Source organism: Lissotriton helveticus, chromosome 1_1 (assembly GCF_964261635.1).
Source record: "Lissotriton helveticus chromosome 1_1, aLisHel1.1, whole genome shotgun sequence".
Classification (NCBI taxonomy): Eukaryota; Metazoa; Chordata; class Amphibia; order Caudata; family Salamandridae; genus Lissotriton; species Lissotriton helveticus.
This window is the reverse complement of record NC_136057.1, coordinates 282,588,584-282,732,762: the sequence shown is the minus strand read 5'-3', so window position 1 is coordinate 282,732,762 and position 144,179 is coordinate 282,588,584. Positions and strand designations below refer to the sequence as shown.

At 46.4% G+C, this 144,179-nt stretch overlaps 1 long non-coding RNA gene across 1 annotated transcript; it reads left to right on the top strand.

The window, feature by feature from the left end:
• The first annotated feature begins 16,935 nt into the window (after positions 1 to 16,935).
• LOC144769400 (uncharacterized) lies at positions 16,936 to 17,363 on the top strand. The gene is made up of 3 exons (XR_013598694.1): positions 16,936 to 16,995; positions 17,104 to 17,177; positions 17,281 to 17,363. It is a non-coding gene; the product is annotated as an uncharacterized LOC144769400 (long non-coding RNA).
• Positions 17,364 to 144,179: the final 126,816 nt, after the last annotated feature.

Below are 144,179 nucleotides of genomic sequence, written 5' to 3'. Positions count from 1 at the left end.
ATTTGGGCCATTATTGTGGGGATGTCGCAAAGTCCCTGTAGAGAGTGACCACTGCAATGGAGCATCTGCAGTCTGGGACTTTCAGTGCCAGCAGTTTGGGAGGGAAGAAGGGGAGTGAGGCTGCCTCAAGCGTGAGCAGCGCCTCTGTTCCGGAGGCCAGCGAAAGGAGGCGCAGTGCACGCAGCACCACAGCCACAGAATCACATCGCGGAGATGTGGCCGAGTCACGGGACAGGAGGCTGGGGGTACAGGGCAGGCGCAAATAGCCATGATCCATTGGTTCCCTGGCCATGGTGACGTAACCATGGGCCAACAGTACAGCAACATGTTACACCCGTGATGACAACGGACATGTTTTGATTCGTTTATTTGATTCTGCGTCATGTTGGCATCTCATCCATATGCACCTGACAGGTACTCATGTGCATTAAACAATAGCAAACATAAACATGTTGTGTTGGCTCTTTCATACCTGTCTCAGAAGTGATGTCTTGTGATGTATGTCCGCCTCCTTTGTCCCTCAGCTGTATGTGACATGTGTGCCTGTTGGTGTTGGGGGGGGGGTTGCTGTGCCCGTAAGTCGTCCTCTCCGTCCACCTCTATTAGTATTCCCCTTCGTGTGGCAATTTGTGCAGCATGGTGCAGACTGCTATTATCCGGCAGCAGGTAACTGGGTCATACTGCAAGGCACCTCCTGTCTTGTGTAGTATCCAGAAGCGGCTCTTGAGGATGCCAAAGGTTCGCTCTACCACATTCCTGGTGCTGATATGTGCTGTGTTGTAGCGCTGCTCCTGAGGTGTTGCAGGGTTGAGGTAGGGAGTGAGTAGATAATCACGCAGGGCGTAGGCGCTATCACCTGCAGGGAGGGGAGCAAATGGTTAGTTGCATGGATACATTTACATATGTGAGGATGGTGTTCATTTGGAGGCATTTGTATGTACCGAGTAGGTGACCCTGTCCAAATTCCCCGTTGATCAGGCGCCTGTGGATGCCACTGTTTCTGAATATGTATGCGTCGTGGGTGCTTCCTGGGAATTGTGATACGATGTCCGGAATGATGTGCTTGGCATTGCACACAACCTGGACGTTGATGGAATGGTATGACTTCCGGTTGCGGTAGATGTATTCGTTGGCTGACGGGGGACAGATGGGGACATGGGTGCAGTCCACGCACCCTATCACATGGGGGAATTGTGCCACCTGGTAGAACTCCTGTTTGGCGCGGTTCAACTGCTGTGGGGTTGTGGGGAAGGCGATGTGATGATGTATCAATGTCAGAATGGCATCTAGGAAATTGTGGAAGAAGCGTGATAGTGCCCTTTGCGACACGCCTCCAGCTTCTGCTATGACCCCCTGGAAGCTTCCTGACGCCAGCATGTGCAGGCTGCATAGGACCTGAACATGGGCTGGGATGGCATTGGTCCTACGGATCTGGTGCTGCAGCAGTGGTTCAAGGTCGGCAATGAGGCGCATGATCATGGCCCTGTTGAGCCTGTACTTGTCATAGATCTTTTCCTCTGTCTGGCCCAGCAATGTGATGCACACCCTGAAGACTCTGTCATGGATCATCCTCCTGCGCTGTGCAAGGGCGTTGATTCTCCTCTTCCTAACAAGCACGTAGGGGGCAGCCATTTTGGAAGACCTACAGGGTCTTCAGAGGCAAATTTGAAGAGTTTCTGAGTGGCTGCACCTGTGTTGGAAATATATATATATTTTTTCCTACCTTCCAATAACTTGACCTCCAGTTTGTGATTCCCCTTATTTTGCTCATGCAAAATAGCGATTTTGACCATCTACGGTATTTGCAAGTTTTGATGCATTTCGTAGCGATTCTTTATTAGCGATTCGGTATTTCCAGAGGCTGGTTTCTTTCTCGGTATTACCGATTCACTATTAAGCGATTCGGTATTTTACTGCGGGAGGTATTTACCGATTCTTTATTTTTTAAGGGTTTTGGGTTGATGCATTGCATTTCCAGGTTCTGCGTTCGGTATCGGCCTGTTTTACCGAATCGCAATTTTACCGGGAGGTATTTTGCTTGATGCATCTGCCAGCTCGTGCCTTGTGCTATCGAAAACATTATTATAAAAATGTAATAAAAGAATATTGCGTCCCTTGTTCTGGTGTAGCCACAGGATCTGAGAATGGGCCCCAACCGGTAAATATCTTTTCACAGTGATGGGGAGGTTTACAGAGACCAGTAACAAAAGCCCTCCCTTAGCTCTTCCAGATGGCGATGCCAACGCTGGCAGGTTAAATGAGACATGGCCAGTATAACTAATCATTTCCTTACACCAGGTTTCCTGGAGACAGATGATGTCATATAAATTAATAAACTCTGTCCACCCCAGGGTATCTCCTTTGGCCGCTAAACCTGCGATATTCCAACTAGCAATTGAGCAAGGTGGGAACTGATTAGCTCTGTCAAACATAGTAGTTATTTGACCAAATACTGTCTGCCTGGTTACCTCCCCCTCAGTTCTATGAGTGACAGCAGGCCCGGCCTCATCCTCCTCATCATGGCTACAATCTCCTAAAATGTCCCCAGTATTAGCAACATTGTTATTATTTCCAGATCCACACTCAGTCGCTAGCCTTCCCGGATCATCTTTCTCCGCCCCAACTCTCAGAGGGATAGCCTCCTCACCCATATAAAGGTGCTCTATCTATCATATCCTTCCAGTTCCAACTTATATGTCTAGACATGGAAGAATCCCATGGACAGGATATGAGATATATGCACAGCAGCACAGGCGCAATACGTTGGATTTTGGAGAAATAAGCACATTTCTCTTTGTTATCACTTTCTTCAAGTAGGCGCTAGTTTTCAACATAACCCTACGGGTGGGCAGAACTTGCGGAGTTTCATAAAAACTCTGCAAGTTTCTGTGGAATTCTGCCAAAGGGTAGAAAATGTGCATATTGTTCTGCTCTAACTGTAATTTAGCTCGCATAGTATGAGCAGCGCTGAAAAATCAGCATGCATAGCACCATGAGGTGTGCAAGAGCGCACAGCCATTCAAGTTGATTTTGCCTAGCCCGAATAGCAAATCTCCTCGAGCTGCAGCAAATCTACTGTAGAAGCAGCTCTCTGACCCCGACTGCCAGCATTAGAAAATGGCGGTAAGAATACCAAATCTTGCTTGCTTTCACATTTCTGGAGCTTTGTGGGAAAAATTTCAGCACAGGGCGGTTGGCAGAATTTGGCCATAACTCAGCAAATTCTGTCAGTTCATTCCACCCACCCCTATACAAAACATGATCTGGCTGTCTTAGTGGATCGAACTTTGTGGTAAAATCTAATGGTGTATGTGCTGATATGTGCAAGTAACTCCCCCTTTCCCGTGGAGCAACACAGTGCAGCAGGTAACAGTTTTTGAACTGAGAAAAAGGGCACTCTTCCAACACAAAACACCTTCTGTGTCGTATGAGTATTTGCCTGAATTCCTTACCAGGCAAATACCCTGCATCCCTTTGCAACTTTACATTGGTACAAGCTTTAGTAAATCTGTGCCAAAATATATTACCCCTATGATGTCAGTTGTCACCTTCTTATCTCTTTCCTCCCTTTTTACAAAAAGATCAATCAGTGAGCTTCCCATCACCAGCTCAATTGCTTTATTGGCTCAAGGTCACCCCTTTTTAGGTCTTGAGCGCGAGAGATTTTGTAGGAGAGGATTTTCAGAAAAGGGCTTTAAGCCCTGTCCCTCATTTCCTTTAGCTCGTGTCACCGTTTATACTAAACAGTGGCCAGCCATTGCAAATGAGCTATCTATGTTGCCTCCCTTTGGCTTTTCGTGCTGGCCCACTTGGACTGGTTCACCTACTTTCCTTCTGTTGTAAGCGATTTCTTATTCTTATGGGGCCATGTGTTTCCTTATGGGGCCATGTGTTTAAACACATGGCCCCATAAAGACAGGAGATCACACGCAGTAAGGATTAACTCTCATTCTGTCTGCACCTTCTCTTTCTTTGTTGGAAACCATGGGGAGCACTTGTAATATTCTTCCGCCGGAGGCATGGAGGATGCTGTTTTTATATTTACCATATTGCTCGGTTATTTCTTCGACATTCTGTTCTCTCCCTCTCTCTCGCTTTACCCTATAGCCACCCCAAACCTCAAAACACCCTATTTGTTTGACCTTTAAGATACAGTGAAGATACCCCCCACCCTCTGGATTGGTCTACGCCACCCTGTACTGGCCGGCTCCACCAATGGACCTCGTTCCTGAGAAGCAGCTATTCTAGCACTGCAGTCTGAGGCTGCTCCACCGCTGGCCCACCCTCCTGTCGTTAACTTCGGCCATTCTTGCAGAGGCCCCCGCACCCCCGTACAAGTTGTCCCAAAACACTCTCATCCCTATGCCAGAGAGATGGACCCCGTCTGGCCCATATAATTCCAGACGTCCTGGGTGAATCAGTCCATGTCTGACGGATTCCAATCCGTTGGTCTTGCAGAATTTGTGCATCGCTATGTTCATTTTTCTCCTGGCGTTATCCACCGCTTTGTTGGATTCTGCGCCCCTCCAGTGTTTCCTGCTCACCATTTCAGACCATATGACTGTCGTGCCGCCGAACCACGTAGCCGCCCTGGTGAGGTCCGTCTGAATGGCCTGCCCCAATGCTTTGCGTCCCATCTGTGTTAGGTCGTTGCCGCCGAGGTGAATGACCAGGACGTCGGGATGCCACGCTGAATCCGCCAGTAGGTTGTCCAATGTCGCCGGCAGCTGCTTCCATTTCATCCCTGGTTGCCCCAGTCAGCGAATGCATGTCGCTTTCATTCTGTTCTCCAACCTGTGCCCCGACCGCTGCCACCAGGTCTCCATCCTGGACACGAAGGATGACCGACTACCCATTGTCTGCCGGAGGGGGAAAGAGGACATCGGGCACCCTGCCATGCGGCATCCCAAGGTTGCCCTGCCTGCTGCTCACCCTGCCGTGCGGCATCCAAAGTGACTGACCCCCCCCTCCTCCCTTGCAATGCCAGATCTGTACTACAACAGTTGTGGGCGGATGTACGTCTTGTAGGCCCGGGATCGCCATCTGCCGTTCGCCTGAATTCCTTCCTCTGGCATGCCATGCTGCGATGCCGAGGTGGCTGCGCCGATTCTGAAAGAGTGGGGGGCAAAGGATTCCGGGCGGAGCCCAGCTTTCTGTAGGCCCTGACGCATGACCGCAGTGAATTGGAACTTGCTCAAGTTACTCCCATTCTGGTGTTTGAATAATGGGCCTTCGCCCACTGGGCGGGACACCATGTATTTAATCAGACAGCACACTGCGCATACGCTGGACTCCGGGATGCATTGCAGCCTTATGGTCACACCTTTTCCTGCCTTGTCAGTTTTTGATCTTCTCAATATCATTTCTACCACCTTTCCCAGGGGTCTGATGTCTGTGGCCTGGAGGCACCGTTGGGCCTGGCCCCACCTGCTAGGTGCTACCAACTCGCTGATGCGAAAAGAGCCAAAAAATGCTGTGGTAAATGCTGCCCTGAAGAGTTGAAGCTCAAAGTTGTCTTCTGTCACCCTTGCCAATGAGTCTAGTAGCTTGCCCAATTTATTAAAATCAATGGGATGCCTGGTGTCCGCCCTTACCCCCTCAGCTCTTTTCCACCTTGTTAATGCTGTCCTGAAGTATAGGGATGCGGAGGGGTCCTCCCCCGTGAGGATCTTGGCAAAGTGGGAAATAGCTGCCAGATGGGCCTGTGCCCACGACCTTGTTTCCTTGTTAAGAAACGCCCACTGTATGAATTTTTCAACCGCTGTTTGTGTGCCAGCCTTATCGCTCAGTGATTGTATGCCCCCAGTCCGCATTACCGTGGCAGCAATCTCTTGTATCTTCTAGTTCCCTCAGGGGTAAGTGAATGATTTATCAGTATGGATAAGTCTATCCCCCCAGGTCCCACAGGTATGCCGGGAAAGGGGTCATTTCCTTGTCCGCCCCTGGTAGCAGCTCTCTGAATCGTTCCATCTGAGACCGCGACAAGGCGTCCGCCGCCATGTTCTCTGCCCCTGGCACATGGCGAGCCTTCAGCTCCAGATTCCCCTCCAGCTGTAATTTAACCAACTGTCTCATTAGCCTCAGCGTGTCAGGGCACCTTGCTGCGCCTTTGTTAATGGCCTGTACCACCTCCTTGTTGTCAGACCAGAGGGTCAGCTTCATGTCCCTCAGCTCTTGTTTCCAAATTGTCAACCCTAATATTATTGGAAAGAGTTCTAAGAATGTGATATTATTGGTGATGCCCCGCCTGTGCGACCTTTCCGGCCACTGGCTCCCGCACCACCGCGCCCCAAGGATAGCACCGAAGCCAAGGCTCCCCGCCGCATCCGTAAAAAGGGCTATCTGGCTGTCACCCAGCCCTCTCTCCATATCAGGATGCCATTAAAATTCTGGAGGAACTCATCCCACATGAGCAGGTCCTGTTTAACGCCAGCACCCAGCCGGATGTGATGGTGTTTGTGGGTAATGCCTGTTGTCAGCTGTGTCAAGCGCCTGGCAAAAACTCTCCCCGCAGGAATGACTCTGGCTGCGAAGTTGAGTTTCCCGATCACGCCCTGTAATTCGCGGAGTGTGGCCTTACTCCGGCCACACAACTTCCTGACTTCTTCCCTGAAGTTCTTCACCATGTCCGCGGGCAGGCTGGCTGTCCCAGCTATGGAGTACAGCTCTATGCCCAGGAACGTGAGTCTCGTGGTCGGGCCCGTCGTTTTTTCTGATGCTAAGGGAACCCCTAGTGTCCTGGCCAGTTCCTCAAACGCCGCTAGTGTGGACCCGCATGTGGAGGACCCTGCTGGGCCCGTAAACATGAAGTAATGCAGTTTCCCACCTCCCGGATGTCTGTCATGTAGGGCCCATTCCAGAAAGGTGGCAAACTGCTCGAAATATGCGCACGATATGGCGCAACCCATGGGCATTGCTTTGTCGATAAACAGGTTTCCCTCCCATTGAAAGCCCAACAGGTGGAAACTGGAAGGGTGGACAGGCAATAGGCGACACGCGGATTCAATGTCTGCCTCGGCCATCAATGCTCCCTTTCCTGCTGCCTTTACCAGGTCCATTGCGTCATAGCCCACCGAGCAAGCCTCAGGGGGGATCCCATCATTCACGGAGGAGCCCTCAGGGAATGAGAGGTGGTGGATTAGTCTAAATTGGCCTGGATCCTTCTTGGGAACCACGCCCAAAGGGGAGACAACTATGCTCTTGTGCCACTTTGGTGGGAGGGGGCCCTTAATTCTGCCCAAAGATTTCTCTTTTTCCAACTTGGCGTGCACCACGTGTGGGTGTTGCATTGCAGATTTTAGATTATTCGCCCCCTCTAGTGGCAGAGGGCCCCTGAAAGGAATCACAAAACCCTCCTCAAAGCCTTTTACAATCACCAAGGCGTCTGTTCTATTTGGGTACTTGTTAGCTAGTCTGCGCAGCTGGTGTGTGTCAATTGGTGATCTGGCCAGCTGGCAGTCTTGGATGTCCACATTGTCCCCCCCACCATTTGTCCCAGGACTAGTGTTTTTTACTCCTGTCTTTTTTGTCACTTTTGGACTCGCGCTTATTCCGGCATGCGACTGCTGGGTGCTTCCCCCCGCAGCCTGAACATACGTGTTGAAATTTACATGCTGAGCCCCAAGAGCAATCCCCGGCCTCGTATTTCCAACAGATGGATGTGGCTCCACTGGGGGAAGGGGGTTTCCTTGTGTTATACTTCGCCCTGTAGAATGTCCTGCCCCTCCCCTTGTGAAAGGAGCTCCGAAAGGACTGGTCGCTTTTTCCCGCCCAAGCCTTTACTTCTTTTGCCACCAGCATCTTATGTATAAAACCAGAAACATCCTCCTCATTCCATTCCATCTCAGGGTGTCTCCTCATCTTAAGCCTGAAGCCCTTGTCATACTCCAACCATGCATCCCCGGGGAACTGCCTCTGTGCCCAATGGATATTGGCCTCATAGAGCCACAAATCTGAAACGCAGAGCGGGAATTTTTCTGCTATGATGCATGCCATAATTCTAAATGCATCCAGCCAATTATCAAAGTTCCTTTCCTTTCTAGCGCTGCGCCTTTCCCTCCTGTCCTCCTCTTTTCTATCGCAAGTTGTGAGGTCCAGTTCCTCCAGCTGAATTTCAAGTAGGGAGAAAATATCTATGAATTCTTTTCGCCAAATTCTTTCTTTGACTGCCAGAGGGATGAGGCAGGCTAGACCGGTAGCCCTTGTGGTTAAGGACGCCGGGCCGGGGGATGGCCTAGTGTAAGGATCAGTAACTGGGCCCTCCAGTGCTGTAATGCCTGCCGTACTATTGTACCCGCGCGGTGCCCTCAGTGCAAAAACCGGTTCTGGGCGCTTTAAAGCGCCCAGAAGCAAAAAGGGGGAGATACCTTCCCGCCAGAAAGGGAAGCGCCCGAAGGCGCCAAAAAAGGGACCAATGGCAAAGAGGCACGAGGTACGAACCCCCCAATCAGGGGGGCGCTACCTTCCCGCCAAAGGTGAGAATGGTGAATATAAGTCGCCGCTCTCCCAGGTGACTCCTAACTTAATGGAGCGGGGAGAGCGGCGCACCGACGGTTTCATTCTGCAGACCCACCCACCCACACCTAAGGAACAGCAGTGTCGCAGGGCTGGACGGTGGCAAGGGGTTTAGCGGAATATGGTACAAGGATTGGCTAAGGAGACACACCTACGGGCGGTCTGTAGGATGAGGGCCACTCACTTTTGGATGCCGCACGGCAGGGTGAGATGGCCGCGCCAAGGAGAGGAGTAGCAAAAGGAGACGGCGCTCGCGGCCCAGACCCGGCCGGACGGCAGGGCGCAAAAAGGTAGCGAGCTGGGGGCCTAACTCCAGAGAGAAGCTACCCTCCACTACACGCAGAGGGCGTGGGTGACCAGCCAAAAGGTGATACCAGAAATAACCAACAAACAGAACTACCAAGGACTAGCAAAAGGAACTGGTTTTTGGCGTGCCATTTACGAACTGATAGGTACCCCAAGAGTATCGGCCCAGAAGCGGCCCAGGATGGTTGATGTATTATGACAAGTATGATATATGACTTACCTACGGCAGTTCCCAAATGACAAATGTGTAACCAGTACAATTGTAATCTTAATAAAACTGCGGCCAACAACGACCACAACAGATCCACGTATTTTTGGCTAAGTTATTGTAATGATAATGTGGCGGGCGGGGGGTGGGCATACGTATGTATTCCACGGAATGGGCACAGTGCGAGGGTTATAGCACTGCAGCTCACACACAGCTCCGTCAAAGGCCCTCATGTGCTCATCACAGCAGTTGAGTAGCCTGCAGCGCACGTGCCGCTCTGCTAGTGAACGTCATTGAGCACTGCAGGTCTTGTATGTAGTACCCCAGCCAACCGGCAGCTCCCTCAGTAGACCTCCATTCCAGTACTGTTAGCAGCCCTCTGTCGGCCCTGCCCAGTGCAGCTGACGTCACTGCTATGCTGGTACGGTCTGCAGCTCAAAGGCAGCTCTGACAACACACCTCACCCCTCCCCGGCTCCATCCACGCCCCCGCACTGCACTTCCTTCCAGTACTCGCTTACCTCTCAGAGCTGAAACGCAGCTGGTAAGCTCATCCAGTGGGTGAATAAGGATAACTGACTGTTGTGACTGCCACGAGAATCGAATGTTTCATCCTTCTGGGGCAGGAGAAACCAGTAACGCTGGGAAACAGATCATATCTGTGCATGTGCGTACGTTATTGGCATGACAGTTGACAGTGCAGGGTGAAACTGGCCATGCGACCATATATAAGGTAAGGGTGCCATGCCTTGTACCTCCCCTGTTGCCCTGAAACTTCTTTTTCTGAAACTGGCCCGTTGCCTCCCCCAATAGAAGTGGTTCATCCCTGCCACCCGCTCCTCTGTTTCAGGGCTAATGCATAACAATTGTGCCCCTAGGCCGGCTCTTTCCATGAGAAAAACAACAAGCATTGGCTTAAGTGGTGTCTGTTCCAGTCTTTTATATACAACAGTCTAGCCCTCCCCCCTCCGTCCCAGTGCCCACACCCCAGCTGTGCTCTGCAGCACGTGGGGCCCTCCGCCTATTGTGCCTCAGTTCCTGGCATAACCTTGTGAGAGGGAACTTGGAACTCCTATTCTCCAGCTCTGTGGTGGCCCCCACTGCCCCATTTAACTCCCCCATCCTCACCACAATCCCATGATGGATGAGACCTAGGTGTAATTGGGGTGAATGTGTGTGTTCTTTTCCAACTATGGTAAACTAGCTCGTTGGATTGGGTGCCTTCCGCAGAGGTCGGTTTCAGTTCCAAATTCCTGCCACTCTTTCATCTTCTAAAGTTGAGAACATTAATTTGGGATTATAACACCTGCCATGGACAGCTTTGATAAAGGCTGTGACCAGAGTCGCCATATTAGAACAAGTTAGCATTGGGCGGTATGGCATGGAGGCATGTTTAGGTCTGGCCTACAGACCGTTTTAGCGGTCTTGCTAGTCAGTGTTTTAAAAAAGAAATCATAATAAAAATACATGCATAGACAGGTTTTTGTTCAGCCACATACATCCATTGATCTGCTCAGTTGACTCATTTTTGTCTCTGCCCATCACAGAATACAGCTTGTTGCAGTGGATCATCCCATTTCATCCATTGGTTGTCTTTCACTGCGAATGTCAGAAGTTTGTTTGATCACGTGTGGACAGGCGCCTGAAAAGGAGCGCACTTCTGTGTCAGGTCTGCTGAACGTGAAGTGCTGGGACACTCCTTAATTTTTGCAGATCAGCACATTTTTGGAATACTGCATGTTGTAAACAAGCATTGAAAATGCAATTGGTCTGGCCTTTTGTTAAGTTAAAGCCATTTGCTTTGCTATACAATACTATTAGCAAAGCAAAGCGAATGGCTTTAACTTAATCAAAGGCGAGACCAATTGCAATTTCAATGCTTGTTCTTGTGGGCCATTGGGTTTGAACCCTTAACTATAGGCACCTGGAGGGTCTTAACTCAAAATGGTGTTCTAATATGGCTTTGCTCTTTCAACCACTGTGTTCATTATGTAGGAACCTGGTAGTTTCACATCCTTTGTTTGCCTCTGGACAGCGGACACCTCTGTGTCCCACACTTATGAAGGATGAGATTCCACAGACGTCAGAAACATCAGTTATAAGGTTTCGACAGTTATTTTCATAGAGCCTCCCTTTCTCTATTCAGGGACTTTAAAAATGCAGGCCATTTTTCCACCTACTGCTGCTTTATTACAGAAAATAATTGCCCATCCTATTTAAGCGTGTTTGTGGAATACTCTCTCTTGCCCAGTAACTTCAGTTAAGATTGGTAAGTTTAAGGTAAGCATTGCTGCCAAGCACGATAACTGGTCCCCAACTTCTCATGTCCTCATGTCACCAGCTGTGCCCAGCGTAAATCTAATACCGCGCTTGTTGGTCCCATTTTTTACTACGAGGGCTACCAAGGTCAATGAGGCTTTATGAGCCAAAGGAAGACGAGCACTGACCCCCACAACACTGAGTACCAACAAACATTGGTGCTGACCTGGACGTAGAATCTGGTGAGATACATTTGACGCTCTTGCCATTACAATGATGTGTATTGCCTCAGAACTCCTTACCTAGAGGGATGTTGTGGTTTCAATTCATCAGGTTAAAGGTTATGGTGAACATCCGTGATTTACTCCAAAGGCATTCCTCATGACTTCATATATGATGTTACAGAAGGCATGGCAACTGCTATCACTGTTAGCATAACGGGTAATGTATTGTATTGTAATTGTATTGTATTGTAATTGCATTTATATAGCCCTTACTACCCCTGACGAGGCATCGAAGCGCTTTTTCGGTGAGTAGCACTCTACTCCGGGACCCATAGATGATTAGTGTTGAATTAGTATAGTGAAACATGCAAATACATTTTAAGTGGTGGATAGGTTAGTCAGTTAATTGGATTTGGAATGATAGCAGAAGGGTAGAGGGGGACAAAGGTTTGTATTTATATAGCGCTAGTTGACGCACGCTATTCAGGAAACCTACAAAGGATTAGTGGTGAATTAATATGGTGAAATATGAAGTAATTTCAGTGGTGGATAGTAGTCAGTTACTTGGAGTGAGAAGGATAGCGGAGGGATAAAAGGGGAAGAAAGATTTGCATTCATATAGCACTTGTTACCCTAGATGGGTGTTGAATCGCTTTTCTGGCGAATAGCATGCCACTCCGGAACCCATAAAGGATTACTGTTGAACCTTAGTATAGTAAAAAAAAAAGTGAAGTAATTTCAGTAGTGGATAGGTTATTCAGTTATTTGGGTAGTATACTAGTATAGTTTAATATGGAGTTTGAGAAGTGAACATGTTAGTCTGTTAATTTCGATTGAAAAGGATAGTGGAGGGATAAAAGTGTGAAGGATTTTTTTTAGGTCTTAGCAGTAGGATGAGGTTTTTGGATGAGTAAAAAAGAGTTTTGGAGGGGAGGACTCAGAGGGAAGAGTTTAGAAAAGTTTGTTTTAGGGGATCGGTATAGTAAAAGAGGTGTCAGATGATGCAAGGAGGGGTAGAGTAGGAGAGAGACCAGAAAGGGTTATTTTGGCAATCATAGTAGTGGTATGGGGTTTGGTATAAATGAGAGAGTGGATGTAGAGGATATATTGATAGATGTATAGGATGAGAGATAGGGTAGTGCATTGGAAGGAGTAGTAGAAGAAGTTTGAGATGAGTCAGAAGGTTGGGCTAGAAGATATTTTGAGCGAAGTATAGGCTGAGAAATAGGGTAGTGCATTGGAAAGGCTAAATTAGAAGAAAGTGATAAATATATAGATCCATAATTACATTGAAAGTATATAGATACATAAAGGAGGTGAGTATATGTAGATTAAAGATATTTATAGAGGCACATGTTGAGAAATAGGGTAGTGCATTGGATATGCTTTTTCAGGAGAAAAGTAACAGACAAACAGATCCAAGTACATGGAAGGTACATAGATGCACAATGGAAGTGTGTACATGTAGACCAAAGATGATTTTTATTTATTTATTTATTATTATTATTATTTTCTCTCACCAACATAATTATTTTACATGTTTATACGAAGTAATACACAAAGATAGGTACATATCTATAGTGAAAAAAATGGTTGTATACAGAGGGATAAGCTGTACATTTCTGTTTGCGTACGGTGCTTATGTGGGGAAGCGGCAAATCTTGAGTAGTTTTCTGAAGAGGTAGAAGAGTGATCAGTATTGTGTGTGTTTGTAGCTGGTGTATTTTTAGTGCTGGTATTAGCTGTATTAGGATAGCAATCGGTAGCTCTTCTGTATCGTGTTCCTCATCCACCATGCTAAGAAGGCATTTTGATGGGTCTACATGTGCATGAGTTGGAGATGGTGTTTGAGAGTGAGTTGGAGTGCTGTATTGCTTTTGTGGTGTAACATTGTTGTGAAGTAGACATGGGGAAGCAAAGTTGTGAGGTGTGGCATGTTGCTTATATTTTTTTGCGTCTAAATTGTCCAATGGATGAGAGGCGATTAGAAGAGAGGTGCAGTATTGCTGTATCAGTGTTAGGTGTGGTGGAAGAGTGAAAGCTTGGCATTGGAGTTTGTTCTTTTGTGCAGTTTGAACGGTGGGTATATGTTTGTATTTTGTGATGGTAAGTATTATGAGGTTTTGCGCTTTGAAGATCTTGTTGTGCTGGTATGTGTGACATGTTTTGCTTTTGAGAAGTTGTGAAAAAGGGTGCTGGTGTATATGTTTCATGCAATGGATTTGGTTGTGTTGTATTGTTTGTGAGAGGATGTTGTGACATAGAGGGGGTGGTGATGTGTTTATGGGTAGAGTGTAGGTTGTGTGTAGGAAGAAATGAAGTAGAGGTGAATGTTTATCTTAGACTGGTTTGTTGCAAGAGTTAAAAAGTGTGGTGGCGTGCAGTGTGTGTTGTGTGTTAGTGTTATTATGGTAGAAGGGAGAGGAGGATATTTGTTAGACAACTGATGGAAGGATGATTATATGTTTGTTAGTGATAAAAGGTGGTCTGTTAGGTATGATTGCAGCAGGGAGAGTGTTTCTGAATGGAATGTAGATATGTCTGGTGTTGATTGGCGTTGTGTTAGTGATGAGTGTATTGGTTAGTGGTATAGGATAGAGTTGTGTACTGTTTGTAGGTCATGGTGGATATGTGTGGTAGTTGGGATAGTAGGGTGTGTAGATGTGGTTTGGTTGGGTTTGTAGTGCATTCTGGTACATTAATCTGTGCATAGTGTTGTTCGCGGTGTACATTTGGTGTGAGTGTGTTGCTCTGTTTGTGGATGTAGATGGTGTGGGCTGGTTATTGCTAAATGAGAAAAAGGGCAGCATTTCGGGCCCTAGTCCCGGCCAGTCTCGAACAGGCTCTAACAGGGCAACTGCTCTTGTCCTCTCCGCCCTTAACAGGCTCTAACAGGCAACTGCCCTTATCCTCTCTGCCATTAGACTCGACGCCCGGGCTGAGACGCCCTAACCCTGGCCTTTTTTATAGCCCTAGTAATCAGGTGACCCCATCAGCCAATGGGAACCCTAACACTATCCAATCACAACACTAGCCGTAAAATCTAGAACCAATAGGAGATTAGCGGTGTCATCACTTATGCAATCGTTGTGCAAAGAAAAACAGTGAAGTAGAGAACATCAGTTGGCATTATATGTGTCTCTTTTGAAACAAAGTGGTATGAAAACATTTGGGAGTGGGATTCCTTCCTACCTCCTCCCCACCCACAAAGTCCCTCTTCCATGACTGTACCAAACAAAGATCTTATCTTGATGGAGTTTACTTCCTCTTCTCAGGAAACCTTTACAAAGACTCATAATGGGCCGCATTGGGCTGCTTAATCGTTTATCTTTACACAACTGTTTCAATTCAATTGTGTGCTTCATTCGTGCAATTTTTATCAGGCTGATAGAGAGCATGGAGCACTTTCACATAAACTAGATGAAATAATAAGTATGCAAAAAAATATTCAGTATTTTGTGTTTACGAAACTGCTCAGATAAAGCATATTAAAAGTTAATTGGATAACTTCCACCAAAGGCACGACTATTCATTAAAGTGATCAATCGATGGTGTGAAGGGATCCTTCTTTTCCAGTCAGTCAGTGGAAGAGCACATAATTTGTGATCTTCCTTCCTGTAATCTACCGTCAAGCAGCTTGGGTCTTCTCCACAACCCAAGAACTAAACTTCAGTGGGCGAGAGATCCCAGATTTTTGATAGTTGATTCATGGAACCCCAATATATTAACGATAAGAACACTTTGCTAACTTTAGGGGAAAATCTATTCATATTCCTTTTCCTTAATTCGTCCATGATTCGGCTGTCAGTTTTTACTGCACTAATGTATCTTTACAATATACAGCCCCAGGCAAACGTGTTTCAACCAGCAAATCCACCAACAAGCTTTCTTGAGGCAAACAATTTGCTGTTATGCTGTTATATTATTAAATTAAAAAAGAACAGTTGATGGATGGTATGCTGAATCAATCGAACATTCACCCCCAGTCACAGATCTGGATGAAATCCATTGTTTGTTTGCACGCAACACCATTCCATTTTACACCAACCCATATGCAAATTAGTCTTGACCTTGTTCCCCATGGCAACAGTCCAGCCCAAACTGCCAGGCCAGGTTCTCCTTGGACCAGAAACAAGCATCCTAAGACCGGTTTTGGGGTTTCACCCTCATCAGCCAGGATAGCTTGAATCTGGTGGCGTAGCGAGCATGGGACCCACATCTGGACATACCCTTCCCACTTAGGGTGACATATGCAAAAAGAACAGTTAATGGACAGAATGCTGAATCAATCAAACATTCATCCCCAGTCACAGATATGGGTTAAATCCATTGTATTTTTGCACACCACACCATTCCAGTTTTGACCAAGGATATGCAAATCAGTCTTGACCCGGATCCCCATGGAAACAGTCCAGCCCGAACTGCCAGGCCAGGTCCTTCCTGGACAGGAAACAAGCATCCTTGGACTTGTTTCAGGGTTCCACCCTTCATCAGCCAGGATAGCTTGAATCTGGTGGTGTAGCGAGCACAGGACCCACGTCTGGGCATGCCCTTCCAACTTTTTTGTGAAATCCTTCACGTACTGCTAATAGGGTTGAATTCACAGTCTTTCATAGTATCTTGTAAATGAGTTTATTTTTAGGTCAACCGACACGTGGGGTATACATTTAATAACCCAGTGTTTCTGCTTCTACACTGTGTTTCTTTTTCTTTTTGTTTTATTTTGAGCACTGATTTCGCTAGTGTTTCAGCAACAGTTGCACAATTATTTTTGCTACCAGCTTTCCTATACAGTTCACAAACAGTGATGCTTAAAACTAGTTTTTTCCTTTTTATTCAGCTTTACTGGCATGTGAGTAAATTATTTAACGGCACAGTATATAGTTCACTAAGCTACTGACGTCTATTTCGTTAGTTTCCACAGGGGTAGGTAGCGCATATTGTCAACAATTTTTTGTCTTGAGCTATTGTTCGAGATGCATGTGCCGACTCCGGCCATCTTCTAATAGAGAGAGATTTTTCACGCTCGTGTATCTAATTAGGCATTACGATTGTCTTCAGGAGGAATTCGATGTTTCACATGAGCATAACAAGCATTGCAGCGCATGTGTTCAACAAACACACGCCGCACCCCATCTACTAAGAGCAGTTACCCCATTACATATAGACGGAGAGCATTAATTCTCCACCACTCTAATATGGCGGACAAGCACAGTCCTCTTTCTATGATTGCGTAGGACGCGGGCTTCCATGTAATCGAGCGCTCGCGGCCTCTCGCGTTCGCATTCCTAGTCGTGGTTCTGACAGTTGAGGACATCGTCGTTGTTATACTGGTGAGTACAGGATTGAGGCTCAGCAATGGTTAGTGGAAGAAGGAGTATGTGTTTCAGTATCCAGAACACTGATTGCATCATTGTTTTTTCTAGAGCGTGTAGTGAACCGAAGATACATTGTGCCCAATGGCAATTCAGTTGTCTACTCGAAGGTGAGCTCTCGTCACTGAGATAGAGTGTGTCATTTATAACTAGCGAGGTTGTGTAAACAAATGGCGCACTCGCTTATATGGTCATAGTTCTTTAATTATTTATTACAGACTACGACTGAATAATTAGGACCTCGGTCAAGTATAACATTTGGATTTAGAGAGACGAGAATTGTTTTAACTTGGTGAGTGAGCACTGTGTATTAACTATTGCGAACATAATTGCCTATAGGTTGATTTACTTATTCATATAGGAACAGTTTAGAATCCTTTGATTTGATATTACAGATCAACAATTGAGTGTACCTGAACTTACAGTGGGGGACACATGTTCCAGGATTGCCAGCTGTCCCATTGAGATCTAGTTTACCACAGTAAGTTATTCGAGTGAGATAACTATGTCGTGTTAGCTTTCAACAAATGGGTCGTTTTTTCCTAAATGGCCATTTTGTTAATTTTTTTAGTCTAACAACAGAGGTGCAGCGCTTTAAGACTTCGACTTAGGTACACAGTCAGCGTTTTGCATACAACTTAATACGTCAGTGAGTACGATTTTGTTTAGAAGTGGAATTATTGTGGTATCTTGTTGGCTTTATTTCCTTCTTGGTGGTGGCAGGACCCTGTTTAGAATTACACAGGCTTATAGAATCACGACTTCATTATAAGTTTGCACCTAGGGTGGTGGTCTTTCTAGTGGTAATACCCATTTCTTATCTTAGAGTCACTGTTAATTCTCTTGACCTTGAAATAAGCTCATAAGCAGTCCAATTGCTGTATCCTATATTGTTCCCAGTATGTTTAAAGTATGGTCACTGAGTTACTTCATTCGTGTATGCCTAGTTGCATTGAAAATCATAATGTGGAAATGTCTTCAGTTATGTACATACAGAGTTCAACAAATATTTTATGTTTTCTTTCACAGCGCCCCTGAGGAAGGGAGTTTCCTGAAATGCATTGGGCCTACTTTAAGTTGTGATATTGTGATTATGTGCCTACAATTAATTGTTTTTTCCGTTCAGTACAACAGCTTTATGATGAAGTTTTTGTTTAGTGATTTATGCAATTCACATGCGTAATTATGTCACTGTATGACTATAGAAAACAGTACAGAATTTGTAAACAGAACAAAATACAATTTTTATAAAGTGCAATTTCCGATTGATTATTGAGGACCTTTATCAATGACAGTGAAATGTTGATTCATTGAAATACTTTATTAACATGTTGTGCGTTTGGAATACTAGTGGTGTCTCCACCAGATGTTGAACCTAGTTCAGTGTTCCTCACACAGCTTGGTGGGCAGCGCCTAAACCCTGTAACCCCCGGTGGTATAGGTTCCTGACTAGGCCCTACTGCCTAAGTCTCTTGCGTAGGGTCCCCCAGGTCAGTGATGCCCCAACTCCCTCAACTGACTAGAAAGTTTCCCTCCCTTTTCTTTTATAGTGGCAGTTGGTGTCCACTCCCCTGTTCTGGAAGGTTCCAGGAGCTTCCCTAGTCTAGCTATGGGCAGGCAGGCAGGCTGGAGTTGCAACAATGTTTAGGGGTTCCAGCCAGCTCCTGGCTACTAGGGTGCGTCTAACAAGACCAAGCTGCGGTAGCAGGGGTCAGTGGCAGCCATGTTGGGGGAAGAGAGCACCTGCACCTTAGCATTGATTAGCAATGGGAAGGTGCCCGGAGACCTAAGGCCAACAAAAAGAAGGTGGGAAAAATGAGGCAAGGGTGAAAAAAATAGGGAAAGACCACTCTAGGGCTGACAGGTCTAACATATGTCCCCCCCAGCTGAAAGTGGGGAGAGCTGCCCAACCTCTAGGGAGTTCTCGTCACTAAGGCGGAAAAACCGGGAGAGACCGTCAGCATTGGCGTGGTCAACTCCGGGCCGATATTCCACCCTAAAGTCCATCCCCTGTAGGGAAATGGACCACCTTAGCAACTTGGGGTTTTCGCCTCTCATCTGCATGAGCCAGCGAAGGGGTCGGTCGGTTTGAATTAGGAAGTGAGAGCCAAAAAGGTATGGCCTCAACTTCTTTAAGGCCCAGACCACAGCAAAGGCTTCTCACTCGATGGTACTACATCGCCGTTCCCGAGGGAGGAGTCTTCTGGAGATGAAGGCCACAGGTTGGTCTTGGCCATCGTTGTTGAGTTGTGAAAGCCCAGCGCCTATGCCGTGCTCAGAGGCGTCCGTCTGCACGATGAATTCCTTCGAGAAGTCAGGTGTCGCTAGCACCGGAGCATTCATTGCACATCGCGCGCTTCAGTGTCTCGAATGCCTCTTGGCAAGCAGCCGTCCAGATCACTTTTCGTGGCTGCTTCTTGGACGTCAACTCAGTCAAGGGGGCTACGATGGTCCCATATCCCTTGACAAACCGGGGGTAATAGCCAGTGAGACCGAGGAAAGCTCGGACCACAGTCTGGGTTTTGGGGGGCTCCCAAGCCAAGATGGTCTCAATTTTGGCCTGGAGGGGTTGCACCTTACCCCTGCCCACCAGGTGTCCCAGGTAGACGACAGATCCCTGTCCAATCTGGCACTTGCTAGCCTTGATGGTCAGGCCAGCACGTTGCAAAGCCTGTAGCACCTCCTGGAAATGCTGCAGATGGTCCTCCCAGGTGCTACTCAAGACAGCTATGTCATCCAGGTACGCCACTGAGAAGGGCTCCAGGCCAGACAGCACCTGGTTCACCAATCGCTGGAAGGTGGCCGGAGCATTCTTGAGCCCGAAGGGCATTACTTTAAATTGAAAGTGGTCCACGGGGGTGGAGAACGCTGTTTTCTCCTTTGCTCCGTCGACCATGGTAATCTGCCAGTACCCTGATGTTAGATCAATGGTGCTGAGGTACCGGGCTGCTCCCAGCGGGTCAATCAGCTCATCCGCCCGTGGGATCCGGTGAGCGTCTGTCTTGGTGACAGAGTTCAATCCCCGATAGTCCACACAGAACCGAAGTTCTGGTGTGGTGCCCGGTGGGGCCGCTTTCGGACCAACACAACCGGACTAGCCCAAGAGCTGCTGGAAGGTTCGATCACCCCCAGCTCCAGCATTTTGGCCACCTCACACTGGATGCTGTTCTTGACTTTATCGGACAGCTGGTAAGACTTGGTTTTTACAGGCGGACTGTCCCCTGTGTCCACAACATGAGTACACAGATGTGTAATTCCAGGTGTGGGGGAGAACAACGAGGCGTACTGCTCCAACACCTGGCAGAAGTCCCTCTGTTGTTCTGGGGTCAAGGATGGGGAGAGGACAACTCCCTCCACTGAACCATCCTTCTCCTGGACCGCCAGAAGGTCAGGAAGAGGCTCACTCTCTTCCTCCTCGCTCCCATCCGTCACCATGAGGAGAGCAAGCTCAGATCGTTCATGGTGGGGCTGCAGGCGGTTGACGCGGAGCACCCGATCGGGCTGACGGGGGTCTTTAAGTCAACGACATAGGTAGACTGGCCTCGACGCTCCACAATTTCGTACAGACCAGTCCACCGGTCCTGGAGGGCGCTAAGCTCTCCAGGCTCCATGTCCCACACCTTCTGTCCAGCGTCCAACTCCACCGTCCGAGCGTTGCGGTCATACCACTCCTTCATGACAGCTTGGCTAGCCTCCAAGTTGTCTGAGGCTTCCTTCCACAGCTTGGCCATCTGGCTGCAGAACGCCAGCATGTAGCTGACGACATCACGGGGAAGCTTCTTTGAAGTCTTCTCCCACCCCTCCTTGACAAGGCTGAGGGGCCCCCTAACGGGATGGCCATAGAGCAGTTCAAAGGGGCTGAACCCGACTCCCTTCTGTGGTACCTCGCGGTATGAAAACAGCAGGCAAGGGAGGAGGATGTCCCATTTCCACCTCAAGTCCTCTGGCAGGCTCCGGATCATCCCCTTCAAGGTCTTGTAGAAGCACTCTACGAGCCCGTTAGTCTGGGGGTGGTAAGGAGTGGAAACCGGTAGGTCACTCCGCACTCCTTCCACATGGCCTGCATGTAGGCCGACATAAAGTTTGTGCCCCTGTCTGACACCACGACCTTGGGGAATCCCACTCTGGTAAATATCCCCATCAGGGCCCGCGCCACCACAGGTGCAGTGACGGTCCTCAGAGGAATAGCCTCCGGGTACCGAGTGGCGTGGTCCACTAACACCAAGATGAACCGGTGTCCGGAAGAGGTCGGAGGGTCCAACGGCCCAACGATGTCGATTCCGACCCGCTCAAAAGGGGTCCCGACCACCGGGAGCAGTTCCAAAGGGACCTTCACTTTAGTCCCAGTCTTGCCACTTGCCTGGCAAGTCTTGCAGGTCTTGCAGTAGGTGTCAGAGGCAACTCTCATCCTGGGCCAATAAAAATGCGTGACCAACCGCGCAAAGGTTTTGTCCTGGCCCAGGTGTCCAGCCAAAGGAATTTCATGCGCCAATTCCAACAAAAAGGCCCGGTAGCATTGGGGGACCCTAGGGCCCTCGAGGATCCATGCACCGGAACCTTAGGCTCACTGTAAAGGAGGACTATCCTGGGTGTCCAATTTGTTGGATATTATGGCCTCACACACCCTTGCGAGTGTCATGCTTCATCATCGGCAGTGCTCCTCATTGGACAGGCGGTGCAATGTCCAACGGGCTCACCTCAAAGAGGGGCTCTATGGCGGAGATCTTTTATCCAACTGCCTATGGGTGAAGTGTGGGTGAGGGGCCAGGAGAAGGAGGATAGTGTGAGTGAAGTTAAAATGTGGCACAAGGTACCGGAGATCAGTTTATTCTGGTGGTCCCTTGCCACAAGTAAAATTAAGAGATAGCCTGTAGTCACAGGAAATTTAGGATTCCACGTCGCGATACAGAACTAAAGTGCAATATGTCCATGGGCAGTACTTTTGCCTGTTCGGTGGCCTGCCTCTACATGGCTGATTTTGAGGACAACCACATCAATGGACCAGTGAACCCCTACCACTCCAACATTAAACTCTGGAGGAGGTTCATTGATGACATCCTCATACTCTGGTCAGGGACTGAAGATCTCTACAAGGAGTTCTTCAACTGGCTTAACACTCTAAACAACTACCTTACTTTTACCATTAGCGCTTCTACATCCAGTATAGCATTCTTGGATCTTACCATCAGGCTGGAGGGAGGCAAGATTGATACCACAATGTATCGTAAACCAACGGACCGCAACAGCTTGCTACTGTTTACAAGTCATCACCCCAGGGCTTTGAGACTGAATCTCCCTTTTGGTCAGTTCCTGCGTGTGAGGCGCCATTGCACGAACTTAATCGATTACAGGACTGAATCTTCCATTCTATCCCGCAATCTGAGAGACAGGGGCTACCCCACCAGGGAAATTTACAAAGCACGGAAACGGGCACAAAATAACCATAGAGGGGCCTTGCTGGAATACAATACCTCTTCCCCTCAAAACAATGATCTCTTGACCTGCGTGACCCCCTTTTCACCAGCCTCAAATGAAATTAAAAAGATTATTAAGAAACACTGGCAAATCCCGAACACCGGGGAACTTAACTTGGCAACCCCCAGATTCGCCTTCAAAAGATCAAGGAATATAAAGGACATTCTGGTCCACACCAGGCCTAAGCAGGCTGGAACCCAGAGACAGACCACACTCTGGCAATTACCTCCAGTACGGGGACATTACCCTTGTGGATCCTGTAGCGCATGCCCTTTTACTAACATATCCAAAACCATCCAACTGACAGATTCCTTCCTGTGGGAACTTCGGGGCCACACTAATTGCAATACATCTAATTGCATTTACCTACTCAGATGCCCATGTGATCTACAATATGTGGGCATGACCACCCGCCCTATCAAGATCCGCATTTCGGAACACAGAAGCAACTTTCGTTGCAAAAAAACGAATACTAAGATGTGTAGACATTATTCAGAGCAAAACCACACCGCTGATTCACTAAGATGGCTAGTCCTTGAGACCCCTTGTAACAAATCCAAACAGAACCTGTTTCGAAAAGAACTGAGGTGGATACACCGTTTGTCCTCTGATAGCCGGGGGCTTAATGAGGACATACCGTGGAGTGCACTGTAATGATAGCCCTTAACACAATACCCCTTATTGAAGGATCCGGTACTGTTGAAATCACCTTGAGGCAATACTAACATCAGTTTGTCCACCTTGAATCACACCCCTCTCAAAGATGGCCGCAACAGTCACGACATTATCCATGTGACATGCGGGGCTGTATTACTATCAAAACTGATCGCACCTTCTTCACAAAGATGAAATGACTACTGCTAGCACTCTGTGACCAATTGCCCTGCCTCCTCTTCTCTCCTTTTTTATTCCCATTTACGATCCAACATCTCCAAATGCTATTGAATTAATTTGTATATCCATTGATCCACCAATATATGGTCTCCTCACTCCTGTCTAAGATGGCCGCCACAGTCACGGTTGATGTCACGTGACACGGGGGACTGGACTACACCCTACACTGGCCACGCCCCCACCCCTAGTTAACCTGGCAACACACCAGGAAACACCACTATCCGGACCCGGTGGATATGGTTAGGCACAACGGGCACTGACAGAGGCAGACTGAAGTAAGTGCAATCCCCTTAGGTTCCTTAGCGCAAAGCCAGCAACACGAGGGCACGTTCTCCCTCTCGCTCCCCTCTTCCCCCTGCCCTCCCCCTGCATGCCATTAACTGTAAACGCCACTCTCATCTTAACCACCGATGAGAAGCGATCACTTATGCCTCCTGCCTACCGGACCATGAAGCGGTAACGAATTGGGGGAAAGATATACATTTTGGTCTATTTAAGGTTTCCTTTGAATCCTTTTTACCTGTAATTGACCCGCTCACTATCTGGGCTCCGAACTCAAGGGGACTTCTGTGGTTACGACCCTACGAGTAGGCTGGGGACAACGATGGACGGTGAAGCCTTTGTCCCTTGGTGACCACAATTCTTAAGAGGCCACATCAATTTCTGCGCTAATAAGCGTAGTGCTATACTGCCTGAGCGTGAGTTTTACATATTAAGTCTTGACTCTATAGATCGATCACCATCGATAGAATGAACTTATACTGCTCAACCACCTGATATCAGGTCCTTGCATAGTAGAAACGAACAGGGAAGTGGTAAAACCACACAAGGAACTGTTCTTCTGTAACTAAGTCATTCTGATTTTCCTTAGCCTTAAACCCCTATGGTTCCCCCTTGATGTCAGATCTACCGGGTACTGTTGACACCTACACACCTTGACCATTAGGTGAGTAATACTTTACCCACGCCACAGGATGAACCCAGGGGATTCTGAATAAGCTGCTGATGTTTACCTGTATATAGATGCCATGTATATATGTTTTTAATGTGTGATTCTAACTATGTCCAAAACGCTTATACTAGTCACAAATCACCACTAGTATGTCACCTTATTCACATCAGCACTGTGTGCTCACGGTCACGTAAGGGTCACCTTTTGTCACTATTCCTTGGTAACGATCTCTTTTGTCTCCCCCTAGGCAAGAGGAGTACCATACAGGTAGTACAACTGATGATATAACAAAACTGATACTTTATTAGGTCATGTTTTTTGTGATAGTAGTTAAAGAATAGGTCCTGAAGAATCGCAGCCATTGTGCTTAGGCGAGAAACATGTTGACCACACATATTGCACTTTAGTTCTGTATCGCGACGTGGAATCCTAAATTTCCTGCGACTACAGGCTATCTCTTGATTTTACTTGTGTCAAGGGACCACCAGAATAAACTGATCTCCAGTACCTTGTGCCACATTTTAACTTCACTCACACTATCCTCCTTCTCCTGGCCCCTCACCCACACTTCACCCATAGGCAGTTGGATAAAAGATCTCTGCCAAAGAGCCCCTCTTTGAGGTGAGCCCGTTGGACATTGTACCGCCTGTCCAACGAGGAGCACTGCCGATGATGAAGCATGACACTCGCAAGGGTGTGTGAGGCCATTATATCCAACAAATTGGACACCCAGGATAGTCCTCCACTGAGCACTATTCCTACCCCTCTCGTGACCGCTCTCTTCCCTTTCTTCCTGTTTCTTTAGGAACGGCCCAGTCGCTTTTGTTAGTTATTGCCTTTGGGGCTTTGACTGTGGCTGGACCTCCCATTCTCACTTTTCCGTGAATGGTAATCTGAGCCCCTGGATCCGATCTTGATCCATTACCTCCCCTCCTTTTGGATATATATTCATTGTAAAGGAGGCCATCCTCCCAGTACACATGAAAACTGTCGGTCTCCTGATCGGTCACTTGGGCTTCGGCCTGTCGCCGCATGCTTTCAAGCGTGGGGCACTCTTTCTGCGCCCGACAGAATTCCTCCCGGGTAGACCCTCCTTCCACATGCCACTCAGCAAGGTACGGGAACAGCGTCCACCTCCAAGGACTCCGGGGGTACCTCCTCGGGTTTCCCATCCATCACACGGGGTGGGTTCTCCTCTGGACCGGCATTGGGTTGGGCCGTTGTCTCAGGCTCCAACCCGGGTTGAGTTCCTTACCGGGCAGCCATGGACAGCGTGACCATGCAAGTCCATCCTGGTAACCCCAGCATCTCAGTGTGGGCCTTAAATTCCACTTCCTTCCAGGCGGTATGTTCCAGGTTGTTTTCTAGCAGACAGTCCACAGGCAAGGCAGGGCTTATCGCAACTCTCAATGGGCCTTTCACTCCTCCCCCTCATAGGGAACCTGAGCCACGGGATAGTAGCTCAGACTGCCATCAGCCAACACGGACGGATGGAACACATCAGGTACTACTTGCTCAGGAGACACCAGCCGCCTCACTACAGTGGTCATGCTGGCACCTGTGTCCCTCAGAGCCTCCACCTCCTCCCCATTAACCTTCACCCTCTGCTGGTACTTAGCAGTGTTCGATGGTAAGGACGTCACTGGGACCAACTCTCTGTCCCCGAGTGAAACCAGGGCAGGCCTGTCCCCTCCCCTTCCCTCTCTAGGGGCAGCTCCATCCCAAGCGCTACACTAGCCACCCCGGGACTCTTGCCACCTGTGGGGGCAGGGGGTCATTTGCGACACTGGGCATCTCCCTTGTAGTGTCCAACCTCCCCACATTCATAGCACCGGACAACTTTTGGCTACTGACTCTTGTCAGGGTAAGTGGGCTTTGGGTAACTGGAATGAGGTGGGGTACCTACTCCTCTCCCAAACTGTCTAGTTTGTGGGCCTCGTGAAAACTCCTTTTTATCTCCCCCCTCTTTCTTCTGGGGGGCGCCCTGTCCACCTTTCAGGCCATCTCCCCCGGGGCCCTTGTCTGACACCCGGGTGCTAACGCAAGTATCCACCTCCTCCGCAAGCTCACGGGGATCAGTCCGCTTGCGGTCCACCAGATGTTGGCGGAGCTACGGAAAACACTTATCCAAGAGGTGCTCTCTCAAAAATAAATTGTACAGGCCCTCATAGTCATGCACCTCGCTACCACGCACCCAACCATCCAGAGCCTTACGGGCATAATCAAAGAAATCCGCCCAATTCTGCGTGGACAGCTTATGGCTGCCACGGAACTTTTGGCGATACCTTTCGGAGTTGAGGCCAAACTTTTTAAGGAGCGTCTACTTCATGGGGGAAGATCTTAACTGATCCACCTTATCAAGATACAAGAGGGTGTCCCTGACATTGAGAGGGATGTAACGATACAGGCCACCTCCCCAGTGTTTCTCGGGCACCCCATGGGCGGTCAAGGCCGCTTCATATGCCTCCAACCACATGGCGATGTCATTCCCCTGAGTGTAGCTCGCTATCACCTCCTTGGGTAACCAAAACCTAGGCTCGTGTTGAGCCCCGGGTACGCTGCCACCATTGGGACTTGCTGGCGCACTCAGTTGAAATGCTCGCAGATCCAGCTCCTTAAGCTGAAGCTCGTGCGCCAACTTCCTCTCTTCCAAAGCTAATCTTTCTCTCTCCCTCTCATGCTCTAACTTGGCAAGCTCCCACTTCAATTGCCTCTCCTCCCTCCTGTCCTCATATTCCTGTGACGACGTACTCCTTCTAGACCCACTACTACTTGCCCTGGAACGTCTTCCTGGCAACACATTTTCAGACACATCAATGTTTAGTAGGTCTAGTTCTCCTGAAGCACCCGCCTCCTCTTGTGTGACCTGCCCCTCCTGTTCCTCATCCCCTCTCCCCACTCTGGGTGGGCCCTTACCCATGCCCTCAAAGCGGTATGGAGTTCCTCCTTTGCAGCTCTCCGCCCAACTGGCACCCCATCCCCTGACAAAATTCCCTTAACTGCACCACCGTATACTCTTCAAGGTTGGCCAGTTGGAACTCCATTTTGACAGGTGGGGTCCCAGATAAATTAAAGGAAAAGCACTAGGACGTAGGTAACAGGTTTAGGTCACAACAGGTCTCTACACACTCAGGTTAGACAGTGGGGGTCAATTGTGTAGGCTTGCACGCACAATAGGTATCTAGTCTAATTGCAGCGCACTCTGTACCACTGGAGGGTGCTGTATAGTCACAGGTCCTGATCCCACCGCTTGCCACCAAATGTAGGAACTGGGTTCGCCAGGTCCCCAGGGGGTAGCATGGACCGAGCAGGTAGGCACCCGAAGCATATGTGTTTAGTGACTACACAACTCACACATCCACTGAGACAATAAGTGCATGCAAAGACTGAGACCACACCAGTATGTTTGATTCAAATAAATAAGTTTTATCTAAGATCAAGATCAGGGCAGTCAAAAATCACAGTAATAGTAACTCATTACTCAGCCATAAATACATAAATAAATATTAAATAGTAAGTAACTGTAGGCCCTTCCGAAAATACGGCATTAGACAGGATTAAAACATTTCATGTAGCATTGGTAAAATCTTCCAGTGTACATCTGCAAAGCATTCCATTAGGTATGAACCAATATCTCATCAGGCCCGAATACCCCAGCATTCGGCAAAAGTAACAAGGCATCAGTGGAACATGTGCATCTCATTAAGCATACTAAACTTGGCTGTTGCAAATAAAACAATTCCTTAACCAGGAATAACCAGTTCATTGAGTAGAGATACCCACTTTGGTAGATAAGAAACTCCACTTCATTCTTCAGCACTATTAAACAAGGCATCAAGCCGAGGGGAGCCTCTCATTAGGCATTAAGCAACAAGGCACCCAGGCAGGGGTTAATTTTTACCAATTGAGGCCCCCACGATGTCTTGAGGGGCCCTGGCCCAGTGCTGAAAGGGGCCGAATAGGGCCAACAGGGCCCAGCCACAGTCTACCCGAGGGAAGGGGCAGTTTAGGGGCCTCCCTCTCGCTCTTAGGAGGTCCCGCGTCACTACAGGTTCTCCACCCTCCCCACGGGGCTTTACCTGCTGTTTTTCGGGCCTTTCCGGGGCCCCTTGTGGTGATTGCTGCCGGAGGAAGAGCTCCCGCTCTCCGGAGGACCTCACTCGGCTTGGTGCCGGCGGAGAGGCTCGCGGGTCCTGAGGAGCCACCACGCCGCACTAGAATCAGTCCTGGGCCTCACGCTGACTCCGGGGGCCCAGGGTACAATCTGGCACAGCCTCGGGGTAAGCGCGCCCGCAGCCGTCGATGTCAGAGCGGCCTGCGTGGGCGGACAACCAAGGCTCACTGCAGGTACCGCGCCGGCGGGGGCGGAGCCCAAGTCGCGCCTCCGTCACTTGGCACGGGAACAGGCTTCGGAGCCCAGCGCGGCCTACTGTGAACTCCGGCGGCCCTCTTCTGGCACCGGGGGCCGATGCAACGATGGCACTAAGTGGAAAGGGGGGGGTCCACAGACCGGTGCCCCGCCGCGACGGCGTCTGCAGAACTAGAGGCAGCAGCGGCGCAATGCTCCAGCGCCTCGATGCAGCAGGCAACGCTCTGGGGGCACACAGAAGGTCCGCGGTGGTGGCGGTGAGCACCACAGCGCTTGGGCGTTCCAGCGCTCGAGGGGGGGGGGTTCAGCTCGACAGTTCGGGTGAAATTACTGGTAGCACAGCGCTCTTCAAGGATTCAGCAGGAGAGTGCTAGGGGGCAGGTCAGGCCACACAGAGGGAGTAAAGCACCTCAGGGGCACAGCACTTCAGGCAGTTCAGCCAGGGGGAGTTAGGCAGAACAGCGCAGGGACCCAGGTGAGGCAAAGGGCGCTGAGTGGACACAGCCCTATACCTGGTTGATCCCCAGTAGGCCTTGGTAGTACAGGAAAGTAGGTTCTTTCGGCGCACAATGGTTCCTGCGCCCTTGTAAAGCAGTTACTTGAAGGGGGGGGTTCTGAGTTGAAGGCTGGTCAAGTCTCCTCAGCAGGTCACTTCAGGTGGTCCATGGGTTCCCCTCCCGCTGGGCCAGATCAGTGGGCTAGTTCAGTGTTCCTCACACAGCTTGGTGAGCAGCGCCTAAACCCTGTCACCCCCTGTGGTGTAGGTTCCTGACTAGGCCCTACCGCCTAAGTCTCGTGCGTAGGGTCCCCCAGGTCAGAGATGCCCCAACTCCCTCAACTGACTAGAAAGTTTCCCTCCCTTTTCTTTTATAGTGGCAGTTGGTGTACACTCCCCTGTTCTGGAAGGTTCCAGGAGCTTCCCTAGTCTAGCTATGGGCAGGCAGGCAGGCTGGAGTTGCAACAATGTTTAGGGGTTCCAGCCAGCTCCTGGCTACTAGAGTGCATCTAACAAGACCACGCTACGGTAGCAGGGGTCAGTGGCAGCCATGTTGGGGGAAGAGAGCACCTGCACCTTAGCATTGATTAGCAATGGGAAGGTGCCCGGAGACCTAAGGCCAACAAAAAGAAGGTGGGAAAAATGAGGCAAGTGCAAAAAAAAAATAGGGAAAGACCACCCTAGGGCTGACAGGTCTAACACATTTAAAGAACAAATTCGAAAATCTCTAACCGCCATATTGCCCTAGTAGAATTCCCACATGATGTTTTTTCCAAGCAATCAGTACCTTAATCACAAATGAGCCATCCTTACTACTACATTTAAAGCTCTTTATTAACTTTCTTTTTATTAAGTTATTTTTGTTATCTGAAAGTGTGGATTTTTTTTCACTTTTTTCCCCTCCATGTAAATCACCCCTACTTTCCTTACCCCAAAAACCCCCAACCCCCCTGTACCCCCCCTCCCTACTCAATAATGAGGCTTTAGGCCTTATGGTCCTGCAGATGCCAGCGGGCTGCTTCATTCTCCTACCCACAAGCCGTCTGAAACCCAAAAAAGCATCAAGAATCTCATTACTTAAAATAGGAGAGACATCATATGCGAGAGATAATGGAAAAAAAATATCAATTATGAGCAACTCTTGCTTATCATGATTTCACAATAGAGACGAAAAGAAACGATAAGCTAAACAAGTCTTAAGAGTCAGCAAACATGCCTACAAAAATTGAAGACACAATATTACAAAAAAGAGTCCACAGCAAATCCCAGTCTATTAACTTGTTACAAAATTGGCCAGTATGTTTATAATTCTACATGCTATTTAAAAATTCCTCAGCCAGTCCTACGATAGTAAAGAATTGTGTGCGCTCCTCATATATAATCTTCAATTTTGCCGGATTCAGAAGATAAGCTTGTGCTCCTTTGGCTTGTAATAGTTGGCGAAGTTGGCAACGATTTTCCATGGTATACTTGCAGAAATCCGGGGTGACAATAAATTCAAAGCCTGGGCCAACTCTCCTCTTATCAGGTCTGGCAAGTCTGAAGACATCCTTCCGGGCTAAGAAACTATTAAAGGAGATTAGCAGTGCCCCGGGCCTCGCTGAATTTTCCCCACCTATATTGACCTATATTGACAGTCGACTGGGCAGCTTGCCTGCGAATGTTGAAAGGAAAGCGGTGTGCTCTTTCAATTTCCCTGTCCCAATCCCATTTATTTAGTTCAGGCAAAGCGTTCTTAAATAAGTCCACTATAAATGTCCACTATAAATGTACGTGGATCCATGCCCTCTTTTTCTTCTGGCACTTGGAGAACTCTCAAGTTGTTGCGACGTGCTCTGTTTTCAAAGTCCGCTAATTTCCACTGGGTGTCCTCTTTTATCCCCTGCAATGCATCTGTTGCTCCTTTCTGCTGCTCGACCATATCCTCTAAGGGGTCAATTAGGATGACGGGCGGATTGCCCCCGCCAGGCTGGCGGTAGCCACCGCCAGCCTGGCGGGGGCAATCCGCCCGCCATCCTTGCCTGTATTCCCCCTCGCCATATTAGAATGGCGGGGGGACCACGGCGGAGCAAAACACCGCCCGCCACTTTTCCGCCCCAGTCGCATTGCGGCCGGGGCGGGAAATGATTAATATGGTGGCAGTGTCAAGTAGACACCGCCAGCCATATTATGATGTGCATTTGGCAATGCCTTTCCGTGGCGGCAATGCCGCCCGGGAAAGGCAGGCGGACTTCACTCTGGGGGCCTCGTGCGGGCCCCCAGAGTGAAGGAGAGTAGGGGGGTGCACACGTTTTACAAAGCAGCAGGCACCGCGCGGTGCCTGCCGCTTTGTAAATGAAATTTAAAAGTGCTCTTTCTGCATTGTGGCGGGCGGTGCTGAGAGCACCGCCCGCCACAATGCTTAACATGCAGGATGTGCCCGCCACTGTGGCGGGCACATCCTAATACCATCCCCGGGACCCCCGCCCTTATGGCGGGCAGTCCCGATTCCCGCTAGGATGACGGGCGGACTAAGTCCGCCCGTCATCATAATGACCCCCAAAGTTTGAAATACGAGTCTCAGCCTCGTTAACCTGGATGCAGAGTCCACCTGTGATTTTGCGATCTGCCGAACTGAGCTCTGAAGCTTGCGACAAAGAGTTTGAACCCTCTGGCTTTCTGCCCTTGTCTCGTCGCGGAGGGACATTATGGATTCATAAATCAAAGCTAACGATAGCTCCGCGTCTACTAAGTCGGGAGAGCCCTCCTAGGATTGTTGTAAGGTCCCATCTTCACCTCTACTGACTACTTGTTTCCTTGCCATTTTACGAACGGTAGATGGGCTGCCCTCGACTATATCTACAGAATCATCCTAACAAATACTACTGGCAGGGCTGCCCCTTCCATACTCATGTGTTGAGCATATTGCTTAACTAAATCCTCACAGGAAGAGGGTAAAGATGGTTCTGACATGGAATAGAAATCACCAGAGTCCGCATCCTGTTGTAAAAGTTGGGTCTCCTCCCCTCCGCCGTTTCCTGATAGCAAGGGTACAGCATTCTCGGTCAGTGTATCTGTCCCCCTTTGCTGATTCCCTTGCACATTTGCATTGTTGTTTAAAGGGGCAATCTCCTCTACCTCCGGCCCTGCCACTACTATTGTGGGCCCCCCTTTGGTTTTATCTTTTCCTAGTGCACTTGTGAAAATTGCCGGTATGGTTTTATTCATCTCCGGCCCCCCTCTTGTTTTAACAGTGTCCACGGGGCCTTTAGAATTCTTACCGCTTGCCTGTGAGGGGGTAATCGCGCTTCTGCTCACCTCAGGGGGAGCACCATTCTCTGCTTGTTCCTCCGGCATCCGAGGCTTTCCCCTCGTTCCTTTAGGCGGCATAGCTGTGCTGTACTTCACACTCCCGCTCTTCTATTCTCGACCTGTTTGCCTTCTGGCGTGAACGCCGCACTCTCCCCGCTGCTCCAGTCAATCAGCGTGACTCTCCACAGGTGATGATGAAACCGCTGAAGTGAAGGCTTAATGAGAGCGTATGCATCCGCGGGTCCTTGACTGCCGCTGCGGAGCCAACACAACTACGGCGGTTAACAAAGGCAGTGAAGACGGCAGCCCTTAGCTTATCGTAGTAGCCGTAGTATCGTAGTAGTCGCCAATTCCACTGCCCCTAGTCCGCCACAGACATTGCCAGCATTCCTCGGCACCAACTCCCCCTCTCGCTACGTCTCTCCAGGCGGATTTCAGTGAGCCCGCAGGTAAGTCGAGGAGCGGTCAGCTTACATGTCCACTCGCGTGGGCGCTATCTTGCCTCTTGAAGTCACTCTGTATGTAAAACAATTTTCAATTGTGACAGTAGGCCTACAACAATGGCCAACGCATTTCGAACCCCCTACATTATCCTTGATGGGGTTCTCCTCAGGATGTAGAACTGATATCCACTTATGGGTAAGCAGACATAATATCGAAATTTTTATATCGATGTGACAGAATATCGAAGTTTATATATCGATGGTAAAGTATATCGAATAATAAAATATCGATAGCAAAAATATTGTTTAAAGTATGTGTAATTTTATATCGGAAGCAAAAATATAGTAAGGCAAAATATCGTTGTATGAAAATATCGATAAACCGTAATAATTAGTACAAATTGTTTATTTTTTTAGAAATGTTTATTGTTTATTAATAATTAGTAATTTCAATGTGTTATTTTATTTTTTTATATATATTAAAAAAAATAATATATAATTTTAGTAGCGGGATGTTGGGTTTATAGGGGATGAGGGTGGGCAGTGTTTTAAATATTTAAATATTTAATTTAATATTTGTTTAAAAAAAAAAAGTAATTTTTTTTTTAAATAATATAATTTTAGTAGTGGGATGTTGGGTTTATAGGGGATAAGGGCAGGGAGTGTTTTAAAATTTTGAATATTTGAAGAAATATTTGTAAATACATTTATAAAAAATGTAAAATAAAAATAAAAACATTTGTATTAGGATGTTGGGTTTATAGGGGATAAGGGTGGGGAGTGTTTTAAAATTTAAAACATTTGAAATACTATTTGTAAATAAATGTATTTAAAAAAAAATTAGTAGTGGGATGTTGGGTTTATAGGGGATAAGGGTGGGGAGTGTTTTAAAATGTTAAATATTTTAATTAATATTTGTAAATAAATTTATAAAAAATTAAAAACAAAAAAAAATGTGTAGTGGGATGTTGGGTTTATAGGGGAACAGGGTGGGGAGTGTTTTAAAATTTAACATATTTGAAGTAATATTTGTTTATAATAAATTTATAAAAAATGTAAAAATTTTAAAAATAAATAAATAAATACATTTTGTAGCAGGATGTTGGGTTTATAGGGGATAAGGGTGGGGAGTGTTTTAAAATTTTGAAAATTTGAAGTAATATTTGTTAATAAAATTATAAAAAATGTACAATTTAAAAAATAAAAAAAAATAATACATTTTAGTAGCGGGATGTTGGATTTATAGGGGATCAAGGTGTGGAGTGTTTTACAATTTTAAATATTTGAAGTAATATTTGTAAACATTAAAAAAATATATAACATTTTTAAAAATTAAAAACAAATAAAAAAAATATGAAAATATAAAAAAAAAATTAGAAGTGTGATGTTGGGTTTGGAGTGGGAAAAGTAAATTATGATTAATTAGTGTCCAGCACCTACCCCAATGTAATTTAAACTGGAGTGGGAATAGCAAATTAAAAATCATTTGTGTCTAGCACCTACCCCAATTTGATGTACACTGGAGTGGGAATAGTAAATTATATTAAATTAGTGTCCAGCACCTACCCAAATTTAAAGTAGAATGGAGTGGAAATAGTAAATTAAAATTAATTAGTGTCCAGCACCAACCCCAATTTAATGTAGACTGGAGTGGGAATAGTAAATTATATTTAATTAATGTCCAGCACCTACCCCAATTTAAAGTAGACTGGAGTGGGAATAGTAAATTATAATTAGTTAGTGTCCAGCACCTACCCCAGTTTAATGTAGACTGGAGTGGGAATAGTAAATTATAATTGAGTGTCCAGCACCTACTACAATTTTTAGCTTGTTCTAGGCTTGTTTGTATAGTTAGTATTTCGATGTTAAAAGTACATTTTGGTGAAATATAATGTTACTAGTGGTGTTAGTATGTGTTTATGTGTTGTTTTATGTGGGTGGGAATGTATGTTTTATTTATTTTTGTTGCAGGTGTTGGTGATATCGGAAGCAGTCGTTTTTTTTTAAAGAAGTGTTTGTTAGTTTTATTAAGTAATGGATTTTGAACACTTCTTGAAAATTTCTCGGGTGTTTGTTTTATATTTTTTTTAAAAATGGTGATTATTATGGTTATTCGAAGGATATTCGTTGAATGGATTATTCACTTTTGGGACAGTTGTATTTTTTCATTTTTTTGGGGCACATTTTTTCCTAAGTGGATTGTTTTGGTCAAGATGGATTCTACAGTACTTGGAATATGGTTGGTAAGTTTTTTAACTTTTATTTATTGTGAGTGGGTAATGTTATTATTATAATTGTTATGTTTTATTTATTTCATATTTAATTAATGTGTGTATATATTTTTAAAAAATTAACATATATTGCACACATTAATTTTGAATGAAATAAAATATATTATTTTTATTTATATTGTATTGGTTTTATTTTTTAGGACTGGTTTGTTCTTCACAGTAATTTAGAGTAGTGTTTTGGCTATTATGTTGAGGTATTCAATGCCTTTTGTGCTAGTGTACAACTTTACTTGTTGTTCTAGGTATTTGTGCATTTGTTTTGTTTGTTTAGATGTTTTTGGAGTTAGTTCAGTAATGGATTGTTCCATTCAAAACTTTTGATAGCTTTGTTCTTTTTGTAGGCATTTTATAAATTTTTCTAAACTTGGTTTAGTTCGGCCAGTTGATTGTAGGAAAGCGTTGTGCCAGTCTTCTACAGCGTTGTTTGTTTTTGATTCACCATTTATGGTGCTTCTGTAAACGTTCCACCAGGGTGTTAGGAATTTTGCTTTTCTTCTGTGGCCAGATCTGTGGAGTCTGCCTACCCAGGTATCTTCAAAGTAGTCTAAAAGTTGACTTAATTTAGCTTCATTCTGTTTATAATAGGTGCTATCAATTAAAAGGTTGTAGTGTTCTACTACGTCAGTTTCTGGAACGTAAACCAGTGCTGTGAGTTTTTTTATTTGATATGCAAAATATGAGTTTGTTGCATATTCTATACTTAAAGTTGTCTTTTGTAAATGTCTCCATAGACACTGGTTAAAATGATAATAGCAGCCTTGAATACAGGTATGGGGGTGTATTTTTAAAATACTTGAAAGCATTGCTTGTTCAAAATCAAGTATTATTTTTTCAGGGGAATAGTCATTAGTTTTTTGTTTGATTGTGTTTAATAATTCCATATATTTGGAATTAGTTTTATTTGGTAGTAGTGCATAAAGTAGAGGTATTTTGCAGTTTTGGTATAGGCCATGTATTGTATATAATTGGAAATAAGGGGGTCGATTATGATGGCGGACGGAAACGGGATCCGTCCGCCACGGACGCGGCCAAGATACTCCCGACCGCGCCGCGGAGAACCCGCCGTTGCGATTAGGATAAAAATGCCATTAAACTCCGTCCGCGGCGGACGGAGTACAGCAAACCCCGTCCGCGGCAGACGGAGTACACCTGAGACAGCCGCAAGCGGACGGAACCGACGAAACCCCGTCCGCCGCGGACGCACATGAATGCGGAAACAGCCACCTCCACCGCCATACCTGCGAAGGCTCTGTGTCCGCGATTAGGATAACGCCGCCTGTACCTCGGTACGCACCGCCATCTACGTCCGCGGCGGAAACATTGCAACGAGAAACAGTACATCACAGCGGAAGGCCAGCACGAACAACATCCCTACCGTCAAACCTATGTCAAAAAGTGAGACGGAAGTAAATTGCAAACACACGAAAAAGGAGTACCCCCCACAATTACAACCCCCCCAAGTACCCAATAATGCACACTAGTCAACACACCCACCTACCACCTGACTGCCAACAACCATTGAGACACGACTATAAAAAGACTCACACCCACTACCACAATCCTTTGCATCACAGCATAGCTGCTAGCAAGAGGCCCAATACGAGCAACAGCATACACCAATTGAAGACACACATCCACCACCCCACCACACAAACACCCACCACACCATTCCTACACACCACACAACACACACCTGCACCCCCCAACTCACTCAACCCACACCCTGAGCACCACACACCATGGCACCCAAAAAAAAACTAAATTCACGGAGACTGAGTTGAGGGTAATGGTAGATGAAATTATCCGTGTTGAGCCCCACATATTCGGGGCCCAAGTCCAGCAGACCACCATGGCGCAAAAAAATCACATGTGGGACAGGATTGTCAGTCGGGTGAATGCGTCTGGGACCGTGCCAAGGACAAAGCACGAGATACAGAGGCGGTGGCATGACCTGAAAACCAGGGTGAAAGGCATCCGTGCCAAAAACCTTGTGAGAGCCAATCTCACTGGAGGCGGCACACCCCCGGAGCCCATACCCTACACAGATTGGGAGGAGAAGGTGCTGACCATACTGCACCCAGAGAGCCTTGAAGGACTTGATGAAGGAGAAGAGGCTGCTAAGTACTAACCAAGCACCACAATCAGAATGACATGGTCAGCCTCAGACAACAGAGAGCAGACACATCTCCCAGGCCCCAACCCATGCACGTGGGCCACATACTCACCAAAATGTAAAAGGCTACCAACAGGCCCCCATGTCCACAGGGAGGGTGGTGGGGTGTGGGGGGTTGTGTGAGAGGTGGTGTGTGTGTGTGTGAGAGGTGGGTGGGGTGTGTGAGAGACCAGCACTACAACTCCCAACAGGCCCCCATGTCCACAGGGAGGGTGGTGGGATGTGGGGTGTGTGTGTGTGAGAGGTGGGTGGGGTGCGTGAGAGACCAGCACTACAACTCCCAACAGGCCCCCATGTCCACAGGGAGGGTGGTGGGGTGTGGGGTGTGTGTGTGTGAGAGGTGGGTGGGGTGTGTGAGAGACCAGCACTATAACTCCCAACAGGCCCCCATGTCCACAGGGAGGGTGGTGGGGTGTGGGGGGTGTGTGTGTGAGAGGTGGGTGGGGTGTGTGAGAGACCAGCACTACAACTCCCAACAGGCCCCCATGTCCACAGGGAGGGTGGTGGGGTGTGGGGGGGGTGTGTGTGAGAGGTGGGTGGGGTGTGTGAGAGACCAGCACTACAACTCCCAACAGGCCCCCATGTCCACAGGGAGGGTGGTGGGGTGTGGGGTGTGTGTGGGTGAGAGGTGGGTGGGGTGTGTGAGAGACCAGCACTACAACTCCCAACAGGCCCCCATGTTGTGGTAAATAAATAAATAATACCCTATTTTTGACTAAGCATATATCATAGCAGGTAGCTCAATAAATAAGAGTCAAGATTCGAGGTAGTAGGAGTTTTTGCAGGTTTATTACAACATAAGGACAGGATCAGGACAACCTGCATAGGAACAGAGGTGACAGGGCCCAGCAGGACAACTGGGGCCCAGCAGCTGCCGGGGCTTGATCTGGGATGAGCGCGCGCTAACTTTTTAATAACAATGCATGGACTTATATACATAGCGCAAACACATAGCATTACATTGCAGTAGGCGTAGCAGTGGGTGGAGCAGAAGGCGTGACGCGTAACAGTCGCGAAAGATAACAGTAAAAAGAGGTGTAACTGGGAGTATACTTAGGCATGTGATGAAAACGTAACAGAATATGTCATGAATGGGCGGAAACATAGGAGGGGGCTACCTAAGGAGCCGGGACCTCTAACCTAATGGTGCGCGAAAACTGGCAATGACGTGTTACTAGGAGAAGCTGGGGGCTATGAACTCTGTGCTAGGAGCAGAGACTAGAGTCTGGAGGGTCGGAGCGACATGTACCTAAACCCTATCTGGTATCTGATGTTTAGGGAACATGTTGATATAAACTAGGAGTCATGAGGGGAAAAGCTAACTTGATTCTAAGACTGGACCATACATTATTCTACATGAAATGCGTGATGAAGAATACTAAATGACCATTAAATACAGTATTTCTCTAACATGGAGACGAGAAGGCTAGACAATGACGGAAACTATTGATGCAGTTCAGTAGCTTAGGAATGCAGAGAAGGAGGACTGAACTGATAGCTGGAATCATAACATACTTTTGGCAGACTCAGAGGCAGAGCCAAGCTGCACCGGGCACTGCGAGGCAGGAAGTAAGTGAAGGGTCGAGGATACAGGTGGGGGCTGTATCGCTCCTCAGCGAGGCTTTCAGGAGACAGGAGCTGAATCCAGGGTCCGGGCCCTTTTGAGGCCTGGAAACGGGGACTTTATAATGGAATAACGTGCACACTAAGAAACGTGGCAACATAACTTTACCTAGGCCTGATATTCGTAGTATTCACGAGGACTGGAAACTGGCATACTAGAGGTGGACACAACTGTAATTGCGTCATTAATCGGACATGGGGAACAACATATGCATATTGGTCATGCACACATAACATATGATGGATGAGGCGTAGGGACACAGAACATGGCAAAATTTACTTTTCCACATTCCCTCCTTGTCACTACGTTTCCATCAGGAAACATCAATTTTCATGATACCATCTATCATTTCATACAGTACCATTTGCTCGTCTCGAATTGTCTTGGAACGGGATTTAGAACGGGGCTTGGGACTAGGAATACAAGAGGTAGCACACATGCTGCAAATCGCAGGGCCACATTGTATACAGAGGCAGCAGCTAAATATGATCGCTACTGCAATACCTAGAAAGGACAGGACTTTCCATCCCCATGCGGAAATTATATTCCAGAACCAACCTGACCATGTCCAGGTGCCTGGATCTTGATGTAACAGATGGGCAATTTTATGGAGTCTGGTTATAGCTGAATAAACAGACGGCGCGTTATTTGGAATGAAAATACAGCAACTAGATCCGATGACTCTACAGGCCCCGCCCCTATCGGCCAGTATGACGTCAAGGACGAGACGATTTTGCAAAACGACAAATCTCATAGCAGATTGTTCTTCGGTTAGGTTACCTAGAGCAGAGGCAGTCTCATTTACTACTGCTTCAAGGGTTCTTGTTAACCTACGGATCAGTTTACTATTCTGGACCGGTCCTACAAAGAAAAAGAAACCTTTATTGAAATCTGTATACTGTTCTAGAGTAGTTTCAGTATAATCGACAATTGGGGACTCCCTTCTATGTCTAATGTGTACTAGATGTGTGTTTCTGTGATAATCAGATGGGGCTAGGAAAACAGGTGGTAGTAGGAAAGCAATGTAACAGGTTCCCTCCCAATCGAGGGGCAGACGGACATATGCAGTTTGACCACAAATAAAATAAGAATGACGTGAAGCTTTGAAAACAGATTTCCCACTGTCACTATACTGGATAACAGTAGTACAATCACTATGTCCTACGTGTACGGAACCATAACTACGGACACATAATTCGCCTTTGACAGGTAATACTGAAATAGCAGGTAAGTCTGGAGTAGTATCAGACTGAACATTCAGGACCAAGAAATTCGACGAATAATTACCTAAATTATAAACTTCATTTTCTAGATCTAAACCTGTTCTGTGGGGGAAACCTTGCTTGTCTGGAAAACATGTACTGTTAAGAAAAGACATATCTGTTGAGGATGACGTTAACGTGGACCATGCTCCACACGAACCATTATGTGAGAATGGATAAGGAAACAGTGGCAGAACTCCCTTCGGTGTCTGAAAAGGGGGGAGTCGACCACACACCCAACAATTAGTGGCATTGCTGGTCTGGTGTGAATAATGTAACATACGGATAAATGTGTTGTTGCGCATAGCGAGGCGGTAAGAATATTCGTGAGGAGGCAGATCACTAAACGTGTGCTCTACTGTAGCATTAGCAGACATATTTACATGAAGAACTGGAAAATACAGATAGAACGCATAGCTGGTGCAGGAAATCATTATGCTGATGAATAATACGAAACTCAGAAAAACGATACATTGAATTGAACTTCGACTGACTCTCTCACTATGGGGGTCTATTTTATACATGTCAGAAACAGTCTAACCGTTTCACCTAGGGGAGGACTTATACAATCAAACTGACTGACTTATTTTACTAGACCTGAGCTTTAACTTATACTCCTGCTGCGGAGTTTTCTCTAACAAGGGAGGGGTTGTAGTAATGTCTTGTGCGGGACAGTCCTTTAAAACAATGTTTTGGCAGTCTTTAAGATCTTGGGAATCCTTGGAAATGTTTTTAGAAACGGGTTTCAATCCATTGAAAAGTTTTACATGAGAAAGGTGGATCCATCCTTTTCTGCCTTCCAACTTGACGGCAGTACGGGTGGTCAAGAGGACCTGACGTGGCTCCTTCCAACGTGGTTCCAGTGGACTTGATCTGTCGAAATTCCGGACCATCACTAGGGAGCCTGGAACGATTTCATGTGGTGCCACCTCGGTATTGTCTGGAAAGGCGGCAGCAACCTGTGAACGACATGAGTTGAGGGCAGACATCAAGGAAGCTAGGTAATCTGTCAGCATATTACATGAAACATCAGTAATACTTCGGGGTCTAGGAGTACCCCACATGTTAGGGGGGCGGCCGAATACGACCTCATACGGGGACAGACCTGATCTGGAATGTGCGACCATGCGCATATAAAACAAAGCGACTGGCAGAGCTACTAGCCAGTCCACACCTTTTTCTTTACAGACTTTGGCAATACGGATTTTCAGGGTCTGATTATGTCTTTCGACTAGACCGGCTGCTTCAGGATGGCGTACACAATGGAACTTCCACTGGTACCCTAACAAAAGGGAAACGTGCTTCATGAGTTCAGATGAAAATGGCTGACCGTTATCAGAATATACGACTCTAGGGAGTCCATATCTAGGGAAAAATTCACGAACCAACTGCTTGGCAGTGGTCGCGGCTGTGTAATCTGGGACTGGATATGCTTCTGTCCACCTGGACAAAGCGCATACAACTACAAGGACATACTTGAAACCTCGACATCGCTCCATCTGAATATAATCCATCTGGAGGACCTCAAAAGGGTGGTCAGGGGGCTGGAAACCACCTTGTTCCACCGGGACACTTTTACCTGGATTAAACTGACAACATATCATACAGGTACGGACTTTCTGCTTGGCTGCAGCTCGTAAATGCTTGTTGAACCAAATGTTCTGGATACTGTCTAACATAGCTTTTTCTCCTAAATGTGCTGGACTATGTGCGGTATTGATAATGACTTGAACCATAGAGTCGGGGAGAAACCATGTGGCTCTACCCTTCGTTAACCATCCTTGATCTGTCTGGACCCCTCCTTGTTCAGACCATTTCTTGATTTCATCGGGGGTAGCATGTAACTGTATATCTATGACGTCTTGTGTAGGGTCCTTAACTGTCATGCATGTAATCGGATCTGGAGTATGTGTCTGATTAACTGGAATGTCTGGAGTCTGTGCTGTAAGCTTGGCTGTGCGGTCTGCTAGATCATTACCTTGGGAAATAATGTCTGTAACTTTCGTATGTGCTTTGCATTTCATGATAGCAATGGATGTCGGTAAATGTATGGCATCTAACAGGGCTTGAATAAGGAGACCATGCTGAATCTTGGTTCCATGAGAAGTCATGAAACCTCTCTCCTGCCAGAGCACTCCGAAGTCGTGTACAACTCCGAATGCGTAACGTGAATCTGTGTAAACATTAACTTTCAGGTTCTTGGCATGTATACAGGCTTGTGTCAGAGCGACTAGCTCTGCTGCTTGAGCGGACAGGGTGTCAATACGGTGTGTTTCAATAACTTCAGTGTCAGTAGTCACTGCATACGCGGCGACTAGTTCTCCTGTACTAGTTCTCATACATGAACCATCCACATAAAGTGTCAGGTCAGGATCTGATAACGGAATGTCTGTCAGATCTTGTCTTGGCTTAGTCGTAATGTTAACTACTTCCACACAGTCATGTGTGTCTGGATTTGAATTAACTGATGGTAACAGTGTAGCAGGATTCAGGACGTTGCAGCGTCTGATTTCTATGTGTGGCTGGAACAGTGTCAATTCATAACCTGTTAAACGTGCAATTGTCAAGTGCTGAGTTTGTGTTCGGTTTAAAAGAACTTCTACGGAGTGTGGAACTTGTACTGTCAGGGAATGCCCTAAAACTATGGAATCACTTTGTCTGATAGCTAGTGCTGTGGCTGCAACTGACTTGAGGCACGCAGGCAACGCCTGGGCGACTGGATCTAATGTGCTCGAAAAATAAGCACAGGGCTTGTATTGTCCTGCTTGATCTTGTGTGAGAACAGATAATGCTGTACCTTCACGTTCAGTAACGAAAAGTGTAAAAGGCTTACTGTAGTTCGGTGTAGCTAGAACTGGAGCTTGACATAGGGCTTTCTTTAACTCGTTGAAACTAAGTGTATGGTCAGATGTCCAAGGGAGGACAGTCGATACGGCTGCCTCCTGTGTCGTTAACTGTATCAGTGGCTTGGCTAGAAATGCATACTGGGGAATCCATTGTCTACAATAAGAAGTAAGGCCGATAAAAGCACGTACCTCCTTCTGGGTTCTGGGCTGGGGAAGACTCGCTATTAACTGGATACGGTCTGGTGTCAACTGCCTACCCCTCTTGGACAGCAAGTGTCCTAAGTATACCACTTGCTGAACACAGAATTGAAGCTTCGAAGGTGACACCTTGTGCCCCATCTCGGCTAGAAAATACAGGACTGTAAGGGATGCTCGCTCGCAGGCACGTTCAGAACGGGCTGTGATCAGTAGATCATCGACATACTGGAGCAGGGCAGTGTCAGTTTGCATGTGAATATTGTCTAGTTGTCTCTTGAGTGCCTGACTGTAAATACTAGGACTTTCTGTGAAACCTTGAGGAGCGCGTGTGAACATATAGCTCCTTCCGTTTAAACAAAATCCGAAAAGAAACTGGCTGTCTGGATGAATTGGAACACTAAAAAATGCATTCTTGAGGTCTATGACAGTGAAGAACATGGCTTCGGAATCAATGGCTGTTAACAGGGAAGAGATGTCTGGGACAACTGGGTACTGAGGAATAATACATTTATTAAGCTCTCGTAAATCAATCACTAATCGATATACTGGGGGTGCATTCGGATCAGTACGTTTCATGACTGGAATGATCGGAGAATTGCATACATTGGAGTCAGTTTCTACAACTACTCCTTGAGCCATGAGCTCGTCAATAATTTTGGATAAGGCTGCTACAGCCTCAGGTGGCAATCTGTACTGTCTGATTCGTGGTAACACTACACCTGGTTTGAGAGTCACACGATGGGGTGTGATTTGCATATAACCTACATCAGTTGGACCTTGCGCCCATAGGTGCTGTGGAACATTAGACAATCTTGAATCAAAATCTCGTAATACATAGTGACCCTTAAAGTCACGTAGGAACAGACGTATTCCCTCTGGGGAACAGCAAATAACTGCACCTAATTCTTTCAGTGTCTTAATGCCTAATAGATTTTCTGGACATGACTTAGTGAGTAACAGATCAGTAGTGCGGGACAATGGACCTACTTCTAGAGTAACTGGCTTAGATATCTCATTAACTATTGGCTTTCCTGAAAATCCAAGGGAAACATTTCTTGAGCCTGAGAGCGGAGCCCCTGGAACTTCGGCATGACTAATTGTGGTCCTACTTGCCCCTGTATCGATCAAAAACTTTCTGTCTTTCCCTAATACTTGACTGTGAACATAGGGACCTTCTTGATCTACAGGTATCTCGATGAGAGGCAAGCCTACCTCCCTCTCTAGGCTGTTTCATGAATATGGCTGGTACTCTGGATACTCAGACTGTGCATACTGGTACATCTGCGATGTAACGTGCTGTGTTGCAGCAATAGGCTGCGGTGCGGAAACTGTCTGTTGTGCATTCTGTGACTGCGGAGTCTGTGAAACTTGTTCTTGTCTAGGCGGACGTGGTCTTTCTTTAGTCTTACCAGTAGCTATATTATGTTTCAGAACTGCACACTCGTTTATAAAATGACCTGGCTGTTTACAATAATTGCAGTTCCCTTTAACGGGAGCTGCAGGATGACTGGCTTGATTCGGACCCCTCTTCTGACTGTCTTGAGGAACAGTTTGTGCAACTAGCACTTTCATTTTCGTGTCTTTCATACGTTTTCTCTCGTGTTCTTGCTCTTCCCTGATTCTATTCTGGTGATACTGGAGCATCTGGAGCATCTGGGACGGGGTATTTGCTTGCCAGGTGCTTTCGACTTTCAAAACTCGGTTTTTAATTTGTGGACTTGAATTCTCGACTAATTTGGTAACGAAAAGGTGAGGGTATGACTCACTACTTGTCTTGAGACCACTGTTAATACTAAAACATTTTTCAAATCTAGAATAAAAATCACTAATATCTTCATCTTGTTTCTGTTTACAGGCTGAGATTGCATCCCAGTCTTCCTTCCTAGTTGTCAATAATCTGGGTAAAACTTGAATCAATAATTCTGGTAATTCTTTACATTTATCTCCAAGACCGGTACCTGGTACTCGTGCCTTGTCTTCAGCTTCTAGAGCTGCCCAATCGATCTTTTTCTCTCCCACCTCCCATTCTTTTTCCTTTAGCTTTTCATACACCCCTGCGGGTAACAGGACCTTTAACATTTTAATGATGTCTGGGTAAGTGTATTCTCCCATACGGAGCATGTCTTTTAATTCTCTATGGAACCCTGCTGGATCTTTGTCATGACAGGGAATTAATTTCTTCATTTCAAGAAGTTCCATCTTTGAAATCGGAGTGTATACAAACACTCGTTGCATTACGCCACCCGCCCCTTGGACTGGGTGGACTTCTCGTAACGGATTCTGTCTGTCTATGTAGAATGATTTACTTTCTGGGGGTGAGACATGAACAAAATGCGGGTTCAGAAACGTTCTGTATTTGTGACGCTGTTCTAGAATGACACTAATTAAATCGGTACCTAGACCTCTCCATCTATACTGGAGTAACTCGTTCAGAATATCATGCAACGGACCTGGATCAGAATGTTGACCCTCATACAGAGTGATGAGGTGCTGGATCATATACATACCCACCAGTCGTTGCTCGGCTGGGGGCAGTTTCAGAAACATTTGTGCCACTATTTCGTCTGGAAAAGTGGTAGAATCAGTAATCCATCGGACTGCTGATCGGGCTAGTTCTTGTTCATGCATGGTACTTAATTCACTGTAACCGACTCGTGATTTCAGAATGTGATCGGTAGCTTGAAATACTTGTTCTAGAGACTCTAGTTCTGGTGCTGGATGATGAAAAACAGACTTGTGTTCTAGACGTAAATGACGATCTGGAAATCTAGATTTTCCTACATACGCTATTCTGGCGGAATTCTCGTCTTCCTCTTCAGGATCAGAGATACTTTCTTTCTCGCTTACTTGTGCTGCTTTACGCTGTTCGTGTATCTTTACTATCTCTTTACGGATTTTCTTGTACATATTCTCCATAGCACCGACGGTCTTGTGCTTACCCTCGGCTATATTATCACTCCACCTTGTCAGGATTCTCATTTCGGCGGGATCTTTAGACGGGTAATCTTGTTCTCTTATTAGACAATTGATCAGGAACTTTAATATCATGAGCTGAATCTCGGCTTTCCTTTGAGACATAATCTCGCCAATACTTTCTGGATCATCCCCTGTACGGATGAAACGATATATTCTGTCTAGATCTTCTTTCATATTCGGCAAGGTGACTAGATACTCGGTCACTCTCCTTACACGTAAGGAATATAAAACCATATTATATTCGCCTGGAACTGGATCATAGACACATTCGTTAAGGGTTTGCCTGATTTCTGTAACAGACTGATGTTTGGGCGTGCGCTGTAACGCTTGAGCATGTAATTCGAGTAATGTTAAACGCTTGTGTGGCGGCGGGGTTTGAGGAAGACCTCCTCCTGCGGCCCCTAGACTAGAATCGTCGACTGACATTCTTCGTCCTGGCAGGGTCGGTAATTGTAACGTGGGCTGGACTTGTATGGCGGACCTGTTAAGGGCACCCCGGTGTCTGGAGGAGCATGAATTACCTGGTTTACAGGGACTGGCGGAGCGCGAACAGGATTTGCATATTCGGGGACTGTGTCGTCCAGATAGGACGAAATAAAAATATCAGCTGCGGTCGGTTTGTGACGTAGCTTGGTCGGAATTAATGGTGGCGGGAAATTACTGGATGCCTCTGGGGTCGCTTTTGGCAAACCTTCTGCAAGGAGAGGATACATACCCTTAATAAGGGCATGCCTCTGTCTGTCTGACTGTTCGGCTTTGACTTGTTCACCTATCTCGATTAATTCTCTTTCTTGGGCTCGTTCTTGGGATTCTCTACTTAACTCTGACTTTCTGACTTCCTTTTCCGTTCTTCTATGCGCTTCTTTACGCCATAACTCGATGGCATCTTTCTGTGACTGTCTGGCTTTCTTTTTCCATAATGCTTCTTCTACTCGCATGATACATTCGGCATCCCATGTACCCGATACGGGCCATCTATACTTTTCTTCTAACTGTTTGGTATACTCTACCCATAAATCTAGATACATTATGGCGCTTATGCCATGTTTCTGATACATAAAGTGACCTGGACTGTCCCTAGGCGGGACAGGAACCGCTTCCTCTAACAGACCCTTTCTAGTTTTTAACTGACGTAACTTGGAAAATATAGGCATGACTGAACTGTAATCTGGACACAATACAATACACAATAAAAACACGAAATCACATCGCACTCATACCACAACAGTAAAATACATGAAGAACATTATAAATAACAGTTCGAACAGAATATTACCTGGAATACTGAGAACAGAAATAGAACAGATTTTCTCGAGAACGGAACAGACTAGAGTTACTGGATGCACTGCTGTAACAGTACGGAACATACCGGTCCCATAAAGGGACGCATCAAGACCCGTATCCACCTAGGTGAACACTTCGTTTGTGAGTCTGGGCACCACCAACCCACGGACCAGGAGTCAATTTAGATTGGTCCTGTCTAGATACTACCCCAGCAATGGTACTCACCGGGCAGCACGGAACGGAAGGCCTCGGACTGGACTGGACGACGGACGACGAACTTCGGACTTCAGTTACAGGTGGGCCTCCGGATACCTCGGACCTTGGACTCTCGGCTTGGGCTCTGGTCGGGACTCGCCGCGTTCCTCCACCGTCTCGTTTGGATGCTGGACCGCCTCCTCCGTCTCCTCCGTGGGCCTGAGGGATACTTGGAGCAGAAATATCTGCCAGTGCACGGTATGGTTCCGTCACGACTGCAGAGGGTCAGGGGGTCGGCGTGGCTTCACCGACGCGTGGGGAAAGGGCAAGTCCCTATTCGGGCGCCATTATGTGGTAAATAAATAAATAATACCCTATTTTTGACTAAGCATATATCATAGCAGGTAGCTCAATAAATAAGAGTCAAGATTCGAGGTAGTAGGAGTTTTTGCAGGTTTATTACAACATAAGGACAGGATCAGGACAACCTGCATAGGAACAGAGGTGACAGGGCCCAGCAGGACAACTGGGGCCCAGCAGCTGCCGGGGCTTGATCTGGGATGAGCGCGCGCTAACTTTTTAATAACAATGCATGGACTTATATACATAGCGCAAACACATAGCATTACATTGCAGTAGGCGTAGCAGTGGGTGGAGCAGAAGGCGTGACGCGTAACAGTCGCGAAAGATAACAGTAAAAAGAGGTGTAACTGGGAGTATACTTAGGCATGTGATGAAAACGTAACAGAATATGTCATGAATGGGCGGAAACATAGGAGGGGGCTACCTAAGGAGCCGGGACCTCTAACCTAATGGTGCGCGAAAACTGGCAATGACGTGTTACTAGGAGAAGCTGGGGGCTATGAACTCTGTGCTAGGAGCAGAGACTAGAGTCTGGAGGGTCGGAGCGACATGTACCTAAACCCTATCTGGTATCTGATGTTTAGGGAACATGTTGATATAAACTAGGAGTCATGAGGGGAAAAGCTAACTTGATTCTAAGACTGGACCATACATTATTCTACATGAAATGCGTGATGAAGAATACTAAATGACCATTAAATACAGTATTTCTCTAACATGGAGACGAGAAGGCTAGACAATGACGGAAACTATTGATGCAGTTCAGTAGCTTAGGAATGCAGAGAAGGAGGACTGAACTGATAGCTGGAATCATAACATACTTTTGGCAGACTCAGAGGCAGAGCCAAGCTGCACCGGGCACTGCGAGGCAGGAAGTAAGTGAAGGGTCGAGGATACAGGTGGGGGCTGTATCGCTCCTCAGCGAGGCTTTCAGGAGACAGGAGCTGAATCCAGGGTCCGGGCCCTTTTGAGGCCTGGAAACGGGGACTTTATAATGGAATAACGTGCACACTAAGAAACGTGGCAACATAACTTTACCTAGGCCTGATATTCGTAGTATTCACGAGGACTGGAAACTGGCATACTAGAGGTGGACACAACTGTAATTGCGTCATTAATCGGACATGGGGAACAACATATGCATATTGGTCATGCACACATAACATATGATGGATGAGGCGTAGGGACACAGAACATGGCAAAATTTACTTTTCCACAATGTCCACAGGGAGGGTGGTGGGGTGTGGGGGGGTGTGAGAGGTGGGTGGGGTGTGTGCGACAGGACACTGAAATGTCATCAAATTGATATGAACATGTAATGTCCACAGTACTGATCAGCACAATCTTGTCCTTCAGGTGATCGTAATCTGACTGGTCAAACCAGCAACCGGCCGCAAGACTCGCCTCACACCCATACCGGACTCTCTGAGGACGATGCCACAGGCAGCTCCGGTGCGGAGGATGGTGCAGGCCCAAGCAGACCGCCAGGGCCATCTGGCTCACAAGAAATCCCGGCCACCACAACCGTCGCCTGTGTAACTCCAGCAACACCGGCCACAGTGAGCTGCAGACTCACCACCACCACCACCACCACCACTATCACCACTCCTGCCTGTGCCACCCTGCCTAACCCACGGCACGACGCAGGGCCATCGGCCTCCCACCCAAGCAGGGAGAGTGGGCCAGAAAGGAGAGAGGCGAGGCCACATCAGCCAACCAGGAGATCCACACTCCATCGCGCTGAGGAAGGCCACCCACCCCATCCTGTGGCAGAGTCACTTGAAGCCCTAGCCAGGTGCCAGGCTTCCTACGACCATAGCCAGGAACATGCAGATCGTGCCCACCAGGACTCGGTGGACAACACAAACATGTTGCGGGTCATTGCGGGCTGCCTTGGCCAGATAGTGGACATCATGGGCCAGCAGACAACAATGTGGAGGGAATGGATAGCCCGCAACAACCCCACCCCCCCTCAACCAAGTGTCCAGACGACACGGCCAGCAACACCACCGCCACCGCCACCGCCACCTGTGCCCCTGGCGACGGATGTGGCCCCTCAGCAACCTGCCCCCCCAGCTGACTCCGTTCCACCTCAAAGACGGAGGGGCCGTCCGAGGCTGGAAGTGGGTGAGAGCAGTGGGGGTGCTCCATCCACACGCAGCAAGAGGGGCCGACAATGACTCTGATACTGCCTGAGCCAGCCATTCACCCTGCCAACTATCCTGTCCCACATAGCCAATCATTGGCACAGGTCTGCTGGACTAGCCTGACATCAGCCAACGTGGTGTCAGCACGGACAATTCATCTGCCATTACCTTCAACTCACACTCACCCACCCCACACTTACTTGTAAATATTCACCAGCACCAATGCACAACCTGTAAATAAAGGCCACTTACACACTCAATGATGTGTTGCCTCCATGTTTATTCACATGATTGCCTCTGAAACAGACGTAACCAGGTGTAGGGATCCAAGTCGTACATATTCATGCCGCTGCGGGAGTGACCTAGGGAAATTCAGAGAGAGCAAAAACACGTCAGGAAACAGAATCACACCCATTACAACACACTGCACAGCAACATTCCACAAACCACAATCATCACAAAACTATTGGATGAGAGGACACACATCATGGAGACTTGCATGTCCAAATACATGAACACACACACATATGCAACCATCACATAGCAGAACACCCAGCTGATGCACACCACATCCACACAAAACCAGCAAACATACATAAGGCATTGTCAACCGGCACAACAGGTAGTTACTCACATTCAAGGGAAGTAGCGATCAATGAGCTGGTGCCTCTGGTCCACACCTTCCTCCTCACCACTATCCTCATCAGTCGACATGGGTGGGATGGGAGGCCGAGGAACTTGTTCATCTTCAGGGTCCAAGAGCAGTTCAATGTCATTGCGCACGGCCAGGTTGTGGAGCATGCAGCAGGCAATCACGATCCTGCATACTTTGCCTGGTGAGTAAGGCAGGGCCCCTCCGGTCTTATCCAGGCACCGAAACCTAGACTTTAGCAGTCCAAAAGTATGTTCCACCACTCTACGTGTCCTTCCATGTGCATCATTGTAGCGCATTTCACCCGCTGTAGTAGGATTACGTATGGGACTCAGGAGCCAGGGCCTGTTTGGGTATGCCGAGTCACCTATGTAGGGGGATGACAGACACAAATATCACTACCAGATTTGGTGGGTACCCCATGCCACACAGATACCACAAAAGTCCCCACAGCATACTCACCAACAAGCCAGGCATGACTGGGACGCAGATTTGCCATCAGTTGGGGGACAATGCTGCTCCGCATGATGTGGGCGTCATGTGCGGAGCCAGGAAATCTTGCACACACATGGGAGATGATGTTGTTGGCCAGGCACACCACCTGCACGTTCAGCGAATGGAAGTGCTTCCGATTCCTATAAACCTGCTCACGTGCCCGTGGTGGAATTAGAGCGATATGTGTGCCATCAATGGAACCCACTACGTGTGGTATCTGGCCCAGTGCATAGAAGTCTGCTTTGACTGCTGCCAACTCTTCCGGCCATGGGAAATGGATGTAGTCATCCTTGTACAGCATCATAGCTTTTAGAACATCCCGAAGTACCATGCTGAACATGGACTGTGACATCCCCCCGGCATGTCCAACTGTGTACTGAAAGGTGCCAGTAGCGAAAAAGTGTAGTGCCGCCATCACCTTTGCTGTGGGTGTAATGGAACCAGGATACGTCCTTCGTGGCTGCAGATGAGGTGACAATTGGGCAACAAGCTCCATCAATCTACGTCGATCTAGCCGGAATTTCATTATCACCTCCTCGTCAACCATATCCTCCAGCACAGTGTGTGGCCGATGCACATTTGGAGCCCTCCTGTGTGGGAGAGAGATGTAACTTGAGTCAACTTACAAACGACGCATAGGTGTGCAACTCCATCACATGTAAGCCAACATTAGCAAGAAGATAAATGTTTAGGACAATGTTCATATGTGTGACATCTCTGATAGTAACTACAATACGGACTGCCCCATTAACAATGTGCAGCCACTTGCAACAGGAAGTGTGTCAACACGTACAACGCTACTTAGTCACATGTCAACATTACTGACAAGACATGTATCATGACCCTAATGTGTAGAAGCCACATCACAGACACACATGCAAGTGCATGCACACAAACGATAATGATACACACACACCATGTCATCATGCACCAATGCCAACACCAATAATGGTGAGCATACGGACATTACATGCATGGTGACACAACAGGCAACACACATACACTGAATGCATGTGTACCCCCACCATTGTAGTGACCTCACATGAACCACACACTGACAACATATCCAGAATGTGGCGATACAGGCGTGATGTACTGTGCAGATGTGAATAAGTTAAAACATCTGTTGGGTCACACCCAACGTCAACACGTCTACATGCACATGTGTTGCACATTGTGTGCACACCGATGGGCATAGTATGGACACACATGGAATAGTGCATGACATATGAAGTTTCCCTATCACGCTCACAACCCTCATGACGCAACTGCAGCCAATACACCACGGTGCAGCGTCTGGAAATATACAATCATTGGCGCCGCCATGGCGGTGCACAGCTTCCGCAATGTACGAATGGGCATACGCGGGCCGCGTTCCCTCACCCCATTGTCTGCATGTGCACGGACCGTCACGCTCACACATCGGCAACCGCACGTGCAAGGTTCCGGGACGGATGCTTCTTTTGCAACAATGTCCTATCAGTGGTGCCACCATGGCGGTGCACGTATTCGGCGGGGAAGGTGCAGGCCAACACACCCTTTAGATGTAGTCAATGGACATGGCAGTTCATGACCCCCCTTACAGTCACATTGCATCATCCACCGTACACCTGCCAGACCAGCGCGGCCCAGGACCGCCGTTCCGACCATGTCCACAACCGCCGTGCCAGGGCTGGCCCAGGACCGCCGTGCCGGCCATGTCCACAACCGCCGTGCCAGGGCCGGCCCAGGACCGCCGTGCCGGCCATGTCACCCACCGACGGGTGTTCACTCGCCTGGCACGGCGGTGGGTGACATTGGCGGCACGGCGGTCCTGGGCCGGCCCTGGCACGGCGGTTGTGGACATGGCCGGCACGGCGGTCCTGGGCCGGCCCTGGCACGGCGGTTGTGGACATGGCTGGCATGGCGGTCCTGGGCCGGCCCTGGCACGACGGTTGTGGACATGGCCGGAACGGCGGTCCTGGGCCGGGCTGGTCCAGCCGGTGTACGGTGGATGATGCAATGTGACTGTAAGGGGGGTCATGAACTGCCATGTCCATTGACTACATCTAAAGGGTGTGTTGGCCTGCACCTCCCCCGCCGAATACGTGCACCGCCATGGTGGCGCCACTGATAGGACATTGTTGCAAAAGAAGCATCCGTCCCGGAACCTTGCACGTTCGGTTGCCGATGTGTGAGCGTGACGGTCCGTGCACATGCAGCCAATGGGGAGAGGGAACGCTGGCCGCGTATGGCCAATCGAAAGTAGCGGAAGCAGTGCACCGCAACACCAGGGCCAGTCATTGGCCCTTTTACAAACACGCATCCAGGGCTGACCAATTGCTGGCGACGTATGCCACTGACATGTGCTCAGGGCCCTATATATGTGTGATGTCAAAAAGCACACATCCTACCCTGGGAACCAGTGCTGCCTGTTCACCTCGACCTGCTACTGCTGAGCTGACCACCGACTGCTGCCTGTGACCATCACCTCGACCTGCTGCTGCTGAGCTGACCACCGACTGCTGCCTGTGACCATCACCTCGACCTGCTGCTGCTGAGCTGACCACCGACTGCTGCCTGTGACCATCACCTCGACCTGCTGCTGCTGAGCTGACCACCGACTGCTGCCTGTGACCATCACCTCGACCTGCTGCTGCTGAGCTGACCACCGACTGCTGCCTGTGACCATCACCTCGACCTGCTGCTGCTGAGCTGACCACCGACTGCTGCTCTAGTGCCATACTCCGTGATCTTGCCATGTCCGGAGTCAAAGAGATCCGGTCTCGTCCCTTCACCGCCGCGGAGCTTGATGTCCTCGTGGACGGTGTCCTCCGCAACTTTGGACGACTCTACGGCGCACCCGGACAGGTGGTAAGTGCAGTGTGGGACATGTTGGTGTGCATGAGGTGGTCAATGACTCCTGGCTTCTGCAATCTTAGCTGTGTACTGTGGGCCCGACATATTTTTCTGATTGTGCATGGCTGCTGACAGATACGTGTGGCCCCTATCTGTGTGACAGGCCAACTGTCCACTGAATTGCACCCTTTTGTCTCCCATCATGGTAGGTCAAGCTGCACCTTCGCAAGGACGTGTGGAGGAGCATAGCACGTGATGTACGGGCATTGGGGGTGTGCAATAGACGACATACACACTGCCACAAACGCTGGGACGACATTTCCAGGCTGAGCAAGAATGTAGCGGAAGTGACACTGGGGATGATTCCAAGGACGCCACGTCTGGCCCGACGCTCCATGACCCCTCTCATGCACCGTATCATTGCTGTGGCGCATCCTGACCTGTCCGAACGGCTGAGTGTGGATCAACAGCAAACTAGCGGTGAGCAGACTGTCTGTGTATGTTACTTGGGAGTGCAATGCATGTATTGGTGGCCAGACACAGTAGTGACTTCCGTGGTGCGTATGTATTGTGGCAATGCCATGTTGGTGCCATTGGGTGTGTGTAATTTGACATCCAGGTCCGGCATGTTTACACGCCACTTGCTTAGTAGTTGAGTGTTAAAGCACATTCCGTAGTGGTCCGTGGCCCCATGGCAAGACATGTGTGCAGATGTACATGCTCCTGTCCTGTCCGCATGCTGTACTTGTGTCACGTCCACCAACGCTTATGTCATGTGAGGATGACTGGTAGAGGTGGCCCGTGTGCAGAATGGGGGCTAGAAGAACTTTGTCAGCAATGTAAATAGGGATTCCTTGTCCTTCTGTACGTGAGTGTGCCCATGACTTACACCTCTTTTCTGTGCATTTCAGCTTTGGCAGGGGGCACTCAGCCACAGACGGCGGAGATGAGTGTAGGCAATGCATCCGGATCAGACATGGTGCACACGCAGACTGACACAGAGGAGGGCAGCGCCGGAGAGGGGGACAGGACCGTCCCTGAGGACTCGCATGTGGAGACACCATCGTCCTCATCTACCGAGAGTGTTGGTGAGCCAGCACTGTTGTCACAGACTGGGAGTGGGCAATCAACACCTTCGGTCGGGACACAGCACACAGGGCCCACACTGCCGCCAACTGCACCATGTACTGTTCGTGCACGCAGGAGTAGGGGGAGCAGAGTGGCGTTCGGTGCAGGCACCGCTGCCCCTGCCACGGTGACCCAAAATGCACTTTGTGCTGAGGCTGTTGATCTGCTGCGACAGCTGTGTGTGGGGCAGACCAATATGACAAATGCATTCCATGACCATGATAGGAAGTTGGGGCAGGTGGTGGCATTCATGGAAGGGATGCATGGCGATCTTGCTGGTCTACACAGGACAGTTCAGTCATTGGCAAGCAGTGTGTCGTCTGCCATTGTACAGTCGCAAGGACAGGGTGCTACTTCTGTTTCCCCATCTACACCACTGGGTGTCTCAGGGGGGAGTGAATATTCTGACCAGGACTCTAATACAGGTTATTGCACTAGAAGCAGCGTCAGACAGCACGTCAGGGCACGGAGGGCACAGACACCATCCCCTAGGTCAGCAAAATCTGTTCAGAAAGACAACGTCAGATACACTGGAGTACACTCACAGGATCCACAAGTGGTGTTGGGGGACATGCCTTCACATGCTACACAGGCATTCCACACAAAAGTTACTCCCAAGGCAAGGGATAATCCCAAGTCCATGGACACTCCCTTGGACAAGGACAGTCAAAAGACAAAGGCACCTCAAGGGAGCAGGGACACTCCCAAGGACAAGGACAATACTAAGGAAGGGGCCACTCCCAAGGACAGGGACACTGCTAAGGAAGGAGCCACTCCCAAGGGCAGGGACAAGGACAGTCAAAAGACAAAGGCACCTCAAAGGAGCAGGGACACTCCCAAGGCCAAGGACAATACTAAGGAAGGGGCCACTCCCAAGGACAGGGACACTGCTAAGGAAGGAGCCACTCCCAAGGGCAGGGACAAGGACAGTCAAAAGACAAAGGCACCTCAAAGGAGCAGGGACACTCCCAAGGACAAGGACAATACTAAGGAAGGGGCCACTCCCAAGGACAGGGACACTGCTAAGGAAGGAGCCACTCCCAAGGGCAGGGACAAGGACAGTCACAAGACAAAGGCACCTCCAAAGAGCAGGGAGACTCCCAAGGGCAGGCACACAACAGAGCATGGGCCATCTCCCAAGGGCAGGGACACACACAGGGAGAAGGTGTCTTCTGGAGACAGGTACACCACAGACGACAAGTCTGCTGCCAGGAACAGGGCACCGTCCAGGGCACAGGGACAGTCCAGAGACAACACTCCGCCTACGGATAATGCACATCCTAGGGACAAGGCTTCTCCCATGGACACTGGCGCTATCAAGGACAGGCATACATCACCCCTGGCTGCACTGAGGCTGATGTTGTTGAAGGAACGGAAAACAGATGTCTCCGCGGCGGAGTACCCCCATACCTCCACTCCCATCCAGGCCCGTCAGAAGCAGAGGAGGGAGTCCCCTGTTGTTGCATCTCCCATAACACATGATTCTGAGTCCAGGCGGCAGGCACATAGCAAACGACAAGCAGGCTCCAGCACGTCCCCAGAAAGCCAACCCCCGGCGGCAGGTGCTCCACCTATGGTGGGTGATAATTCATTTGAGTCCCCACCACTTGCCAGTCCGGGCCTGTCCAGGGTGCACTCACATATCCCTAAGAAACGCAGACACACACCATTGACACCTGCCCACCCCGATGTCGCTCAAGTACAGCTATCCCCAGATCCCAGGCCCACCCTGCCTCCTGGCCCATACAGCCCTGTGGCTCATCATTTCAGTGGTCCCAGTGGTGCAGGTGCAGTTCACTCTCATGTATCAGATAGTGGCACTGTGTCTGTTGTTTGCTGTCATGTATCATGTAGTAGCACAGTCTCAGTTGTGCCCTCTCCTGTTTCAGGTGCTCGCAGTGTGTCTGGGTCTGTGGCCCATGTGTCTGTCACTCGGGCTGTGGCTGTGTCTCACATTCCTGTTTCTGGTGCTGGCAGTGTGTCTGGGTCTGTGGCCCATGTGTCTGTCACTCGGGCTGTGGCTGTGTCTCACATTCCTGTTTCCGGTGCTGGCAGTGTGTCTGGGTCTGTGGCCCATGTGTCTGTCACTCGGGCTGTGACTGTGTCTCACATTCCTGTTTCCGGTGCTGGCAGTATGTCTGGGTCTGTGGCCCATGTGTCTGTCACTCGGGCTGTGGCTGTGTCTCACATTCCTGTTTCCGGTGCTGGCAGTGTATCTGGGTCTGTGGCCCATGTGTCTGTCACTCGGGCTGTGGCTGTGTCTCACATTCCTGTTTCCGGTGCTGGCAGTGTATCTGGGTCTGTGGCCCATGTGTCTGTCACTCGGGCTGTGGCTGTGTCTCACATTCCTGTTTCTGGTGCTGGCAGTGTGTCCGAGGCAGGTAGTTCACGCACTCAACCTGATTCTGTGATGTGAGGTGCTGTTGACTTCACTCACATGTTATTGCACATGGTGTGTCCCTTGACCATTGAGAACAGCCTTGCACTGTTGTGGTCCTTGGGACGGGTTGCTTGGAACACGTACTTGTGCTGCCTCTGATGTACCTGCTCTGTTGGGCACAATGCCCTGTTGATGCTATGATACTGCATTCTGCCCTCTGATGTGCTGCCTCTGATGTACCTGCTCTGTTGGGCACAATGCCCTGTTGCTGTTCTGATACTGCATTCTGACCTCTCACGTGCTGCCTCTGATGTACCTGCTCTGTTGTCCACAATGCCCTGTTGATGCTATGATACTGCATTCTGCCCTCTGATGTGCTGCCTCTGATGTACCTGCTCTGTTGGGCACAATGCCCTGTTGCTGTTCTGATACTGCATTCTGCCCTCTGATGTGCTGCCTCTGATGTACCTGCTCTGTTGGGCACAATGCCCTGTTGCTGTTCTGATACTGCATTCTGCCCTCTGATGTGCTGCCTCTGATGTACCTGCTCTGTTGGGCACAATGTCCTGTTGATGCTATGATACTGCATTCTGCCCTCTCACGTGCTGCCTCTGATGTACCTGCTCTGTTGGCCACAATGCCCTGTTGCTGTTCTGATACTGCATTCTGACCTCTCACGTGCTGCCTCTGATGTACATGCTCTGTTGTCCACAATGCCCTGTTGATGCTCTGATACTGCATTCTGCCCTCTCACGTGCTGCCTCTGATGTACCTGCTCTGTTGGGCACAATGCCCTGTTGCTGTTCTGATACTGCATTCTGCCCTCTGATGTGCTGCCTCTGATGTACCTGCTCTGTTGGCCACAATGCCCTGTTGCTGTTCTGATACTGCATTCTGACCTATCATGTGCTGCCTCTGATGTACCTGCTCTGTTGTCCACAATGCCCTGTTGATGCTATGATACTGCATTCTGCCCTCTCACGTGCTGCCTCTGATGGACATGGTCAGTGCAATGGACTGTTGATGCACTTAGCCCCTCTCACGTGCTGCCTCTGATGTACCTGCTCTGTTGGGCACAATGCCCTGTTCCTGTTCTGATACTGCATTCTGCCCTCTGATGTGCTGCCTCTGATGTACCTGCTCTGTTGGGCACAATGCCCTGTTGCTGTTCTGATACTGCATTCTGCCCTCTGATGTGCTGCCTCTGATGTACCTGCTCTGTTGGGCACAATGCCCTGTTGATGCTATGATACTGCATTCTGCCCTCTCACGTGCTGCCTCTGATGTACCTGCTCTGTTGGGCACAATGCCCTGTTGCTGTTCTGATACTGCATTCTGCCCTCTGATGTGCTGCCTCTGATGTACCTGCTCTGTTGGGCACAATGCCCTGTTGCTGTTCTGATACTGCATTCTGCCCTCTGATGTGCTGCCTCTGATGTACCTGCTCTGTTGGGCACGATGCCCTGTTGATGCTATGATACTGCATTCTGCCCTCTCACGTGCTGCCTCTGATGTACCTGCTCTGTTGGCCACAATTCCCTGTTGCTGTTCTGATACTGCATTCTGACCTCTCACGTGCTGCCTCTGATGTGCCTGCTCTGTTGTCCACAATGCCCTGTTGATGCTATGATACTGCATTCTTCCCTCTCACGTGCTGCCTCTGATGGACATGGTCATTGCAATGGACTGTTGATGCACTTAGCCCCTCTCACGTGCTGCCTCTGATGTACCTGCATTGTTGGGCACAATGCCCTGTTGCTGTTCTGATACTGCATTCTGCCCTCTGATGTGCTGCCTCTGATGTACCTGTTCTGTTGGGCACAATGCCCTGTTGCTGTTCTGATACTGCATTCTGCCCTCTGATGTGCTGCCTCTGATGTACCTGCTCTGTTGGGCACAATGCCCTGTTGCTGTTCTGATACTGCATTCTGACCTCTCACGTGCTGCCTCTGATGTACCTGCTCTGTTGTCCACAATGCCCTGTTGATGCTCTGATACTGCATTCTGCCCTCTCACGTGCTGCCTCTGATGTACCTGCTCTGTTGGGCACAATGCCCTGTTGCTGTTCTGATACTGCATTCTGCCCTCTGATGTGCTGCCTCTGATGTACCTGCTCTGTTGGCCACAATGCCCTGTTGCTGTTCTGATACTGCATTCTGACCTATCATGTGCTGCCTCTGATGTACCTGCTCTGTTGTCCACAATGCCCTGTTGATGCTATGATACTGCATTCTGCCCTCTCACGTGCTGCCTCTGATGGACATGGTCAGTGCAATGGACTGTTGATGCACTTAGCCCCTCTCACGTGCTGCCTCTGATGTACCTGCTCTGTTGGGCACAATGCCCTGTTCCTGTTCTGATACTGCATTCTGCCCTCTGATGTGCTGCCTCTGATGTACCTGCTCTGTTGGGCACAATGCCCTGTTGCTGTTCTGATACTGCATTCTGCCCTCTGATGTGCTGCCTCTGATGTACCTGCTCTGTTGGGCACAATGCCCTGTTGATGCTATGATACTGCATTCTGCCCTCTCACGTGCTGCCTCTGATGTACCTGCTCTGTTGGGCACAATGCCCTGTTGCTGTTCTGATACTGCATTCTGCCCTCTGATGTGCTGCCTCTGATGTACCTGCTCTGTTGGGCACAATGCCCTGTTGCTGTTCTGATACTGCATTCTGCCCTCTGATGTGCTGCCTCTGATGTACCTGCTCTGTTGGGCACGATGCCCTGTTGATGCTATGATACTGCATTCTGCCCTCTCACGTGCTGCCTCTGATGTACCTGCTCTGTTGGCCACAATTCCCTGTTGCTGTTCTGATACTGCATTCTGACCTCTCACGTGCTGCCTCTGATGTGCCTGCTCTGTTGTCCACAATGCCCTGTTGATGCTATGATACTGCATTCTTCCCTCTCACGTGCTGCCTCTGATGGACATGGTCATTGCAATGGACTGTTGATGCACTTAGCCCCTCTCACGTGCTGCCTCTGATGTACTTGCATTGTTGGGCACAATGCCCTGTTGCTGTTCTGATACTGCATTCTGCCCTCTGATGTGCTGCCTCTGATGTACCTGTTCTGTTGGGCACAATGCCCTGTTGCTGTTCTGATACTGCATTCTGCCCTCTGATGTGCTGCCTCTGATGTACCTGCTCTGTTGGGCACAATGCCCTGTTGCTGTTCTGATACTGCATTCTGACCTCTCACGTGCTGCCTCTGATGTACCTGCTCTGTTGTCCACAATGCCCTGTTGATGCTCTGATACTGCATTCTGCCCTCTCACGTGCTGCCTCTGATGGACATGGTCAGTGCAATGGACTGTTGATGCACTTAGCCCCTCTCACGTGCTGCCTCTGATGTACCTGCTCTGTTGGGCACAATGCCCTGTTGCTGTTCTGATACTGCATTCTGCCCTCTGATGTGCTGCCTCTGATGTACCTGCTCTGTTGGGCACAATGCCCGGTTGATGCTATGATACTGCATTCTGCCCTCTGATGTGCTGCCTCTGATGTACCTGCTCTGGTGCCTACTTTGCCCATGCTCACGCATACACTGTGATTATACCCCTATTATGTGTAATAAAGGTAGTCAATCATGTGTCGTGGTTTGTCGTAGTCATTCCTGCTTGCGTACTACAATTGTGTATTTGTATTTGCTTCTAATCAGTGGTTTCGGTAACATGACAGTCCCCCCTCCCAACGTCACGACCCTTGCAGGTAATCCCCTCCAATCAGCGAATGGTTTGTGCCTTACCTGCGTCGTCGTCGATAGTGGGCCAGGACTTGGGCGTGGTGGATCGCGAAGAGCATCGGGAAAGCGTGTAGCGCTGGGTCCATGGTGGCGAGCAGCTTGCGGTGGGTATCTCTGCTATGTATGTTATCTTCACTGTGGGGAATCCGCCGTGTTCAGACAGGTTGTTTTTCCGCAGCGGTTTTATGTGTATTTTCCGCCATCTTGATTTGGGGGACGGTCGTAGACGTCAGTCCGTACGGCGGAGTCTCTGGATTGGTTACGTCCGCCGCGTGGTCGGGTGTAGATGGGCGGCAGCGCATGCTCGTCCGTCGCGGACGGAATTTTGACACTCTTTCCTATCCTGATATGGTGGACTGAGTGTCCGCGGCAGGCGGACACGGAAAAGGCATTTTCCGCTTACTCCAGGGCTGCGGTCGCTCTTCCGTCCGCCATCCTAATGAGCCCCAAGGTTTGGGACAGATGTTAAAAGTCCCATCCATCATCCAATATTGGCTTTGCTGAAGTTTTATGAGGTTTATATTTGTGCAAAAATTATGAGTCTTTTATCATTGCTTTCATTGTCGTAAATAACAAATGGTCGACTGTTTAAAGTTATAGTTTGGTTAGGATTTAAATTTATATCGCTATATGTTCTAGGAGGTGGAGTGGTAGTAGTAGTTGTTCTTTTTGTTCGGGCTATTGTTCTTTTTAGGGAAATAATATTTGGCATTTGAGTGGTTGCAGTTTTAGGTATTTTGGGAATTTGTTCTTTTAAGATGGTGCATGTTGCTTTTTGGGAAACTGTGCTTGCCTCTTTTATGTTTTCTAATGCTGTTCTAACTTCTATTTCTGTTAGTTTTGGTGGGTGATTGTGTTCCCTAGTGTAAAGAACTGTTGCTTCTCTAGTTGTTGCCCTTTCGTAACATTTGTTGGAGTAATATTTGCAACATTTCCAATTAACTTTCATCCCAAATTGTTTTTCTTGGGTATAAGTGTAACCCATGTAGCAGAGTAATAGTTTTCCTTTCTGGCTGGTAACAAATTCTGCTCCTTCACTCATTTTGTTGTTTGTTGTTCTACAAGAAATATATTTTGTAGTTATTAAAAAAATAATGTCTGTATTTTAAGTTAATTTAAAAAATAAATTCTATAGTATATACTTACATTTTTAGAAAATCTGTCTTTGAATTTGATGTACTTGACTGTTTAGTTGTGGCCTTTATTTTCTGTGTTTTCTTGATCTGTTAGGAAAAAATGCATTTATTTGTGTTAATTGTTCAGAGATATTTTTTAGGTTGCAATTACAGTTTTTTGTGAGACATTTAGCTTAAACTCAATTTATGTGTTTCAGAAAATGTTAGAATATACTTACTTAGTTAGTTTTATATTGGTTTTCAGAATTTTGTTCTCTGTTATTTGTCAGTAGAGTATTCTGTAGTGGTAGGAGAAAATAAAAAGTAGATATGTTTTAGTAATTTGAGCATGTTTGTAATTTTGAACATTTTAGCAGTCAGTTTAATGTTTGAATATACTTACTTTGTTAGTTGTATCTTGGTTTTTTAGAATTATGTTCCCTGTTCTTTGTTCGTAGAGTATTCTGCAGCGGTAGGAGAAAATAAAAAGTAGATATGTTTTAGTAATTTGAGCATGTTAGTAATTTTTTACATTTTAGCAGTTACTTTAATGTTTAAATATACTTACTTTGTTAGTTGTATCTTGGTTTTCAGAATTTTGTTGTCTGTTCTTTGTCAGTAGAGTATTCTGTAGTGGTAGGAGAAAATTAAAAGTAGATATGTTTTAGTAATTTGAGCATGTTTGTAATTTTTAACATTTTAGCAGTTACTTTAATTTTTGAATATACTGACTGTTATTTGTATCTTGGTTTTCAGAAGTCTGTTCTCTGTTCTTTGTTAGTAAAGTATTCTGTACTGGTAGTGGAAAATAAAAAGTAGATATGCATTAGTAATTTTATCATGTTTGTAATTAATCGCATTTTAGTAGTTACTTTTATTTAGTTTATTTTAGTTACTTACTTTTAATCCATATTTTTTTCGATTAAATCTTGATGTTCTTGTAAGTTTAGTCGAATTTATCCAATGTGTTTTCTCCTGTTTTTTTTTTCTTCAGGTGGTTTCTGTTTAGTATGTAATTGTTTATATAGTGGTTTGGAGTTAGTAATTAGTTTGCTATTGGTTAATTTATATTTTCAGTGTTTTCATTGGTCACTTTGTATTTTTGAATATACGTTAGTTTTTTTATATATAATGCAAATGTCAAATAATAATTTTGCGTTTTCAATTTATATAATTTAATTTAAAACTTTTAAAAATATTTCTACATTTATTAGATGTTTAATACATTTGAAATGTCTATATATTTATATATTGTTATGAGAGATGTGTATATCTGGGTTAATTTAATAATAATATGTTGGAAATTAATATTATATATATATATATATATATAAATAATTTCGATATATATAAAATAACGATAATATTGTTGTCGATAAATGGGTTTACGATATTTTTGACTTAGGGTATACATTTTAATGTAGTCGATATTTAAAACTTTCGATATGTATGTTGTCGATTTTAGTGAGATCGATGTTTATGTAGGTAGATATTGTGTATCTGATATTTTTGTATGTTTTTAGTTATGTATAGGATGTCGATATTATTATGTTAGATATTTTTGTGCCAATATTTATGTAGGTCGATATTGTGTCTATCGATAATATGTCAGTGATTCCACTTATGATAACCTCAGATGGCTTGAAGCATAGGCATTAATGTGATATTGGGAGCAAGTAAACACGGTACGAATGCTGAAACAAATATGCAGATTCTGCTAAAATTACTCAGTTTGTTGAATCACCAAGTTTAAAGTCATTCGTAGACTGCGTGTGTCGGAATAGAAGGGCTCCGTCCATTTTTGTCAGTTTAAGAAATAAAATATTGCATTAGTGCCTACGCTTCAAGCCATCTGAGGTTAAATAGATTGCCCATTTTTCCTATTTTGTGTGCTTTCAGTTTGTAGTGGAAACTGGTGTGAACCTCATGGGTGATCCCGGAAAGCAATAAGTTTGAAAAAGTTGACATAATTCTGAATTCAGCAAGGGGTCATATATGTAGACCCCTTGAGGTTTTCCCAAAGAAACTAACTTTTGAAAAAAAGAAATATTGAAAATGAGTTGGAAACAAAGTCTATTTGTGACAATGTTTTCATCTGCAACTTTTTTTGTTTACAAAAGCAATATACCATTATGTCTGCTAAAGCCTTCTGGTTGCGGGGATACATAGGATTTGCAGCTTGTCCAAGACCTCGATGTACCCAGAACCAACAACTGAGCTGCACCTTCTAATAATTTTTCATTGTGTACCAAGTATAGAACAATTCCTATGGTGAGATATGTAGACTGAAAATGAGTATCAAAGAAACCTATGTATTGCTGAAATTGGCCTAGATAGGGTGTTTAGAGCAGTGTTTATTTCCAAATCTCTGAATTTGTGGCTACCCACAATAGAATGTGATTCAGGGTCCGCTTTTCAAAATGTCTTCTTTCTTACTCACTGGTATACATTGGGAAGGCACAAATGCAGAAAAATCCAATTGATAATAACAAATGTCCCACTATTTCAGGTTTCCACATGGCTTTTGATACAAATGATAACTCATTTGTGTGGGTAGTTCTAGTGCACGTGATAGGGAAAGTGCCAAAACACAACAAGTGCACATCACATTATTCCTTTGAAAACCGTCCCTTTTATTGCAAATTCTGTAGCTGTGGATTTTGGGTCTAGTTCAGCTGGCAGCCGATGTAAACCTAACAAACCTGTACATTTGTTTTAAATTAGAAACCTAGGGCATTCCAAGTTGGGGTGACTTGTGTGGCTCTCATCAGCTTTTGTTACTCAGAATCCTCTGCAACCATTAAACTTTGACTAAAAAGCACACTGTTCTCACATTTCTATGATGTAAAGTTCTGGAATCTGGGGGAGGGCCACAAACTTCCTGTCACCTAGCTTTCCCTAAGTCTCCAAATACCAATGGTACTTTGCTTGTGTGTTTTTTTATGGTATTGATTAGAGGTGATTGTATTAAAACCGGATAGGGGATCAGCAACCTACAGTTCAGGTTATGGAAAAGTGTGATAACCAAGCAGTCCAACATCTTCTCCTTGCTAGAATTAAATATGTACCGCTTTTGGAAAGAGTATGGTGACTTGGTTATAATAAATACAACTTGAAACAACACACAGATGGCAGGAAACTGCTGTGTTGGTCATTCTCCTTGTAAGGCCCAAGACCTCCAGTTTTTGCCATACATAGGGACGAGTCCTTAATCTAGAACTCCAACTCAGATAAATAGCATATTTGCAAGCCATTACAACTTACCTCTCCATCACGTGCATAGGAAGGATGTAAAACAGCTGGAGACTACTGCCCAAATACAACCCCCCAGCACAGATTTGTTCCACATGGTGTGGGAATGCCCCTTGAATAGTGACTGCTGTAATAAACAAGCATTGGCAGAGCCAATGGGTCTAGTCAATCCGAGAGCTATTACCTTTGGCAATGTCAATGTAATTTATCAGTAGTTAAGTTAATTTGTTAAAACAGCTGTTATGTGCTCAACATTGCTACGAAGAATGCTCGAAACGATCATGTTAGCAGAGTACTGCAATTGTACTAATAAAAGATTTGGGGTTAGATGTAGGTAAATAGGTTTTAACGATTTTAAAATACCGAATTTTACTGATTCAATATTTTAGAATCAGTAAATCCTATCTAGGTAATTATTCGGTAAAAATTACCGAATCGTTAAGATTCGGTAATTACCGAATTGGTATTTACCGATTCGGTAATTGCCATTCATTCCTATGGGCCTGAAGGCCCATAGGAATGAATGTCAATTACCGAATCGGTAAATACCGATTCGATAAATAGGGAAATAGTCAAGGGTGGCAGGGTGGCACTTTGACACCCTGTTGCACCCCTGAATAGTGCTGGTGTGCACATGTGGCATACATACATGCCTATGTCTGTCACATGGCACAGGTGTAAATCCACACATTTGCATTTACACAGGAATTCCTTATTTACCACCAACCAATAGTTGGTGGTAAATAACGAATCCTTAAAGCACAAAAGCACTCTTTAAAGCACAAAAGCACTCTTTAAAGTGCTTCCTACATCTCATTTACCGATTCGGTAAATACCAAATCGGTAAATGATGTTTCGGTAAATACCGATTCGTTATTTACCGAATCGGTAAATATACCACCTACATAGGAAAAGGCTATTATCGGTCGGTAACGGCCGATTTCAGCCGTTACCGACCGGTAAAAGCCTACCTACATCTGGCCCTAAACTATGTATTTTTACACTTTTATAAATACTTATTAAGAATTATAATTCTACAAAAAACTGCTGAGATAACACTGCACTTGTATAGACAGTAATTGTAGCCTCTAGACTGGAATACAGGAAGTGTATTGTCTTGGTATTGGGCATTAAGCAAAATACAAACACTACGTTCTTTACGCTGGCTCTGTTGAAACTAAATTCACACCTTTAAAGTATGTTATCCTCAGGTCCACTGGAATTATGCAGCAGGGGAGGGCCAAATTATGCGGCAGGGTGTCAGGATCCGCTATCCCTGCCCTAGAAGAATCCTAAAAGAAAATGCAAAGTCCATGTTGGAGATCCTCTGTTCGGCGGGTGCTGTTGGAATTGCAGCGTCCCGCAATGTTGGAAGACTATCGGATCTTTCCCGCTTCTGGTAGTGGATTGCGGTCTAGTTGTTCTCTCCCGACCCAAAGCGCGTCTGTAATGAGGATGCGCGCTGTGCACTTCAACTGACTGAAACCATCTGACAGGAGCTTTCGCCTAACGCTCGCTGTCAAATCATTGCGGTTACCTCAGAAAATTCGTAGAGTTGATGCCTTCTTACTTCATTTAATGGGAAGTAAATGAGAATGCCATTTCTTAAAGTTTTGGAGAGCGAGTTCAAATTACAGTCTTTTCTCCTCAGGGCCGGCGCATAGAAGCTTCAGTAGCAGTTCAAAACCCTCACGAGTAGAGAACTCAAGGAGTAGGTATTTTGGGAGTATCTTCTGTTAAGAGAAGTACTCACAAATTGCAAGTAAGCATATCTAGTTGTTCTTATGCGTCTCTGGCAATGACGTGGAGGCTTCAAGGTTCTTGAGCATTGTCAAGCTCTTGTGACCCATTGCTGCCTCGGGCCCTTTGGAGACTTTCTTTCTTTTGGATACTGAGAACCCTGAAGATAAAGACTTATTCTGAGACTGTGCACCATTAGTTTTTGAGAAGACTTCAAGTGTCTAGTCACATTGCATTGAAAGGCTTGAGGAGTATGCAAGCCCTAACCTTTTGAGGAATTACGAAGTAATACGAAAGACAGTATTTCTAACCTACTTAAGAATGTAAAATCCTCGAGGAGAATATTCGCTGGCACAGAAAAGATTCTAAAAAGAAACTACTAAAAAGTACCAGCTTATTCTTCCAATTAACCAGACTTTACAAAATACACTACAGGCAAAACAATTTGGAGAGTAGCTAGCTTCATAGCAGACACTGGTAAGAGTGTGTTTAAAACAGGAGATTAGAAGTAAATGTTAAAGTAGTCTTGCAGTGCTAGGGAGGATAATTGTTGCGTTTGCTTTACAGGAAGCTTCCAGTTCAAGTCCCGAGGCGGAGCCAGTGTCCTGAAGCCTGTCTCTCTTGTTTTGTCTTTTACTTCCCCTTTCCCCCAGGGCTAACTCCAGAGACAGCAGATTCTGGATTGTCACTGGTTTTGGTCTGTTGAATCTGGGGTAAGATCTTCTGTTCCTGAGGGGGCCGCTCCAGTGTATCCTTTTCTGACAGATTGTAGTGCCTGCCTCTTAATCGAGGATTCAGGTCCCTTCCTTAGCAGAATGGCAGAAGGGTTAGATATAAAGGCTTTGACTAATGTTCTAAATAATATCCAGGAAAAATTCAATAATACCTTAGAAGAAAATAAAGCTTTGAGAGATGAGGTCAGAAGATCGAGTCAAGAGTCTATTCAAACCAGGCAGAGATTAGATGATTTGGATGCGGCAGGGTCAGTATTCCGAGGGATCTCTTCATCATCCCAACACCCCTCCTCGTCAGACATCTCTACACAGGTGATTCATGCTATCTCTCCTATCATTCCATTAGCTCCTCCCGAGAGATATGGTGGAGATCCTCTGAAGGCATAGATTTTTTTGACGCAGTGTTCCTTACACTTTTTATGTCGCCCAGTGATCTTTACTGAAGATCAAGCTAAAGTGGCCTTCATCTTGTCGTATATGACTGGGGATGCGGCTGCTTGGTCCATGTCTTTGGTCACCAGAAATAATCCCATTCTGTTTAACTACGCAAACTTCAAGGTGGAGTTTGCACGGATATTTGATCGACATTCGGCCTCTCAGGCAACGGATAATGAATTGCTAGATCTCAAGGAAGGGAATCGAGATTTTGTGGGCTATTTAGCAAACTTCAACAAGTTAGTTGTAGAAACAAATTGGCCTGAGGAAAAGAGAGCGGCTATATTCTACAGAGGTCTTCGAGATGAACTTAAGGATGCCCTGGCTCAAATTCCTCAAAGACCCACAGAAGTTTCTGAGCTTATAGATTTGGTGTTGCAATCGGACCATCGATTAAGTGAGCGTCGGCATGAGAGAAAAAAAGATTTCCGTCCTCCACGGTTTGATCGAGCTATAAGTGAACCCCATAAGATTTCTGAAGGAATGTCTACAGAAGAACCTATGCAAATTGGATCAGTCAGAGGGCCCCTAACCAAAGAAGAAAAAGAGAGACGAAGGAATTCTCAGCTATGTTTATATTGTGGATTATCGGGACATTTCGTTAAGGAATGTCCAAAGAGACCCAAAACTTTTCTGCCAGTAAAAGATCGGCTATGCCCGTAGACGGAGTTGCACGGGTGGAAGCGATAGCGAAGTCAACTCCAGGTCAGCAACACATAATGAATACTTTACAGTCTGCAGCTCCTCAATTAATTGCCATTTTTGCAGTAAGGTTTCGAGGCAAAGAAATAAAAGAAGTTTCCGTTATGATTGATTGCGGGGCCACTGGAAATTTCTGCGATATAAAATATGCTCATCAGAATAGAATTCGATTCGTGAAAAAACAATTTTTTGAGGCGGTCCGAGCTGTTGACGGCACCAATTTATCGTCAGGTCCAATTACTCATGAAACAGAAATTGTTCAGTTAACCGGATTAAAGGGGCATTCAGAATTAATAACCTTCAATCTAATAGATGCGCCACAATTCCAGTTGATTCTTGGTCTCCCGTGGTTGACAGAGCACAATCCGCGATTAGATTGGAGTAAAAGAACTATTGAAATGGATTCCTCGTTTTGCAAGGAAAATTGTTTCTGGGAACAAGGTCGAGAGGAGGAGGATATGCCAGTCCGAAATTTAGTCTCTCATGACCCTGCTCAGATTTGCACATTGGAAACAAAAGAAATCCCAGTGGAATACCAAGATCTTTCAGCAGTTTTTGATAAAAAAAGAAGCAGAAAAATTACCACCACATCGCCCCTATGACTGCAAGATAGAGATAGAGCCTGGAGCCATTTTACCATGCAGCAGAATCTATCCACTCACAGAGACCGAAAACCGTTTTTTGAAAGAGTATCTGGATAAACATCTAGCCATTGGATTTATATGTCCCTCTCAATCCCCAGTGTCATCACCTCTTTTTTTTACTCCAAAATGAGATGGAGATCTCCGCGCTTGCATAGACTGTCGGGCCTTGAACCAGGTGACAATCAAGAATCGATACCCCCTCCAGTTGATTCCAGTGTTACTGGATCAAGTAAAGAATGCCAAGATCTACACCAAGCTTGATCTGCGAGGAGATTATCATCTATTAGGGTAGCTCCTGGAGATGAGTGGAAGACGGCGTTCAGAACCCGATATGGATTGTTCGAGTATCAGGTGATGCCTTATGGCCTGTGCAACGCCCCCGCTGCCTTCCAGCATTTTGTAAATGACGTGTTGGGTGAATTTTTGGATCGAGTCACGGTCGTTTACATCGACGACATTTTGATTTTTTCAAACAGTGTAGAGGAGCACATCCCACATGTAAGAGCAATTTTAACCAAGTTGCTGGAGAAACATCTTTACGTTAAATTCGAGAAGTGTGCTTTTCGTGTTACTCGTTTGGAATTTTTGGGGTTTGTGTTATCCCCAGACGTAGTGAGTATGGACTCAACCAAGGTCAAGGCAGTGCAAGAATGGCCCTCTCCAAGACCTGTAAAGGAGGTTCAAAGCTTTTTGGGGTTTTCAAACTTGTACCGGAGATTTATTTCGGATTTCTCCCAGAAAGTTGCTCCAATAACTCGACTGTTAAAGAAAGGAGTTAAATTTGTTTGGGTAGTTGAAGCAGAAGAAGCCTTCCAATTTTTAGAAGAATCTTTCATCCAAGCTACCATTTTGTTACATCTAAGAACTGATGATCCTTTTTATGTGGAAGCTGATGCCTCAGACGTGTCCATTGGAGGGATTTTATCTCAGCGTCATCCCACAACCGGCCAGTTACATCCAGTGGCGTATTACTCAAGAAAATGGAATCCTCCAGAGTGCAATTATTCAATTGCAGATAAAGAATTGCTGGCCATGAAAAGTGCATTTGTGGAATGGCGGCATTATCTGATGGGTGCAAGACACAAGGTGACAGTGTTTACTAACCATTGAAATTTGCAGTTTCTCAAATCAGCTCGCACCTTAACGGCCAGGCAGTTAAGATGGTCCTTATTTTTTGCTGATTTCGACTTCGTGTTAACCTTTCGTCCTGGGAGAAGTAACACCAAAGCAGATGCTCTGTCTCAAATAGATTCAGCTTCTTTGGAATCTGATAGAGAATTGCAAAACATCATTCCAGAAGAAAAAATTCACACAGTATAATTCAGGATCTCGACATCTTTGCTGATATATTGTATTATAGTACATATAGCTTAGTTGTTTACAATAGAGTCCGAATATACAATAAGTATTGCCCAAATTTTATGTCTTACTGTTTTTTCTGTCCTTGTGATTCAATCTTGCTGGCCAAAATTGAATGTCAAAAATACATTTTATCGTTTTATTTGTGTTGAGTGGGTTCCCCTGTGGACCACTCTCCTTTTAATATTTGTATATTCCAATACATTGTAAGAATTCTTCATATACACTTGTATTTTGTCACTGTTTATCCCTGACTCTTTGGCTTCTCCGAACTATTTATATTCAAGGGAATACTTTCAGTTCATTAGTTTTAGGTCGAGGCTAGAGTGAGTCCGCATATGCTGCCTTGCAAGAATTACTGTACTGGAGTATGGATAGAAGCCCCGACCACAATCCACCCATATTTGTCATTGGCTTGTGTCATTATCCTTCGTAAATGCTGGCTTCTGATTCGTAAATATTCTTGTTAGTCCCTCCTTAGTACCGCTTTGTCTTCATTTGTAACCTCCCTTGGTGACTGGCCCTGTTACTTCGATTGTTACACAGTACATCTTTTTTTGTCTGTTAGCACTATTTTCTTTATTCACTTTCTCTTACTGAAAGCATGACTTGCTTTGCTTACTTTCAGCGCACCATGCCCGCTATCTCTTTTCAAGCAGCCATATGTTTCCGATGTCATAGGTTTCGTTTTAAGTGAGAGATTGCTGTAAAATATGTATTTTCATCTTGCAGTACATTCCTTCCTTTGTGCTTGTACATTATCCCCCTAGTAAAAGGAAATGTTTGCCCTCGGCACACCAAGCTGACTGCTCCATTTATATGTAGTTAATGCGCATAAGTAAAGAAAAAAAACGCACTCCGGGAAGACCTTTGCATGAACATTTAAACTAGCAGAAACACCTGCGTGGCTATCAGAACACCCCTATATTCAGTTACAGAAACATAAAAAGATTAAATAACATCTGAATTTGAATTTAAAAGCCAATTCTGCCCATATCAAAGTTTTAAAGGACATTGCCGAGGACACCAATCAGAAACAAAGAATGCTCTGTATGTTGGATTGGTAGATATACAAATATGTCCATGGCTGTTTGTTAAAATTTCTGAATGTTTCATGCAGAGCCCAGAATAGCCCATCAAAGACAACCTTAGAGACCTTCCAGGACAAGAGGGGTTTACAGGAAAACAACAGCTGCCCCTTCCTAATGGACACCAAAAAAAGAACAAAAAAGCAAAATTAAAATCTACTTGTTCCCAAAGACTTATTTGTTGGCTTCCTAGATTCTGCTACAGCCAGCAGCATTCAAGACTTTGCACAACTATTCATTCTCTACGCTGTGTGTTTTTTTAAAGGTGAATTCTTAAATTTATTAAAAGAGATATTGGGGAGGTGGCGACGGGGGGTGGATTGGTGTGGGACGATGGAGGAGCCCCTCTTTGAAGCCCGGGGCTGCCCCAAACTCTTCAGAAAGATATGGAGCAAATGGTTCAACTTGTTGTTAATGGACCTGTCCTCGTGGCGTGGTTCCCCCGTTCCTCAGCACCCCGCTAGCGTATCCCTGCACCCTGAGTTCCCTGTGCAGCACCCCGTTAGCGTAGCTGCACCCCGAGTTCCCTGGTCGTCTTGCTCCCTGAACGGACAGACCCTGTACCCGCCGACCAGGCCTGCATGGCCTGTCCCCCTCCCAGCTCCGAGCGCCTAAACCTTGCATGCCCCACAAGGCCCGGCAGCCATTTTCCCTTCCCGAGATCCCTGACTCCCTGGGCCTAGCGTGACCCCGGCCCCAGCGAAACCCAGCCTCCCAAGGTGCGCCAGTCCCGGCTGGGGGGGTAAAGGGCTCCCGAGTGAGATAAGCCAGGGAGTTTCGATGGCACCTCCGGCCTCCCCTGAGAGACTGGTATGTGTCACACCTTTGGCCTTCCCCTGGGGGCCAGTATTGATTGCCCCTCTGGCCTCCCTGAGTGCTGGCTCCAGACCTGCTGGGCGTCTGGGAAATCCCGGGCGCATCTTCTAAAGGATCAAAGAGCCCACCGCCGGACCTCGCCAACGACTAGCCCCCAAGGCATGAGACCTCCACCTGCGAGGGTCCGGACATCAAAGGGCTGATGTACTATATCAGGGCCCGCCCAACAACTAGCGGGCAGTTGTATCTTGGACCTGAAGCCCTGTTGATCTGATCGCGGCTGACCCTGAGAAGAACTCAACCTTGCATCGCTGAGCCCTGCTGACGCTGTCGCGGCTCCTTCTTCGCAACACGGAACTGAACCACCTGAGCCCTGCTGACGCTGTCGAGGCTCGAGCTTGAACTCGCAACCATCGGAGCCCTGCTGACGCTGTCGCGGCTCGTCTTCTCTTAGACCATCCGAGCCCTGCTGACGCTGTCGCGGCTCGAGCTTGAACTCGTATCATCTGAGCCCTGCTGACGCTGTCGTGGCTCCTCAAGAACTTCTCCGGATCGAGCGCTGCTGACCTTGTCGCGGCTCGATGAGTACTCTGGTCCGGCTGGACCATCGACGCTACCATCACGACCCAAGCCGACTCAACGTGAGTGAAGCAGCCAGTACAACCATCATCTCCCGTATCCCCCGGCTCGAGGATTGAGAGCTGTGCGCAGAGTACGCTCCATACTGGCCCAAAGGCTAAAGACTGTCCCGCTTCCCTCTTCCCGAACCCTCAAAGACTTTGTGATCCCTCGATCATTTGTACATAAGAGTGCTACTTTCTTTTTACTGCTTATAAAGAACTTGTTACTAGAATCCAACGGTGTGGTGTCTGTTCGTAAGTGTGGTGTGAGCTCAGTACGTACGATCCTAGTCTCGAAGTCCTCCCCGGTTGGGACCTCACGATAAGACTCGGCAAGATCGGTGGGAGAGGTGGGTCCTGGGGTGGTCGGGTGAGCACAACCTGGCCTTCTGAGATCGCCCCTTCTAACATTGGTGGCAGCGTCACGATTAGAACCTACGTCTAGGGATCGTACAGTACTGACACACTACCCGAACGAAGAACAACCATGAGCCTCATGAACGACGAGACCACCTTCCAGATGGAGCGTCTGGAAGACTATACGCATGAGAGCTGAAGCAATTTTGCAAAGATCTCCATATCCCGACAACTGGGTTAAGCACCACAGAAGACTTTCAAAAAGTCCTGACAGCCTGGGTAGAGGCCGGAGCCCATCCTCCCCCGCCGACAGAAGACGGGGGAGAGGGAGGGCCACTGACCGAAATCCGCGCCCAAGAGGATGAGAGAGCAGAGTCCCCGACGTGGAGTCCCAGCACGGAGAGAGGTCTGGCACCAGAGGAGATGACCGACCGAGAGAGCAATCGAAACCACGAGCTTGAACTAGCACGTCTGAAAATAGACGGAGAGCTCAAGTTGGCTGAGAAAAAGCTAGCCATCGAGCAGTTACGACTACAAGGAGAACTGGAGGAGAAGAAACTCCAAAGAGAACACGAAGGGAAAAGACTCCAGCTGGAGCACGAACGCGGCCTGAAGATCGAACTGAAGGTCCCGAGCGACGACAACCGAACATCGGGGGCCCGAGAGGCCCTTCCCCCGGTGGAACCCAAGGTCCACATCCCCAAGGATGTGGTCAAAGAGTACTATAAGAACGATGATATCCAGCAATGGTTCAAGGCCTACGAGGTCGCCATGGCCTCCCACCGCGTTCCGCGGACGGATTGGGGGGCCAGACTGTGGGGTCGATTCCTGAGTGAAGGGAGAGACACCCTACTCGACCTACCGTCCTCCGAACAAACCTCCTACAGCCACATGAAGGAGGCCCTCCTCACAAGGTACGGGCTCACCCCGGAAATGTACCGACAAAGGTTTCGAGACTGCAAAAAGATCCCCGGCACTACATGGGTAGAGTACGTGAATTTCTACAGCCGGGCCTTGGAAGGGTGGATCAAGGGCAGCAAGGTGTCCACCTTTGAGGGGCTCATCGACCTCATCGCTTATGAACATTTGTCCACGCATTGCTTTGTGGAACTGAGACAGCACCTCCTGGACAGCAAGTTGGCTGACCCACCGGAAACTGGCCGTCGAGGCCGATCGCTGGGTGAGCACCAGAGTCCCCCGGGGGCCCGTGGGAGACTCTGGCTGAAATGAACAGGGATCTTCCCGCCAGAGGGGAGGGGGGGTCAGGGTAGACAGAGAGGTCCCAGGTAGGGTCCCCACGCAGTCCCCCCAGAAACCAGCCTGGAACCTCTCCTCCCACAGCGCGCGCAGGGTTCCCCCCAGCCAAGCCAAGGCCCCGAGTCAGCAAGGCCTGCTACCATTGCCAGCAACCAGGGCACTATGCCAATGACCCCCGATGCCCCCTGTTCAAGAAGCCCGCCGCAGCAGGTCCCCCAGCGCGCCAGATAGCCTCTGTAGCCCTAGAAGAAGAAGAGGGGGAGGATTTCAAGGGGGGTGACCCCGCCGCAATGATGTTAGTCTCCCTGGGTGATAGGGAAATGGTCCCCGGAGCCCCCCTGCCAGACAACACTGAGAAGTACAGACAGCAGGTGACCGTCAACGGTCTCCGCATAGGGGCACTCCGAGACACAGGGGCCAGCATCACTGCAGTAAAATGTCACTTGGTCACCGAAGCCCAAATTGTACCCCACATCTCCTGCAGGGTGATCACAGCTGACAACTCCGTCCGCACCAGCCGGATAGCGCAAGTCCCGTTCGAATGGGGGGGCGTCTCCGGAGAGTTACGAGTAGCGGTCCGCACCGATAAGCCCGTGGACTGCCTGCTTGGCAATGACCTGCAGAGCTCCCCGTGGAAGCGGGTAGAACGAAGGACCCACCTGGAGATGGTGGGCCTGCCCGAATGGGCCTGTGTGAGCACCCGTTCCATGACCGCCCGAGTGGCTGCCCCGAGAGGGTAAACCCTGAGAACGCACAGCCCGTCCCTGAGGACCCCGAGGTCCTCGGGTCATCTGAAACCCCCGAGCTGCCCCCCGGTGAAAGCCTAGACTCCGACGCGGGTCCCTTTGGGCCCGCCGTCGATCCGACCCCGATCCTCGACAACCTCCCTGAGTTGGCCCAGTGGCGCCAGGAGGGAGGGCCGTCACGAGAAGAGTTTTGCCTCGAACAGACCTCCTGTCCCTCCTTGGTTGGGCAGCGGCAGCAGGCCGCCACCCAGGCCGCCGGTGACCAGTCCGGCTCCCACTTTGTCTACTGGGAAAACAGCCTTTTGTACAGCGAACAGAAGTCCGCCGAGCTAGGGTCAGCCCGAGTACTGGTGGTACCCCTACGCTTCCGCGGCTTCCCCTGAACCTGGCCCATGATGTACCCCTGGCGGGACACTTGAGACAAGATAAAACCTACCACCGCCTGGTCACGCACTTCTACTGGGCAGGCATGCGCTCCGATGTGGAGGCCCACTGCCAGTCCTGCCCCACGTGTCAGTCCAGCGGAAAGAGCGGGGGAAGGCGCAAGGCCCCCCTCCAACCCTTCCCCGTGGTCAGTACCCCCTTTGAGCGGGTGGGAATAGATATCGTGGGGCCTCTCAACCCCAGGACCTCCTTCGGTCACCGCTTTATCCTCGTCTTGGTGGACCATGCCACCCGATACCCTGAAGCCATTCCCTTCCGAACAGTGGCGGCCCCTGTAGTGGGGCGGGCCCTCATGGCGATCTTCTCCCGGGTGGGATTCCCCCGAGAAGTCGTAAGCGACCGAGGGACCAACTTCATCTCGAAGTACATGAAGTCCCTCTGGCAACAATGTGGGGTGACGTACAAGTTCACCACCCCATATCACCCCCAAGGTAACGGTCTGGTGGAGCGATTCAACCGGACCCTCAAGGGAATGATCATGGGTCTCGAGGAGCCCCTGAGGCGTAAGTGGGACATCCTCCTTCCCTGTCTCCTCTTCGCGTACCGCGAAGTCCCCCAGAAGTCCTTGGGGTTCAGCCCCTTTGAGCTGCTTTACGGGCACCCCGTCAGGGGGCCTCTCAGCCTGGTCAAGGAAGGTTGGGAAACGGCGGCCCCAGAGCCCCCTCCGGATGTGTTCCGATACCTCCTAGCCCTCAGGAACCAGACTAGGAAGTTCCGTGAACTGGCCGAGGCAAACCTCGAGGCCAGTCAAGAAGAGATGAAACGGTGGTATGACCAGAATGCCACTCTGGTCGAGTTTCAGCCCGGACAACAGGTCTGGGTGATGGCTCCCGTGGAGCCCTGTGCCCTGCAAGACAAGTGGACAGGGCCCTTCAAGGTGGTAGAGCGTAAGAGCCAGGTGACCTATCTCATTGATGTGCAGTCCCCCCGGAACCCGTAGAGGGTCCTCCACGTGAACCGTCTCAAACCCCACTTCGCACGGTCCGAGTTGAGTTGCTCCTCGCCACTGACGATGGAGAGGAAGAGGAAACGGAGCCTCTCCCCGATCTCCTGTGCGCCAAGGACAAAGATGGCTCCGTAGAGGGAGTGAGTCTCTCCTCCTCCCTCTCTCCCGAGCAGCGCGAGGACTGTCGCCAGTTACTGGGACAATTCTCGGACCTCTTCTCTCTCGTCCCCGGTGTCACCAGCTGGTGCGTCCACGACGTGGACACTGGGGACAGTCTGCCAGTACGGCACAGAGCCTACCGCGTCCCTGACAGAGTCCGGGCATGCATCAAGACCGAAGTCTCTAAGATGCTAGCGCTAGGAGTGGTCGAAGCCTCTGACAGCCCATGGGCTAGCCCCGTGGTCTTGGTTCCGAAGGCAGCCGCCCCCGGTGCTGTCCCCGAGCTAAGGTTCTGCGTTGACTACCGCGGGCTCAACGCAGTCACCAGAACCGACGCACACCCCATTCCCCGAGCAGACGAGCTCATTGACAGCCTAGGAGCTGCTCGCTTTCTCAGCACGTTCGACCTGACCAGCGGATACTGGCAGATCGCCCTCACCGAAGGGGCCAGAGAGAGATCCGCTTTTTCCACCCCACATGGTCACTACCATTTCCGGGTGATGCCCTTTGGGATGAAGAACGCCCCCGTCACCTTCCAGAGGCTGGCCAACCAGGTACTGGCGGGGTTGGAGGAGTTCAGCGCTGCGTATCTGGACGATATCGCAGTGTTCAGTTCCCACTGGCCGAGCACCTCCAGCACCTCTGGGCGGTGCTGACGGCCCTGCAGAGGGCCGGTCTCACCATCAAGGCAAGCAAATGCCAGATCGGACAAGGGTCCGTAGTCCACCTCGGGCACCAGGTCGGAAGCGGCCTCGTAGCCCCCCTCCAGCCCAAGATCGATGCGATTGTGGCCTGGGAGGCCCCCACAACACAGACGGAAGTGCGGGCGTTCCTAGGACTCACGGGGTACTACCGAAGACTCATAAATGGGTACGGCAGCATCGTAGTCCCCCTCACGGAGTTAACCTCCAAAAACCAGCCGAAGAAAGTCAGCTGGACCCCCGCTTGCCAAGAGGCGTTCGAAACCTTAAAAGACGCCATGTGTACAGCCCCCATCCTACAGGCCCCCGACTACTCCCAAGAGTTCGTGGTCCAGACAGACGCCTCCGAGCATGGCATCGGAGCAGTCCTGTCCCAGATGAACGAGCAAGGCCTAGACCAGCCAGTGGCCTTCATTAGCCGGAGGTTACTCCCTCGAGAACAAAGGTGGAGCACCATCGAGCGGGAGGCCTTCGCGGTGGTTTGGGCCCTGAAGAAGCTGAGGCCCTACCTGTTCGGTACTCACTTCCGGGTCCAGACCGACCAACGACCCCTCCGGTGGCTAATGCAGATGAGAGGGGAGAACCCCAAACTGTTGCGCTGGTGCATCTCCCTCCAGAGGATGGATTTCACTGTCGAGCACCGGCCTGGTGTTGACCACGCCAACGCAGACGGCCTGTCCCGATTATTCCGCCTCAGCGAAGAGAACCCCCAAGAGGATGGGTAGTTCTCCCCGCCTTCAGCTGGGGGGACACGTGTTGGACCTGGCCTCGTGGCGTGGTTCCCCCCCCGTTCCTCAGCACCCCGCTAGCATAGCCCTGCACCCTGAGTTCCCTGCGCAGCACCCCGTTAGCGTAGCTGCACCCCGAGTTCCCTGGTCGTCTTGCTCCCTGAACGCCCAGACCCTGTACCCGATGACCAGGCCTGCATGGCCTGTCCCCCTCCCAGCTCCGAGCGCCTAAACCTTGCATGCCCGGCCGCCATTTTCCCTTCCCGAGATCCCTGACTCCCTGGGCCTAGCGTGACCCCGGCCCCAGCAAAACCCAGCCTCCAAAGGCGCGCCAGTCCCGGCTGGGGGGGTAAAGGGCTCCCCGAGTGAGATAAGCCAGGGAGTTTCGATGGCACCTCTGGCCTCCCCTGAGAGACTGGTATCTGTCACACCTTTGGCCTTCCTCTGGGGGCCAGTTTTGATTGCCCCTCTGGCCTCCCTGAGTGCTGGCTCCAGACCTGCTGGGCGTCTGGGAAATCTCGGGCGCATCTTCTAAAGGATCAAAGAGCCCACCGCCGGACCTCGCCAACGACCAGCCCCCAAGGCATGAGACCTCCGCCTGCGAGGGTCCGGACATCAAAGGGCCGATGTACTATATCAGGGCCCGCCCAACAACTAGCGGGCAGTTGTATCTTGGACCTGAAGCCCTGCTGATCTGATCGTGGCTGACCCTGAGAAGAACTCAACCTTGCATCGCTGAGCCCTGCTGACGCTGTCGCGGCTCCTTCTTCGCAACACGGAACTGAACCACCTGAGCCCTACTGGCGCTGGCGCGGCTCGAGCTTGAACTCGCAACCATCAGAGCCCTGCTGACGCTGATGCGGCTCGTCCTCTCTAGGACCATCCGAGCCCTGCTGACGCTGTCGCGGCTCGAGCTTGAACTCGTATCATCTGAGCCCTGCTGACGCTGTCGCAGCTCCTCAAGAACTTCTCCGGATCGAGCGCTGCTGACCTCGTCGCGGCTCGAGGAGTACTCTGGTCCAGCTGGACCATCGACGCTACCATCACGACCCAAGCCGACTCGACGTGAGTGAAGCAGCCAGTACGACCATCATCTCCCGTATCCCCCCGGCTCGAGGATTGAGAGCTGTGCGCAGAGTACGCTCCGTACTGGCCCAAAGGCTAAAGACTGTCCCGCTTCCCTCTTCCCGAACCCTCAAAGACTTTGTGATCCCTCGATCATTTGTACATAAGAGTGCTACTTTCTTTTTACTGCTTATAAAGAACTTGTTACTAGAATCCAACGGTGTGGTGTCTGTTCGTAAGTGTGGTGTGAGCTCAGTACGTACGATCCTAATCTCGAAGTCCTCCCCGGTGGGGACCTCACGATAAGACTCGGCACGATCTGTGGGAGAGGTGGGTCCTGGGGTGGTCGAGTGAGCACAACCTGGCCCTCTGAGATCGCCCCTTCTAACAGTTGTCTTGAGGGGTGGGTGCGTGTCTACCATGCTTCAGGATCACCCTATGTATGATTTTACTCTGCAAAATGATTTGCAAGTCTCTATCGTTTCACATGTGCCTGTACACTATGATACTATGCTTGATTTTGATGCCAATATGAATTTGTGGTTTGATCACATTTTAATAGAGTTGATAATCAACAAAAAAAAAAGAGATATTGGATCTCTCTTGGTTATTCTGTCTGCCTACACGAACTTGTAATAGTTAAATCACGTAGCAAATAGATCCTACGTACAGTAAATTGATTTTAATCTAAAGCAATAGGAGAATAAACTGTCTGATATTCAATCGAAGCATTGCTGTCATATGCAGAGTGAATGTATGGAAAACGGGACAAAATCTAGAACAAGCTGGGGGATATGCTCAAGAACGGACGTTAATTATCGCCAACCTAGATTAACGCAACTTTACATAACGCCGTCTATCAAGGGAAACTAACGCCGTGTTAACGGCGTATTCTCAACATGTTGGCAACAGGCGATAGTTCCCTGATAATGCATCAATTGCCTGAGTTAAAATGACTGTAACACCGATAAAAAAGGAAACCCGAACATGAAAAAAGTTGCGATGGACCCAACAGCGATGAAAATATCAGCGATAAGCAGCGCCAGGCTTGCTATTCCCAAGTCAGGCGGGAAAATCGCCATGAAAGCTGCAAAAAACAAAAGAAAAAAACCAAAACCCAAACAACTGAGAAGCACCATGGAGGAATCTGGAGCAACTACAGAGGCCAACCAGAACCCCACAAACCCCCCGAAGGTCCAGCCAGGGATCTCAGGGAAGGCGAAGGGCAAGGAGAAGAAGAAGCGGAAACCGTGGTTCAGTGCAGCCTGCGATTATGCAGTGGCCTGGAGGCTGGACGATGACTTGTGGTGCACTGAGGTAGTGGCACCTGGGGCACTGCTTCCGGCATGGGCCTACCAACACATGGTCGATGACTTGTGGTGCACTGAGTTAGTCCCACCGGAAGAGCTGAGCGGGTGTGCAGCCTGTGATGATGCAGTGACCTGGAGGCTAGACGATGGCCTGTGGTGCACTGAACTAGTTCCACCTGAAAAGCTGAGCGGGTGTGCAGCCTGCGATGATGCAGTAGGCCTGTTGTGGCGGACTGGAATGGATTTGTCTGAGACCTGCTGGACCGCAGTGTAGGGCAAAGGGACCAGTCAGCACACACATTAAACCCAGATCTTTTGACTGGGTGTGAGTGTTTGATTGGTTCAGATGCTCCGTCCATCACCACCCCCTTTTGTACCGCTTTGTTCGCCATAAGTTGGCAGGGTATGCTCACTTTGCCACTGGATTCAAGCAAGCCTGGCTGAAGACGGTTGAAATGCCAGAAACCGGTCCTAGGAAGCTTGTTTCCGGTCCAGGGAAGGCATGGCTTGGCAGTTCGGGCTGGACTGTTCCCATGAGGCACAGGGTCAGACTGATTTGCATATGGCCATGTCTGAACTGGGATGACAGAGTGGGCTAAAGAACGGTGATGGATTAAACCCAGATCTTTTGACTGGGTTTGGGTGTTTGATTGGTTCAGATGCTCCGTCCATCACCACCCCCTTTTGTACCGCTTTGTTCGCCATAAGTTGGAAGGGTATGCTCAGACGTGAGTCCCTTGCTCACTTTGCCACTGGATTCAAGCAAGCCTGGCTGAAGACGGCTGAAATACCAGAAACGGGTCCTAGGAAGCTTGTTTCCGGTCCAGGGAAGCCATGGCTTGGCAGTTCAGGCTAGACTGTTCCCATGAGGCACAGGGTCAGACTGATTTGCATATGGCCATGTCTGAACTGTGGTGGCAGAGTGGGCTAAAGAACGGTGATGGATTAAACCCTGATCTTTTGACTGGGTGTGAGTGTTTGATTGGTTCAGATGCTCCGTCCATCACCACCCCCTTTTGTACCGCTTTGTTCGCCAAAAGTTGACAGGGTATGCTCAGATGTGAGTCCCTTGCTCACTATGCAACTGGATTCAAGCAAGCCTGACTGAAGACGGCTGAAATGCCAGAAACCGATCCTAGGAAGCTTGTTTCCGGTCCAGGAAAGGCATGGCTTGGCAGTTTGGGCTGGACTGTTCCCATAAGGCACAGGGTCAGACTGATTTGCATATGGCCATGTCTGAACTAGGGTGGCAGAGTGGGCTAAAGAACGGTGATGGATTAAACCCAGATCTTTTGACTGGGTGTGAGTTTTTGATTGGTTCAGATGCCCCGTCCATCAACACCCCCTTTTGTACCGCAACATTCTCAAGCATAAAGTTGTCTTAAGCACTGCACCAAAACCCCTTTTCACCACAGAACATCACTCCATCAAAAATCTGCAGAGAGTAGCATATCTCTCCCCAGCCTAGATCAATAAGTACTTCCACCACGCACAGATTCTGAATGCCCAAGATGCAGACTGTCTGGCGCTGAACTCCTGCACATGCTCTGGCACTTCCCAGTCCTGGGAGGGTATTAGACTGATAGAGCGACTACTTTAGCCTGCAGCACCAAATGCAAAATCCCTTTCAATTGGCAGGTGTATATATTACACCTTTTTAAGAGGGGCAGGAAACACAGGGTCACCTCACGAATCTGAGACCCGGGCTTGATCACAGCAAAGCGCCTGATTACTAAAAGATGGAAAGCGCCAGCGGCACCACATGCGGTGGCCTAGTATTGCTCCTTGCTCAACTGGGCCAGGATGGTTGCTGTGCAGAAGGAGGACCTGCTAGGACTCCGCAAATTTCCCCTAGTTGTAAGCACATTGCAGAAGTTAGATACACATGTTGAGAGAGCACAGAGGGAGTCAGTGGCCTAAGCAGCTCAGAAGTCACATGCAGCTGTAACCGCTATAATGCCCCAGGTAGGACGGCATCCCTTTATCTCTACATAGCCAGGCGTACCATAGGATCCTACTTCACACTGCAAGCAGCTGCTCAACTGTTGTAACATATTGAGGCCTTAAGTTGACATGTTTCGGCCGGCGGCAGCAGGCAAGCAGCTGATGAGAGGAGCACCACCCTTGGAGTAAGTGTGACTATAGTGTGACTATAGGGGGTCTCTCCTTGCCCACCGCCATTTCAAACATGAAATAGGCTTAAACTCATAATTTCTAAGATTATCTTTGAGGAAATCCCTTGGATACGGAACTAGTTTTCTTGACAACCTCTTATCTCAACTAGAGTTAAGAGAGTTACACAATTACACTGGGACAGGGAGAGCCCTGAAGATGGCCGGTGTGTCCCCATTCAAGGGGCACAGACACACAGCCGAAACATGTCGACTACCTGGCCATTAGGAGGGGTGGAAGAAGCATGTTACATTTTCCAATCACCACCACACTTCACGTTTTTAAACCTGACGCAGGGTCCAGGAATAAAGTTATAGGCACAGGGACACCTCCAAGCTAGTTTTAATCTACACCATACTGCACTTTCACTTCCAGCGTTCCCTGTCACTTTTGAAATATTATTGTTTCTCTTTTCTGTGTTGTATTTTCTTCCCCCAACTTATTGATCCACTCCTGGCGTTGGCTGCACCGGGGCGTTTTGTAAGCAGCCCTATGATGAAGCATGTCACACAATTGTGTGAGTGAGGGAAGTATTGAGGCACACAGCAAATGCCACCACGAGACACAGATACAGACTTCTTTTGGTGTAAAAAGTATTGACTGGGGGTTCGGAGTAGGTGAGTCTGTTAACCTCACCCCTCCCTTTTGTGTGTACTACCATTTTGAAACCTCCCAGCAGGACACCCCCTGTTACATGTGTTGTTTTTCGGTAGGCTTTAATTACAGCTTACGAGCAGTATTTGATTAAATGTTTTGATCTTGCCTGCTGTTGCAGGCAGGATACGCTCTCCCCCTACTTTTTTTAATTTTTTCCCTAGCACCATACGTCATGCTGATTCAGCGGTGGCTATACCTTTAGTTTGTTGTTTGCAGCATGAACGCAGCACATGTTTTTTCTTCTTAGTATTCAGTTATTGGTTTACAAGCGCCCCATATGGCGCTTTTACTTTAATGTCAGCCCTGCCACTATCTTTAGACATAGCTCATATAATGAAGAGTGGGTGGCTACTATTAAAGGAAACCACAGCATGGGCCACGGGCCTAAAGGGGTGTGACCGACATTAATGTGAAAGAGCGGCATGGGGCGCTTTTAAAAAAAAGAATTTGCAATGAAATTGGTCTAGCATTTCTGAGCGTTTAACACTAAACCACAGCAATAGGCTACATAAAAGTGACCAGTAAACTTTTGCAAAGGGCCTTCCACTGCACAGCAACAAATGTTGCTACAGGACATATTATCAAGCGGCAGTCATAATTATCGCTGGCCATGCTTAGCGTGAATTTTTTCTCAATGGCTATCGCTGGAAATTATCGCCATGCTAGCACTGTATTAGCAATGCATAGCGCAATGGCGATAATTATTCCAGCAATAGCGGTGTTTTCCATGGAACATCGCTGGTTTTCCAGCGATGTTCCATGGAAAACAGCGATAATCTTGCTGATACGACCCTGTGGTTGTATCAGCATAATCCACCCCCAATGTTAAGAATACGTAAGTCAGAATTTTAGCAGACGTTAGTTTTTGGCAAAAACCGCGGTTTTCGCCAAAAACTAACATCTGCTAAAATGCGTGGGCCTCCTTGTAAATATCGCGATGTGCACATCAGCGCTATTTACATACAGCACTGCCAAGTGACGCCCACTTTGCATCTCATTAGAGATGCAAAGCGAGGCGTCGGGAAAATGGGTGCTAACATGCGCTAATCCATATTAGCACCCAATTGTAAATAGGGCGATAGTTTTATCTCCGCTTTTTTGGCTTTTAAAGCCAAAAAATCAGAGATAAGGCCGTTGTTGATATGCCCCTACATCTTTAGTAACTTTTGAATCTTTTGAGATAGAAACAATTATTTTGTTAAAATCTGCAGATTATGCATCAGATGCTGGATTATGTGGCGAAGGCGGCAAATCTATAAGTATGTAGAAATTGCTGCAATTGCACAACCACATAATTCCAGTAACCCTTGTTATCCATAACTAATCGAGTTACATTATTAGACAATTAAAGACTGGAAAATAGGGATTACATCAACTTCCTTCATAATACTTTCTGCAATCTTTTGTCTACATCGTGAATCATACTGAAATCCATGTGTTTGGAAGCAGCGTCTCGGTTGTAAAAAAGCGGCAAGAGTTTTCTTGGATGAATCCAGATGGCTACAGTAGTTAGATGAAAACATTAAGTTATGAGTGCACAGCTCGTCTCCCAGTGCAGTGCATTTCTTACACATACTGTCCAAAAAAGGCAAAGAAAAGCGCACATAGCTAAAGCTCAGACAGCTGATTGAGGGAGGCATGGTTCAACGCTTCCCTGCATGCAGGGTCTACCACAATTTACTTTCTGTTTGTTATCAGGTTTTCTTTTTCTGCACTTGTGAACTCAGCTGTGTATGGGCGATATAAGAAAAGTTGCACAACCATTAGAGCATAACAGGATCCATTAGAAATTTGCACATGCGCTGTCTAGAGCTGAGTCCTAAAAAGTGTCCCTAATGGAAGACATGTAGCTCAAATGCTGCCTCTCGAGACATCTGCTCTGATCAAAGAATTAAACCTGTACAAAGAAGTTTATTGATATTGCTTACGTCCTAGCTAAGAGGGAAAAGCCATGTCTTGTAAGGCATTGACTCCACCTTTATAGATCTATGGCTGAAGGATCTACAGAGATGGACAACTGCTGAAAATGATACACTTGCTACACTGCAAAGACAAAGAAAGGACAGAATGGATTGTAATACAACATCTTGCTAACCTTAACCAACAAGAATGATTAAAGTCTACCATAAGTACATGGAATAAATCCAAGGCCATGGCTGTAATCAAAGTGTACAAAATGGGAAAGTGCTACATATATTTCCCCCACCCCAGACTTTCTGGAACACTGCATGCTGTAGAAGATGTGGCCTTTAATTCTCATGTTGCTACATATCATCGCACATTTCCATATAACCAATGTATAACACTAATAAATGCAGATAAAAGGTACATTTAGGACATCCTGATTTGTTTATGCAGACGCCCCTCAAAATGCTCTCTTGGCAGGAGGAGGTCCTACATACCAACCCTCAATATGCATACACATCATCACTAGATCAAGTTTAATACATTTTTTCATTTGTTTATTGTTTTCAGTTGTACTCTAAATGATGGTATTAAAATCTGCACAATTTTAGGAGCACCAACTCGATATGGAACATTGTAGAGTCATCAGCCATGAAACTAATAAAGAGTGACTTAAAAATGTTTCATACTTACACCATAGTAATGTGATTTTAGTAGAACATTTAAAATCTCCTGGAGGAGCATGGAATTGACCACTGTTTAATTTTCTTTTTAGTCAGCATCACAACAGGTATGAGGACCGCATGTGGGATTTCACCTGCAAGACCGCCTACAGTGGACCAGTATCATGTCACTGGAGCTCCTATATTAATGAATATGATGAGCCGTTCACCTACAGCTGCCCGTCAGGATTCATCAGTGGCATTCATAGCATTTATAACCAGTATTATGGGGACAGGAGGTAATATCACCCGAAAATTAGAAAGCAATTGTTGATACACAACTCAGTTATGACAACAAATCTTGTGTCAAACCATTGTGACAAGGGTACTTCTAACAATCACAGGCTCCGTGAAACAATCTGTTCCCCTGACCATTACCATTCCAAACCAATCATAAAAGTAAACTACTGGCAAATGTTACTCACTATTCACACACACCATTACCAATCAAAAACCATTGCCATCAACCTAATGCTGAAGACAAACACTAACCACAGCCACGCTATACTTGCCTCTTTTTTTTTCCGGCGTTTCCACAACAAACCTGCTTATTCTCATGAATCCACTTCCAGATAAAACACAATTATCCTCTGTGCAATGACAAAGCAACACACAAAACTATCCTTTACCATTGACCACTTGCTGCCCAGGCTCATCCATTCACTCCCTCCAGGTGCCATGAACACTCATGCAGTGAGCCCACTCTAACCCCAGACCACCATTCTAGCAGATGGGTTCATAATGCAGTAATTGAAAACACAAATAAATATGACGATCATCGTTTGGTCATGCATCTCTACGTGATCCATCTCATGTTTCCTTATTGGTGTGTTAATGCATAAGAAGGTTGTTAAATAATGCACATATTTCAGGATCAAATAAAGTAGTACCACTACCACATGAAATATTACCATTTCCACAAATGAGTAGGATTGGATGGCAAACTTAGCCGTTCTGACAAATCAGCTAATACAAACAAACTGAACTTTCACACAATGCAGCTGGTCATAAAACATAAACTGTCCCACACAGCACTAACACAACAGAAGCATCCTTTACACCTGTTTCTACATAAAAGTTGCACCAACTACTACATGCCAAACACTCACTAGTACACCAAAAGCAATCTGGTTCCACGACTTCACTTCCGCACCAAACCAACCACCAAATAACCAAGCAAACTATTTGTAATCTATTATCACAGAAACCTACTTCCATAGACCAACCAACCATTTATACTAGCCTGTTTCCAAAACGGTGCCAACTTTACCAACAGAATAACTACAGTAGCAACACTGACAATGAAAACAACTCCGTGGCAACTTAGGTTCTTTTTTGTTTAAATCCGTAATCAATTCATTTTGCAAAGCTAAACTATTCACATGAAATAGTCACATGTAACTGATCCACTGATATATCACACTGATCTATACTCATAGCAAACTGCCACAAGTAAGAAATATCCATCAGGTGCACTTTCTATGCCGAAAGTAACCATTCTCAAAGCTACTACCCAATGTTTCAGAACCGCCACAGACCACATATTTCCACGGACATGTGTGTACAACCTTATTGCAAAGCATCCTAAACAACTGAAACAACTGTACCCGAATACTATAAAAATACACCTTGGAAAAAGGAAATATCTACACTTACTGTGGCATTTCCAATTACGCAAATCAAAGTTTTAAAATCCCACTTTCTTACCAAGTTTAAATATTTCCCACAAAGGTCACTTATATGCTATAATAAGCAAGTCTGGGTTATCAATTCAATATAAGATTCATATGTACAAAAAATGGATAAAAAATAATGTGTACAGCAATACATATATGGTTATGCTTTACATATGTGTGTATGTCAAACTATGCAGATAACATATGTGTAAATGAGTCTCTGTGTATGGGATTATGCTTATATGCTAAATATATTTTGGAATATGTATACATGATTAGAGAATAGGTACCTGTATATAATATATTTAGATATTGAAAACGCACAGCTGAATAGTCACATAACACAACAAAATATTTATTGCTGGTTATGTAGATGAGATTGTCTTCATACTTTCTATAACAATAAAATAATATGTTTAGATATTAAAAAATCTTGATTCAGATTTTACCATCAGACTTAGAAACTTTTCTGAAGCTTTTTTCTGCTGGGATCCCTCTATGCTCTTCACCAGTCCGGATTCAGTGAAGGTTTGGTGGCTTGCTTTCCACGGAGCTCCCGGTTAAACTCTGGTAATCGGACCTACGGAGATATATAGTGGTACTAACCAGCAGGCCAGGCCAGCTCGCACTTGAAGGTGGGCCGCTTGGCTCTTGCGGTTGAGTCGGTCCCGTGATAGAGCTTTTTTCCAAAGTTGCTCCAAACATCTCCAAACTTCTGGAACTTCTTTCTGAAGTTCCTCTTGAGGGTCCAACATGTCAAAAGACACAATACAAGGTTCTGGAATCTTTAAGATGGCCCTAGAAGTTTGGGACCACATTTCCCACAATGCACCTGGACAAAACCCTTACAAATCCACTGGAGGCACAGGCAGGGAATTCTTCATGGTGATTTTATTTTTATTTTATTTTAAAGGTTTTATATTGCGCTGGCTAGACCCCGAGGTATCAGAGTGCTATACATGAGTATCAGACCATAGTTGCAGGTTACATCGTTACAAAGGTTACACAGTTATTAGAGCTTGGCAAACATAGTTACATGTAAGTTTGAGACAAACAAAAAGGACATATATGTAAGGGAAAAAGCAGGCAAGGGGAGGGATTCAGGGTAGGTGGGTAGGAGAAGGGGAAGTAGACAGAGAATGGAGAAGGAAAAGAGGAGGGGAGGGTGAGAGACACAGCAAGGAAAGAGCAGGGGGAGGGTGACGGGAACACAAACCGGTAGACAAGTCAAAGCTGCGTCCAAAGTCCAGTTAGCTGTGATCCCAGGGGAAGTGGTATCATTTCCCGATCTCTGTTGCGAGAGGTTCCCTATATGCAGGGAACTCTCTCAGAGGGGTTTCTGAGACTCCAAGGCCTACATACGGGATCCTTCCCCAAAAAGGGAGAGGGAGTGCTTTGGCAAGGGGTGCCATACCATACCTCTACTTTGAGTGGCTCCCTTGGTGCTGTGGACTCTCTCAGCGGGTTCGCTGAGACTCCAGAGTATAAATATTGGATCTTTCTCCAACAAGGGGAGACGGAGTGCTTTGTCAAATGCCACAAAAGGACAGGAGGCTAGATGGTGTAGCAGGCAAGGGGAGAGATTCAGGTGAGAGGGTATAGGAGCAAAGGAAGTAGACAAAGAAATAAAGAGTACTAAATGGGAACAGACAGCATCAGTTAGGGGGACAGAATGTTTTCTCTCTGTGGCCATGAGTTTGCCCCATCTCTAAGGTAAAAACCAATTACAGGCTATTCCAGAAACTTTGCCATACAGGACATAAATCCAGATGAGATCTGTTAACCAGTAGCTCTGAGGGAGTGAACTCCTTATTACTCTTGAAGCAAGGTACATCCAAAGGGCTGTGGTTCCAGATAATGCAGCAGATACAGTCAGTCAGAATAATGGGCCTGATGTTGCAAATCAAGTTTTCAGCTTTGCAAGCCTTCTTATTTTTATCCAATTTTGAACCCTCGCTCTGGCATTCCTGTGTAGCAGAGCTCGCTCCGAGATATAGCCTCTCCCTGGGTGAGCCACTTATCACTTCATCAAAGCAGCCTGGCTAATCCTCTTGACCAATCAGGGGAGACCACAGGAAGGCTGAATTTTGGCTTACCGATAAAAAAGGTGTATTACTTCTTTTCTGTATATTTTAGGATAAATTCAGCAATAGCATATTGTTGGATTAATGACTACCATTCTCCTAAATTCTTGAATGATATTTTTGTAAATTCCTAGTGATAGTTATGCATTATTAAACTATTGCCCTCTTAATCTATGTGGATAGGATCTACAATGGGAAAAATAAAATGCCCAATTTCTCCAACATCAGGGCCTATAAAACATAGGGGCATATTATCAAGGACTGGTGTTAAAATTATCGCCGTTTTATCGGCAGGAAACTGCCGATAAAACAGCGATAATGGGCTTGATAATACACCCTTGTTAATTCCCATAGAAGCCAATGTTAACACAAGAACATGGGCTTCTCTGGGAATTAATAAGGGCGTATTACCAAGCCCATTATCGCTGTTTTATAGGCAGTTTCCTGCCGATAAAATGGCGATAGTTTTAACACCGGTCCTTGATAATATACCCCATATTTTTAAGGACCCTGCGTATAGCTACATAACCCCCAACCCCTAGCACAAAAGTCGATCTTAGGAAGCACTTTACTGCAATGTGGGAAGTGATATGTGCAATTTCTCCATTCCAAGGACATATAAAACCACTTTTATGAGGGCCCTCCTTATAGGTATGTGACCTCTCACTGCTGCGATGCCATTGGGAGACCCTGGGAATACTTAATATGCCAAAATATTGAAGTTATCACTTTTAAAGTGCCCCTACTACCAAAGTCAAATATGGGCACAATGTACTTTTAAAGTGTTCCAACACCGGGCTGCATTTCAAATGACCTCAGGCTCTTACCTGTGCACACATTCAAGTGTGGAAAGGCCTGCCATGCCCTACTATATAATAGGGAATTATAGGTAGTTTTAATCCCCCTGCCCAATTATGTACTAAGGACTTTTAGGTCAGGTCATGCCAATCAAAGGGGTACCCTAACACATAGTGTACCCTAATGCATGTGTGTGTTTTCACATAACATTGGGTGTTTTCAACCTAGGAATGGCCTTGGGCCTGCCCAACAGAGCCCAGGGCACTCTCAGAGTTCATAAACATGCACAAGGGGGTCTAAAAAGGGACAAAAGTGAGGGTATACTACAAGAAAATCTATTTATTTTCTCACATGATGAAATATTTATCTTTGATTATGTCGGTCAAGCTCTGTATATACAAGTGAGTAAGTATAGGGGTTTATGCTTCTTTTTATAAAGATATGCATATATATAAAAATTGTAAAATAATTTAAAAAAACGATGTATATTTATGCACAAAATGCATGTGTGTGTTTAGCCATGTTAAATTGTATTACATGTATGTATATGTTCATACATATACATGTATCTCTATATAAATATATATTTTTATGAACATATATAGCTATATATTTTCAGTAACTTAATCATACGTCTGCGACTAACCTCCCTCACTGCGTCTACCTACCTACCCCAACCTCCAAGGGCAGTCAACCCCTAGGAAGTTGGCTGCAGAGTATCCAGTGACCGCAGGCACAAACACCCCCATGAGTGGCCAAACAGCCACAGACCTCCATTCCATGGTTTCTTTTTTTTCTGGGTTGGGGAAGCATCCTGGCTCCCGCGAGAACTCCATATGACTGCAATGGACCACCAAAAAGTTTTTTCACATTTCTAGCCATATGGGAAATTGCATGCAGAAAAAAGTATATTGGCCCACCGCATCCCCATGTTACTCCTCCCCAGCTCAATGAATTCACCACAAAACATTCTGGGAAGGAGCAGAAGATTCATCAAACTGCATCAAAGTTCTTAGCGAAACAAAAAATGCCCATCCTGTGGAATCTGTGGATTCATGGATAACAACACTTAGGGTGAACGGGACCGACCGCCAGAGGTGCGGCGGTCCCGCTGCGGCCATTAGGATGTGACCACCACCCTGACGGTCGCATCCTGTATAACTAATATTGTGGCGGGAGGTGCTCAATGCAGCACCCGCCACAATGCCAAATATGCCTGTTGTGCATTGGTATGCACAACATGACAGGCACCGCGCGGTGCCTGTCACCTTGGGTGTGTCAATGTAGGGGGGTACCATAGGTACCCCCCACGTGCACACCCCAACCCCCAACACCACAGCGGCATACAACGGGCCCACAAAGGCATACAACGCATGCCTTTCCATGGCGGCATTTGCGGTAATTTCTGATTGCGGTAAATTTTGATTGCGGTAATTGCTTTTGATTAGATCATGGTATGCGGTAATGGCATATGTGGTAAATACATTGAATTAGATTGTGGTATGTGGTAATTCCAGTTGTGGCAATTCCAGTTGCGGTAACGGCGGTTGTGGTGATTGCATGGAGTGTGTTAGATTGTGGTGTTTTGTGTTGTGTTGTGATGTCTGTGTAGTGGGAATGCCTGTTCGATGAAAGGAGATCAAGATGTGAGCGTGCGCAGCCCGGGAAAATCTTAGGCTCAAGGAGTAGCTTAAGTGGTTCAGGTGTACCGCACACCTATAATAATTGTCGAGCATTTTTAAGGGGATCGTGAGGTACCATTGATTGCCCGCTGGACCGAGATAGGGGGAATGAATGTGTGAGTGCGTGAGTAACTGACGCTGGTCGTGAGTTGCTGTGTGGTTGTAACCTATCAGTTGAGGTGATTGTCCGGTCGTTACGTGGACAGACAATTGCCAGTTCGGTGACAATTACGCGACTGTGGACGCACAATCAGACTGTGGACGTACAGTCAGCGAAATGATTGCTTGGTCGTAAGTGATCATTTCAGTGTATGATTGGGACGTATGCGTGAGTGAGTATGAGAAAATTGTAAAGGAGGGTGAACCGCTGTGAGGGGGGAAAAGTGACATCAGAGTGTGCCGGGCTTTGATAGGTTTGTTGTGTGATTACCATATTGAGATTGGTTGAAAGTCTTCAAAAATTTAAACTGTAACAGGATTGGAGGGAAAAGTTTGACGTTTACGGAATTGAATCAAAATATTGGATTGAATTATTGCAGAAATGAAATTGTTTAAAGTTTTTAAGACACTTTTGAAAGTAAATCGACAAATTCGATTTGGGTCGGTGACGAAAACCCTTCCTGATGGAACGCCTGCACATTTTATGTTAACGAAATTGGGATTGTTTTCATGTTTGTGGATTCGCCAGTGGTGCAAGGTTACTGAGAAAGAGAGTTCTTCAAAATGTGGTACTTTTGAACTGCAAATTATTGACAGAGTACGAGAAATGTTATCTGAAATAAAGTCCCCATCTAGAGCTGCACAATTCGAAGCCTTAATCTTGTGGGAAAAAATGCTAAGAGACAAGGAAAGGGAGGACGAAAGGGTAAAGAATCAGATACAGGAGGAGGAAATTATAGATGACAAAAAACTTCAAACCGATAGTGATTTAGGGAATGGAATATTGGATGCATTATTAACTGAGTGCCCTCCACCTAATGTGGTCCCCAGTACAAATTCTGATAATAGTGTACCAGCAAGTACAACAGTGGCTACTGCTTCTGTTGACCCAAAGGAAATGCAGATTGAGGGAACTCTACAGACGTTCCAGATTGCCCCACCACCTGTTGATTCGATACCGATAGTGATACCTCCAGGTGTTAATGCTCCAATTGTGACTGATTCGGTACAAATATTACAAACTGTAGCTGCACAAACAATGCATAGACAGATTTTGACTGTCCAAATTAATATGGTCCCAAACCAAGAATGAGAATCAGGATTTATCTTGACATTTCAGAATTCCCAGATTATTGAACAGAAACTGCCCCAGACAGTTCAAGTATTGAAATATAGAGAAAAAATTGTCTTTACAGCACCAACAGCAAAGGGAGAAACAAATTTAATTGAAGATGGGATTTTTCGACCAGGGTCTGAGGAAGCAGCAGGGATTAAAAAGGACAGAGAACATGGTAGAACAATTTGGCCCAGAACCTGAAAAAGAGAGACCACACAATGTTTCAAATTTGAAAATTGAACTTGTCAGGGAAGGTTTGGATCTTGGGAATTCGAACCAGTATCAGGAAAAAGACGAAGGGCCATATGTATGAAGCAAATCCGCATTCGCAAACGCTGAAATTCGCACTATTTCGGCGTTTGCGAATTTGCAAAATGGTATGTATTAAGGAAAATCTGGTGCAAAATAAGGAATCGCTAAATTTGCGATTCCTTATTTTGCAATTGCATTTAAGGATTCGCAAATTTTGCGATTCCTTAAATGAAATGTATGAAGCAAAAAAAAATTGCAAATTGTCCGTAAGGAATCACAAATTACCACCAACTTCAAGTTGGTGGTAATTTGCGAATTCCTTGAAAAATGCACATTTTAGCATTTTTTAAAGTGACATGTGACGCACATACATGTCCTTAGGGCATGTATGTGCGCCACATGTGCACCCATGCTTATTTCAGGGGTGCATCAGGGTGTCCTTTGGACACCCCTGCACCCTTGAAATTATTCTCAATTTGCGATTTTCAAATTGCGAATCGCAAAATTGAGAATACCTTCCCATTCATTCCTACGGGCCTCCTGGCCCATAGAAATGTATGGGAAAGTATTCCTTAATTGCGATTCGCAATTTGCGAATCTCAATTAAGGAATACTAAGAATTCGCAAAAAAAATGCGAATTTGTACATACATACCAATTTGCGATTCTGAAATAGCGATTTCTTAAAAATCGCTATTTCAGAATCACAAACGGGTACCTTGATACATATGGCCCTTAGTTTACTTGAGTAAGGAAATTACAAAATGTGCAGAAACTATACGTGACAGACTGACTGATTTGGCCCGAAAAGATAAAATTGATGTTTCAGGAAGTGTTCAATTTCAGGAAAGCTTCAGGGTACAGATGGATGATGAAGCAATTGAGACAACATTTTCTTCACGAATGCGATTACACATTACAGAATGGGTGGAATATTTTTTTGTAATGGAAGGGTTTTGAGAAATTAGGAGACAAGAGGGCAAGGAAACAAAAGAAAAAGAAACCACCAGACCTAGCAAGTAAATGGGAGAAGAAAAAGAAACCACCAGACCTAGTTGAGGAAAACAATGAACAGGTTGAGGGAGAAGCTTCTGCTTATCCAATGAGAGAAATAGGGGGAGAAGTGCATGTTCATGTACCATGGGACAAAGGTGAATTGCAGCATTTGTGAACACATTTTCAAAGTTGAGAGACAAGCCTGTGCATACTACACAAATTGATGGATTTGTTGAAATATCGGATGTGTTGTGGATTAATTTCAAAATGTTCTTTGACGCTGCACAGCCAATTGAATTGTGGTCTGAATGTAAAGTTGTGCAAGGCCAAGTGAGGAGACAATGAGAGAGTCTTACACTAATGCACCATCTTCTGTTATGGAGAAAAATGAATCAGTGATTACTTTTCTGAAGGGCCGAGTGCCACCAAAAGATATTAATTGGGTAAAGATCAAGAGAACCTCACAAGAACTAAAAGATTTGATTCATGAATTTTGTGAAAGAGTGTGTCAGGATTTTCAACAGCAGAGCAAGAGAGAGTGTACTGATGTTAGTGACATGGGATTCTTTGTGTCTCAATTTGTTATTGGATTAATGATCTTTGGTCATATCAGTGTGTACATTCAGCAAAGTGTGGTTGGTTGGCAAAGAAAGTTGATAGATGGGATTGCGAAGGATGAAGGTGAGATACAAGGTGTGGTTCTACAAGCAGGAGTAGAAAGTGCTGAAGAAGGATTTGGTGTTTTACAGGACAGAGATAGAGGAGTTTTGGTTGGTCTAAATTCGAGTATGGATGTCGCAATGCTGAAGAAAGTGACATTTTGCCATCTATGTAACAAATTTCAGTATTGGAAGAGGAAGTGTAGACTTAAAGCTGATGCAGTAAATGAAAATGCACATTTACAGGAAGAAATGCAGATACCAGTTCAGCAAAAGCAAATGCCATTTCAGAAACAGGTACCAATGAGACAAGTTCTGCAAGCCCAGATGGTCCTACAAAATATGGGGAACCCTCAGATTAACATAAATCAGTTGCCTGAAGCAAATTTGAATTATTTTCAGAAGCAAAATCAGAACACATTTCGACCGTCTGCTGTATTTAAAAGTGACAGTTTTGGTCCCAACATTACTGAGATTATTAGATCCATTGTGAGGACAGTGGAAGTTTTAGACCTACCTTACTTAGGGGAAAAGGCCCAAGTTGTAGGAGATCCAAATAGACAGATTGCAAACTTCATTTTAGAGCAGGTTTTTAGCAAAATCATGTTTATTTGAGGAAAGTTACCAAATTGTTCTTTGTGACTCAAGTAATGTAAGCCTGCTAGGAAACCATTTTTGATGCAAGTTAAACTGCACAATTTACTGTACACCGGATGATATTGAATATCAGACTCCTGATGAGGATGCCCAACAAGAGACAACTGAAGGATTGGTTTCAGAAATTACAGTTACCCTCTGATTTGGAAGAAACAGTGAACCCAATAGTATGGGAGTTCACAACGAAAGATGTCAGATTAATAAAAAGTCCAGAACCAGTCTTAGTCAAATTAGAATTAGATGCCATGTATACAGAAACACCATAATACAAGTCGACACGAGAGACAGTTGCAGGAATTTCACCCGTAATTGAAGATAAACTGAGGGAGAGACTTTTGGAGGAATTGATTGGAAGTTCAGAAACCCAATGAGAAGTACAGAATAGTGTAGGAGATTAGCAGCATAATTGTTCTGTGTTGTCCACTGGAACCGAATCCAGCCAACATACCTTTTCAAGTTCCATTTTCTGATGAATTGCTTACCGTTATTGATATATGTCAGGTTTTTGATGAGGATAGTCAGGAGTACTGCCAGAAAGGAGATCAACATCTGGGACACATGATTGAAAAAAAGGTAGAAAGGTGTCACCAGAGAGAGTGGAAGCATTTCACCAGATGAATCCACCTCTAATTTAGAAAGACGGCAAAATGCTGTTGGGAATGGTTGGCTACTGTAGACATCTGACACCAAACCTTTCCCTGGTGGCTAAGACTTTATTGAGGCTGACACACAAGGATGTGTCTGATCCACTTCCATTGGACAACAATTGCACAAAAGCATGCCTAGAGTCGAAAAAGAAAATGTGTCTTGCCCCGGCACTAGGGATGCAAGTTTATTCTAAAGAATATACACCAATGTGCAGTGAGAGGGAGGGCTACGCTCTCTCTGTGCCTGTTCAAAAACATGAAGATATTCAAAAGTCGGGGGGGCGTGGCTAGCCGTGCTGCGAGATGGCCGCTCGTTGAGTGAGCTCCGCCGGCTACAATAATTAATCCTGCTCTAATCCTGTTCCTGGCGACTGCGGACCCCCGCTGCCTCGGGGTTCGACAGCGGACACCTCCATAGTCCCGGAGTGAAAGTTTGGGACACACCGTGGAAGCAACACGGGGACTAGAGCCATTCCGCTTTTTGCCGACCTGCACGCCCGACCTGCTACTGGGCGGAAGTGATCAGCCCTGGGCGACGCGGCGCACTACAGCCCGCGGCTTTGCGGGCCTCTGGCTACCCGGCGACCGGAGTAGGGACAACTTGCCGACGGCGGCGCCGGAGCTTTGAACGATCCTAGGCGGACCCCTGCAGAGCCCTGGATAGGTCATAGGCACTGGGGTCGGCTGGGACACGGACGACGGCCGGATCCCCTGCTTGTCGGCAGATCTACTTGAGACGCGGGACTCGGCCCGTCACTGTCGCAGAGAAGACGCACGGTGACCGTGACTGGGGCAAACAGGTGAGCACCCCGCTACAACCACTGGCAGAGGCGGACGGGGTACAGCGGACAGCGGTGCGTGTGGCGGAGCCCCCGCTGGCGCCCTCGTGCCCTCACAACTAAGCTTAGGTGGTACCGGTGTGCATAACTAATGTAACTGGCGCAATACCTACACTACTGCGAGACTGGGGGGCTCCAGCCCTGTCATTATATGCCGGCCACCTGCCCTGCCACCTAACTAAGCGCGGCGCCGCTGCAGTAAACTACGCAATTAGCCCGCCATTTTGAGACTTGAGGTGGGTCTACCTGGCACGCTGCGGACACCGCGTGTACGGTTCACACACTCCACTGGGACCTGGACACTAGGCTGCAACTTCAAGACCCCCGAAACTGCCTGTATAATCCCTGCACCACACAGATCGACGCAACTTACTCAGTGGGCCGCTGTGTTCCCGAGCCACCCACTGCTGGGGTCCCACCGCCGCGATGGGGAAAAATGAAGCCAGGCAGTCCAGGATCAGTTTTGACAATGGTCGTCCTCCGAAGAACCCTACTACAGAAGCGGGAGGCGGCGTGGCATCGTCGCAAGGGTTGCCGGCCGATATAGACTTTGGTGCGCTTATCATGGAGGTGAGATCCGGTCTGAAAAGTATCGATACCAAGCTTGACGCCATGTCTGCGCAACTGGAATCTGAGAAATCCAAGGTTGACGTGCATGAGACTCGGCTAGACTGCTTGGAAAACAGACAAACTGAATGCTGTGAATTCCAGCAGCAAACCAAGCAACATATCACATCTCTGGAACGAGAGATAGGCATTTTGCGAGCCAAGTCAGACGATTTGGAAGCACGTTCCCGTAGATCTAATATACGCATAACGGGAATTCCGGAGACGACAAACATCGACAAGATGGAGACATATGTGGCGGACCTTTTGCATGAACTCTTTGACCCACACCTGTCTTCAGTCTTCACGGTCGAGAGAGCGCACAGATCGCTAGGGAAGAAACCACCGCCAGGGGCTACACCTCGGCCCATCCTAGCTAAACTGCTCAATTACCAGGACAGGGACTTGATCTTACGTCTGGCGAGAGAGAAGGGCAAAATCACCCATAAAGGGAACAACATCTCCTTTTATCCAGACTTCACCCCCCTGGTGCAAGCGGCCCGTAAGGAATTCCTACCGGCGAAAAAACTATTCCTACAGGCAGGTGTGCCGTACTCTCTGCTGTACCCGGCAAAATTGAAAGTACTACATGACAACACTACCCACTTCTTTACGGATGCGAAATCGGCGCTCAAGTTCGCCAAGCACATCGGCGGAGCGGGGACTAGGAGAAGATCGCCCAGACATGAAGACACGACGGAACAGCTAAGTGACATTGACTGAATGTTGTTCTGGTGTCGGAACCGAGACGTCGTGGGTTTACCACCTCGTGTATTACATGGGTTGGTGCAGACACTTCCCGTTCACAGATGTTGCGTGCAACCTGGATGCGGGTTGGGTAAGGCCCTGTCTTGTCCCCGGACTTCCGGCTGCATTTAATGGTGCCCTACTTCCTCTGGACATTTTAAATATGGTAAGACCGGGGGATCCCGGGGCGGGGGGTTCGCGGAACTCATGGACCCTTATCCCTAATTTGTAGCCACCCTGTTCACACGGGGGTGTACGCTGGGCACACCACGCCCCATGGGGTGCCTCCCGTTGTTTTTGCTGTTGGTTTTAGGGATGTTGGGGTATTTCCACGCTACGCGTGTGAGTTTCTGGGATATGTCACGACCTAATTGGGGGGTTGCTGCGGGAGGGGGGTGGAGGGGGGGATTTCTCGAGTTGCGAGTTTTTGTTCGTATTAAGTGCAATGTACTACTACACATGCTTATATATTTGCGCGCTGGGTCTGCAGATGTGATGGCTGGGCACTCGTTTGGCCTCTGTACGTGGGGATACGTAGGGGGAATCCTCTGTTGTACTGCACTCTAATGGGGGGTATCAAACTCTGGACTTGGAACATTAGAGGCCTTGGGGACTACAAGAAGGCCCGTTTACTGCATGGCATGTTATCCAGACACAATGTCGATATTTGCTTCCTACAAGAAACTCATTTAAATGTGATCCCCTCGGCCCGATTGAAAAATTCCAGATGGGCACATGTCTATTCCTCCATCTACTCCAGTTATGCGAGGGGCGTTGCCATACTCATTCGCAGGGGGCTGGATTGGAGGGAGTTCTCGCAGATACGTGATGCGGAGGGAAGGTATGTTTTGCTACATGGGTCTCTACAGGGGCGTCCCATTGTCCTGGCTGCAATCTATGGCCCCAACGTGGACGATCCTGATTTTTTCAGGAGTGTTTGGGCGAAGATTGAGTTACTACATTGCCAGACGATTGTACTGGGGGGAGATTTCAACGTTGCATTAAATGATGACATGGATCGTGAGGGTGTGAGCAGGCCACAGCATGCTAGAGCGCGCCAGGCGATATTTGATGTCATGAATGAGGGTCTGCTTTTGGATGTGTGGAGAGCTAGGAATCCGGGGGTCAGGGTGGGGACCTGCTACACCTGCCACAAAGCTGCCTGGTCTAGACTTGACTTCTGGTTGGTGTCTCCTGAAGTTGCGACATGGGTGTCAAATGTAGATATTATGGCTAGGTCGCTGTCGGACCATGCTCCGTGTATGTTAGAACTGAGCCCTCCCGACACTCTCCACAGGGCGTTTCAATGGCGCCTTCCCCCTCACGTACTCACAGACCCAGTGTTCGTGGAGGAGATCAGAGAGGACATCACTGCATATTTTGAGGAGAATGCTGGATCTGTCCCATCCGAGGCTATAGTCTGGGATGCCTTCAAGGCTGTAATCAGAGGTCAGTGTATAGCACGGAAAGCAGGGGTCCTTCGCTCCATAAGGGACACGCTAGCTAAACTTGAGGGGGAACTGAAGGATCTTGATGCTGCTTTTAGCTCGGATCCGTCGTTGGAGAATGCTGGCGCTCTAAAAACCAAACTATTGGCCTTCAATGAGGAAGCGGAACGGGAGGTGAAATTTCTGGGGAAACAGGCTGAGGCGCGCAGATACGGGGAAGGGGATAGACCAAGCAGGACCCTTGCCAGGCTGATTACTCCTCGCACAAATTCAAACTTCATACACACTATTTATGATACATCCGGACACTTAGTGACGGGCCAAGAAGCAGTGTTGGGCGCCTTCGCTGACTTCTATGCTACCCTGTACACCTCAAGACAACCCACAGCACCGCCTTCACTGAATGACTTTCTTGATTCCATAGCGCTCGTATGGTTCAACGATAACCACAGACAGTACATGGACCTCTCAGTCACAATCCAAGACATCACCCAGGTAATTAAGAGCATGCCGGCCAACAAAGCCCCTGGCCCGGATGGCCTGACAACCTCCTTCTATAAAACCTATGTAGCTGAACTGGCGCCGAGACTACACTCTGTATTCGTCGAGGCTCTTGAATCTAATACCCTTCCGGACTCCATGCGGGAAGCTCTGATTATCACGTTACTCAAACCGGATAAAGATGAGCGACAGCTAGACTCCTACAGGCCCCTATCGCTTATAAACGTGGATGCTAAAATTTACGCGAAGGTCATTGCAGATCGGTTACAACCGATGTTGCCCATGATTGCGCTTCCAGACCAATCGGGATTCATCCCTGGCCGCGCGACATCACATAATCTCAGAACCATCTTCTCTGTCCTTCACTATTTACACCCATCTGTACAGGCGGCGGTGGTGTTCCTTGACGCCACCAAGGCCTTTGACTCCCTGGAATGGCCCTACCTCTTCCGTGTCCTAGGACGGATGGGCTTCAGCCAGAATTTCATGACACTGATCAAGCTCCTGTACACAGAACCCAGAGCCCGAGTGAGCGTTAATGGTCTCATCTCCAAACCGTTCAATGTCTCAAGAGGTACTAGGCAGGGATGTCCTCTATCCCCGCTACTCTTTGCGATAGCAATGGAGCCGCTTGCGGCCCGTATAAGGCAACACCACACCGCCAGAGGCATTGGATTTAGTGCTAGGAGCTTACTGATTTCGCTATACGCGGATGATGTCACCCTGTACGTCCTGAATCCTAAAGATAACCTAAATCCGCTACTCCGCGAGTTTGTGAGATTTGAGGGCCTGGCGGGGATCTCCATCAACTGGGCAAAGTCGGTGGCGTTCCCACTGACGGAGAGCACTGATCGCCCTGCTCCTGATTACCCCCTCGGATGGGAGACGGAGGCGGTCAAATATCTGGGTGTCTGGATCAGCCGAGATATACAGGAGTTGTGGTCACTGAATTTCGGGAGAGCGGTGGACTGGCTGGAAGGGAAGGTCGAGGTTTGGAACAAACTACCGCTGTCTCTGGTCGCGAGGATTGCACTGACTAAAATGGTGGTTCTCCCCAAATTCTTATATTTGTTTGTCAACGTACCACTGCCTATGACAGCGGCCTTCCATGCTCGTGTACGCTCATTGCTGCTGAAGCTGGTGTGGGCCGGCGGTCAGGCCAGAGTCTCCTGGGACTTACTCACGCTTCCACTCCGTCAAGGGGGCCTGGGTGCCCCTGATCTGAAGCTGTATTCCCTCTGTGCGCAGGCCCAGTTCCTGCATTTCTGGGCCTACCCCACCCCGTACCAGCCGCATGTGGCGGTGGAACTAGCAGTGGTCGCCCCATTGCCCCTACAAGTGGCATTGTATGGTAAAGTCACATGTCCGTCGCGTGAGGTGGACACGGTGGAAATGGTCCGCTGGTCCTGGCGAGAGCTCCAGAAGAGAGCCGGTCTCCCCCTGCTTTATGCGCCAGCCATCCCCTTGAGGGGTAACCCGATGCTGCCTTGTTTGACGGCAAGGGGTGGTGTCCTCTCCATCCGTGACACTCGCCTTCTCACATTTGCTGACTTATATCCGGACGGTACTTTCCTCGAGGTGTCCGCTGGTGGAGAGGACCAGCCCTGCTCATTTGCTGACACACTATTGCATCACTCACTTAGGGAATCTTGCAAGAAGATGGGACCGAGCTTCCCGGAGGAACCCTGCACACTAACCGCCCTCCAAAACTTGCTATCACGACCTTCCCCTAAAAAGCTGGTGTCCAGACTGTATAACAGCATGCAGGACCAGGCCCCGGTGACAGAGGCTACGGCCAAACACGCTTGGACTGCTGACCTAGAGAATCAGATACCGGACGCCACATGGGAATATTGCTGTGCACAACTAACAGCCCTATCCCCTAATTATCGATTAAGGCTTATCCACTTCAAATTTTTACATCGATATTACCGCACTCCGACACTATTACACCGTATGGGTCTCCGGGAGAACGCCTCTTGCTGGAGATGTGGGGGTGAGGATGCGACCTTTATTCACATGGCATGGAGCTGCCCCAAGTTGTGCGCGTACTGGTTGGAAATTTTTACTGCCATTAATCACATCATACAAAGAAATGACTCCCCGTCCCCACTGCTGGGTTTGCTGGGGTATGTTAAAGACACTGCACCCTGCGACAGGAAACTGCATGCGTTGCTTCTTCTATATGCCAAACGTCAGATTGCACTACACTGGGGCAGGCCGGGTCTCCCCTCCTTCGAGAGCTGGATTAGGGATGTGACTTATGGCCACACACAATTGGCACACTACTGGGAGACCATGCCCACCGCTTCCAGACCCACTGACATATGGGGCCCGTTTGTGCAGTGGACTGCAGCGCGCGCGAGATCGGACACCTCAGGTACTCCAAGCGCTGCGAGTGTTTCAGACGACATGGGCTGAGGGTGCGCGCTGAATGGGTTATCGATTGCCGTCCCATGTGGTGGCGCAGTAGTGGTCAGGTCCTACCCTGGCGCGCGCACATCATTTGCTGCCCCCACTGGACCCGACCGTGTCCCTGACCTCCCCCTCCCGCTGACCCTCCTGTAGCCTATTGATTGCCCCTTCCCCCCCTCCCCCCACACGCCCTTTTGCTAATACGGGCACAGAGGAGATGATCTTGCACACACGCCCTGACTGTGACCTGCCCTCTCTCTGAGTGATCCGTTGTGGGCCCGCGCGTCTCTTTTGTGGACTGAAGTGTTGTATGTATGCTGTTTCTTAGTACTTGCACCTATGTTTAGACGGTTTTTTGGGTTAACTTGTTGGGGGGGTCCTGTTGGGAGAAACAATGGTGCTGATAGACATATCCTATCCACGGGCCGCTGCAGCGGATAGTTGACCGCTGCTTCTTTAGGAGCGGCTCCCCATTTGTTGTTATCTTCTAATTGTCTGAGGCACTATGAGAAAAGCATGACCATTTCCTTGCTGATACTGCACTGCGCACACTATAGATTTTATTGTAATTCATGTTTGTATCTGCTTGACTGACCAGGTCGGATGTCGGCCCCTGGATTGTTTCTTTGCACTTTTATGTATGCTCTTATTGATAGCGGCCTGCCTCCGGGTTGTTGGCGTGACGCAGTGTGAATCTTCTCTTTCATCTGTTTACATTACAAGTCTTGCAAATAAAAAAAAAAAAAAAAAAAAAAAAGATATTCAAAAGTCTGTGACATGGTTTCCCAATGACCTTTGATCCCATCGTCACAGAAATGCCCAGCTGCCTTAACTTAGTAGCTGTGGTTGATGTCAGTTACAAAAAGAGTGAGAAAATAATGATGGGATGTCCAGTAATCGACATGGGTTCTTGTATTGTGGAATTGTTACTAAAAAATCTTGAGATTGAAAAATGTTAACATTCAAATGTACTGAGTCTACTGCTAGTAAAGGAAATTGTTTGTAATGAAGCTGTACCTGAATGCCTGGGTGTCATGAATCAAAGCATGAAGCCACGGTTAGGCACTGATGATGAACCACTGATTGAGCCTGATCATGTCAATTTTGTAGATGGCCAATATTTACAAGAAGTTATTCAGCACAAGATACAAAATTTAATGCTTTACCATAGCATGCAGTTTAACTGCTCAAATGAGAGTAGCAATTGTAATTGGAAAGATAGATGGTAATTTGGTTGCCCATTCTAGTGTCCTGCTGACTTACACTTTTTTTTTGTCAAATCTGTTTATTAGCATTTTCTAATGTTCAAGGTACATTACAAATATCAACTAGTGCATCACAGCAATCTGGGCGTATCAGTGCAACATTCAAATACTTTACATCCGTGTGAATTAAAGGCACAAAGTCCCAGTAGCGGTATCTCATAAGCAAAGGATAAGTGCCCAGAGCTGGATATAGCTTGGAGCGCCTAATCAGGCAGCCTCCAGGTTAGTCCATGACTGTCCACTCGTTGAGCCTTGTGCAGTAGCAGGGTTTTGAGCGAACCCCTCCAACATGGACTCGCGCACAAGAATGACATTTATCCAACAACCATAAAGAAACTAGAACAACAGCGGCAAAATCACAAATACATATCCACACTGATCCTCCTCCCACCTCCCCTCGGCCCCCGCCCCCCAAACGCACGCGCACCCCAGCCACAGTTGGACCTGCTCCTTAAACCTACATGCCCCAGAGGGCCTGTAATTTACCTGACAAATTATCCAGACAGGAGAGCAGCCCGCAATACACTCTGACTCCCAAGAGCACCCACCTAAACCGCTGCAGCGCATACCTCACCAACCCCGCCCGACAACTGCAGGGCATTAAGCATGCGCTCCCAGCCTTCCGCCATGGGTTCTTTTCGGAGCCCTAACGTTTCCTCCCTACGTATGGCTATCCACTCCGCCCGGGCCCATGCCTGAAGAGAAGAATTCCACGCCTGTACGCCAGGTGGGTCGCGCGCCTTCCATCGCCTCATAAGGAGGTGCTTTGCCACCACCATCCCCAGATCTAAGAAGCGGGATGGAGCTTTATCTTTGGGTGGTCTCCTGAAGTGGTGCAAGATGTATTCAGGCCACTCGAAGGGTATGATGCAACCAGTGCATTTCCCAAGCATCTCCCTTATTACACTCTAGTAATTGCCAAGTCTCTGACAGTTCCACAAAAGGTGGAGAAGTCCCGTGTCCATCTCATCGCACCTCTGACTTACACTTTTAAGGGAAATTTCACATGTGAATCTGAAAAGTACACTGTCTATCCAATGTTGATGTCAATATTGAACACTTGTGAAGAGTTGAAGGTTGTACAAGAAACTGTTTCAAAGGAAGAACAACAAGGGTGGATCAGAACAGATTTTCAGAAGAACGCAAATGACATCCAAGTATCATCTGATGGGAGATCAATGTTGCCAGACAGTTTGTCGTTGCCAATGACACGATACATGTATGGACATACACACTTAGAGAGAGATTCAATGAAACGTCTCTTTAGAAAATATAGATGCCAGCAAATGTTTAGGAAGCTCGCAGATGAAGAGTGTCATCGAGATGTGACATCTCCACCAATGAATGCAGGGAAAAGAACACACTCTACATTGAGTCACATAGGGAGATCAGAAGGTCGCTTCAAAAGAATGCAAAAGGACACTGTCATCAAAATGTCTGATTCCTACACAACCAGAAGAGAGGACAACCAAATGGTAGCAAATGTGTTATTGCAAAAAATCGATTTCAAGGTATATATTGACAGTTCCTCTGAAATCAGATCAAAAGACCAACTCTATCAATGAGGTCCAGAAAATGATGATATGTGCAGAACTACAGACTGAACAAGTATTGCACTGTAGCTGTCGACCTGACGTTTCAAGCATAATCAAGGAACAAAAAGACACTGATGAGTTTCGCTTTGCAAAAGACTGTGTCTCAACATCACTGGAGTGGCTTAATGATGTACCAGTAAAAGCACTTGTGACAAATGCAGATGAGAAGATGAACTATTGCTCTGACGGATTGGCTGATGTGGTGCATACAGGTTCTCGCCAAGTTGCAGTGGCTACACGAGATCTGCATAGTGAACGGTGCGACAACCTTGATCTGAGAGATGATGACATTCAGAAGACTTGGTTGGAACCAAAATGGAAAAGACTGTTCCAAATGATCCTGATCGCAATGATTGCTGTGAAGAGTGAAGGCCTTTCGAACTGGATGCATGCCTTCCATACTCGTAGGGTCCTGTGTCCCCTTGATGAAACAGCTCCTCTTCCAGAAGAGATGCCAGTGGTGGTCAAAAGGCCACGGGAGAGGGTCAGTCAAGCTGTAAGGGAACACACTGAGTCTGAAGCAGCACTAAAGCAAGAAGTGGAAATTGGCTCGGATGAAAAGGGTGTCAAAGTGGTGAAAGAATATAGTAGGAAAGTTGGGAGCGGGACTCCCCCCCCCATCCAGCTGCACAGCCTTAATTTACTTGCATAATAAAATGCCACACATTTCACCAAGTATTCCAGTTGTTTTATTTTGCAAATATAATCCAATATTAATAATTTCTTCAAGTTTTTCCATGTCACAAAAGGGACGGTTACACCTTCACTATATTCTTAATGGAGCAGGAATGCCCATCCAGGCCTTCTCCTGCCTCATGACAGTGTCCATAAATTAATCCACAAAACGCAATTTGATGAAAAACATCAACATAGAAAAGGAATAAAGTTAAATGGATGAAAGAAGGTGTGCACATCGTCGCTTTTTCAAAGTGGTGAAAGAGCCAGGTCCAGCCTCTGATGAAAGAACTAGTGCTGTGGGCCCCCGAGTGCGAGTGGAAGAAAGCTGGCTAAAGGGGTACACAAAAAGTCTGCAGTTGTCCCCTGGAAAAACATTTGCACTCATAGCTGAAATGTCTGAATCAGAACAAAGGAAAGGTGATGGTGGAAGGCTTGCATTGAGAACGTCCAAAAGATCGATGGTGCTCTGTCGGAGATATCCAGCATCTGAATGGTCATGTTGCATGGACAAAGCACTGAACGTCACAATGGATGAACTGTGTGATGCGGGATTTGAACTGTATAAGCCATCTTGATTTCAAGCTTGAGACAAAAAGAGAACTGAGCAAAGCTGAAACAGTGACTGAGAACTGTCAAAAGCTCTAAAGAAAGCCATGATTGATGAAGAAAAAAAACAGTTCTGCTGAAAACTAACCGTTCTAAGAAGCTAGTAACAAAACTCTGCACTGAACCTGATGGAGCGAGGTGGCAAATGCAAAATTGTGTGTACCCCTCGCAAAGTTAATGTCCCATAACATTAATGTAAATTGATACTTGTATAGCGCACTACTCACCCGCAAGTGTCTCAAGGCGCTTGTACGAATACCGCTGTGGAACCCATCCTGGCTTTCCCTGTGAGGTGTCTACTCCTGGGCACCCGCAAGGTGGAGGCCAGGCATCCTTAGCGTTCTGGGGGCCGTTGTGGAGATTAAGCAAGCGATTTCCCAGAGTTGCAGAGTGGGACTCCATGATTGGAATTGGCACCAAGGCGAAAATTATCAGGTCCGTGGAATTTTTGAGCCCAAGGCCTGCCGAGGCGGGGAATTGAACCCTGGTCCTAGGCTAGACCTCTACATCAGGGTCTGCCGGTCTAACCATTGAGCCACACTTCTCCATATGTACTGATTGCATGTTTTGCGAAATTAACCAACCATAGAGTAAAATGCACACATTATTTTTATTATTACACACGGGGAAAACTAACTTTGCTTGTATATTGCAAAAAACTCAGCTAATATGTATTGTTATCGTGTTGTGGATTAATGTGCAGCTTAATTTTAAACAAAAGCAATTTAATGTGCTTATTCTACACGTTTCTGTGTGGTGGAGGGTTCGAAATTGTAAGTATAAAATACATTTATGTGGCTTATTTGCTAGTTAACAACTAACTGGGAAACATTAGTTAGTTGAGAGGTAAACAGAACGGGTTTGAATTCAATATTTAACATAAATCTGTGTTTGTTTTTACGATAGTTCCAAAAGTGGCCTCTGAGGCCTGTGCAAAGATGGCTTCTCGGGTAAACTGTGAGCAAGAGCTGAACTGCGCAGGCGCGCCAAAAACCTGCAAGTCAGAGTGAACTGTTTATACTCAAGAAGGTTCAAGGCTGATGTGGCCCGGAACCTAGGATGGGTGCCAAACCTGGACGACTGAACATTGAGATCATGAGAATTTTGCTTGATGTTGCCACTCAAGGAAATGGCTAGGCCAAAGTCTGTCCTAAACAAAGACCCTTTATTTCTTACTGAACCATCGAGAAAATGATGTCGTAAGGGTGAGATGATGCTCACCCACCCCGAAATTGTCCTATGAAATTTTGAATAACAGATGTTAGATACTTTTTAGATAGATTAAGTTAGAAAATTAGGGTATAAAAAACCCTGGATTTGACTAGAAGGGGTCGCCTTTTCAATTTCTATCGGAGATGCTGCCCGATGGCTGACCGATTCCTGGATGTAAGAACTTTAATATTTTTTACTTGTTTGCTTTGCAGGACTGAAGGATAAGATGAGGGTATTAGTTAGGGATGTTAGGAGAGAATGAAATTGGAACTATCTGATCTTTGCTAAATTTGAACTGTTTTCTAAAATAAAGCGATTTTCTTGAGATCTAAATAAAATGATCATTTTGAAATAAAGTTTAATATTTTACTGAATAAAGATTTACTAATGCCTAAATGTCAGACATGATAAAGTTTTGCTTTGAATAAAAATTAGATAAATGAAGAAGTAAGAGCTGGTCTTTGAATTCTTCCTACGCCTAATTTTCATTCTAGTAGATCCATTGCCACTATGGTGGTGTGTCTGAATAATTTAAGTCTGAATAATTTTAAATCTGCAGGTGCAAATAATGAATAGTTAAATAGGTTTAGACGCTACACCTAAATGTTACAGCGTTTCTCCATTGCGATTCACCAGAGCCTTGTAGCCGAGTGTAAGTGAACAGGGTAAATGCGCAGTGTTATGGGCCCCACTGATGCATGACTTGTGTGTTTTAAGGTTTCAGGGTAATGGTAAGTGTTAATTAGAAATGATTTCTGGAGCCGCGCTGTAGCAGTATTAACTTGGTAGCAGAGTAGTGGTTACTAAGGAAATTAGCTAGGGTTATGGTAAAGTACTATATAGAGTTTGATGTACAGAATTATGACTAACATCTGAGTTTGTATTATGTTAAATGAGATCCTGGTAACACATCATAGAGTAGGGAGAAGCCAGTGCCTCCGTCTGCAGGTGGAGGAAGTGTGGCAAGGTAGTCGCACAGTGAATTAGTCTGTTTCAAAGAAGGGGTATCGCCGAATACTGCGGTGGTATCGTCGCATACTGTTTAGGGACCTTAGGTGTGAAAGGATAAATGTATAGTGAGGACAGTCTATGGAATTTCAGCCTTCAAGTATAGTGATCATTCCGTGCTTCCTGACTAAAACTTACTGCTGGGAGAGTAATAGGTCTTAACCCGAGCTTGATTGAAGGGTAAAGGGAGTGGCGTCCTTCTTTTGCTAACAAAAGAGGAATTCTGTGGTGGGTTAGTGGACGCGCTGCCTACTGGTAACACAGAGTTCAGGTATATATGAATAGGGTTTTCTGTATGAATGTGTGCAAATGATATTGCAATACGCGTTCAAGTGAAACTCTGGTACTGTCTCTAAGGAGATGAAAAAGATCTCTGTATGTGCTTTCCTAGAGAAGCGAGATCGTTATTGCCTGATAGAAGGGTAAAGCCAGTAGTGTTTCTTTATCGGCGAGTCTAAAAATTCTGAGGAGATAAGCATCGTCTACTCCGGTTACAGAATACTTGTATGGTTGAAAATTCTATCACTTTATTAGCGAAATAGATTAGTGGATTTGTTTTGTGTAAGTTACTAACTGAATTTGTAAAATATCTTGTAAATACGGCTTCTTGAAAAAACCCTGTAAAGGAGGGGTCAGTCGGCGCTGCAAAAGCCGGAGCACTGGTGACGTCAAAAGTGTCGCGCTGGGATTGGTCCACGTCATCGAGACAGAGTAGGAGTTGATTGGTTCATCACAGAAAGCAGCAAAGGCTATTGGTTAAGCACTATAGTGACGTATCGTGTTCTAACTGGTGCATTAGTGTGAACCGCGCTGTGATAGGTTGGTGTTACGGAATGAACAAGAGAATAGTACGCGATCTTTTGAAAGCAGGAAAGTTTACAGAAAATGTCATACTACTATTATGATGATGACAGGAAGAAATCTTCATGGTTTAAAAAGCTGAAAAACATGTTCGTAAAAGATAAAGAGGTAGTTACGAGAGAGGGAAAGATACTTCCTTCACCGAAAACGCCTGCTTCCTTTATGTTGACGAAATACGGTTACCATACGTGTGTTTGGTTGGAAAATTGGGTACATTATACCAAGGATGATGGTGTCTTAGCTTTTCCGGAAGGAGGATCATTTGATTTGGCTATTCTGAGAAATTTGAGAGACAAAATGATGAAACTTGAACCGAGACCCAGACCAACTCAATTTGAGGCGTTGGTTGAGTGGGGTGATGTAGGTAAATGGAGAATCAAGTGGGCAAAGAAGAAAGAAGAAAATAGTGATAAGTCTACTTTAGCTTTCCCATTTAGAGAAAAGGGAAAAGTGGCAACTGAATTCCCTACGAGAGAGATTCCTGGAGGAGGATATGTACATGTGCCCTGGAGCAGACAAGATATATTGTCATTTGCAAATGATTTCCCCAAGTTGACAGATTTGTCAAGGTGTCAAAAGTACTGTGGATTGATTTAGATGGATTATTTGACATAGTGGTGCCAACAGATTTATGGACAGAATGTAAAATATCTGTGGATTGGCAAAGGGAGGAGTAACCTACTTACTTACTTACTTACTACTTACTGGCTGTGCGCTGCGTGACCGCTATTGCACTCCTGCTTTGGCGCTATTTTAAACATTTTAAAAGCACATTTTGCACATTGACTATCGCGCTGCTCGTACATAGGATGCAGGCGTTTTAAGCTTGCCGCTTTACTGGGGGATCATCAGGCAGAGCTTACCTGCACTCTAATTGTTTTGCACCCGCACTTTGCGGGACAGAGGGACTTCGGGGGGGGCTCTTTTGGAACGCTTCGCGCCGCCGTTCTTTGGCCGCCATATTGGGTTGGGCATCGAGGGGGTGAGCATCCCTAGGTGCCATCTTAGGTGAGGGGCCAGCGGCTTGCCCTCACAGGACTCTCGCGATCTTCACTACTTAAGATGGACACCGCCCAAGCGCGCAGCGTCTGCGCGCAGCAGGCGCGACGTAGGCGCGCCGGAAGTGCGCCAGAGGTAAGCCCGTTTGCGCCCGTTCGCGCACAGGTCACGCCGGGTGCCGGGTTTGCTGCCTTTCCTTCCCTCCACCGCCTTGCTTATTCCAGCCTAGAAGTTAGGCAGCTCAGGCCGGCCCAGCAGGATGTGGCCGTCTGCAGGACGGAGATGCTTGCCTGTGGGCTCCTTAATGTGAGGTCCCTTTGCAAGCATCATACCGAGATAGCTTTTCTTATCGAGTCTCTTGGATTGGACGTGCTCTTTCTCACGGAGACTTGGACGCGGGCAGATAGTGACGTAGAGCTGGGCTTGACATGTCCAGAGGGCTATAAAATTAGACATACTCCTTGTTTGAAGAACAGAGGTGGAGGAATAGGTTTCATTTTTAGAGAGACCTTAACCCTCACTCAGCTGGAGGTTAAAGAGGTGCAGGGTTTTGAATGAATGGGCTTTTCCTTCATAGGTCAGGGAGGAGTATTACAATCTGGAGTGCTCTGCTATAGACCCCCGGGTAACACAGTATCTACCCTGCCTGAATTGATTGATCTCTTCTATGATCTCTCTAATTCTCACACTAGGCTGCTGATCTTGGGAGATTTTAATCTATGGCCGAATGGGCCTTTACATACGGCCTATAACGACCTATGCCAGGCTTGCGGCAATATACAGCTGCAACAGCTGGTACTTTCTTCAACTCACCAGAAGGGCCATATTTTGGACTTAGTCTTTGCGGACACCATGCTAGTGTCGGTGAAGGACATAGCCCCCCCAATGCTGGACGGACCATGCTTTGGTTTCCTTTTCTCTTCATCTCCCGGCGGACTTTTCTAATGTCGCAGGGCCAAGGTATTCCAAAGTGGGTAGACCATGGTCTAAACTTTTACAAACCCCGGACCTGCCTAGTTAACTCCTTGGCGAGTATGAGCTGGGGGCCAATGCGGAAGAAAGCTATGACAATCTGTGTCAGCAAATCTCGAACTCTCTGGACAGGGTGATTCCACTCCGTAGGTCAAGAGATAGACAGAGACAGGCCAAGCCTTGGTACTCCGGCGACCTTCTGCAGATGAAGCAGCGCTGCAAGCGGGCTGAAAGGGCTTGGAGGAAGCATTATTTAGATCCGGCTAAAACCATCTTTAAGCTCGCTCTAATGGAATACAAAGCAGAGATTAAACGCGCGAAGGCTACCTATCTTGAGGAGACACTAAATCAAGCGACTAATAAATCTCAGATGCTTTTTAGGATTGTCAGTGATCTCTCCCGGCCTGCATGTGCCTCGAATAACATCCCGGCCTCTCAGGCGCTGTGCGACTCTCTGGCAGTCGCTTTTGAAGATAAGATAGCCACCATTTTGAGCGGCCTTTCTATCCCCGACCCTAAGCTTTCGGTACCGCTGGCCTTTCCATCTACTCAGGGTGACCCAGGCAACCCATCGGAGAAACCTCGGTTGAGCTGCTTCTCTGCCCCGAATTTCGAGGACTTTTGCAGATTGGCACAGACTGTGTCTTCGGGCTCTCCTATGGACCCCCTCCCCCATAAATTTTGGAAACGTTTCCATAGGGAACTTTTTTGCCCACTGTATTCCATCTGTCTTCAATCCTTTGAAGCCGCTATGGTTCCTGATTGCTGGAAGCTAGCAGTGGTGACCCCCCTTTTGAAGAAGCCCACATTAGACCCCACCTGCTTAGCAAATTACAGGCCCATGTCACTGCTCCCTTTTCCGGTTAAAATCATGGAAAAGTTGGTTACCCAGTCTCTGTCCAGATACCTGGAAGATAACATCTACCTGGACGCGGCCCAGTTTGGGTTCCGCCCAGCGCATGGTACGGAGTCGGCACTGGTGGTCGTGTTGGACAAACTGCATTCGCGAGTCGACACTGGTCGAGCAACCTTTCTAGTGCTGCTAGACATGTCGGCCGCGTTCGACACGGTCAGCCACTCGACTCTTATTAGGAGACTGGAGGAGGCTGGGGTAACGGGGCTGGCACGGGACTGGCTAGTCTCGTACCTTCACAACAGGCAGCAGGTGGTGGCACTGCCGCCTTTTAGATCGGGTGTGCGGAAGGTCGGACAGGGGATGCCCCAGGGCTCAGCCATCAGCCCAATATTATTCAACCTGTATCTCCGCCCTTTAATTCAATTGATTGGCTCCTTTGGCATCTCGGTATATAATTATGGCGATGATACCCAGTTAATTTTCTCTTTGGAGGGTAAAGATGGCGTCCCTTTAGAGACCTTCCACCGATGTATGACGGCGACAGCGGACTGGTTGTGTACCAACTCGCTCCAGTTTAATAGATCTAAAACGGAGGTGCTGTACTGCTCCAACGATCGTGTTCCACGCTCCCTGCCAGAGGGTTTCTGGCCCTCCTCCTTCTCGGGGGCAGTGATGGCAGCAGAATCTGTCCGCAACCTGGGAGTTACGTTTGGCCCAAACTTACAACTGGATGCCTTCGCCAACAAGACCGTGGCCACATGCATGTCATTGCTCCGTATGCTATACAAAGCCCTTCCTATGCTCCCTGCTCAGGCTAGGCCTGAAGTCGTGCAGGGGATTATTTTAAGCAGGTTGGACTATTGCAATGTATTGCTTTTGTCAGCACCTAAAACATTGGTTGGTAAGCTCCAACGGATACAAAATATGGCAGCCAAATTGGCTCTCTCTCGCCCGTGCACTGCCTCTTCCACCTCAGCACCGCTTGACCTCCACTGGCTGCCTGTCCAGCAACGGATTCTTTTTAAGTCGTCGTGCTTGGTCTTTAAGGCGTTGCATGGACAGGGACCCGTTCTGTTGCAGAAACTCTTTTCTTGGTACGCTGCTCCTCGAACCTTGCGTTCTTCCTCTGCATACCTGGTAATGTCCCCAGGTTTCAGAGATCAAGAATGGGAGGCTGCTCTTTCAGCTATGCCGCTGCTAGTCTCTGGAACTCTCTTCCGCTCCCTCTGAGGAGCCAAAATGAACTTTCATCCTTTAAGAGAAATTTGAAAACTCATCTTTTTCCAAGAGGTGTGTGATCGGTACGAGGGTGCGCCAGTTATGTTCTGATGGTCAAAGCTCCAGGATACCCTTTGGGTGACAGTGTCTGCGCTATATAAAACCACAATACATACATATATACATATCCCAGAGATGAGAAAACGGGAGCTCCCTCACCAGACGTGATGAGGAAATATGAGCAAGTGATAGCATGGTTGAGAAACAAAATACCTCCAAAAGAAACTGATTGGGTAAAGATAGACAGAACAACACAGGAGCCGAAAGAAACTGTGCATTCATTTTACGAAAGGTTGTTGTGAGTCTTTAAAAAGTACAGTGGTTATGAGGAATTAAATGAGAAAGACATGAGTCACTTTGTTTATCGATTTGTATATGGATTGAGATCAGAAATTTCAGATATGATTAGACATAGCATTATGGATTGGCAGTCGAGTTCAGTAGATAAGGTCCTTAGACAAGCGAAATATTGCAGTGAAGAGATTGATGCAAAACAAAAGAAGCTGAAAGAGAAAGCCATGTGGGCACAAGTAAAAGTAGCCGAACAACAAGTAGCACAGATGGAGAATAAGAATGCAGGGAATCAAGGTGGGATTAAAGGTAAACCTAAATTGGTGGGGAATATTGATGAATTGAAAAAGAAAATGCCATGTTTCAACTATGGCCAGATAGGGCATTGGAAACGAGGGTGTAAATGTCCGCCTAGAGTTAATGGGGAAAATACATCATTGAATCCGCAGGTGCAGTTTGAGGTAAATCAGCAGCAACCGCAGCAACAGCAGATAGCAAATCAGCAAAGTCAGGTGCCGCAACCGCCACTGCCATACAGTGGGAATCAGCAGAGATACAGTGCAGAGACAGGATTCATCAGTGGTGAGCAGGTAAAAAGACCGCAAAGAGTAAATGCGTGTCCCCAATATTGGTTGCAAGAAGAGAATGGCAGTGAGCCGGATGAAAGTTTCTGACGGTGCCTGAGGGAGGAAGAAGAGTGTGTGCTTGGAGCCACTCTTGAGGTAGATCAGTCAGGCCCATTTGTGAGCGGAAAGGTGAATGATGTGGAAATAACTTTTCTAGTGGACACTGGTGCTACCTGTTCTACTGTTAGATCAGTGGAAATTCATAATCTTCCTCTCTCGGGTGAGACAATCCAGGTTGTAGGTGTGGCTAACAGACAAATAAATACTCCTTTAACAAAACCAGTTGAAATAGAGATTGGGACATATAAAGATATGCATCGGTTTGTGGTGTGTGACAGCAGACCTGTTAATTTGTTAGGCGGGGATATATTGTGTAAAATGAACTGTGCCATATACTGTTCACCAGATGGCATAGAATTGCAGACTCCAGATGAAGATAGTTTGTACAAACTGACAATGCTCATGATTGAGGCAGAACAAGAGAAATTGTTTCCTGTTTTTGATAAAGAGAAAATTCCTGTTGAACTGAAAGAGGCAGTGAAAGAAAGAGTGTGGGATTTCACTGGAAAAGATATAGGTTTGATGAAAGGAGTTGATCCTGTGAAAGTGTCCATAAAAGAAGGTGCAAGTTATCCGAATATACCCCAGTATAAAATGACTGCAGAAGTAATTGAAGGAATTACTCCAGTGATTGACAAAATGATTGAGCAAGGAATTTTAAGAGAAATCGAGAGTAGTCCTTGTAATTCGCCAATTATGGGATTGAAGAAGCCAAACAGAACATTTAGAATTGTGCAGGACCTGAGAAAAGTCAATAAAATTGTTGTCCCATGTTGTCCAATTGTCCCGAATCCAGCAGTGATTTTGTACCAAATACCTCATGATGCGGAATGGTACACAGTGATTGACTTGTGCAATGCGTTCTTTACTGTTCCATTGCATCCAGAAAGCCAACCAATTTTTGAGTTTCGTTTCCAAAATCGTATCCTACCTAGCATGGTGTAGAATTCCACAAGGGTTCACTGAGAGTCCATCAATTTTTAATCAGCTGCTAAAGGAATCTTTGGAAAATTTGAGCATGCCTGGAGAATCTGTGTGGGTACAGTATATTGATGATCTTTTGGTTGCATCGAAAACAAAGGACACCTGTATAATTGATACAGTGGCATTATTGAATCATTTGGCTGAGGAGGGACATAAAGTATCTCCATCAAAATTGCAGTTTTTCCAGAAATAAGTATAGTATTTAGGTCATAAGATTGCAAAAGTAATCAGACAGGTCACAATTGAGAGAATTAAAATGATACAAGGAATGCAGCCCCCTAAGACTCAAAGACAGGTAAGAATGTTCTTAGGAATGGTGGGTTATTGCAGACAGTGGATAAGTGGATTCTCATTGATTGCAAAACCATTGCAGAGACTGACAAAGGCAGACATCAGAGACCCTATTGTTTTGACAAAAACAGATGGAAACATTCGAACAGCTCAAAACTAAATTGTGTGAAGCACCAGCTTTGGGAATGCCTGATTATGAAAAAGAATTTGAACTGTACTGCAGTGAGCGAGACGGATGTGCTCTGTCAGTATTAATTCAGAGGCATGTAAGAATAAGAAAACCAATTGCGTATTTCTCAGCTCTTTTGGACCCTGTTGCAAAGGCGTTGCCAGGTTGTCTGAAAGCAGTAGCAGAAACCAGTGTAAGTCTGGAGCAAAGTAAAGGAATTGTGATGGGATTTCCTGTGAGAGTCTATGTAACTCATTCAGTGGAGATTCTCCTCACAAGAGCAAAAAGTCAGTACATGACTAACAGCAGAATGACACGTTATGAGAAAATAATTCTGGGATCTGAGAAGGGTGACAATTGCAAGATGTGTAAATGTTAACCCATCAACACTGTTACCTGATACAGTTGAAGCAGAAGTGAAAGATGAGCTTGATCACAGATGTTTGGATGTTCTGGAATATTGCACAAAACCTCGTCCAGACATTAAAGATGAACCTTTGCTTGAATCAGATTTTGTAATGTTCGTAGATGGATCATGCTTGAGAACAGAGAGTGGTGTTCTAAGTGCTGCATATGCTGTTTGTACAGTGGCAGTAGTGTTGAAAGCATCTTGTCTGAAAGGAATTCATTCTGCTCAAATAGCGGAGTTGATTGCTTTGATACGAGCATGTGAGTTGGGAAAAGAGGTGAAAGTAACCATAGTGACTGATAGTCAATATGGTTATGGAGTTGTTCATGATTATGGACAGCTTTGGTCCCAAAGAGGTTATTTGACCTCTGCAGGAACACCCATTCGGAATGCAGAGTTTGTAAAAACATTGATTGATGTAATACAATTGCCTGAAAAATTGGCTGTGGTAAAATGTTCTGCCCACAAGAAAGGTGAGGATTATATCACCAGAGGAAACAGTTATGCTGATGCAATTGCAAAGCATTGCGCAAAAAATCATATTTCAATCAATCGAGAGAAAACTGAAGAACATGTACCAAGTTCTTTAATGCTAACCACTGTAGTGGAAACTTGGCAGGAAGTGAAGCAGATGCAGGAAGAGGCAGGAACAGAGGAAAAAGATATTTGGTTAAAATCAGGTTGCAGACAAAGTTAGGAAGATGAAATTTGGGTTTACAAAGATGAAAGACCAGTAATGCCCGATAGCATGATTTCAGATATGGCCCGAATGTACCATGGTCAAGCACATATTGGCAGAGACGCTATGATTCGTCTCTTTAGGCAGACTTGGTATAATACTAAATTTAGAATGATTGCTGAAAGTTAGTGTCAAAGATGCTTGGTCTGCCAGAAATTTAATCCAAATAGAAAAACTGTTGTAAGTTTGGGAACCATAGGACGGGAGGATGACCCATTTACAAGGATTTTGTTGAATTACCTCCATGCAACAGACTCAGATATGTTCTTGTGATAATCTGTTTGTTCTCTCGATGGGTAGAAGCTTTCCCCACGAGAAGGAATGATGGAATAACTGTTGCTAAACTGTTCTTGCATGAGATAATACCACGTTTCGGGTTCCCGGTCACGATTGAATCGGTCAGAGGCCCGCATTTTCAAAACGAGTTAATGCAGATGATTTGTGAAGCTCTGGACATTCGCCAGAAACTACATTGTGCATATAGACCTGAGGCTTCAGGAGTAGTTGAACAGGTGAATGGAACAAATAAAAATAGAATAGCAAAATAGGGTTTGGCAACAGGAATGAAGTGGCCAGATGCTTTGCCACTTGTGTTATTAACATTAAGAAGCATACCTGACAGAAAAACTGGATTAAGTCCTCACGAAATCTTGATGGGAAGGATGATGAGACAGGCTTATGTACCAGTTAATAAGTTACTAACTATAAATGATGACATCATTCTGGATTACTGCAAGAATCTGTCTGATGTAGTAACTTCTGTGCTCCACCAGGTGGGAACTGAATCAAATACCAAAGAGAAAATTCCAGTCCATGATCTAGTCATTGGGGACTGGGTACGAGTGAAAGTTCATCGCAGAAGGAATTGTTTGGTACCAAGGTGGCAAAGACCACGTCAAGTGATCTTGGTCAGTACTACTGCAGTTAAGTGTGCTGGACTGAAAAGGTGGGTTCATGCTAGTCACACCATCCGTGTGCCTGGACCTGAATACCCATACGACGGTGAAAGTATAACTGACTCTGATTCTGAATGTGAACCAGAAAAGGATCCAGATACTGAAGATCGACAAGAACGTCGACATCTGGTAGTATCAGAAGCCAGTTCTGCGTCTGAAGGTGAAGGTGAAAGGGAGATTGTTGAAATACCAGATTCAGAAGATCAATCTGAAGATCGAGAATCGGTAAAGACAAGCACCAGTAAAGACACAGAAGAAAGTGAAGAGAGAGCTGTTGAAAAGGAGATAACTGAAACGCAAACTGAAAACTCTGGAAGTAAGAACAGAAATCCTGAAACTGGGGAAGAGGAAGTAACTCACGACAAGAATGCGACTCCAAGTACCAGTTATGAAAGAGTTCCTGACAGAGTAACAGTAGAGAAAACTAAAACTGATGAAGACAAAGACATTGTGAAAATAATAATAAATGATACAGTAGAAGACCCTGAAAGTGAAACTGATGACAGTACAGATGAGACTCCATTAAGAAAAAGCACAAGAAAAAGAGCTTGGAGAGTGGAGCATAACACTGTAGAGCCAAAGACTAAGAAAGCCTGCAAAGGACACAATTGGCCTAAAGGGGCTGGAGGATTGAGATTCAAAATAATAAATGCGACAACAGAACAAGAAGAGCAAGTGAACGAAATTACCAGTCAGAAAGAAACACTGGGAAACAAAATAGAGACTATTCAAAGGCTAAAAAGAGTAAGACGTCCAAATCAGAGGTACAAGTCACCTAAGTGGACATATATTGTTCTTCCACCAATTGTTGAAGTAAATAGAAGTCAAGAAAATCTGTATGACCCAAAATCAATTGGGAAAAGTGAGTAAAAAGGTCATCTAAGAGAAAAGATAGGTGTTCAAAGTATATGATATTAAAGTAAAAAGTCTGACGTCCAGTGAGACGGTTTTTGTAAATATAGAAGAGGTCGGAGTTGACACAAGGTCGAAGAAAACTTGTTAGAAAATCTAATTATAGCATTATTTAGAATAGAAATTCACACAAGGTCGAAGAAAATTTGTTAGAGTGCTGTGTGGTGTAGAAAATTATAGGTGACATAAAGTCGAAGAAACAGTGTTAGAGAAAATGGCAGTGAATAACCACAAGACGAAATGTTCTTTTTTTAGAAAATGGTGTAGGTGTTTTACTATATGCATGGGGTTGATGACTATATTATGGATAATTTTAGCTATTGTGATTCCTTTCCAAAATAATTTAATGAAATTAAAACCGAATGTGAGTTCAAGTAAGCAAATTGAGAAAGAAAAGTGCATGAGACTTATGTGTACAAGCCAGAGTTGCATCAAGATAGGTCTATTAGTGACTACACTAAAAATAGTTATTGCTGGAGTATATTAAAACCATGAATGTTGATAACTGTAAAATTGCCAGCATCAGTGTCAGAAGGGGTGACCTATCACCACCTTCCTCTTACATATGGAGTAACTTGTAGTGTAATTGCAAGTTTGTTTTATAAGACTGGGAAAATGGAGTATCATTACTCCAATGTAAATGAGATATTTGCGAAATTAAAGATTGACAATACACTAAATAAGAGAAAGCATGCAGAGGTAATGGGAGAATATTTCTTAGAAGTAGATGAGTTAATGCACGAGTATACATTTAATAATAATTTGACATGTAAAATGAGAGTTGAAGAAAAGGCATTCTTAAACAGGGTTGAGGAAAGGAGAATTGCTTATAAACGAAAAGAGAAGGTAAAACATGCAAAGTCTAAATATTATACATTTGATGATGAGAACATTGAAGATAAAAATGTGAATGTAGTGATTAATATAGATGCACCAATGTTGGGAACATTTTGTATCAGAAGAGACAATTCAATGTATGACAATTATTTTGTGGGTGCAAGTCAATGTGAAGATACCTGTAGAATTATAGGGGGTTGTGGATTTAAAGGAGGAAATGATCCTGTTTTCCCTGGAATTTATTTCATATGGGGGAATAAAGCTTATTATAGACTGCCAGACCATTGGTATGGGACATGTTATGTGGGTTTGGTCTTTCCTAAAATCTTCCATGTAGATAGAGGTACTAATGGAAAGCATGAGATAGGTAAAGTTTTAAGTAGAAAAAGAAGAGAGAGAACGTTAGAAATAATAGGTGATGTATTTGGAGCACTGATACCAGCAGTGGGAATTTCGTTTAATGCAAATAGAATCAGAAAATTGTCCACAATAGTTGATAAATTATCAACAGATACAGCAGGAGGATTCCTAATGGTAGATACTGAAATGGTTGCTATGAGAGCTATGGTTATGCAAAACCGACTTGCCCTTGATATAATTTTAGCAAAAGAGGGAGGAGTCTGTGGAATATTGAAAGTTCAACATTGTTGTATTTATATTCCAGATAAAAGTCAGAACATTGAAAAGTATATTATAAATATTACAGATTTGCATAAAGAAATGGAACCACTGGAGGTTGAAGGTGTCCTTGTAAGGCTGGGTAAAAGTTTCTCAGCAATTAAACATTGGTTTCAAGAAATAGATAGTTCAATTATAGGTAAGATACTATTTCCAATAACAGTTATAGTGATAGTGATTTTCTTTATAAGGTTATGCTGTATATACAAAGGTAGGAGAGATTTTAGAAATTTGATGAAGAAAAGGAATGAAGAACGATTGGCAACAACTTCGCACGTGACCCTGTTCTGCCTCTTTGTGAATGGGGTTATTGCGCACCTGACCAGGATTGCCAACACTGATGCCCCAAAACTGACTGGCAGCAGGGTGCCCGCAATCATGTTTGCGGATGACACCCTGATGCTGTCCAAATCCCCGATGGGCATACAGCGGGTGTTGGATGGTTTTCTGGAGTTCTGTACAGAAAGGGGACTCGAAATCAAGCCCCAGAAAACCAAATTTATGATTCTGAACCCCATGCCCTCAAACCGCCCAAACCCCCTGCTTGGTACAGTACGCTTGGAACGGGTCCGCACAATTGAATACCTAGGGATAACACTAAATGAGAATTTAACGTGGTCGGCACACCAGTCAAAAGCAAACATCAAATTGGCACAGATGGTGGGTGGCATCATGAGATTAGCGAGTAAGTCATCATATCGCCCACTAACTCCTGCAATTCAAATTTATAAGGCCCAGGCGCGGGGGGGAGTTACATACGGGGGTGAGTTGTGGGGCCATAATCCATCGCCAAAATTGCTGACCACTGAGAATAAATTCCTTAGGCAGCTCACAGCTCTTCCTTCAAGTACCCCACTCCTGCCCCTAAGTCTGGACATGGGACTTTGGCCTATAACGGAGGAATTAGGGCTCAAACCACTAACCTTCTGGCGCCGCCTTTGGAGCAATCCGGATCTCTCCATTTACAGTAATGAGCTCCAGGAATTCTTATTGCTGCTCAATGCCACTAAGATACCATGGTTAAATTACATTAAGAGCACCTCCGAGACAATTGGCTTACCGGAATTATGGTCTGATCCGGTAAACACAAGTAATAGGATGCCAAGAAAGACCCTGTCCAGAGCGTACTATGATAAAACGCTCCTCCGAGCTGTGGACAGTACTCGTGAAGGATGTTTGACTCACCAATTCATAAAAATCAAAGACTCATATAAACTTGAAAGTGTCCTGGATGACATGACTCCGGCGTTAACAAGGAAATTATTCCTGCAATGGAGATATGGGACCCTTCCCCTGGCATCTTTTACTGCAGCATGGTTGTGCAGGCCTTCCACAGAGACTTGCCCTGTATGTGATCATACAAAAGAGAATGATGTACATGTGGTCTTTTTCTGCAGAGTCTATCAGAAAAGTAGGAATTTCTGGTTGGTCCCTCTCCTTAAAAATATGGGATTTAGAACATTTCTTCCCGCATACAGAGTTTTAAAAACTGATTTATCCCCACCCATTGTATTTGCCCTATCAAAATGTTTAACTGCAATGTGGTATGCCCGAACCCGTCTGATAAAAAGAGCTGGGGACCATTGACAGACCGGAATCCTCTGATATGTTGGTATCTATTTTGATCACTATATGTTTTAATTTTTAAATGCATTTTATACTAATGACACAATTATATTTCAGCACTTTTTTTTTTTTATTATTGTGACTATTTTGTATATCTTTATGATCTTGTGATCGAAATAAAGATTTTGAAGAAGAAGATTGGCAAGAATGAGAGAAAATAATGAGATAGAAATGGAAGAAATTAAAGAAAAGGTTTTCAAAAATTCAAGAGAGAAGGAGACAAAAGTATAGATGATATTAACAAAAGGAAATTGAAACATGTTCTGCTAAATTTTTCAAAATTTTGAGTGTTATTTCGTGATAAAATCACCAGATGAGGGAATTGATGGAGCGAGGTGGCAAACGCAAAATTTTGTGTACCCCTCGCAAAGTTAATGTCCCATAACATTAATATGTACTGATTGCATGTTTTGCAAAATTAACCAACCATAGAGTAAAATGCACATATTATTTTTATTATTACACACGGGGAAAACTAACTTTGCTTGCATATTGCAATAAACTCAGCTAATATGTATTGTTATCGTGTTGTGGATTAATGTGCAGCTTAATTTTAAAACAAAAGCAATTTAATGTGCTTATTCTACACGTTTCTGTGTGGTGGAGAGTTCGAAATTGTAAGTATAAAATGCTCAGGTAAACTGTGAGCAAGAGCTGAACTGCGCAGGCGCGCCAAAAACCTGCAAGTCAGAGTGAACGGTTTGTGCTCAAGGAGGTTCAAGGTTGATGTGGCTTGGAACCTAGGATGGGTGCCAAACCTGGACGACTGAACGTTGAGATCATGAGAATTTTGCTAGATGTTGCCACTCAAGGAAATGGCTAGGCCAAAGACTGTCCTAAACAAAGACCCTTTATTTCTTACTGAACCATCGAGAAAATGATGTCGTAAGGGTGAGATGATGCTCACCCACCCACAAATTGTACGATGACATTTTGAATAAGAGATGTTAGATACTTTTTAGATAGATTAAGTTAGAAAATTAGGCTATAAAAACCCCTGGATTTGACTAGAAGGGGTCGCCTTTTCAATTTCTATCGGAGATGCTGCCCGATTGCTGACTGATTCCTGGATGTAAGAACTTTAATATTTTTTACTTGTTTGCTTTGCAGGACTGAAGGATAAGATGAGGGTATTAGTTAGGGATGTTAGGAGAGAATGAAATTGGAACTATCTGATCTTTGCTAAACTTTAACTGTTTACTAAAATAAAGCGATTTTCTTGAGCTCTAAATAAAATGATCATTTTGAAATAAAGTTTAAGATTTTACTGAATAAAGATTTACTAATGCCTAAATGTCAGACATGATAAAGTTTTGCTTTGAATACAAATTAGATAAATGAAGAAGTAAGAGCTGGTCTTTGAATTCTTCCTACGCCTAATTTTCATTCTAGTAGATCCATTGCCACTATGATGGTGTGTCTGAATAATTTAAGTTTGAATAAAACCATGGTAAATGGTTTAAATCTGCAGGTGCAAATAATGAATAGTTAAATAGGTTTAGACGCTCCACCTAAATGTTATAGCGTTTCTCCATTGCGATTCACCAGAGCCTTGAAGCCGAGTGTAAGTGAACAGGGTAAATGCGCACTGTTATGGGCCCCACTGATGCATGATTCGTGTGTTTTAAGGTTTCAGGGTAATGGTAAGTGTTAATTAGAAATGATTTCTGGAGCCGCACTGTAGCAAACCTTTGAGCCTGGCTACATATGATCGGATTAATCTTACGTGTGAAATGAACTTGAATTGATGATTACAAATCTTCAGAGGTGTGATGATTTTAAATCAGGGGTCTCCAACCGGCCGATTGCGAGCTACCAGTAGCTCACCGAGACCCCGTAAGTAGCTTGTGCCGCTTGCATTTCAATTTAGTAGCCCTTTGGTGTTGGTTGGGCTATTTAGGCTTTTTTTTGCCTCCATTGCCCGCCCTCACCCAAAGCAGCTGCTCAGATTGTTTTTTGAGGTTAGCTGGGGCAGGGCAGGCTGAAGAGAATGACGTTCCTCTCCTACTTGCACCTCTTGTGTCTGCGCCCCCTGCCTTTCCCACCGTAGCACTGTGCTTTTGATTCTGCACGTGAAGTGCCAGTGTGGAGCAGCAGGCAGCAGATGTGGCCTGGTGAAGCAGCTGGTTTGCGGTGGAACAAGAAGTATAGAACTGCTTTGGATCCGCACCCTTTTCTGCCTATGAGTACAGCCTGCCACCTTTATATTTCATTGTTGCAGCTGCGCAGCAGGTAAACCGTACCTGATCAGCTCCATACTCCTCTCTAATTCACATGGCCTCCATAGTCGACAAACTAGCTCATTTAAATAAAGGACCTCTGGTCACCCGCGCACTAATGAAGAGATGTCATAGTGAAACAAAGGGGCAGATTTATGAGGCCCATGCGCCACGTTTACGCCGCTGTTGCGTCACGCAAGGCGGCGTAAACGTGGCGCATCCCTACGAACGATTTACAACGTGACGCATCTAGGCAGATGCGTCACGTTGTAAAGCCCTGCGCCGCTTGTGGGCGTTGCGGCGCAGGGTGGGCGTTTCGGGGCAGGTGCGCCTCGCAAAAGTGACTGAGTGAAATCTATAAGATTTCACTCAGTCACTTTCAGGCCAATGCTGCGTCAAAAGCCTGCGCCTGCTTGAAGCAGGCGTAGGTCTTGATGCAGCATTGGTCAAATAGGGCACCCCCCGAGCCTTGCTGGAGCTGCGTCGCGCTTGCGATGCAACTCCAGCAATGCGCCGCCTTTACGGCACAGATGCGTGACGCATCTGTGCCGTTTTTGCCCCAAGGTGCGCCGCATTGTAAATGCGGCGCACCATGGGTGGCGGAGCTGTGGCGCACATTAACTGGCGCATCCCTGGGGATGCGCCAGTTAACATAAATCTGCCCCAAAGTGTGCAATTCCCCTGCGGCTCATAGTTCTCCGTACGTCATAGGGAAAGATATATCCAGGGAGCACACCCCAACATTCTTAATCCGTGGGCCAGAAATAGAAAATTATTCGTAGCCCTCATCTTCTGCTCTAGCCTAGCCCTTCGTGTACTTTCAAACCAAAGCGACTGGCGGTATGCAGGTCTTGTAATTAATATTCAAATTCAAATTCAAAAGTGCTTTATTAGAGTGTTACTCATAAAAGCAGACATACAAACACGTAATAAAAAACAATTAAATTACAAAGGTCATATTTGACATAAGCACATATCACATTAAAAAACAAATGTATTTCAACAGAATTTACATAATCACAGGTGTAAAGTTCACTACCATTAAAAATACAGTTAAAACAGATGTAATATCAATGCTAAAAGTCGATAAGATTTCAGTTTGAAGTGACACGTAAAGTATACCAATACAGAGAATAGATAATCTAGCAGTCTCTGAACAACTAGGCAGAGAGTAGTTACCCTACTAGCAATCTCTGCCTAATTACCCACGCCCACCCCAGGTACTTAGCAGTCGCAATTATAATCCAAGTCAAAGAAGTAGATCTAACAATGCGCAAAGCTACCATACTGCTTTTAGTACCCAAATTCCTGCACATAGGTGCCAACCAAACTCGCCTTGGAACAGAATATACATGGCAGGAGAACAAAAAAAGACCAAGTGTTTCGTTTCCATCCCCACAGACTGGGCAGGTAGCTTGTCCTCCTTCTCTCCACTTAGATGTTAAATTACCGAGTGGGAGAGAGCCAGCCCTTAGTTGGAAAAACAGTTTCCTATCCATAGGTTTCGATATATAATCCCAATACATTTCATATGTAGGGAACAGTTTAACCTCGAGAAAACTGATAGTCATGGACCCGCTATTAGTACTGAGCAAACTCCTATTAGCAACCCGTTCCCAGAATATGTTTTTTAGGATTGACTTAGTGGGAAATGATGACCCAACTGGATCAGACCATAATGCATTTAGTCCTAGTTCAAATAGGGCAAGTTTTAATGATTTGAACCATCTAATTTTGTTAAAACGATCTGCTTTAATGACATCAATGAACCCATCCGCATAGTGGGAGAGCTCAGGCGTAGTCCAAAGCCTGCGCCAGTATAAAATCGGACGTAGTTTACCCATTTCCGAGATTTCTCTCCTGCCAAGCTCATATCTCAGAGGCAGTAGCGGGCTACTCTGTGGGGTGCCTGTAAGTTTCCTGAAGAATTTATTCTCAGATGTTTGGAGCTCCTGCAGATTTTCATGCCCCCACAACTCAGCCCCATACAATGCTGACCCAATTGCTTTTGCCTCATATATGATCAAGGGTGGTTTAATCGGTTTGGTCAGCGATTTCCTATGCTCCTTTATAATGGTACCAGCTATTTGCTTGTGCCTTAGTGTTGCAATGTTTAGATGTTGATTCCATCTATTATCATTGGAGATAAGAATCCCCAGGTATGTAAAGGATTTTACAACTTCGAGGATGCGTCCACTCATGGTAATTTTGGATTTAAAATTTCTATGCGGATTAAAAACCATGAGTTTTGTCTTAGATGCGTTCACCTCCAGACCGTGATCCCCACAGAACTTATCAAATATTGCCAATGGTTTTTGCAGACCATTTGGGGTTTTAGATAAAATTAACGTGTCATCGGCAAACATTAAAATAGGAACTTTTACACCTGCGAGAGAGGGAGCATCCACTACCTGTGATTGCATGCGGGGGACAATGCCATTAATAAAAAGGGTAAACAGTGTTGGTGCCATTGAGCATCCTTGCCGAACCCCGCGCTCAACAGGAAATTCGGCAGTGTCATTACCGTACCCTCCCCATTGAATTTTGGCATAAGTACCTTCATGTAGTCTCATGATCAAGGTCAACAAGACCCCTGGGACCCCCAGAGCCGCAAGCACTGCCCACAGTTTAGCCCGTGGTACCAGGTCGAATGCAGCCCGCAGATCAACAAATGCTGCATAAAGACTGCCTCCACCTAGCACCACGGTCCTCCACTGGATCAGTTGAAAGCGAAAGACTTGATCCACAGTGCTAGTTGCCCTGCGGAACCCAGCCTGAAAAGGAGATAAAATATTGTGGTCCTCCGCCCAGTCGAGCAATCTATTTATAATCACTCGCCCCACGATTTTTTGAACTGTATCAATTAAACTGATTGGGCGGTAGTTGCAAGGTTGGGCGCGATCTCCCTTTTTATATACAGGGATGATTACAGCACCCCGCCACGATACCGGGATTTCAGCACCCTTGGCAATGTGGTTTATTAGCAAGTAAATATATTTACTCCACCTTCCAGTGTCATTTAGGAAAACATCTGCTGGGACCCCATCAATGCCGGGAGCTCGGCCACTATGTACAGTTTTTAGGGCAGACAATACTTCACTCTGAGCGAAGACGTTGTCTTCTGCAAACAAATAAGTAGGGCAAATGCTATTTACAGACTGATCCCTGGTAGCGTACTGTTCGCTGAAGAATTTGACCCATGCGTCCTGTGGGACATTATTGTTACTTGCTACTTCAGACCTTTCTTGACCCCATTTGACAATGTGCCAAAATAATCTAGAGTGTTTACGATCACTTGCACATTTCAACTTGCTCCAATGGGCTTCGTCCCAATCTCTTTTCGCCTTAGCAATACAGTTTTTATGATGCTTCCTAGCAGATCGAATCTCCCCCAAATTTTTACTCTTAATCGCTACTCCCAGAGAGGTTCGTGCCACCTTGCAATCATGATTATACCACTTAGCAGCTTTATAAGCACATGCCCTCTTTCTGTTTACGGGTTTTAAAAAATAACATTTAATTTCATTAAAGAGAGTCACATGTACTTTAGTAGTATCGTCATGGCCCAGAGAGATCCCTGCCACACACTCCAAGGCCACAATAGCCTTATCAGTCGCAGCTCCTATTTTTCCTAAGACCTGCTGATCTGTCCTAACACCTGACCACCTCAAACTGCGCATGTCATTTGTTGGTACAATCAACGGTGGTAGAAGTTCGTCACGGGGGATAGATACAATGTCTTCAGACAACCACCATTTATGAGAGACGCATAAAGGGTTATGGTCGCTCTCTAGCCTTTCTGTTACTACAATGTCACTAACAGTTGACCAAAGAGACATGCTACAGATGACATAATCAATGCGGCTTTTGTTTCTCCCATTATTAAAGGTCATGGCTGGTACTCTATCTGACTTAGTTCGACCATTCAGGGCTCTTAGCCCTTGTTCGAGGCACATTGCATTTAACTCTAAAATATCCTCGGTCCAGCGAGTTACTGGAGTAGTATCTAATGTGGGAATATCCCATTGCTTATCTTCCTCTACACCCAGGAAAGCCTCACCAGTGACCAGAGGTTCAAACGTACGGTTTAAGTCACCTGCAATTATTATGTTCTTCCTTGTTGAATGTTTCTCTAGAAGATTATACAGGGTCAAGAGAACCTCAGATTTTCCTGCATTTCCTCCTCTAACATATATGTTATAGATGTCAATGGAAATGGATAAATCACTCATGAGTCTAATGAGCTGGATGTCTTTTTGATCAAGCTCCACACTTTTTACTACAACCTTTAGGGACTGCCTGACCCATATAGTAAGGCCCCCCATCGGGCGCCCTTTTGCGCCCTTGATGGCTGGAACGTAAAAGTTTAAGTACCCCAAAGCAAAAACAGGATCACAGGCCCATGTCTCTTGGAAAATGCAAATATCATATTTGCTTACAAACCCAAACCAGTCTGCACAATCCAACTTGGAACATAACCCAGCCACGTTCCAGGACAATAGATTCCCCGTTTCGATTTTCATAACAGGTTTAGGACTAGAAACAAACCCATTCAACACCGTATCAGCAATACTGTTGCAGTTTACATTTTCGTTGATTGGACCTACTATAGCCTCAGAGTTGACATTCTTAGATCGAGCTTCTACTGGATGACCGGTCTCTCCAGTAGTACATGCATCATAGGTATTTTGCAACATAGAGTTAGGGTTAAATGGTTGTCAGTCACAGGCATCCAGGTTTGAGAGGGCAGAGAATCTATTTTCCAAGCCTAATCCACTCTCAGTAAAACCAACGTCCATCCTGCCCCTTTTGGTCACAACGTTCCATTTTGTTCTTAAAAAACTAGAATTCGGACCTCTTCCTTTCCGAGGGTAGAAAAAGTCCAAAGTCAGTGGAACAATTGAAGTAGATCTTCGCTGTGGAGGTAAGATGTTGGGCAAGATGTTTGACAAGACCCCAGGGTCTGAAAAGTGGAGGACAGCACACTCCCCCTTAAACTTTTTGACCCTATTACCAATCCACTCGACCCTTTTGGCATTTACAAGCTCTTCAGATAGTTGCTGCTTTCCCCAGGGAGAAATTACCATGTTATTAGTAAGCCACGATAAGGATTTGTTTATTAAGGATGATGTTGATTCATTCTCTCCTGGTGCTAGTGGGGGAACATTTGCAAGGACGAGAACTAATGGAGAAGCTTCTACTACAAGCTCAGATGACCCTTTCCCAGTATTAAGATCACCAGTGGTGGGAACGGGAGGTACAACATCTGAGGCACCACCAAAGGAGTCAATCTGTGAAACCATTGGTGGATTAATTGCAGGAATAGAAGTAAGTCCACTTTTTTCAACAGAGGCTGTTTTACTCACTAATGGCACTATCCTAGACAGAACGACTTCCGGGAGATTTCCTACCTCCACCAGAGTTTCTTCTAGTAGACCTTCCAGTCTACTGACCTCAGCGGTTAGTTTGTCAATTTTACTGACCAGAGGTAATTAATATTCAATCCTGCGTAGCTGCAGTTTACACGATTGCCGATTTTGCAAATTCGTTAATTCTAATCTAATTCTATTGAAATCCTCGAATGACGAGTCGCCTCAAGGAAGGAGCGTTATACCTTGAATCTGAATATTTTTATGGAAAGGGATCTGATAATGAAAGTAGTCAGTGGCTCATAAACATAAAGCATGCAGAGTAGGCTATTTAATTCCAGTTTTTTTTGGCTCTGTTGCCTACACTCACCCAAAGCAGCTGTCCGATTGGTTTAATTAACTGCTAGAAAACACGATTCATATTTTGGGTAAGAGGCAGCGATTAAAATAAATGATTTGACATTTACAGGTTGTACATGTACAAATTACTCTCAGGCCTTCAGTTCCCTGCATATATTCCAACGTGTTTTATGTACTCCAGGTTTTTCAGTTCGGGGCAAGGGAAAACATTTGGGTTTTCCCTGTATTAAGCCCAAAACTACATTCTACCCTTCCTGACTTGTCAAACTTGGTATGGGAAGAAAGAAAATCACAGTTATGAAAAAAATAACGTGCAGTAACGTTTTTACAAGGAAAATGTAGACCTGTGTGTATTCTCGCTGGTCACACAATGAAGGCTAATGTCTGGAAAGCTATTTTTGTGGAAATCCAGCGTGAATCTAGCCTTCATGTGCCTATGTTGGATATCAGGGGACACAGATCATGCAATTTACCACTCTTCTAGTCTTCTGTACATTTATCTCATGCACACTGAGCTGATAAGATACCGCTGCTTCATACTGTGAGAAAAAGAGAGCAAAGAGAACAACTGCACAGACAGATTCCATCAAAAACAGAGGTGAAGGGTCAAGCTCTGAAATAACGTTACCTAATTTTTCTTTTTTAATTGCTCTCTATCTTGTTGGATTTCCACACTGTATGCTTTACAGACCTTAGTTTCTCCTCGGACAGTGCAGTGACTTAATGCTCAGAAGAGTTGTTTGCTACACAGTGCATTTTAATTTCTCACATTTGATAACTAACAACACTGCCATGAGCAAGCAAAGTATGTCTGTTTGTAATGCAAACTTGGATATGGCCACCATTATTGTATGTGAAACATTATGATTATTGACTATTAAACCATGTGTAAATGGTGGGAGTGATACCATTTTATAGGACCGCACTCTAGAGGCCAGTCGGGAGGGAATGGCGACATGTGAAGCAGGCCCTGCCCTAAACACTGGCCTGACAGATCAGTGCATTGGTGATTTTTTTGGCTATTTGTGGGCCTATATTATTGGCTGCTGGGCTGTGCTAATACTTCTCTGTGTTTTTTTGGCTATTTGTGGGCTGATTGACTTGGCTGATGCCTGGATTTTATTATTAATTTTTCTGATATTACCACACACATTGCTGCAAGCACAAATAGATTCTCCCATACCTTGCAAAACACCTCCTATACAACACGTCTTTACTTTACAAGTTTAAAACTTAATTTGCAAATGCGGCTCCGAAGAAATTAGGCTTAAAATTACTAGAGCTGGACCCCTCGAAAAAATGCGCGAGTTGCTTGGGGTTTAGTAGCTCACGAAGATTTTCACTGACCAGAAGTAGCTCTCACTACACAAAAGGTTGGAGACCCCTGTGTTAACCCCTTCGATGCTGGTGACGGAACCGTTCCGTCATCAGTCACGGCTGAGCTGTGCTGATGACGGAACGGTTCCGTCACGACCGCGCCCTGTTCTGGAATGTCTAGCACAGGGCGCGGCTGCGGCGCCGCAGTCAAGGTGTTAAATCATCAGAGGGAGGATTGAAAGAGCCTAAACCTGTGTTTTTTTTTCTAATGGAGAACCTGCCTTTGTTTCAGAAATAGAGAACTGCATCTGAAAGGTGACACGTACATTTCTGTTTCAATGAGTAAAAACATGAGCTCTTAAATTCACAGACTTCAGCCAGACAATTTTATTTAGCAATGTATGTAACCCATGTGCAAGTAATTCAAAGATTGATTTAAATGTGTTTAGTTAGATGTTGTTCTCACTATGAAAATGTGACTCTAACTTGTGAAAACTGTTAAATGTGCATTAGTAGAAAATAACTTGCATTTGAATTAGCACGACATTTTATAAAATAGAAAACAGAACCAGCTCGTGATTCAGCTTGCTCTGTTAGTTTCTGTCGACCTTAAAGATAAAGAAAGTAATGGTTTGCTATCCATGTGAGAACAGTGGCATGATTTGCAGCTGTGACCTCGGACTCAGTTTTATCTCTATAGTTGCTGGAAATGTTGAACAAAGCCTCATTTAATTCTTTGCTTTAGTGAGAGTACAAAATCACGTATTTTAAAAGTGCATTACCAAGTTTATTGTTTCTTGCTTAGTTAAAAAAACGGTTCTTTTGCAGTTCACGTTATCTGTGTAGTTAGAACTAAAATGCCTCTTTTAAAAGGAAGGTTAGGAGATGAAATTGTATTAAATAAGATGCAGAATGTACCGTGGGAAGGATCTTTGCCTGTCTGAGAGATGACGTATGAAATCTGCAGATGGGTGGAGGCATACTTTTGGAGAATACTGGATTTCAGTTGGGGGAAAAGAAAGTCACGCCACATGCTTTGTAACATTATTATTTGATAAACGCGTTCCTAGTTAGGAGAGCAGAGAGAGGAGAGAGAAGAGCAGGAGAAAGGACGCTTTCCAGAATACAGGCAGGAAGACTTTCAGAGCCCTTTGAGAGAGACAGACAGAGATTTACGGATGCAAGTCTGCAAAGGAGTTTCAGACTCAGACGCAGAAATGGAGAGGGCAGAAGTGATTTACTGATGCAGTGAAGGAGAGGGCAGACCTTTGATGGAGAGCAGAATGTAGGCAGACGTAGGCAGATTAGATGTAAATTTAGTTCCAATCTGATTTGTGCTTTGACTAATGGCTTTGCCCAGGCTTATTTGCTCTATTCTTTGTTTGCCTTCAATGGGAGATTCTGCAATTATTGATTGGCTTATGCAAACTCACTCTTGTTTCTGGAACTTTTCTGGAGTTCTGACTGACATCTTTTGAGCCCCATTGTCTTGAAAGAGGGATTATTTCCTTTATGGAACGCGCTGTTTGTAAATTATGATGCCTTGTGCTAACCTAATTTTTCTGTTATCAATTCTGTAACCTGATTGATACCTGACCAATGAATGAAGAGTCAGAGATTCTTAAATTTTGATTGGAAAATAAATCCCTTTGAAACTGCTTATAATTCTCATTATTTGGTAAAATGTTTATTTACATTTTATGAATTGCTCATGTTTATGTAGAAGCTCCCTGGTCATAAACGGTGGCAAAGATCCATCGACCTTTAGCGGAAATCAGGGTGACGGTAATCAGAGGTAATGGTGCCACATTTCCTAGATTTTCCAAAGCGAGATTACCGTGGGATTTCCGCTGGAACACTTGTATAATATATATTTAAAAATCATTAAATAATAAAACTAAAATCCACCCCTTTCCTCCACTCTCTGACTTATCCCAAACCTTTCTGTGTTCTATGGACTTTCAAACACGCTTTCAGGACTCTTACCTCTTTCCATCCAATTCATCCCACTAACAGGCACACATGCCCTCCACTCCCATTAACATCTAACATCTTCCCTTTATGTTCAACTTAAAATGAATCCACTCTTATTCAGAAAATACTAGAGTAAATGCATGAGATAACAATAGCAAAAATTTAACAACCTTAATTCAACTAATTCTACTTGGAACCGGAAGCACAGATTACTAACAGATTACCTATTTCTAACCCTGGGTTCCAGAGTTGTGTGCTATTCACTTCAAAGCGCTTCGATGCTTCGTCAGGGTAGTAAGTGCTATATAATATAAAATATATATAATTAATTTAGTACACTGCAGCAGCCTTTAGACTATGACTGCATCGCAGCCCCTTCAGATGATTAGGACTAACATCCCCCCATTAACTCAGAATTGTGCAATGTCAACTATTGACAGAAATTCACAGCTACACAGAACTCACCCTTTGTCATAGACCTAAAACTGAACTCATACTGTCACTACAAAACACTAAGAAATAACACCATTCCCTCAAGCCAACTTCTATCCTGCATTAGTTCCGCTGTCTATCTTCTTTGGCAACTACAGCCATCACGACATACTTCTGTGCCTACTTCTTAAGTAAATAGGTGGATTTCAATAGGTGTACTGTCACAGGTAACCCACCCATCCCAATGTGTCCAGTATCACTGACACAAATACTGTTAAGAGTCATACAGAACGCGCATGAACTGTAAGAGGTTGAGTTCTATTGCAGCAGCAATAGAACTCAACCGAAACTCATTTTTAGATCTAATACAACCATTCTTAATTGTCCATTTACACTATAAATGGACAATTAAATAAATGGTGGAAGAGGTGTGGCGCCGGGGCCAGGGCGACTGACGCTGGAATCTGGGGATCAGGGTTCGATCCCCGGCTCCGGCGGCAGGTTAGCCCAGCACCATGTGACTCTGGGCAATAGCTTGCTTAATCTTCCCAACGGCCCCCAGCGCCTAGAGACCCTAACGGGTGATTGTGCGCTATACAAATGTGGATTATTATTATTATTATTATAAATGTTCAATTACTGCTTTGATCTCACCTGAATAAGTCAAGCAGCATTTTGTCGGTTTCCCAACCCACTCAGCTACCTCCTATGTTATTCCTTTTAAGTATCTCTGATCTAAGCTTTAATCCTAATAGAGCATATCTTTAAAAAAAAAACTCTCAAAATTACTTCTCTTGCTACAACCATAAGTATCCAACAAAACTCTTTGCTGTTAATGCTCCAGCAGTATTCCTAAAGTGGCAATTACCACGAAAATCTGATCAGCCTGTCTCCTGAATGTACTCTAAGCACTCTCCACAACCATCTTCCAAATTGTTGACGTCCTTCTTTTAATTGTTTGCTCACCGTTTTGTTAATTAACTTCGTTTCCCCCCTCCCTCACCATTCCTAAAGCTGCGGTTTCATCTTTCCTACTTCCTTTCACCTCTTTCCATTGCTCCTTAACCAATTTTAACATTTGCTTGTATTCCCAATTTTTCTATATTCTGTCATAGGTGGAAGATTTACTGCTGCTCTCAGAGCTCGAACAAAAAGTATGATTGCCAGTGGACTGATTATATTAATGAGTTTGAAGCATATATGTATTGGCAAGTGCGCTCTGAAAGATACCTCACAGGAGTCTCCAGTTTCCACATCGACAAATATGAGTAAGTCCTGACAGTACCTTACAAGCTATTTGAGATTCTGGTTTGAGATTTGGTTTCTAACTGGTTGTGTACAAACTAAATGACTTCATTTAGGAACATCCTTAGAAGCATCTCTGTTTACTGTTTGCACCAAATCTGTTTTTTGTACTGGTCTGTAAAGAAACTAAAAGGTTTTTCACCTTGGCATTCCTTTTTTTAAATGCATTATACTTGGTTTACTCCCAACAACACAATCAAATTCCTACAATGGGCTGACGTCAAAACCATTCACTACCAGCAAAACCCAGGGCAGGGAAAACAGCTTGCACAAGGTCTCCCTGTCACCCTACCCTGACCACAGTTAATACCTCATCATGGAGTTAGCTACAGATATCAGTCTACTCAGCCTAAACGTCAGGAGAATACACACAGCTCGTACACAATACGCTGTCTATTCCTCCTTAAAGCGCCAACAAGCGCAGATATCCCTGTTGCAAGTAACGCACCTCACAAATGGTGAATTAGAGCACTTGCGTAGACGAGGGCGAGGCACCCTAAGCGTTACCACATTTTCCGCATATGCAACCGGGGCAATGATCTGGCTCAGGCCTGGGGTCCCATTTCAGGAAACCCGGAGGGTGGTGGACACAGAGGGAGGATAAGCGCTCCTAGAAGGGCTCCCAGATGGCCAACCACTGCTAATAGGCAGCATATATACCTCAAACACTGAGCAGGGAACATTCTGGGACTCTTTATCAGAAGACCAAGCCCAGTTTATGACATTACTCTGGATCCTAAGGGTAGACTACTACTGTTTACTGGATCTTTTCCTAGACCGGTCCCACCCCCCCACCTCCACTCTCCAGCTTACACACAAACAGAGCACCTCCATTCCAGAGCAAATTACTGGGCACTAGTAGACGCTTGGAGAAACCTCCACCCAGCGACCATACTCTATTCCTGCCACTCTGTTGGAAAGGCGATCCCAGGGGAGACAGAAGATGTCTGACTGTCCGCCCCGAGACCCACCTCTCTCTATGGAATAGGCCGAGCGCCGTAGGGAGGCCTCCTTTGGCGAGGCTCCTCTCCTACAATCGTAACAGCTGAGCAATCCCCCTACCACAGAGGAATACCACACGAAGGAGGATTCATAAGTATCTTTATATATAAGAAAACGAAGGAACGTTCTTGGCAGGTTATCAGGCAGGGATCGAGGGATCCGTAAAGTCTTGGTTTCGGGAGTAAGGGGGGTAGCGGGACAGTCTTGGCACCAACTGGTGCGTGGATAGTTCAAAGGGTCAGGCCGCGACCGCGTCAGCAGGGCCTTGGTATAAGTCAGCGTTGGGTAGGCCGCGACAGCGTCAGCAGGGCCTCGTAGATGGTTCAGCTCGGTCAGGCCGCGACAGCGTCAGCAGGGCCTCGAAGAAGGTTCAGTTCGGTCAGGCCGCGACAGCGTCAGCAGGGCCTCGCAGATGGTTCAGCTCGGTCAGGCCGCGACAGCGTCAGCAGGGCCTCGAAGAAGGTTTAGGTCGGTCAGGCCGCAACAGCGTCAGCAGGGCCTCGAAGAGGGTTTCAGCATGATCAGGCCGCGACAGCGTCCGCAGGGCCTCGAAGGTTCCAGGTGCAAGAGTTCGGATCAGGATCAGCCACGACAAGGTCAGCAGGGCTTCGACTCCAAGATACAACTGGAGTCCTAATCCAGGGCTGGCCCAGATATAGGACTGGAGGCCTTTGATGTCCGGACCCTCGCGCCTGGGGGTCAGAGGGGCCGGGATGAAGGTGTCCAGACACCCAGCAGGGGGGTGGAGCCAGCGCCCAGGGAGGCCGGAGGGCGATCGATACCAGGCGTCCGGGGACGGCTGGAGGCCCATCGAAACTCCCCTCCCCCGGGATCCGCCAAGTGGCCACTCTACCACCCGGGAGGATCTTGGTGCCTCGATGTCGGGGCTTCGCTGGGGCCGGGGCCAGGGATGGCTGCGGCCACGTGCTCGGGACGTGATGGGCCCAAGATGGAATCGGGCCGGAATGGTGGCCTGGCATGGTCGCCAGACCGGCAGTGTTGACGAGCAGGGTCTGCCGGGGTTCCAGAGGGGGAGAGCCGTGGGTTGCCAGGGGGGCTGCTCTCGTCGATGGTTCGTGTTCAGGGGGGTCGACGGCGGGTCGACGGAGGGCCGATGTCGTCCCGGGCCCGCCATGCGGGAGGGGTAGGACCACGCCACGAGGCCGGGTCCAACACACTCCATCCTCCACAACCTACGAGTGTGCCTTGACCAGTTTCCGTGCTCACTGACAATAAACCCATGACCCAGCATGTAGACTACTTAGGCCGAGTCCTATCTGACCTTGACGCACATCTCCTAACTCTTAAATGGCAACCACCCTTCCCCGGTCCCCACTTGGAAATTGCTGTGAGATTGCCTGGAAGACCCGCTATTCCGCCATGACCAAGAAAACAGCTTTGCGGTGAACACCAATACAGCATCCACTAGGATGATGGAATGGAATTCTTTTAAGGTGGTCGTCAGAGGAGCCTGTATCAGACAGATCATGGGAGTTCGCAGGACGCTCAATCAGAATCTACAAAAAACTGAGAACACGCTCGCGGCCATGACCAGGGCTGCGGATGCTCTTAAGCTCAAACCTGGACGGACCACTCACTCCTTGAGATGGAGTCCTTGTTCACAGAAGTTAGGATTTTCTCTAAAGTCTGTCTTAAGTCTGTCTTAAGTCTGTCTTAAGTCTGTCTTAAGTTTGTCTTAAGACAAACTTAAGACAAAATCCTAACTTCTGTGAATACCAAAAGTAGTAAGTTCATTCTGTGAATGCCAAAAGTAGTAAGTGCATTCTGTGAATACCAAAATAGTAGTAAGTTTAGGATTGAGTCTTAAGTTCATTCTGTGAATCGGGCCCTAGGTTCTATAAAGCTATACGAGACCTTACAGCCATGTCACTTACTTGACTAAGGTGTAAGTATGAAGAAGAAGAGGAGTGGCCACTGCACAAAATAGAAAGGGAATACGCCTTAGAATACCCAAAGAAAGTATCCTGCAACTTGTGGTTCAAAAACATTATATTTTCCATCTTACACAACGCATACCTCACGCCAGCTGGACTCTAGGGTTTTATCCCTGAAACACAGTTCATATTCCCATGCTGTCAGACCCCCGGCGCAACATTTCAGCATATGTTCTTGGACTGCCTAACTATACAACCCTATTAGAGCACAGTACATGAAACGCTAGGGAGATCACAGGTCTTGCTGACATTAACACATGGGAAGCCTTCACATTGGGGGTGTTCTGTCGACGGAAGCACCTCAAGGCTCAAACGTGATTTACCTCGCTGGCTCTCCTGCCAGCAAAACAAGGGATCACTATGCATTGGTGGTCTCCAGCGGGACCCCCACTGGCCTGCCTGGATGGGAGCCTGGATGGGAGCAGTGAGCAAATGGGGTGCCACTAAGGAGGACGAGATTAGACATGAGGAGGTGCAGAGAGTGCGCCGGCATTGCTTCTCCGAGGACTGGGCCGTGCTACTGCACCACTTCCGACAACACACAATAGACACCAAGCAGCCCTCGATGCTGCTGACCTTCGCAGAAGTCCTGGATCGGGACCTGTCAGCAGGGATCTCTCAGGGCACCCATGGCACTGTAGAAAGCCCTCTGCACCATATAGAAAGACGAAGCCCGAGTATCCCCGCAGAGTCAGATGCCCTAACAACACACCCAACCTTGCGAGAACTAAGGTAAAGCCCCCAACATCCAGCATACGCCTGCCCGCGTACACATATCCTCGCCCCAAAAAACCTATCCCAGTTCTAATCCTGTTAGGAGATGGTAGACCACGCTGGTAGTTGCATACGCCGGACATATTTCAGAAAACACAACCCCTTTATGAGCTGCAACAAAATACAATACAGCACCCTCCCAGCTCTATTCGTACTACTCACACACATGCTCACTACCGTGTAACTTTACCACTACCTCTGTAGTACAAAAGATTATGTAAAATTTGTGTGAACGATATGTATGACACAAGAGAATGAATCTGCAACTGGGAAAAACTGAATAACATTTTTTTTTAAATGTAAAGTTTCATAAATGGTCTCTATTTTACAGTGATAAAATGTGTTAGTAGCTCATAGTAACTTTCCTTGAGCAGAAGGAACTCTCACTACAGAAAAGGTTGGAAAAACCTGGTCTGTAACCATGCACTCGCATTCATTTAATATGAATTAATCCATCAATATATTCGATATCTGCTATAGCTAAGAAACGCACGGACTTTAATGTCCTATAACTTTCAAATGTGTTTTTAATTACTTTAGAAATGAAGACCTAAATACAGAAGTTTTTTTCATTAGACAACTTTCTTGGTGAATGATAGCTTGTCCCCACATGCTTTGCTTCATGTGTGCTATTACATTGAGCTGTACTGAATGGGTCATGAAAAATTAAAATGCATTTTATTTTCTTGTAGGGACCGTCGATGGAAATTCCAGCACTGTGTGGAAGTTTCATAAAGGCTGCAGCAGGAGAGCACCTCTGTGATTAGCGCTTCAACACTGTCCGCAGCAATGTGTTTATGTATCAGTTATATTCTGTGATATAATCAGTCTGCTATGTGTCTCAAATGTTAGAGAACCTTTTCATTAATAAAGCATTTGCCAGAAGTTTGTATGTTGTTGGACTGGTTTGTAGGTAGGGTCCCTTTTTGATGAATGTGCTGTTCTTTGACCAAAATTGTTCAGGTTACACATTAAGGGGCATATTTACTATTCTTTCACGCAATGTAGCTCAGCAAGGGAACTTGCTGCTCTGCATTGAGTGAAAGGGAGAGAGCAAAAATGCTCCACATTTACCAAGATATGGAGCATTTCTATTCTTTCCATGCTGTAGTGGACTTTGTGCTGCCGAGCACTAACACTGATCAAGGCCGGACTGGCCATAGCGGGCACCTGGCATTTCCCTGGTGGGTCACCAGGGTTGGAGGCCGGTTTTGGGCCCCTGGGGGCCGATTTTGTCACAGGGCCGTTTTTGCAACATAGCTGCAATATCGGCCACTGTAACGAAATCGGCCAAAACCGGCCCTGGCAAACTGCTCCGCCGCTCCCTCGACCCCCAAGGGCCGGTTTTGTTTGGGTCCTCATTCGGCCCTGACACAGATACACTTGCATAATGGTGTAAGGGTGCCTACATGTCTGGCAGGGTTGTTTTTGTGCAGGAAGGCATACCTGCAAATTTCGAATCACTGATTGGAGATCATCACAGGGATGGGTGTCTGCTGGGGTCAGCAAACCACCTTGTCTGTGATTACCTTTCAATAATCGAATTTTATGTTTTTTAATGCAGGCTGTTTTCCTTACAGGAAGCAAAACTGGATTTTTTGTGTAAGAGTTGGCAGTGGTCACCTGGACCACTGCCAATTTTTGAACAAATGTTTTTACATTCACAAAGAGGAAGGGGTCCCCAGAGGACTCCTTCTCTTTTGCAAATGTATTACCATAACCACCTCCTTTGAGGTATCAGTAAAATAGCAATGCTTTGCAACTCAATTTTTGTTCCAAAACAATGACACATCAGTTAATTATGTGATATTTGGAAATGACGTATAGAAAACCCCGCTTCCAGATACTGAATCGGTATCTATTCGGAACCCCATTTTAAGAGTTTTAAAACTTTTCAAACTACTAAAATAGTATTATTTATTAAGAAAATGCATTTTAACATTTGAGAATGCCAAATGAGATCGTCCAAATCCATCGAAATGCTTAGTAGGCCCTAATGCTTCATATATACGTGTATATTTATATCTGTGTTTGAAAGCTGATTTCTTGGAATGAGGTGATATATATATATATATATATATATATATATATTACCTACTGACGGTCGTCAGTAGGTAGTTACAGTTAGGACCGAGTTTCCATAGGAAGAACATTTTTTGTTCGGCTTATAACTTCGGCGTCGTTTGATGAATCTTTAGGAAATTTTCAAAACAAATTCTTTGTTCATATCAGCTCCTATGTTGAAAGTTTGGGGATGATTTGTCAAGGGGCGGCTGAGAAAAATGGGGGGTCCCAAAACGTGTTATCTCCATGTTAATTTCCATAGGAAACTTTAGACAAGGCTACATGTCGAGTGGGTGAACGGAATTACTCCAAATTTGGCAGGGAGAAGGGTCTTGGTCTAAAAAGCACACTTTTGTTTATTTGATGTAAATCCGTTCAGTAGTTTTTGAGAAATATCTAAATTTACAGATAACAATATTTGGGAATTCTGCTATCTGATTGGCTGAGGCGTTACGAGCACGAGCTTGCTGCTGATTGGCTGCGAGCGGTGGGAGCAGTTGCAACTAGGAAGTGTTGGCCGCCATTTTGTGATTCCGTTGAAGCGAATAAGGGGAAAGAAGGGTGAAAAAAGTGGGAAAGAGGAGGGTAGGAGCACTGTAACCTCTGTGGGGTGTTTAAGGTGTGCTATAGATGGGATGCGAAGTGAACTACTCATACCTACCGATCGGAAAGCGGTGGGCTACGGAAATTAAGTGAGGTATTGCCTAGAGTCTGATGCTGCTACGGTGAGCTGGTGTGTGGCTCGTGGATGAAAGCGTGAGCCCAAATTGTGTGTGTTATGATGTGAAGTTATGTGCCGTGGCCGCTACATAACACCTGTGGAAGTAGTGTCAGCATGTGGAGAATACATTCTGGCGAGGGTCTGGGAGTTGCCGTAATCTGGCTCTAAAATAGCGGGCCTAAGTTGTAAGTTATAGGGTGGCTCTAAAAAGAGCCCTAGTGTTCATTATGTGGAGCTACATATAATTGCGGATGCACAGCTTCAAGTTATTCAGGAAAACTTAGCTTCCCTGATCTGTGAAGTGTACTCCATCACTTCTGTAGATATCCGCCATATCAAAACGTATGTTGTTGTAGACGGACCCCATTTTGTGGTCTCTAAGTTATGCAGATACAGCTTTGTTGACTTTCTTTCGAGATTT